General features: G+C 52.4%; 1 protein-coding gene and 1 long non-coding RNA gene across 2 annotated transcripts; one reads left to right on the forward strand and one right to left on the reverse strand.

Moving 5' to 3' along the window:
• Positions 1-2,625: 2,625 nt before the first annotated feature.
• On the reverse strand, positions 2,626-9,382 carry LOC130705558 (uncharacterized). The gene is made up of 4 exons (XR_009005836.1): positions 9,244-9,382; positions 4,428-5,894; positions 2,946-3,034; positions 2,626-2,796 (listed from the first exon to the last, which is right to left on the reverse strand). It is a non-coding gene; the product is annotated as an uncharacterized LOC130705558 (long non-coding RNA).
• On the forward strand, positions 9,178-104,198 carry KCNK9 (potassium two pore domain channel subfamily K member 9). Its single transcript, XM_007166910.2, has 2 exons — positions 9,178-9,472; positions 101,346-104,198. The coding sequence occupies exons 1-2, from the start codon at positions 9,190-9,192 to the stop codon at positions 102,185-102,187; spliced, it is 1,125 nt and encodes a 374-aa protein (XP_007166972.2). The 5' UTR covers positions 9,178-9,189; the 3' UTR covers positions 102,188-104,198.
• Positions 104,199-141,988: the final 37,790 nt, after the last annotated feature.

Raw genomic sequence — 141,988 nt, forward strand, 5'->3', positions numbered from 1 at the left:
ATCCATCTTCCTCCCATGGGCTGCGAGAACCTCCGTGATCTGGCCCTGCCTCCCGTCCTCCTGGGGTGGGGGGGCTCGGAGCCCTGACCTCTGACCTCATCTTGTGCCAACTTCCTCTGGGCCAGCATCCCAGCCACATTTGCCTTCTGGCTCTTCCCTGAATAAGCCAGTGTCCCTCCCCTGGCCCCAGGGCCCTTGCACAGGCTGTTCCCTCTGCTTAGACACCCTTTCCTGGGTCCAAACATGTCGTCATTCAAGTCTCAGTTCCAGTGTCATCTCCACGGGGTGGCCATCCCTGACCACTGCACCTCAAATCTCTCTCTGCCCAGTACACTTTTCACCATCCCGTGTTTCTCATCTTCCTGCAATCACCTGTCTCTGGCTTTTCCCTGATGGTTAACTGGTTTGCTGTTCACTTTCCCAGCAGGACGATTGCTCCGTGACAGCAGAGACCTTGCTGCTGGCTCCCCAATACTCCTCGAGGCAAGGGCTGGATTGCCAAGCTATGTGGACTCCCTGGAGACCCTCTGGGAGGCCCTGGACCTGGGCTTAGGGGCCTGGGAGGTGGATGGTGTCCCAGCTCTGCAGACAATGGTGACTCTGTGACCTCGCATAAGTCCCTGGACTTCTCCGGGCTGCGGTCTCCTTATTCATCAAACGAGGAAGGAGACCTAATTGCCAGTGTACCTTCTGGCCCTGTGGGAAGAGACTTAAACCCTGGATGGGGCCCCACGATGTGTGCATCCTCAGAGTGTAGTTGTGCCTGCTTCACGTCCATAGCAACCAGAGAGCTGGGATCAGCCCATCCCACGGCCTGGGGACTGGCCAGGAGGAAGCCCTTTGGGGTCCCGCAGTCTAGGCTGGTCTGGGCTCCCACAGCCCCCGTGACTCACGGGTCTCCAGCTCCAGACCTGCCATGGCCATCTCCCATCTATCTTGTGTCACAAACTCCCAGCCCCTGCCTGGCACGGTGGCCCCGAGCCCGGCAGGTGATGTTGGGGCAGAGAGCAGCTCAGGGGCAGAGAAAGCCTCTCTCAAGCCCCAGACCCTTGCAGAGCTCCCATCAACTCAGTGGATGTTTCCTGATCCCTACTCTGTGCTGGGGACACAGACAGATCGGACAGGCCCTGTCCTAGGAATCTCGAGGCCTGGACCGGAGCCGGGGATGGAGCAACAGAGCAGAGGACGGGCTGTTCGCACCGGGGCACGTGGGCCACGCCCAGACCCCACCTGGGCCAGGAGGGCTTCCAGGGGAAGGCTCCCGTGGAAGAGGAGCCTCTGGAAGCACCGCACCCTCTCTTCCCTCCCCCTGGGAGGTGACAGGCCCGTGATGATACAAACGATACACCTGCGGGCCCCCAAAATAGCAGCAGTGTGTACAGGGATGCCGTGTCTCGCTGCGAAATCGCTGCCACCTCGGGTGCGTTTGCAAAAATACCTTCTGCCACACAACGGTGAAAATGGCAGAGGCGAGAACCAGGCTTCTGAAAAGGAAAAATATTTAAACACCTTCCGCGGGGATCTGTAAACTCTCGGCACAGGGACAACGATGGCGCCACGTGACCGGACTAAAGTTAGCTCCCAACCGGACGAAGCTGGCTCCCGGCCGGGGAGGTGGGGGGAGGAGGGCAGCGTGTCCTCCGCGGGGCGGGCGGGACGAGCTCCCGCACCGCGTGCGGGCCAGGCCTCCGCCCGGGAGCCGCAGACGCCTCCCCGCGCTTCATCCGGATGGACGGAGAGCCCTCTTCTGCCCTTGCCAGCCAACCGGTGGGGTGGGGGGCAGGGGCACGGAGCGGGTCGCCCACTCGCCCACGGTCACGCCGGGTGGAAACGACAAGCTTGGGATTTGGATCCCGGCCGCCTGACTCAGAAGCCGGTACTTATCCCACAGCCCGAGTGCCAGTCGGGGTCCGTCTGGGAGAACTGATCTGCTGGTGATGGAGAGCCTGCTCACAGCCCGTGTGCGCTTTAGGGACACGCTGCTTCGGGCGGGGGGGTGGGGGGGGGGGGTCCGCAGAGCAGCCCCCGCGCCCCGGCTCTGCCCCGCGCCCGTGCTGGACAACTTCCAGGCGTTTCTGTCCACAGCCGCATCAACAACCGCGGGTCAGCCCGTCTCACTCCCGAGTGCAAGCTTCCCCACGTCCCGCGTTTAGAGCGTTTTCCATAAGCTATTGTTTGTTTTCAAGAGCGGAAGATTTTTTATTTTTAATTATTCTTATTTACATCAGCATTAGTATTACAAAGGAGAAGAGCTGGGTTCAACAAATGTCCCCTCTCTATGGGCGCCTAATTATTTTACGTACTGGGTGGTGATGAGGAGGTGACTGAGAGAAAGGTCACCAATGCCATTTCCTGGCCACCGGTATGTCGTTCTTGAATCCATTTCATTAATCTAGTCAGCAACTGCCCAGGAGCCTCTGCTCTGCCAAGCCCCGCGTACCCAGAAGCGGAGGCTGGGGACAGGGTGCCCTCCCCACGGCCCAGGAGTCCCGCTGGGGGTGTAGACGTGCTGCCCTCCCATCTCCTGGGCCTGGCTTTCGAACAGCCTCCCTCAGGGGTTGGCCCTGCCGCTCTGGCCTCGGTTAATGAGACCCTCCTGGTGGGCACAGGGTTCGTGCCCCTCCAGCAGCCCCCCTCAGGAGCTGTCAGCTGGTGAAGCCTCTGCCGATGGCCTGATTGATCCTGGCCGCACTGGGGCTCCGTGGGGAACACGATGGAGCTATTTATGGACCAGGTGTGGAGCTGGGCAGGGGTTCAGGCTGCCTCAAGAAGCCTGAAATCCACTAATCATATTTCCTGCAGTAAATCAAGGGCTTGTGTGTGTGTGTGTCGGGGGTGGGGGGGGTTGGGGGCCGCCCTTGGCTCGAAGGCGGGGCCCCTGGCCTTGCCTCTGCCCTCGTTCGCATGTCACCCTGAGTCCCAGAGAGGGCTGGCTGGCTCCTCACATGCTAGATGAACTTCCCACTCTTGAGTCCTCTAACTCCGGGGGCAGATCGGATCCTCCCTGAGCCTCGAATCTGCACACCGATCGTTCCTGCAACAGTTTAGAGTGTGAATCTCCCAGGCGTCTTTGCCCACGTGGTCACAATTGGAGACATCACCGCACAAGGAGAACTCTGGGGCTCAGAAATTCCAAGTAAGACCCCCCTTGGGCTTCACATCTCAGGGAGGAGGCCCACCCATCTGGGGCTTTGTGTCCTCACATCACCTGTTGATGGACTTTGGGGGCAGCTGGAGGTCCAGCAGCCCCAGGTCACAGGCTCTGACTGTCCACCCTATGAACTACTTCCCCTGCCCCTGACATGACATTCTGGAACCCTCTGGGCAGACTAAGCCTGGCCGGCCTCAGTTTCCCTTTTCTGGCATTGGCTCTGCCTCTTGTGTCTTGGAAGCCCTGGGCCATTTTCCTGCTTCCCTCCCCCGACTCTCACCACATCAGCCCTGGGACCAGCCTTAGCATATTTGGGATTCAATCACGGAGGCAATGAAACAACTTTTAGCACCTCCTGTGTACCAGGGGCTGGGCTGACTCTCCCTTTCCTTCTCAGCCTTTTCGCCATCACACTGGCCTAGCCTGGTTGCCTGTGCCTGGAGAGAAGGATGCAGCCCCCCAGCTCCCACCCCACCCCACGAAGGATCTGCAGTCATGGTCACTGTCCTAAGCTTAGAGCCTTGGCTTCATCTCCGGCCAAGGGGATGACGATGGCCTCACAGAGTCATCATGAGTGCTCAATGCCCAGCTCAGGCTGAACACCCAGCAGGTGCTCAAGAAAGGCTCACTCAGGACCGGCCCACCAGGGCACCATACACCACCATCACGGTGCCACTTGCTCACGGCTCCCTACGTCCTCTCACGATGGGTGTAAACACTTCTTTGCCATCTCAGCTGGGGCCAGATTGGTGATGGCCTTGAAAGGAAACAGGTGAGCATTGAGCCCAGGATGAGCCCTGTGTGGACCCCTGTGTTCAAGATTCTCAGGCTGTAACAGATCTCGACCAAAGACAGGGCTGGGGTTGATTAGCAATGTCTGCCGTGGGCCCAGGCCAAGGGAAGGCAGCCTGTGTGTCAATATTGGTGAGCTCACCCTTGGACCCACTCCCTCTCCAGGCTCACTCCTCACTCCTTCCACTGTCTGAGCTCTTGTTGCTTTCTGCCCTCTCTTCCACCTCTGCGTTTCATGTTCTTTCTCCTCCTTCTTCATTGTGTTGGACCCCCAGGGACATCAGAGTCAAGGCCTAAACCTCAGAGACTCTCGGGGTCCTGGCAGGCAACCACCTTTGCCATCTGCACAGCTAATTTTTTTTTTCTCTCACTCTTCTGCATCTACCTCTTGAGAGATCTCACTTGGGGTGATGACTTCAGACACACTGGCACGTGAACTCAACTCTGCTCTTTAGTTTTTAACAAACATTTATTGTGCACCTACTGTGTGGCAGGTCCTGCATGACCAAGTTGAGGCCGGCATGGCCCCTGCCCTCAAGTAGCTCACAGTCTGGCAGGGGAGGTGTGACTGGCACCAAAGGGGTCACAGGATAGAAGTATGTGCAGGGACACAGGCGCCTCATCCAGGCTGGGGACAGGGGAAGCTTCTGGAGGAGATGCTGCCAGAGCTGAATCTTGAAAGATGAGGAGACGGAAGCCTGAAGAGGACAGGGAAAGGTATATAGGCAGAGGGAACAGCATGAGCAAAGGCACGGAGGTGTGATGTGCTGCACTGGGTAGCTGGCCTGGAGCACGGTACCTCCCTGCTTCCCGCCCGCAGCTGAGTCTTTCACAGACACATAGCGCTGATGTAGAAGCAGCACTAGACTGGGAGTGAGGTCCACTCTGACTCACTGAGGGGCCCGAATAAGCTGGTCGGCCTCTCTGGGTAACACAGGGTAGTGATTCTTAGCCCCAGGGGCTACGGACACGCCCACTGTGTGTAAAGAAACTAGCAAACAACTAGGTGGTAGATAGCGTTATAAAACCATGATGTTCTCTATTATCAGATACATCTGTTTTTGCTAAAGAAGACACTGAGGTCCAGGTAGGCCCAGGGACAGATCACTGGAGGAGCACAGACAGGCTGCCAGCTCACAGGCACCAGCAGCACCGGTCTGCTTGGAACCAACTCACAGCGGCCTAAACCAAAAAGTGAATGTATTTGCTCCCTGTAGGGGAGTGGCCTGCAGCCTCAGTACCTGCCTCCCTCCCACGCCTCCTCAAAGAAATGCTTTCCCAGGGTTCTCATTGGTTGAGAGGTGAGCCACGCCCAGCCAATCACCGTGGCTGGGGGAACCTGGCTCTGATTGGCCACACCTGAGCTCTGAATCCACCTCTAGCCTGAGCTGGAGTTGGTGCTCCCAGACCACAGGGGCAGAGAGGGAGGTGGTCTCCCCAGACACACTGCCACCAGCCTAACCGCTTTCTGGACTGTCATGCGGCAGCAACCCACAGTGCTAGCTGAGCACCTGCCTTGGGGATGAGTGCTGGGGACACAGGGAAGATGTCAAGACCCAGGCTCTGCTTCAAGGAGTTCACTTCCAGCTGCAGGTCAAGACCATGGAAGGAGAGTGTAGGGTGAGGAGAGGAGTGTGGGTGCTGGATGGACAGACCAGGAAACCCTCCTTTTACCCCCCTCCCCGACCAAGAACCCTCCAGAGGCCCGGCTCCCAGGCTTGTTTCTCTTGAGTCCAAAGGCCATACTGGGGGGGGGGGGGGAAGTAAAGGAAGAACCGGCGTTTGGGAGTGGTCTGTGGCTATTCGTGGCACTGTGAACTTGGGGTCAGAAGGCAGCTGGGTCCTTGAAGGAACGCAGGACAGAAGCCAGGAGGAGGTTCAGTGCTGGTTCTGGATCCAAATTGCCTGTGTCCCTGGGCACGTGATCCTCTCCGGTTGGAAGTGTTCCCATCTGTAAAACAAGCGGTTTGGACTAGTTTATCTCTGAGGTCCCTTCCAATACTCACACAAAGCGGCTCCGTTTTCCTGAAAGGTTGTATGTAAACTGAATAAAAGTGGCTCCCTACAAAGCTTGGAATCTGTGGGTGGAGCGCACCCCATCCCCCGCTCCCGCACCTGCCAGCGGGGACAGCTTGGACTTCCCTACGAGGGGTTGACTCAAAGCGGGGCGACCTGTGGGTCGGAGTCCAGTGCCCCCTGGTGGCGTCCAGGCGGGCAGGCTGCTTCCGGACGGCGTAGGCCCGACGGCTGTGACTCAGGGGTGGCGCCGCTGCAGGGCGGCGGGAGGCCCGACTGGGGTTCCGTCGTGGGCCGAGCCACGGCGCAATTAATTACCAGCTGCTGGGAATCCTTGTCGCCCGCTCGCGGTGACTCACCGGGCGGCCAGGCTCATTCGCCGAGCGCGGGGGCCTCGGTTTCCAAAATGAATTCTGAGGAGAGCGCCTGCTAGGGGTGGGGCTCCCCGCCCCCGCGGGCGAGCTCAGACCCAGTGGAGACCGGGCGGCCCAGACGTCGCCCACAGCGGGCGCCCCCTTCCCTGGTGCGCCCGGGGCGCAAGCACCCGCGAGTCCCCAAAATGTGATGGAGAGCATCCCCGCCGGGGAGCCTCCGTGGGTCCCTAGACTCGCTCGACCCAGACAGAGTCCCGTGGGCGGGGAGCCCAAGCACGGCCCGAGGGGGCGACGCAGAGGGGTCAGGGCTCCCGGAGCGAGCTGCGCGAGGGTTGAGTGTAATTCCCTGGCCTACCCCTCATAGCCCATGGCTAGCCTCTGCCCCGTTTTTCAGCCCGCCGCCGGGGTGGGGCGCCCCTTTCCCCAAGTCTCCATCTCTTTCTTGGCTGGGGTCCAAGGGAGATCGCCTGACCCAGGGAAGTGGAGCTCGGGGGTCTCCGCCACTTGCGCTTGCCGCTTTCGGGCTCCATTGCTCAAGAGGCAATTAAAGGGGCCGGTGGTTGAGGGAAACCCCCTCGACGACCTGAAGGGAGATGGGGGGAAGAGGGCAAAGGAGGCTGAAATAGAAAGGGGGTAAAGCCGAGCGAGGACCCCTCTCTGGACTCAGGGAGTAGCTACGCCCAGGCCGAGCCTCGGGTTTCCTCCCCAGGCTGGTCCCGAGAGGCGCCGTCGCGCGGTGCGGGGAGCAGGGGGGAGGGTCAGGGTTGAGTTCTGGGTGCACCCCGCGCCCAACCTCGGGGGACCAAGGAGTGTTTCTCGGAAAAGCAACAGGAAGCAGACAGGGAAAGGGGAATGCGGCGTCCTCCCCAGCGGCCCCGATCCCAAGAGTGGCGGCTCCTGCCATCCTCAGCGCTCTCCCTGGGAATGGCTCAGGTCGGCCGGTGCTGGGCCAACCGGCCGGCGATGCTCTCCGGGTCTGACGCGGCCCTTGGGACCCCAGCACGCGACGAGGAGGTGCCCCAGGCCAATGACACGCACCCGCGCCCGGGCCAGGTGGCTGACCCCGGGGGAGCCGCGTGAGCCGCCGCGCTCCCGGGAGCCCACCGACCCTCCCCTCGTGCTCCCACCCTCCGCCGGATTTCCCCTCTCCCCTTAAGCTGCCTGTCTGCCTTCTCCGGCTGGGCTGCATCCCGTTTCTTCTCCCAACCCCGGGTCCCTCAAACTCTCCGCCTCTCGTGGTTGCATGTGCTCTCGGGGAGCTGGCCTAGAACGGCCCAAGCAGCCTCATTTATCCTCCCATCCCCCGCCAAAACCTGCTGGTGGCTCCGCCCCCCACCCCCTCTCGGGCGACACCCAGTCCTCGGCCCGCCTCCGCCCCCTCCCCGGCTGCACCGGCCGCCCCTCCCGAGCTCTCTTCGCGTGCGCCCTGCGCCGCGTTCGGTCTGCAGCGGGAGCCGCCGCGGCAGCCTCTCCAGCTGGCTGGTGACCAGGCGGGAGGTGGCGCGTCCGGGAGGCTGCGGGAGGGAGGGAAGGAGGGAGGGAAGGAGGGAGGCCGGGCCTCGGCTTAGCCCGGCCCCCGCCCCCCGTGGCCCTCCCGCTGGAGCAGGGCTGCCGCGCGCGCGCGCGCGCACACACACACACACGCACGCCCGCGCGCACAGGCGCGCGTCCGCGCGCGCATACACACATACACACACACACACACATATACACACACACAGGCACACATACGCACAGACACACGCACACACACTCGGGCTCCCTCCGGCGCGCACGCACGCAGCGCTCCAGGCAGAGCGGCGCTGCGGCCGCCTCCCCGGACGCCCGGACGCCGGAGGGCCCCGACCCCCGCGCGGCTCATGCGCCCGCGCCCACCCCGCATCTCCGCGAGGCCCGCGGGACCCCTCCCGCCACCGCCTCCGCCGCGCCCGCCGCCCCCGGAGGAGCGGGCTGGGCGACCGCCGCCGCGCCGTTCCCCGGCCGCCCCCGAGGCCGCTCCGCCGCGGGCCCTGCCACCCGGGGGCCGCGCCCCGCTCCCGCGCCTCGGGGGCTGAGCCGAGCAAACTTCGTGGACCGGCCGACGCCTGGCTGGGACCCCGCCGCGTCCCGGCTCGCCCGGGTGGACGCAGCGCGCTCGGACCTTCGGGCACCCGGCCGCCCCAACCGCTGCACCTGCTCGGCCCCCTCCCCGCTCGCTGGGGACTCCGGAGACGCCGCCACTTCGCAAACTTTTTCACCCCCCCTCGAAGGGGAACGCGGAGGGGTAAAAGGGGCAGGAGGTCCCGCGGGGCGCGGGCGGACCTGTGGTCTCCTAGCTGGGCGCCGCCTCCCCGGAGCCGGACCCGGAGGGGCGCGGGCCCCGGCGGCCGCGCTCCGGCTCCCGCTCCCGCCCCTGCTTTTCCGGCGGGAGCTGGGGGCGGGGTGCGGAGGGCAGCGAGGCCCGCGCGGTGCCCGGCGGGGCCGCCGTGCATGGCCCTGCGCAGTGGGGCGGGCTGTTTCGGCCGGGTCTGGCGCAGGGTGTCGGGGCTCCCGGACGCCTGGCCCCGGCGCTCGAGCAGCCTCCTGTGCCTGTCCGCCTTCTCGCCGGAGCCCGGGCCCGCGCCGCCCCTGCCCCGCCAGCCGCCTCGCGGTGGCGGCGGCTGTGGCGGCCCCGGCGGAGGGGGGCCCCCCCAGCCTCCCCGCCCCCCGCCTCCCCGCTGCTGCTGCTGCTGCTGCTGCTGCCGCCGCCGCTTACAACTTGGAGGCGGCGGCGGCGGCGGCGGAGGAGGCGGCGGCGGCCGCCGGGCGCTGCAGTGGGACGCGCGCGGCTGCGAGCCTGCGGGACATGCCCCCCGCGCCGGCTCCTTGCTGGCGGCCATGAAGAGGCAGAACGTGCGGACTCTGTCCCTCATCGTCTGCACCTTCACCTACCTGCTGGTGGGCGCCGCCGTCTTCGACGCCCTCGAGTCGGACCACGAGATGCGCGAGGAGGAAAAACTCAAAGCCGAGGAGATCCGGATCAAGGGCAAGTACAACATCAGCAGCGAGGACTACCGGCAGCTGGAGCTGGTGATCCTGCAGTCGGAGCCACACCGCGCTGGCGTCCAGTGGAAATTCGCCGGCTCCTTCTACTTTGCCATCACGGTCATCACCACCATAGGTAAGGGCTGGGCGCGCCGCCGCCCGGCTCCCCGCGTCCCGGGAGGAGTCCGGGGAGGCGGCTGAGCGCGCGGCGCAGGGCTGGGTGCGGGGCGCCGAGGGTTAAACGCAGCCTGTCGCCGGGGCCCCTCCCGCAGCGCCCCCTCCTCTCCGGGAGCCCCCGCCTCTCCTGCGCCTCCGCGCCGTCTCACCCCTCGCGGACCCCACCCGGTGCTCTCCTCCGCGCCGGTGTCTGGGCCGGGCGTGCGAGCCCGGAGCGAGCGTGCCGGAGCCTGGAGGGCGGAGGCGCCACTTTTGCGAAGAGAGTGGAGCGCTAAGAATAATCCCACAGCAGACACCCACCCACCCACCGCCCCGGCGCGGGCTGGGCTGCGCGGGCCTCCAAGCCTTACACTTACTACCTCTCCGGGAGTTGGAGAGGGCTGGCCTGGCACCTGCGGCGCGGAGACCGACTCAGGTGGCCGCGGACGGCTCTCGGAGCGAGGCAGGCGCTGACCCTCGCCAGCCTCCAGCCTTCTCCGAGCCCAGGTTTCAGTTTTCCTGCCTCCTGGCTCCTCTTCTTCCATGCTGGAACCTGGTCGTGCCAGGCCCCTGGGAGGAGAGGGTTTGCTCTTTGGTGATGGGGGGGCGGGGCGGTGGCAGCCTGGTGAGAGGCTCTAGGAGCGCGGCGGAGGGCCCGTGGGGGGGGCAGGACCAGCCCACCCCCAGGCTGTGCCGGTGGGTAAGGCACGTGTGCGTATTGCCCAGAAGCCGGGGAAGTTCAGCTCCGGTCCGGGGAGAGAGTCCAGTTGGTACACCCTGGGGATTTCTGGGGGTCTGAGCCCAAAGGTGCTGCCCGTGAAGCAGCCTCTGGTGGGCACCTAGGGCAGGACCCCCACTGAGGCCAAGGGGTTCGGGCAACTTGAGTCCATCATACTTGGAGACCTGTGGGGAATAGAGCAGGTCACTTCATCCCAGTGGGTTTGGGGCTGCCCTCCCCACGGCTGCAGGAGGCAGGGTGGTGTCCCTGTGGTGTGCACCTTGTCCCAGCGTGGCACCCGGCCTCTCATGGCCACCTCCTTGGACCTGTCAGGGCCACTGTATTGGCTCGGGGCCACCTCTAGTTTGCTCCCCTCCAGTTCTTTGTGCCCCTGTGCCCTGAGAAGAGGCCTCTTCTTCCCCATCCTTCTCTCCGTCCCTCCTGCCTGACTTCTCTGGACCTCCTTCTCTGATTTTCCCCTTGATATTTTTCCTTCTCTGGAAAGCTCTGCGTGCTGAAAAAACAGGATTTCTCAGTGCCATATGCAACAGGAAGCGCCAGCACAGGACGGCTTGTCTTTCCTTCTTGGTTGAAAAGAGTTTTTAGAGAGTCATCTTGTTTGAAATGTTTAATTCATTGGTGTAGGTTTTTATGTTTTCAGGAGGAAATTGTCCTTCTGTTGTCTGTGGAAGCAGCTTTGCTCCTCTTGCCACACGCCCTTGGCCCAGGGGCCAAAACACAGTAAAGTCCTTCCTTTCCCACCCTGTGCTTCCAGCTCCTGAAAGGGCCAGCCAGTCATAACCATCGTTTCTGTTCTTTACACTTCCAGTGTGAGCTGTGGCCATGACACACATGCACGGGGCGTCCATCCTGCGGGGCAGGGGCCTGCTTGCGGGAGAGCCAGAGAGCCGGGGATATGCCTCCAAAACTGACCACCCCTGGGGAGGGGAAGAACTCATCACTTCCTAAAGTGCCTTGAGTGATGTAGACCCAAATCAGATGAAATCTGCGAGCAGGCTGGCCACCAGTAGTGAAATGAGCACAGGAAACCTTGGGCTGGTCCCAAGAGTTGAACTGCAGCATTGAAGAGACGGTTGGAGTTAAAATCAAACCCAGAGATGTTCCATTTACCTGATAAGGTTCTTATTGATTGCGTTTATTGATCCTGATTGGCAGTTCTGGGCATGTGCCTCTGACGGTTAGGGCTCCAAAGAGAAAGGGTCAAGGCAGGGTGGCCAGGTGAAGCATGTGGAGGGGCAGTTGGTGACTGTGCCGACTTATTCCTCACTTTTGTTGAGTTTCCAGCTGATTTTCGAGAAAGAAAGGGTGGAATATATGTGTAAGGCTAGGAAGAAAAGACTGTCCTAACTCAGCTGCCCTGCGGTGGAAAGATGCAAACCTGGAGCCCGCTGACCAGGCTTGGAACCTGAGTCCTGTCAAATGGGAAGACCACGAAGGGGAGGGTGGTGTGCTGACTCCCAGCCTGTTTCCCCACCTGTAGAAGGGGCGTGACACGGTAACCTCCCGCCAGGGTGACTCTGAAGGGCCAGTGGGATCCCTCGTGCCTGCAGCCGCCTGGTACAGCGCTGTGTGCACTTCGTAGGTGAGAATCCATGAATTTTCACATCGGCTGAGCCTCGGACTCTGCCCTAGGAAGCTGTTGAGCTCTGAAGAGCTCAGATTTACGGGAAACCAAGCACCTTTCTAGTTAATTCTGTTTGTTTTCTTCTTTTTTAATATAAATGCAAATTAAGGTGCTCCTAGGCCTAGACCAAAACCCAGCCCCAAGCCAGGCCCTCCAAGGAACCTCCTCCTATCGGGCAGTGATATTAATGAGTCAGGTGCATCTTCACGGGCGTTCTTCTTTTTAATCTAACCTTGAGCGGTTTCTTGAGCATGCGTGCTTCAACTTTGAGCTCGAGTCTCCAAGGTGGGGCAGGAACCACCCTCACGCCCTCTGCTAGTGGACGCTGCTTCCCGGATGCAGTTAGTAGCGCACTCGGTGAACGGGATCTTAAGAACATATATAATTGCCACTTTGCCTTGGATCTGTGGCCGCCGTTTCCGTCAGAGGCTTTGTCGGGCTCTCACGCTGACCGCCGCCCAGCTCTCCCGGGAGCCCAGGCACAGACAGCTTTGTCCTAAGGCGGGATGAGCACAGGTCCCACTGGCTCCAAGAAGGCAGATTCACTCCCATCGCTGCTCCAGTTCTGGGGGCCATCCGTCCCCGCTCGCTGCTTCTGATGTCTGTGCCACTTGTAGCTGCTGCCCAGGAGATGGTATTGTTGCGTTCTAAATTTGGCGAGCCCGAGGCCTTCGGAACTCTCCATCATGTTCAAGATGAAAACTCCTTCTGCATCCCCTGCCGTGCCCATCTGATTAGCAGGCGGGTTGGAAACCCTCCCACCTGCCTCCCTGAGCTGTTGGTAGGAGTGGTGGCAGTCAGGAGTCCCGGCGGCCAGGGGCTGTAGAGCGCCTGCTCTGAATTGCTCTGCTCAGGGCTAAGGCCTGGGTGGGAAGGAACCCCCAGCACACTGGGGCTCTTCCTACAGGAGGCGCTTGAGGCCAAAATTGTGTCCCGCCATCAGCGACTACTTCTGACAACAGCGGGAATCTCCAGACACTTCTCTTTCGACTCTAACATCTGTGTTGCAAGTAGTTACCACCTTCAGGATCATTAAAGAGGAAGCTGTGCTTAGAATTCAGATCTCATTTGGAGGATCTAAGAGGACGATTTAAAAACTGGGCCTCACAGGGAAAGGAGGGAAAGAAGGGCCCTGGGTTTTGTTTGTGCTGCTGTTTGGAGGAGGAGCAGGCTGACGTCAGGCCCTTTGGGCCCGGCTGATGAGGGCCCCGGCTCAGGAGGTGGGTCCCTGGCAGGGGGTGGGGCACAGTCCGAGAAGGTTCTGCGCTCCTGCGGGCTCCCTGCTCAAGGTCCCCCGCCCCAGCATGCGGTGGGGCACCCCCTTTTCTCGCTCATCCGCAGGACCTTGAAGAGACTTCTCACCAAGTGGAAAGCGTCTCCCATGTCCTCTTCTCGCGCGCTGGGGTGCAGGTTTCGATCCACGGTTTACACTCTCGCTGCGTGCCAGCCCCTGCCTGGCCTGTGCTGCCTCTGAGGCTCTGGGGACCGTCTAGATGACAAGATAAGGCCTGGCCTTGAGGCAGGAGGGGAGCTGGAAACCCAAACAGTTGGGTGCAGTCCAGCGTGAAGCGTGGGGACAGCTAAACTCAGTTAACCCTTCCCGAGCCGCCGGCAGACAGCCCAGGGGCTGGGCTGGGGGATCCCGGTGGGCCCTCGCCCTCCAGGACGGCGCGGCTTGCCCTCTGCCCCTCACTGCCCCCGAGCTGTGCCCCCTGCCCTCCGCACCTCCCAGCTCCAGCATTGTTGGTGCCATTTATTCTGCCCCTGGAGGAACCGTGTCTCCTCCGGGCACCGGCGGGGCCCGCACAGAGCCCCACACAGAGTGGTCACCTCCAGAAGGACCGAGGATGGAAGCACCACTTCTACGCACATGCGCTCACGTCACCCCCGAGGCGGGAGGAGGTGTTGCCCCACTTTACAGATGGGGAAACTGAGGCCCAGAGAAGGCAGTGCCCACTGAGGCCGAGGGCCTGGAACTCTGCAGTCGGGATCTCCTTACCGCAGGCTCCAAGGATGGATTCCACCCAGGAGCCAGGGATGGGCCTGTGGAATGTTCCATCTGTGTCTTTCTGCTTCTCCTTTTACCTTCACGGTTCAGGAAACCTGCTCAGCCAGGCCCGAGTGAAGGACCCGGCCACCCAGCACACGGTGGGCTGGACGGGAAGGCTGGGGTCTCCTTGTGACTTTCAGTATGGCAGCTGGTCGGGTGCAGGAGCATGAGGTGCCGTGTTCAGCTCCTCCTCCCAGGCCTGCCCGGACCTGGCCTTGCTCGACGTGGCCCTGGCCCTCCAGCAAGCACGGACTATTTATAGATGTCCTGGGGGAGGCAAAGGGGTGGGTTCCTTGACTCGGGGTGACCTGAGAGAGACGGCTCTCCCGAGGCATATGAGACACCACGCTGAGGGCTCTGAGACGGCAGGGATCACTTGAGACCCCGTGTGCAGACACCTATTGCCTTCACCTGCTCTTTCCGGACGGCCTGGACTTTCATCTGCTAAGTCCAGGGAGGTCAGAGCGGGAGGTGAGCCAGGCTTCCGTGTACATCTCTTCCCCTGTGGACCTGCGTTCGCACCTGCACCCATCCATCCCCCACTCTGCCCCTCAGCCAGCCCTCCCCGCACCTGTGTGTCAGGCTCCACACATCCGCGCATCCGTCCGTTCTTCCCTCCGCGCTGTCGTTCACTTACTCGTTCACTCACTCCTCATTGCTCGGAGCACTCACTCAGCTCCATGCGTCGTTCGTCTTTCCGTCTTTCCTCGTCAGTGGGATGTTACCCGGTTCCTCCCATGGACGGGTCAGGGTGGGTGCACGGTGGTGAGGAGGAGGCGCACGGCACCCCGGCAGGGCTCAGTGAGTGTTAATGCCTCGATGGCGGGGGATCTTCAAGTTGTTCCAGCCTCATCTCCTTCCTGCCAAATGGTCAGCCGATCCCAGTCACTTTTAATTTTTAATTTTTAAGAGAGTAGAATGTTCGTATGGAGAAGCGCACATGTCACAAGTGTATTGCTCAGTGATTCCGATAAACAAACTCTGCCATGCAACCAGCACTCAGATCAAGAAACAGAACATTACCAGCACCTGCGATCCTACCTCATCAGCCAGCCTTTTCTTGAACGCCTCTAGTGACAGGGAGCTCATCACTTCACATGTGATGAAGTGTGTGTGCTTAGATGAATGTTGAGGTTATTGTGTGAAGTTCTGATCTGTGGGCTTCCATGTGGAAGGGGGTGTGTGTACTGGGGGGGGGTCTTCTCTTAAAGGGCTGGCCAGCCTCTATGGTGGTCACCTGAGGAGGGGCCAGAAGGTTTCCATTTAGAAAGTGGAACTCGGGGGCCCAGGCCCAGGAAAGGAGAGGGAACTCAGCACCCAGAGTGCAGGTGAGTCTGGAGTGGGATGTGTGTGGAGTGGTCCAGCCCTGGGCACCTGCCCCTGTGAGTCAGAACACAGAGCAGCCCCGCACTGCCTTCACACCAGCCGCGCCAGAGGACCAGGGAAAATGCCGGAGGAGATGAATGTAACGCTGGTCCTGGCAGTGCTCTGGGAGGGAGTTAGGAGGCAAGGACCCTGGAATTCCCTGGTGGCGCAGTGGTTAAGAATCCGCCTGCCAATGCAGGGGATCCAGGTTTGATCCCTGGTCCCGGAAGATCCCACATGCCGCGGAGCAGCTAAGCCTGTACGCCACAACTACTGAGCCTGAGCTCTAGAGCCCACGAGCCACAAGTACTGAAACCCGTGTGCCTAGAGCCCGTGCTCCGCAACAAGAGAAGCCACTGCAATGAGAAGCCCGCGCACCGCAACGAAGAGTAGCCCCCGCTCGCCGCAACTAGAGAAAGCCCGCGCGCAGCAATGAAGACCCAGTGCAGCCAAATAAAAAAAAAAGAGTCCATGGGCAGTGGAATCTGGGACGTGAGAGTCTGGTTGAGGGTCTTCCCCTCCACCTCGGGGATATCCTCCTCCAGGCCACCCATGTGCGGCGGGCGATGTCGAGGTCCGGTGTTCATTTTCTTAAGGGATTTTGTTCAAAGTTCCCTTCTTTTGCCTGTCCCAACTCTGGGATCTCCATCTGTAGAAGGTTCTCCCTTTTAAGCTGAAGGCACCCACCCTGTGGCTTACAGTTCTCCAGCAGAAGGGCTGAGTCGAGCTTGGTTCACTTCCTGTCCTGTAACAGTCTAGGGAATTTGGAGATGGCCCCAGGACCCCTGAGTTTCTTTTGATAACGCCTTTGTACGCCAGCCGCTCTCCTCTGAGCAGCTCTGGTGCACACGTGCGCCCTCCCGGTCGGGTCTGATCACGCAGGGAGAGCACATGTGTGGGAGAGCAGAGAGTCGCCTGCGCTGGTCTGCACTGGACTTCTGTTCACGCTCCCAGTCAGTACCCCAGCGTTTCTGGGCAGCCCCCTCCCTGCATTGACATGTTTCCAGCTTCTGGCTCACGTGAACTTCTGTTATTCTCTGTCTTGGACTGGGGTGAATCCAGGCCCTGACGTTGATCTCGGAGCGCAAAACAACTATGTGCTGTGGACCCAGAGAAGAAGGGATGGTTGATGGAAAAATTTGCAGCAGGGGAAGATGAGAACATTTAGGAGCGTCTGTGAGTGCATTGGCCCGGCTTGCCAGGACTCTGTGAGATGTCTGCCCCGGGGCCTGGGAGAAACAGGGAGTCCCCAGCTGAGGACCATCTGCTGCCCTCAGCCACCTCCGCAACCGTGCTCCTTCCTGGGGTCCTGAGCGATGACGGGCCTGGCCGGGAAACAGCTGCTCAAAGGCGGGGCTGCCCCGTGCGTTGGGCTTGCCCTGAACTGCCCTCACCCTCGTCGTGTCCCCAGCCCTGGGAGGAGCCCTGGGTGGCAATGAGGTGAAGGATGGGGCCAGACCAGAGGTGGATGAGCTGTGGCTGGCGTGAGGGTGCAGGTGCCCTTGGGTGGCAAGGGGCGTGCCGGGCTGGGCGTATGGAGAGCGGAGGGGGCCGGGGCCAGGCCCTACCGCTGGCCTTGGTCTTCCATCCGCAGGAGCGGGTCATGGTGCCGCTTGCCTCCAGAGCCTGAGTCCAAGGGACTCGGGGCCGGGGGCGGCAGGCAGATCACGGGGGGTCCCGTAGCCGTGGGCAGGACTGCTCACGTCTGCCTGTCCTGGAGGCCTGATCCTAGGCACGCCCCTTTAGCCTGGGGCTTTCTCATCTGTGAAATGGGGACGTAGAGCTTGGTGGCTCTCGAGCATCAGAGAACGTGCCAGAACAACCGTGGAAGGCCTCCTGTCACAGCCCCGGGGCTTTGCTGTGCTGACCGTGGTTGCCAGGTGCCTCGCACCTCCTTGCACTCCGCCGGCTCTTGGCAAATTGGAGCGTCGTCATTTGCAGCTTCCCAGCCCTGCTCTCCTGCCCCCCCTGGGGGACATCCCATCCCCTGCCTGTCTCCAGCCCCCACCCCTGCTGGGTCCCGTGGCCCTGACCCTCGTTGGGGGGCTGCCCCATGCCCACTCTGTACTGAGAGAGCAACCCCGGAGATGGAAAAGCTTCTGGCATCCAGCGGAAGGAGGCTCCCGTGGTGGGATGCCAGGCTGGGGGCCTCGGGGGCTTCTGGGGCTGTGAGGTCCAACCCCGGGCAGTAGGTTTTCTCAGCCCAGGCCTGTTGGGAAAATGTGGCTTTCCGGGAGGCCGCCTTCCACCCTGCAGCCACGGTGACCTTTCTGAAGCCCACGCCACCATCTTCCTCTGCCACCGACACCCCTGCACCCCCAACTTCTCGGGTCAGAGCCAGGCCCACCATGCCTCCTGCAGGGCGCCCCGGGTGTGTGTGTGCCACAGCCTCCACAGGGGGCACCTGAGTCCCCAGGGCCGCTCAGGGCACCTGCCGGAGGCCGAGGTGCGCGCCCGGCCCTGAGAGCTGGGGGGACTTTGAGTGGTTTGGGGCCATGTACCCGCTCGGATGAGCCTCGGGGCCACTGGGCATGTGCAGGGCAGAGGCCTGGCCGTTTGAACTTCAGCTGTTGGTTGTAAGGGAGGACAGCAGGTTAGGGACCCGTCTTGCCAAATGAGGAGCTTCTCACTCCCACGCCTTAGATGTGTGATCTTGGTCCCCAAGGCCACCGCTAGTGACAGGCTCGTGTGAGTCTGTCAGGCGCCTGGCAGGAAGAGACACTCACCTGTGAAACAGCCTTGGGCTGTCACCAGCCCTGCCAGACGTGAGGTACGGGGAAGGCGAGAGGTTCCCAGCGGGCAGCCTCACCAGGCCTTTGCCCGGGGCTGAGGCGTTCAGTGTGTTGTCAAGGCACCCAGCCCTCCGCCCTGCTGCGCCCTGCCTGCCCCTCCTGCCCTGTGGGCCCCCGAACCTCCCTCCCCCTCTCCCCACGCCCCCTGGGACACCGCTGCCGGGCAGTTCCCGCCTGGGACCTTGCCCGTGCTGTCCCCTCCACCCAGCCTGGCCCCGTGCACGCACAAGATCCTGAGACTGTACTCGTGTGTGTCCTCTGGGCGCTGGTCAGTAGGTGACAGCAGGGGCCTGCACTGTGCTAGGTCTGCTCGCATGAAAGGCGCTTGAGGGCTGGGCTCAGGCTTTTTATCCCAGTGTCCCGAGCACCGGGCACATACCGGGCCCCAGAAGGTGTTTGATGATTGACTGCCCGATGGCCCGTCAGGAACAAGATGTTGTACACAGGGACCAAAATGCCAGTAACTGTGAAGCACGCGGCAGTGGTGTCTTTGGTCCCTGTTGGCCATTTGTTGGAGGCGTGCAGGGTGGCACACATCTGGGGTGCTGTGGGTTTCAGGGGCGGGTGAGGCCTGCTGGGAGTGAGGGGCAGAGCCTGGCGCCGGCAGCCACTTTGGGAGCTGCAGCCCTGAGGTGTCCAGGCTGGGCACAGCTGCTCCCTGGACCCTCCCCGTGTGCACGCCTGCCCCCCTTGCTGTCCCTCTCCCACACCTTCGAGCCGTGGTCTTCGTGCACACGGGAGCTTGGTGAGGATCTCCCTGCTGACTCTTGGGGATTCCATTAGGTACTTCCGTGGTGCCCACTGGCAGTGTCCTCACTTCCGTGGGCAGGAGACCGTGATTGCTCATGAACCACAGTGAGGATGCCGGCATGAGGGCGGGAAAGAGCGCGGGCTGTACGCGGGGCCCCGGCTCTGGTCACCGGGGGACCTCGGGCTGGGGCAGGGTTCTCCCCGTGCACCGTTGACATTCGGGGCTGATCACTCTTTGCAGTGGGGACCGTCCTGTGCGTCGTAGGACACGGAGCAGCATCCCTGGTCTCCATCCTCTAGTTGCCAGTGGCAACCCCCCTCCCCCACCCAGTAGTGACAAATAAAAATGTCTCTAGACGTTGCCAGATATCCCCCGAAGTGCAAAATGTCCCCTGGCCTGGTGACTTCCCTTCCCTGAGCCTCTTCTGCAGACTGGGAGCAAAAGCCACCTTCCAAATCATGGCCAGAGGGGGCCGAGCGGTGTGGCGTGTGCGTGTGCGCAGTCGGGGCCTGGGAGGTGGGTTCCTTCCCTCTACCTGCCCCCTCCTCCTGCCCAGAGGAGGCCTCACAGCCACATGTCGGGAAGAAGGTGACTCTGGCGTTGATCTTTCAGGCACAGTCCCATGTGGATGGGGGGCGGGAGCCCAGGTGGGATTGGGATAAGTCGCTCAGGTGGGGCTGAGGCGAGCTCGCTCACTCCGGGCGGGTGGGGTGAGCTTGGAGGTGTTGGGGGGAACCGTAGGAGGGCGCTTGGCTTCCCCACCTCAAGCAGAAGCTCTAGGCAGCGTTGTTGTGTTGCAGGGAGCACGGAGGGTGTGGTTTCTGCTCCAGCCCAGCTGCGAGGCCCCAGGTACGTCTGGAGGCAGCTCGGTGTCCCACGGGCTGCACTTGCAGTGTCGGGGCCTTTTCTCTCTTGGACTCTGGTTGGAAATGACTGCTCGTGATGCAGAGCTGGCCTGGCTGGGCTCTAACCACGAGGCTCGTCTGGGCCCCAGGAAAGGGCCTCGCCCAGGGCTGCCGCAGGCTGTCGGGGAACGTTCCCTTTGAGTTTGGTTGTAATGAAGGGTTTCCCAGTGTGAGCGCCATTTCCAGGGAGATAATGACCTCTTTGACTGCGCCCCGAGTGCTGAGGGGCCCTGGCAGTTGGCACAATTGGTCTAGCATCTATGTGGGACAAGTGTTTAGGCCAGAGGGATTCGAACGCCGACGGAGTGGATGCCCAGTGTGTGTTGGTTCACAAAGTAGCTCCTACATCACGGAAAAGGGGAAGTAGTGAGCCGTGGCAGAGATCGTTTCATAAAGAGGGGAGGAAAGTCCCCACCACTCCCCTGTGGTCTCGTGGTCACATGCAGGAATGGCTTTAGCTTTTCATGTTCCCAGTCTCCTCGTTGCCCAACTGCGCTCACTGTTTTTATCCTTTCATCAGGATGAATCTGTAAGCGACTATGTTCCGCTGCCTGTAGCAGAGAACCCAGGTAACCGTGACCGGACCAAACAGCAACGAAGGAGTCTGGGGCAGGTAGATGGGCTGACAGGCGGCTCCACGATGCCTGCAGAGACTCAGGCTCCTTCTCTCTTTCTGCTCAGCCGTCTTAGCTTGGCTTCAGTTCTCAGGCTGGTGCCTCTTGGTTCCAAGATGGCTACCCTAACTCCAGCATCACCTCCAGCATCCTTTCCTGGCAGGAAAAAAGAACAAAAGACAAAGGCGTGTATCAGCTGAGCCTGCTCCTTTCTAAACAGCTTGCCTACACGGTCCACCTAAGGACTTCTACTTACACGTCATTGGCCAGGACTTTGTCTTATGGCCAACCCTATCTGCAAGGAAGTCTGGGAAAATGTAGCATGTTGCTTTTCAAGCCAAATGGGTTCTGAAGGTGAGGAAGGAGTGGAGATAGGTATTGGTAGGCCCCCATGGTGTCTAGGCATTTCAGAGTCTTTTTCTCTTTAAGTTTATATCAAACATACCTTGTGTTTCTGCAGTCTTAAGGGAAATATATTTTCACAGCTCCATATCCACTAAATGAATGTATGGTCATCTATTTAACCACTTCTCTATTTATAGTGTTTTAATGTGTCTTTCCTTTTTTTTTTGCCAGTTATAGATAGTGCTTTATTGAATGTGTGTGTGTGTGTGTGTGTGTGTGTGTGTGTGTGTGTGCTGGGTTATTACTTAAGGGTTTGCTGTGGTGGTGGGATTCCCAGGTCAGAGGGCACGAGCACTTGGGAGTGATGTGTGTTGTCTTGTAAACAACAGCATATGGTGCAGGGCTTCTAGTCTCACTGCAATTTCAGCAGCCCTCAGCAATGTTGAAGACGTGTTTTGGATGTTCTTACTATTTTAGGACATTCTCTTAGCAATCTTTATGTGGCCTGGACCAGGTCATGTGGGGCTAGAGGGCTGGTGTCCACAGCTGTGAGAACCCATCGTCATCCCAGACTCAGCTAGTCCAAGGGAGTCTTGCGGGGGCAGTTGACACCTGGAACCCACAACCTCCTGGAAACCCCGGAGCCAGGTGGAGGCAGGGGAGCCAGTGGGCCCTGGTCTGGCTCCCAGGGTCGGAGCTTTTGCCTGATCAGTCTGGTCCAGCCCGTTGGCTTGGTCACTGGAACTCTGAGCTGAGAAGCAGCTCCAGTGGGGAGGAGTGCTGTGATTGATTAGTCATGTGTGCCACGGGTATAGAATGGGCAATGGCAGTATGCCTGCCATGTGCTTGCCCACCCCAAGCTAGCGAAAGACATAACTTCAGAGGTGGAGGGCTTTTCCCTCAATACGCCTGGAATGACATCTCTGTGGAGGACTCTATGGATATGGATGTGGTTTGTCCCCGCTATTATCTCATTCACAAAGCAGGGTCCCATCCACTACCATCTCTCATCCACATAACAACCCTGTGAAATAGGCATGGTTAGGATTAACTCTGTTATGCCAGCGAGGCCAGACACGTCCAGTGGCTTCCCAAGGTCACACAGTGGAGTTTGGGACTTGAACCCAGGTCTCCTGCCCTCAAGCCCAACATTCTCTTCTTTATACCACTGTTCACCTTCCTGGGATCATGGGTTGGATACAGGGCAGAAGACCTGCCTCGGTGATTACTGTCTGACAGTCAAGAGGATTCAAAGGTCATCTGGTCCTACCCTTTCAGGATGGCATCGTTGCTTGACCTTCCAGTGACAGGGAGCTCACTGCCTCACTAAATTAGTAGGGAAAGGCAGATGTGGGACTGATGTTAAAACAAAAGAAGACAAAAGGTTCTCATCTGCTTGTCTTGGTCATGCTGACCAGAGCACCCCAGGGCAAGCTTAATCTCTAGTCCCTGTCACAACAATAGAGCTATCACTCATGGGGTTTTGTTTTTCTACAGATACCATCTCAATTAACTTTATCCTCTCAACAACCCTATCAGATAGATATTTTCATGTAGTCCCATTTTACAGATGTGGCTATGGAAGATCAGAGAGGTCAAGCAATTTTTCCAAGGTTACACAGCAAAATAATGTCAGAGTCAGGAGTTACACCCAGGCAGTCTGACTTCAGAGTCTGTGCTTGTTACTCTTTCATTAAATACTGCTTCTTTTGACCTTCTATATCAGTTAGCTAGTGACGTGTAACAAATCACCCACAAATACAGAGGCTTAAAACAATGACCGCTTATTATTGCTCACAGACTGTGGCTCAGATGGGCTTGACCGCTCCAGAGCACTCAGCTGGGCAGCTTTTTTCTCATTGCTGGTCTGAAGCTGACGGGGCAGCTCTGTTCCAAGCCACTGTGTGTTTTCCTCTTGGTGATGGCAGAGGTGCAAGAGGGCAGTGAAAGCAAGTGAGGTGTCTTATGCCATGACCCTGCTACCGTGCTGTCATTTCTTCCACATACCGTTGTCTGAAGCAAGTCACTGACAAAGTCCAGAGCGTAAGGGCAGGAGATACACCTGCCCACGATGAGGCCAAGGCAGGGGTGAAGTCTACTCATCCTCCTGGCTGACCAACAGTTTGTCCACGCCCCTTGCTGAGCCTTTCCTGCTCTCCATGCTTAGCTGCCTGGTGCAGTGGAGAGAGCATAGCTTTGGACTTTCATCTGGGTTCAAATGCTGCCCACTTCATAGCTCTAAGATGTGCTGTTCTCTTATCTGTGAAATAGACAGTGTATCATCTACCTCTGTATCAAGCTCAGGCTGCCATAACAAAGCACCATGGACTGGGTAGCTTAAACAACAGAACTTTATTTTTTTTGCAATTCTGGAGACCAGTAGTCTGAGATCAAGGTGTTGGCAGGTTTGGTTCCTCCTGAGGCCTCAATCCTTGGCTTAGAGATGGCCACCTTCTCTCTGTGTCTTCGCATGGTTGTCCCTCTATGGGTGTCTGTGTCCTAGTCTCTTCTTATAAGGACATCAGTCACACTGGATTAGGGCTACCCTACTGACCTCATGTTAACTTAATCACCACTTTAAATACCCCCATCTCCAAATTTGGTCCCATTCTGAGGTGGGGGGGGGTTGGGACTTCAACATATGAATTTGGGGGACACAATTCAGCCCATAGTATCTTCCTAGGACTGCTATGAGCAGAAAAATGGAAATGAAAGTACCTATCCAGGCCTGTCGTGCAGAATTGCCTCCATAAATGTTGGTCTCTGCCCTATCACATGTAAGAGTGTGAGCATATATCCCTACGGCCAAGGAGCTTTTGTTGCCCCGATGTATTAATTATCCTATCATTATTTTCAAAATCTCGTTATATGTTCGGTCAAAAGGCTGCCACGGTAGAGCGGACCCAGCCTGGGATGTGTCATCAAGAGGCCCGAGCTCAAATCCCTGCTCCACCTCTTACTGGCTGGGAGACGGTGGGCAAACCCCTTCCCTGGTCTCAGCCTCAGTGTCCCCATTTGTTCACTCCGGGTGATCCTTCAGCATGTTTTGGGGTATATGAGGTCTACTGTGCTTCTTTTAAACTTCTTTCTTAATTGGATTTTCTAACAGGTAGCGTGTAGTACTTCCGTAATTAAACACACGTACATACTAATGTTAAGTTTTTGGTGTGATTATTTTATTATGGTTATATATAATAAGTGAGTCCTTATCTTTTAGAGATATATACTGAAACGTTTAGAGATGAGATGAAATGTCTGGGATTTGCTTCAAAGTTATCTGAATTGCAGGGGAAGTGGGTGGAGGTTTAGATGAAATGCAATTGGCCATAGGTTGTTAATTATTGAAGTTTGATTATTTGTGTTTGGGGGTTTATTATACTTCTAACCTCTACCTTAGTATATATTTGAACAAAACGTAAAGTAAAAGTGGAAGTCTCCCATCACAGTCTAGCCCCTTAGCCCCACTTCCAGGTAACAGCTGCCAGCAGGTTGCTGTGTAGAAGAGGATGAAACAGTTGGCTCCTATGCAGGCTCTGGCCTGCTCACAAGTTTTCTTTGGCCCTTGCAATTGCTTGAAAATATTTTGAATTAGTTGCCAACATATATTGATCTTTCAAAAGAACCAGCTCTTGGTTTTATTATAGTATAGTAAGGTTATCTATCTTATTGATTTTTGCTTTTGTATTTGTTAAATACTTATTTTACATTCTTTAGTTTTATTTTTCTTTTCCACCCTTCACACACTGACAGTTTCTGTTCCTTAAATAAATGTATCAAAGGCTATACATGTTCCTCTGCATGCCACTTTGGCTATATCCCATAGGTCTCTCATTATCACTTATTTGTAAATAACTTGCAAATTAGTGTTTTATTTAATCCAAGAATTATTTGAAGTGTGTGTATGTGTTTTAAAATTATGCACACACACAGACACACACATAAAGTTAGCATAGTTGGTTACAAGCATAAGCTTTGGAGCCAGACTGCCTGGGTATTATTCTTTCTTGGCCATTTACTAACTGTGACCTTGGACTTTTCCCATCTATAAAATTGAGGATAATGATAGTAGTAATAGGAATAATAAATAATAATAATAATAGCCCTCAAGTTGTTGAGAAAATTGTTAGCTATTGCATTCCGGAAGTTTAAGAGAGCTAATGTTTACTGAGTGTTCACTATCTGTAGGCACATTTCTAAAGCATAATTTCTATATTCTAAGATTTACTATAATTTTTCTTTGTAGCTCAATGATTACTTTTTATAGCGTTCCATGTATATTTGAAAAGAACTTATCTCTTTGTTGTGCATGAAGTTCTATATAAATCTAAGTCAAACTTGTTTATTATGTTGTTCAAAGCCTTTTCAAGGGTTGAAACTAGTGATTATTGGCTAAATCAGCCTGCACACCTGTGCTTCTATACTGTTTTAAATGATCATTATTTTGTTAATTCTCATGCCTTTCATGGAGCACGTGCTCTGTCCAGTTTGCCACAGTCCCCACCATCATCACATCAGGTCACCTCACTCATTTACTTCAGCTGCCTAGCTCTACAGACATTTCTGCTTGTGCCCTTGCCTTATAATCATCTGATTGTCATTATTATTAGGTCTACTTTATTTTTGAAGGAGATTGTTAGTGTCTCTTTCAGTGCTTCGTCACTGTGGTTTGTCACTTTCTCCTTGTATTTCTGTCAATTTTAGTTTTATGTATTTTGAAGCTATCTGGTTAGATGCATAAAGGTTCGTGTTTCTCATTCCTTCTTGGTGGGGAGATAAGCTTGCCTTTATAAAACATGCTTTTTTTTTTTAATGTGTTTGATATTTTTTGCCTTGGGTTCTTTTTTTCCTGATATTATTTCTGTGACTGCTTTCTTTTATTAGCATTTGTTATATATGTGTGTGTGTGTGTGTGTATATATATACACACACATGTTTTGAGCTTATTTTTACCCTTTCTCTTCTAGGAAGATTTTGATATGGCTTATAACAAAATGCCTAAAAATAAGGTACAAAGGTCCAGGAATCTGGGCTGTGTGCATGTGTTTCACGTATATTAACCCTCATGATGGCCATGATAGAAGTTCAAATTTACATGGAGTTTCCTAGGATAAAGGACAAAAAGAAAACGTGTCAAATGTTATAACTCCTACTGTAGAGTGTTTGACACTAAATTGCACAAGAAGGGCTCGCGGAGTAATGTGTTGGTGTCACGAACATCGATGGGGCTGTGCTGAGATGTGGCTGACCTGGAGACAACCGGAGGACCTGGAGTTCCCGGGGGACGTCTGGGTGGAACATCCGGGGAGTGACGGTGCTAGTCTGTGCGGTACTCTGTCCAGGGCCATCTGGGCTCCCAGTTCCTTTGATTTTCCTGCTTTGCTTTCTTTACTTGTTGCCATCTATACCCGTGTTGATCATATCTATGTCCCAGGCAGGAAGAAGAAGGGTGGGCCAAAGGTCAGAAGGGGTATGCCAGCTGAGATTGCCCTTTGAACAAACTTTCCTGGAAGCCCCACCCAGCAACTTTCGCTTCTCCCTCATTGGCCAGGGGTGGATCCTGTGGCCACACTTAGACCAGTCATTGGAAGATGATGGAGAAGGGGGTGTGGCTGCGTGCCCGATTTCGCACATGCCTGAAGGCCTAGGGAACACGAAGCCCGGACTTCTGGGGTGGAAGGCACCTCCTGGCAGCCTGTTCAGAGGCCTTGCAGATTCCGCCTGTACACCCCTTGTACCAGGGACAGCTCTCTGAGCCCTGGGCCATGGTCAGCTACCACGTGTCCTGGTATGTGATCTGGTACCACGTGGTCAGCTCCGACCCCTCGGGCAGGTTTCCCTTCCCTGTCTGGGCTTTATCTCCTGAGTGCGAAGTGAGCCCGCAGACGAGGTTGGCTCTGAGGTCTCTGGTGGCTGGCGATGGAAACCCTTGGACCTGCTGCTGAAGACACAGGCCACTGGCTGCGTTGTTTGGCGTCTCAGGGTGTCCCGAGAGTCCCGTCGTAAAGGGGTCAGAAGAGAAGATGCAGCTGAGATGGGGAATGCTGTCGGCAGGGGATCACTTCGTGGGAGGAGCAGGGGTGGGAGAGGTGAGCAGAGGAAGCTGCTGGCCGGTGATGCTTTCCCTGGCTGCCTTCTTCTCACGCCTGGTGTCCAGACACCTGCTCTCCACCCCTCTGGCAGGGGAGATGCTGGCAGGCCAGTGCCCTCCTCTTACGTCTTGCTGGGCCCATCAGTGACCTTTACAAGGTGGGGTTTTAGGTGCTGTTGGTACCTTTTACTCGCTTCTTCCTATCCAGTGGGCATTGGCAATCAGCCAGGACCTTGTCCTGTCACTGTCGCCTCCCCCAGCCCCTGATGCCCCTGGCTGAAGTCCTGCCTCCCACCAGACCCAGGAGACCCAGCCATCGGAAATGTTCTGGGTTTTTTCCTTTGGGTTTTGTTTTCCAGCTCAGCCTCAGTCTTTTCTGGGCACACAGAGGAGCCCTCTCTAATTTTTGGCTTGCTCTGGGGATGACCTAAGCATTTGTTTTTAAAGGGCTGGCGGGGGGCCACGGGGCATCATGCAACACTGCACTGAGACCACGTTACCCACTCGGCCTTGTCCCAATGCATGCATTTCTGAGATGGCTCAAGGCCTGTGCTGATATGCATCAAGCTGGCCACAGGCCATCAAATCAGATCGAGTCACTCCCCTGCTCCAAAGCTGTCGATGGCTCCCAGCTGCCTGCAGCGCACAGGCATTGCCCACCACGGCCCTTGGAGTCTGAGCTGTTGCCTACCACTCAGCGCCATTCAGCACCGCACCCTGTGCCATGTAGACGGAGTCCCTAACCACTAAAGACCGCTCGTCTCTGGCTGGTTAGGTGTCCCTCCTGTTGTCCCTGTAGCTCAGGGCCCCCGCCAGCTCAGCCCCTGTCACCCCGTGTCATACCCAGCTCCTCCCAAGTCTGACTTCCTCCCCTGCCCGCTGCCTTCCCAGCAGGGACTGAGGCATTTGTCCGCCAGTGTCTGGCGCTGAGCAAGCCTTCGGAGAATGTTTGTTGAATGAATATAGGCATGGAAATGGAACAGCTTCCACAGGAGCTATATTTAATTGTTCTAGAATATTCTCCAAGTCTTTCAGAAAAGCAAATCCTTGAAAAACCACAGCCCACGAATCTGAATGGCAGGTGTTTGCACGAAGTGGTGGGTAGTCCCGTTGGGAGGGCAGCCCCGCTTTCCGTGGGAGTGGGGTTCTCCCTGCACCCCTCACCCTCCCGGCTCACTCTCAGGAGCCTGCTGACTTTGCTGTTTTTCCTCCAAATCCCAGGGTACCTGCAGGGCCTGGTCTGGTTCCCTTGGGGTTGCCGGGAGCTTTTGTATGAGCAGGCCATGGGAAGGAAGAGGGCCTTCCTTCGTCCACCTGAGGCTGGGCCACTTTCCCAGGTGGCTTGAGCCCCGAGTGCGGCTCTGACCATGGGCCAGGCAAGCTGCCAGTCAGTTAAATAAATTTCTCCACAGTGTCACTCTGTGCACTGGTCCACGTGCAGACCTCTCTAAGTAGGGTGCTGGGTCCAGGCGTCCACTGCAGGTGGCCAGTGCCCCACCCCCTGACGTAGGATCAACCCACCGCTGGCCTCACCACGGAAGCCTCTGGGACTCTAGTACCTTCCAGCAAAGGGAGCAGTCAGCCTGATATCCCCTGTGGTGTGGGGTGAGCTTCCTAAAGCCTGTGGCCCTTGTCCCGCCCCCAAACCCTCAGGGGCTCTGGGAAGTCTGCAGGGTCAAGTCCAAACCTCGGAGATGTGTGGACCTCCCCCCACGACGACTCTACCCATCTCTGCCAGCATCCTCTGTCCTTCACACTGTGGTCTGTGCCTCCTGCTTCCCACCTTTGCTCAGGCTGGTCCCTCTGGCCCACATCCTTCCAGGCTGCCCTGCTGTCTCTTCATCCAATGCGCACGCGTGAAGCAGCTTGTTAGTGAGAGGAGCCCTGCTCCGTGGTTAGAACCGCTGTGGACTCAGGCTTTGTCGGTGCTTGTCCTGGCCTTTCTCTTGAGCAGCTCAGTGTTTTCGTATGTAAAATGGGTAGACCAGTGGCTGCTTCTGAGAGGTTTTCTGAGAATTAAGAGAAAGTGGGTAAAGTGCTTGGCCTGGTACCTGGCATGTGGTCCGTGATGGACGGACGGTGGATGCTGTGATGTTGATGTGCTGGACTCTGCCAGATGCGGTTGGCTCAGAGGTGAATGAAACAGACACGAAAGCCACATGTCTGCTCCGGGAGATAGTTGTTAAACAAGTGAAGACACAAATCTGAAGCTCCAAGTCGTGGGATGTGCTGAGAAGGGCAAGAAGTGGGTGCTATGAGAGTGAGTGCTGGGGACTCAACTCCGATTAGGTGGTCAGGGGCAGCGTCCCCCGGAAGTGCCATTTAAGCTGAGACTTGACGTCGGGAGAAGTTACTTGCCCAGGTCGAGGGAACAGCGCGGCATGTGCAAAGGCCCTGTGGCAGGAGAGGGACTGAAAGAAGGCTGGCGATGAGGCCAGAGCGAGTGCCCCGGGCTGGGTGGGTGGGGCCTGGAAGAGTTGAGGGAGGTGGCAGAGCTCTGGAATTGGAGAATTGGGCCAGTGGGGCTCAAATCCTGGCTTAGCCATTTACTAGTGTGTGGCTTTCTTGCCCACGTTCCTTAACCTCTCTGCGCCCTCGTTTTCTCGGCTCCAGAGTAGGGGTCGTGAGTGTCAACCTCAAAAGGCTGTGTGTAGATTCAGAGTGAGAGTACAAGTGCCAATCCCGGCACGCAGTGGGAGCTCACCTAACTTCCAGACACTCCCTCGGCTAAATAAACCACTGCATGCCCTTGAGTGCAAGGGGTTGCAAGGTGCACTTGAGAAAGACCTCTGGCTGCAGGGGAAGGGTGGGCTGCAGGGTGTGGAGGGGAGAGGGGGGAGCGGTGGGATGCAGCCTTCATGCCTTCCGGGTGCAGAGGGAGGCTCTGGGTGGGGTGGTAGCCTCAGGGAAGGGGAGAGGCAGACCTGAGACGCTGACGTCGCAGGAGGGCAGCTTCCTCCATGGGAAGGATCCCTCCCTTCTGCCCCTCCCCCAGCCCCAGGACTGTCCCCGAGGTGGCCCTCAGTGCTGTCCAACTCTAGCCCCTTGGAGGTATGCAGGGCCCAGCTGGCCTCAGGAGCTGCCACTGCAGGCCCTGGACGAGGCCCTTGCTCTGATTCCTGAGGCCAGTGAAGCAGGAGGTCAGGGTGGGCAGCTGAAGGGGAAGGCTCCTTCCTGAAGCTGGGACCTGCCCTGTCCCCTGTGACACCCCTGCAGGATTGGGCACTGGAACTTCCGGTCCCTCCACCTCTGCCGCTGCTGACCCAGGCCAGGTCAGGAGCCTGCACTTGGCTGGCCCTGGGCAGAGGCTGTGCCAGCCGGAAGAGTCTCTGCCAGCTCCTGCTGGCCTCGGGCATGACTCCCCAAGTCCCCGCAGGCATGGGTGGGCCCAGGTAGCTCGGAGGACAGGACCCAGGAGCTGCAGGCCCCCAGGCCATGTGCCCCAGGCTCACCCCGCCAGGGTCACTGCATCACTTGGTGAATAATAACAGCTGTGATGTGGTTCGAAGCGAGGCTGAGAAAGAGCCTCCGGCTGCACGCGAAGTGTGGGGTCCAGGGCCAGAGCGGAGGTGGGAAGGTAGTGGGGCTGCGGCCTCTGTCCTTGTTTCATCCTTGTCCCCATGTCCTAACTCAGTACTTGCTTATTAACGAGTGAGTCCTCTTGGAGTCCTGCTCTGCCCCCAGGCGTGGAGCTGCTTCCCGGCTCTGGCTTCAATCTCCCCTTCTGTGAAGGAGGAAACTGAGCGTCTCTGAAAAGACCTGGGTTCAGATCCTGACCTGTGCCCTCACAGGCTGTGTGACCTTGGGTGAGTTCATTAACCTCTCTGAGCAGTTTTCGCATCTGTAAAATGGGACTGCCAGTGTGAGGACTAATGGAGAAAAGGCTGGTGCGTGGTAACCTCTTGGTGACTTTGGCTGGTTCCTGCTAACAATCCCTCAGTCTTACCCAGGCATGTGTGTACCCAGAGATCCTGGACGGAATGATCGCTACCTGTGTCAGTGAGGAATGGGTTGACTTCTTGTGAGTCTTGTAAAAATCTGACCACAGCAGCTTAACCAGTTTGGGATTTTCCCTAGAACAGGAAGTTTGGGTGTCAGCAGGCCAGCTCCTTGGGGAAGTCATCAAGGACCCAGGCCCTTCTGGCCCCCTGTGCCCCCATCTTAGCGAGCAGCTTTTATCCTGCCTCCTCGGTGGGAGGAAGGGGAGGAGTGAAGGTGGGTGTCTGTTGGGGCTGCCCTTGTGTATCGGGGACATGGGGTCCGCCAGAGCCCTGCCTGGCAGGCGCTTCCGCTGTCACTGGGCAGATCAGGGGCCCGTGCCCACCTCTGGTGTTTCTAGCTGGGCCCATGGCTGTGCCAAGTAAAACTGGGGTTCTCTCAGTGAGGAAAAAGGGAGTACGGTATGGAGTGGCCAACCCACGTGCAGGCCCCACATTGAACGCTTACTCCTCTGAAATGGGCTTAAAAAGAAAAAACCTGCAGATGCGTCAGGGGTAGTCTTTCAGGTCAGCGTAGACCCGGGCCCCTGCAGTAGCCGCTGCGTCTCTGCGGCCGTGCGAATGTAACGCGGGGTGTAGCCGTGCCCCGTGAGGGAGGGTGCAGCTTTCTTGCCCACTTAATGCCTGGGGAGAGGCCGTTCATTGCTGCATCTTAGAGCAAGGCCCTGGGTCCAGAACGGGAGCCCATATGTCCCTAAAGGCCCAGTGATGGCCCTCAGCCTGGCCACGACGCCCCCAAGCCAGCAGGCCCCAGACTCCCAAAGGGAATAGTGTCTGTGTGGCATTGGAAGTGGCCGTGCAGCTGAACCAGTGACCTTGCCCACAGCGGGCTCGGACGCCCGTGCGGACGCCAGAGGCCACCCCAGGGGTGTGAGGGCCCTGCTCCCCAGAGCCTCATCCCAGCAGAGCTGGAGGCCCCCGTGGAAGGGCCAAGCTGGCTGCGGACTAAGATCCAGACGCACTTTGAAGTGACGTGGAGAGGGGTGTCCGGAGAGCCCGGGTGAGCACGGGGCAGTGGTTCCAGAGGGACAGAGACCTCGGGGCTCTCAGCCCACAGAGGGGAGGCGGGCTCAAATTCTGAATCCAGGAGGGGAGGCCCGAGGGGCATACCTGCCAGGAGAGGCCTCTCCGCGACCCTGCGGAATCCTTCCACCTGAAAGAGGGGGGCCCACACTTGGGCGGGAATCCCGCTTCCAGAACTTCCCAGGAGTTGTTGCGGCCCTGCAGAGCCTGGGGAGGAAGGTTGGGCTCCCGAGTCCAGGAGGCTCCAGGCCAAGCAGGGGGGCAGCTGGGTGGCCCTGGGCTGGCCAGGGCGCTGGGCCTCCAGGCTGGGGTGCCAGGCCAAGCAGGGGGGGCAGCTGGGTGGCCCTGGGCTGGCCAGGGTGCTGGGCCTCCGGGCTGGGGTGCCAGGTCCTGCGCTGGACTTCGGAGCATCCCGCTTCTTTCTCTTCTTGTCAAGGGTTCCAACTCACTTTTCCCCCTTTGCTGACTGCTCAGTGTTTAGAGGAATTATGTTCTCTCTTGACCCCGAGCTGTCTCTTGGGGTTGGAACAGACCAGCAGGCCAGGCGGGCTGGGTGATGAACGCTTCTTGGCATTTGGGGTCAGACTAGCCTGCAGGACACGTGCTGTGCACAGAGCCACAGGCCCTGGGGTTAGGCAGGCCTGCTCGTGAGCCCAGCGCTGTCCCTCCTCCCCGGCGTGACTCAGTGTCTCGGCCTCGGTTTCCCCATCTGCCACATGGGGTTTGCACACCCAGAGGTGGCAGGCAAAGCATCTGACGCCCGGCACAGCTGCGGCAGGGCCCGCTGCCCAGCATCAGCCTTCAGCTGGTAGGTATGAGGGACAGGGCAGTGGGGTACAGGATGGCATGTGAGGGGGTGTCTGTCTCCCAGCTGGTGGGGAGCATGGGGGTGTTTCAGCGACGTGGGCTCCCTGTGTTGGTGAGAAGTGCTAGTGACATGTGCGCCCACCTCGCAAGGGATCGTGGCGTCTGTGAGGCACCTCGTGTGCAGAGTGCGGTGTCCCTTTTGGTTCCCTTCGGTCTCTGGGCCCCTGGGATAGGTTCCTCCTTCTCAAGCCCAAGTAGGCTCCTGGGCAGGGAGGCCCACTCTCGCGGGCCACTGTCCCTCTCTGACGCCTCACTTCCACTCAGCTGGTGGACAGTGTCTGTCCCTCTTGATTCCTTTGCCCTGAGTGCCCGGAATTTGCACTCAGCTGAGCTGGGGGTGAGCAGCTTATGAGGGCAGCCCTGGGGACGATTGACCCTTGGGCCAGACTGTCACGGCCTGGATGTGTGTCCTCAGCAGGAGGTGGGGCCGGAGGGGGGACAAACGTGATGCTGGCCTGCGTCTGGGGGAAGCATGTACATTCCGGGGCCCCACGGCCTGTCTTTTATCCAGTTCTTGCAACCTGCCTGCCATGGGCCGTGGACAAGTGACTTACCTCGGTTTGGGGAAGGAGAAAGTGAGCATGTACTTGGGAAGAGCTTAGCACGGTGCCTGACGTGGGGCTGATCCCTAGTCATTGCTTACTCTTGGAGAATCAGGCACAAGCTGAGACTGGAAGGCCCTCTGGGAACAAACCTCTCATTTTCCAGGTGATCCTATCCTGAGGAATTCTGGTGTCTTCATCAGGCAAAATTTAGGATTGCCGACTCTGCACCAGCCCCAGCTAGGGAAACGGAAATGAGGAAGTGACAGGTTGTACCTTGGTCATAGACCAGGGTGGGAGACAGACAAGAACCTGGCTAGTGGTGGTGCAGAGGACCAAGGGCCAGGAGGGGGCCTGAGGAGGGAGCCACCACTGGACATCTTTGTTGTTGGAGAGGAGTCGGGGCTGTGTATTCGTCAGCACAGGCTGACTGCTGTAACAGACACTCCCGCGTCCCAGTGACTTAGCACAATACAAGTTTATTTTGCTCAAGTTAATGCAGGTTAGAGACTCTGCTCCACCAGGTCACTCAGGGCCCCAGGCTTCTTCCATCTTGTGGCTGTGCCTTCTTCTAGGTCCTTGGAGTGCTCTCTGTTCGGCTAGCCAATGGGGAAAGACAGCTTGGAGGTGTGTGCAGAGACAGACCTGGAATTGGTGTGTTTTATGCCTGCCTACATCCCATTGGCCAGCACACAGTCATGTGGTCCTGCCTAGCTGCAAAGAAGTCTGGGAGATGTAGTCCAGCTGTGTGCCTGGGAGGAAGCGTGTGAGGTGTGCCAGGTTTGGCGAACACCAGCGGGTCTGTCCCAAGAGGCTTCTGGGAGAAGCTAAGGCTGGCCCGGGCCGTGGAAGATGCCTGGGAGTGGGGAGGGGAGACAGGACCTCCAGGCAGGGGGGCAGCTTGGGTGAGGGCTGAGAGAGCCCAGCACATGTAGGGGAGACAGGAAGCCCAGGGGATGGGGTGCGTGGAAAGGCGTGCAGGGGATCATGGGATGTCTCCCCTCATCCCCCAGTCCTTCAGGGTTTTGGTGTTCGTTTCCGGTTGAGGCACTGCCTGTGCCCCGAGCAGGCCCCGCCGTGAACATTATTACCTCATTCAGTCCTGCCGCCTCTGGTCCCTTTGGGGCTGGTGGACACCCAGGGCTCCGGGACATGAAGTCATTTTCCTGTAGCTCACTCAGACAAGTAGCGTGGAGCCAGGATTCGAATCCCAGTGTGCAGTCAGTGCTGTTTCTGGTGCTCCACACCGCATCTGTGTCACCGGGCCAGGAGTGCATGCGGGCACCCAGCGTGGGGAAGCCTCTGGGCTGACATGCCAGCCCATGGACATGGCCCTTGGGTGTGGCTTTCAGGGAAGCACGTTCCGTGCACAGGGGCCTCTGAAGGCCACACCCTGTGCTGAATCCCCATCTGCTGCTTGGACTCAGGGCCACCGGGTGTCTGAGCTCTTGTGACCCTGACCGCATGGGTCCGTCACAGTGTCGTTATTCCCATGAACATGTCGGCGAAGGAGGAGGGCCTCAAGCAGAGCAGAAGTGGGGGAGGGAGGCCGTCTGGCCGGGTGGGGGTGGCACAGGTTTCTGGGCAGCGCTGGGCGCCGGGGCATGAGGCCCTGGGTTCGAGTCCTGGCTCCCTGCTCCATAGCTGTGTGCTTTGTACGAGAAAGCGCATCAGGCTCCTCATCTGTGAAATGGGAGTGCCGGGTCCCCTGCCTCACAGACACAGTACTGGGGGCACTGCTGTCTGTCCACCTGGCCCTGGCACCCTGTCTTGGTCAGCTCAGTGACCATAACAAAATGCCTCAAGCTGGGTGGCTTAAACAACAGAAATTCATTTCTCTCAGCTCTGGAGGCTGGAAAGTCTGAGATCAAGGTGCCAGCCTGTTGGGTGAGGGCCCCCTTCCTGGTTTGCAGATGGCCGCCTCCTCGCTGTATCCTTCTGTGTTGGAGAGAGAGAGCTCTGGTCCCTTCCTCTTCCTATAAGGACATGAATCCCATCATGGGGCTCCACCCCCATGACCCCATCTATAATGTTACCTCCCAAAGGCCCCACCTCCAAATACCATTGCATTGGGTGTTAGGGTTTCAACATATGGACGTTGGGGAGACACAAGCATTCAGTACATAACACACCCCAAATGGGCTGTGGGAAACAAGCTTGGGGTTTTGTCTCCCTGGTGGGTACAGTGGTCTAGAGCTGGAAGGATCCAAAGACAGGCCAGACAGCCAAGGCGGCAGGGAGGGCAGAGCTGCCTTGGGCTGGAGCAGTGGGGTCCAGCTTTGGGAGGAGGGTGCCCCAAATCCGGCCTTGGAGGCAGCCGGGGCACTGGGTAGGCTGTGCACTCAGTGTAATGCTGGAATGGGTTCTCTTCTCTCTGTGGGATCCTGAGGTCCCACCACCGTGGAAGGAAATGGGAGGCTGGGCCGCCTCCTGGGTGGTATCTTCACCACCTGCAGAGGTGTTTAGCCCACTGTCTCAAACGTGGATGGCTGGCGTTTCGCTTGTCTCCACGAGTTCTCTCTCCAGCCTGTGTTTGCCAGCTCTGTGGCCCTGGTGAGCTCCTGAAGCTCTCGTAACCCGACTGTCCCCACCTGAAAAGTGGGCTACTGGCGTTTAGCAGGTCAGATTATCAGGGCTGTCAAGTGAGATATTGACTGTCGAGGTGATCGGTGGAATGTTTGGCGTCCCCGCTGCTCACCTGGCATCGGCCAGGTCCTGCTAAGGTGCCCCTCCTGATTGTTGGCACAGGTCTGGTGGGGTTTTCTTTCTTCTTTGTAGCAGCTTTATTGAGATATACAGTTCATAGACCGTACAATTTCCTCATTCAAGGTGTACAATTCCATGGTTTTCAGCATATTTACAGATTGTGCAACTGTCCACGGTCACTTTTAGAGCCATTCATCACCTCAAAAAGAAACCCTGCGCCCTTTAACCATCACCCCGTCCCCCTTCCACCAGCTCGAAGCAAGCGCTGATCACCTTGCTGCCTCTTTCAGGCAAGGCTTTGGGGTCGTGTCTGCTGGGTGTTGGTTTGGCCGCTCAGCGGGGATTAGGTCCTGAAGCCGAGGACCCAGGGCTTCCTCGCTGTCACTCTCTGGGCCCACACCCCATTCTGCAGGGGGTGAGGCGGGGGCTCTGTGGCTGGACCCATGGCTGTTTGTTTATTTCTCCCCCTTGTCGTGTCCCCCCGCTGGACTGGCCGCTGCCCACCTCGCCCACCCTGTGGGGCCTGGCACCTTGCCTCGCGGGAGGTGTTGCTGGGGAGCTGGGCTCGGGGGAGCTGTGAAGGCCCTGCAGGCTTGGGCAGCAGCTTCTCTGTGGCCCGTCCCAGTCCACACGTTCTAGGCTGTTTCTGGAGCCCAAGCTCCTGACTCACCATGTCCCTGGAGAAGACACAGGACTGGAAAGGGGGCCGGGCCCTCTGCCCCCGAGGTGCGCCGTGTCCCGGAGCGCCTGAGCCCACCTGCCCCATGGCCATACTCCTCCGGAGGCAGCCCTCAGGCGTGGGGCAGTTGCCATGGGAATTGTGTATTGGGATCTATTTTGAGACCATCTTGTAGCATGATTTTTATTACTGCCTGGTGTTGGCTGTTGGTTTTTCTCTGTTTTTCCCAAGTGAGCGGGTTTTGACTGGCCAGTAGGTTGGGCCGGGTTTGTTTCTGGCTGCGGCATTGCCCAGAGCACGGTCTGAGCAATTAGTAACAGGGGGGCAGCGGCCTTGCGAGGACCCCCTTCAGAGGACGCGACGTGGCGTCCCTCCCCCGGCCTCTGGCCAACCGGGGCATCAGTGGGCGGGGCCCGTGCCGTGTGGGACAGATGAGGAACCCAGGAGGGAGTCACCCCCCGGGCTCTGGGAATTTGATGAGAGGCCGGGGGTGAGGGACTGACTATGGCCGGTACCGTGATGAGCGGCTGACATTCACGGGAGCTCCAGCTGCGGCCTGGCCTGATGCGGGGTCTCGCCCACTGCTGGCTCCCGGGGCCCCCGGCCTCCCCCGCATGGCATTCATCATGCATCGGAGCTTGACCTGTGAGCTGAGAGTGTATTCCCTCAACGTCTGCCTCTCCCACTGGGCTGCAGGCCCCAAGGGGAAAGCCGGGGGCCGTGCTCCTCCCGCCATCCCCGCGGTGCGCCTAGCACAAGGGAACCGTGAATAAATACTTGTGAATAAGAGAATGGATGTAAGCGAGAGGCCTCAGGAAGGGGCTCGATGCTGGCCAAGCCTCTTGCCTGCGGGAGCTCCTGGCGGCATGTCACCTCCCCTGGGCAGGCTTCGGGGTCCTGCCTCTGGGGCTACAGAGCAAAGACGTGAGGACGTCGGCCAGAAGGGGTCCGGGAGGGTGACCCCTAGGAGGGATGAGCCAGGAAAGGGAGGGAGGGAGGTGCTGACCGTGGAGAGCCTGTCTTTGGGGTCAGGCCACCTGGAGCCCAGACGTTCTCTGCACATGGGCTCTCTTTGCTGCCTCTGCTTCCAGGAGGGGCCTGGCAGGTGACCTGCCTGCACGCGTGCAGGCCAGCTGCTGCTCTTATCTGGATATTCTCTTACTGATGTTGTGATTAAAGCAGACATGGATCCGGGAAGGAAGCCCATGGGATGAGCAGGGGACACTCCCACTCCTGCTCCACGTGGCTGGGTGGGGGCCGGGGTCAGGGTGATACGGCCACAGAGCCCCTGCTCGGTGATGGGGGCGTCCCCGGGGCCATCATCCAGCCCCGGAGCCGGGAAGACTCTCAGTGGGAGGTCAGGCCGCCCAAACGTGTCCTGTTGCGGTGTTTCTAACTTTAAAAAGCAAAACATTATAATCAGGTCAGCAATACATGATCATTGTAAGCAACGTTAGAAAGTACAGGTGAGGAAAAAGATCTGATTTCCTACCCGCTGAATCTACGGTTTCTAGTGTATTGGTCCACACTTTTCAAATACATATACAGCCGGCATCTGTTAACTGTTCTTATTCTTATTTTTATTTATTTTGCAAGAAAACAGGATTGTACTATACTTACTTTCCTGGACCTTTGGTGTTTGCCATTTAGCGTATCCAGAACCTACTCTCATGGATCTAAGTATAATAGTGGACATCTCTAGCCCTGCTTTAATGGTCCATCTTTGCGGTGGAATCCTTTTTTTTTTTTTTTAACATCTTTATTGGAGTATAATTGCTTTACAATGGTGTGTTAGTTTCTGCTTTATAACAAAGTGAATCAGTTATACATATACATATGTTCCCATATCTCTTCCCTCTTGCATCTCCCTCCCTCCCACCCTCCCTATCCCACCCCTCTAGGTGGTCACAAAGCACCGAGCTGATCTCCCTGTGCTATGCGGCTGCTTCCCACTAGCTATCTATTTTACGTTTGGTAGTGTATATATGTCCATGCCACTCTCTCGCTTTGTCCCAGCTTACCCTTCCCCCTCCCCATATCCTCAAGTCCATTCTCTAGTAGGTCTGTGTCTTTATTCCCGTCCGGCCACTAGGTTCTTCATGACCTTTTTTTTTTTTTCCCTTAGATTCCATATATATGTGTTAGCATACTGTACTTGTTTTTCTCTTTCTGACTTACTTCACTCTGTATGACAGACTCTAACTCCATCCACCTCACTACAAATAACTCAATTTCATTTCTTTTTTGTGCGGTGGAATCGTAACAAGCCATAATGAACTGCTCTCCGGTGTTGGAGATTCAGATCCTTTCAAGTTTTGCTGCTATAAGGAACGCTGTGATGACTGTCTTGTTCACAGCCCTTTGTACACGTGTCCAATTGTCCCCTTAGGATGCAGTCCTGTGAGTACAATTGCAGTGTCGTCATCTACAACCCACTCTGCTCCATCCTCACAAAAGCTGCCTGGGTTGTGAAGGTGGAGCCCGTGCTGGGGGGTCCTTGCTGGAGGGCGTGGACGGCGGCTGACGTCCTCCCCCGGAGCTGCTAAGCCCTCTTCGCTTACACGGCAGTTATGCACGTGACCAAGAGCCTCGGGCTTCTCACCTTTGCAACGGCGATAACGCAGTTCACCTCTCTGCATCTTCCTGTAGGTGAAATCTCATGGTACCGGGTCCCTCGTGGTGTTGGGCGCTGGCCGTTCTAAGGAAATGCGTGGATGGTGCCTGTGGCCGGGTGGCATCTGGGTCTTCATTCTCTCCATCCCCGGGCAGGGCGAGGTCACAGGAGAGCCGCACACGTCAGCAGGACCTACCCAGGAGTGAATCACTTCACCCTCTGGGTCCCGTGGTGTTTGGGATCGATTTTACAAAGGGACAAGTTTTTGTAGGGATGACAGAGCGGGGGTGGGCATGAACGGGGGAGAGCCAGCGTCCTCCTCTGCCACTTTCAGGGCCCCTTGAGTCTCCTGCAGGTCGTTTAGGGAGGAGAGGAAATGGGGTCCAGGTGAGTGATTGGCATAATTGCTAAAAAACAGTTCCGGCGTGGTGGGTCAGAGGTGTCAGACTGAGGGATGTGGTGTGTCTGGGGTCTCTGAGCAGCCCCGCTTCGGGAGGGGTTGGTGGGCTGGGGGTTGTCCTGACAAAGGCTTCGTCCGTTAGCCTAGCGATTCCCGAAGCGGGGAAGGGCGTCAAGGCAGGTGGGATGTGTCCTGCAGGCGGCAGGGCTCTGTGGTTCCCACGCTCCCTCGGCCTCCGCAGCCCGTGGCTGGCGGCCCTTCACGTGATCCCGCCCGCCTCGTGAGCCTGTCTTTGGGTCCTACCTTGCCCAGAACCCAGGAAGGGGGCTCTGGGCACCAGGGGACGTTCTTGTGCCTGAGAAGGCAGTTCAGCTGTGATTTGGGGGCCAGAACTGTTTTCAGTGGATGCCAGTTGCAGCCCTGCCTTGGGGAAGGGGTATAAGGCAGCTTCGAGGCGAGGCTGGGAGGAGGCCAGGGACCCGGGCCCGCGTCGCCTGCCTCGGTCGGTCTGCGTGCCGCTGCTCCTTGGCCCCTGACTGAATCCTTGTCCCGCTCAGGTCACGGTGCCAGGGAGGCCATCAGGAGGGCTGCAGTCAGAGACGCAGAGGGACGTTGAGGGCGATGGCGGAGGCGCTTGCGTTGGCTCCGGGCAGGGGGATGAGTGGGGAGGGGCCGTGAAGGGTCCCCAAGGGAGTGGTTTCCCTGAGCAGCTGCTCACAGGTCGCCTGGGCCTTGGTGAAAAATCCTTTTAACGGAGGTTCCGGAATGGAGCCAGTGTCTCAGGATCCAAGCAGGTGGGGCGCAGGCTGACTTTGGTCGCCTTGTCTCCCTGGGGGACACCTCCAGAGCTGTCTGGGCCTCCTGGCTCCCTTCGGGGCTGTGGAGCGGAGAGGTGACGTTAGGATCGTGCTAAGGGCCCCATGGCCATAGACTCCCGCCCGGCGCCACCTGCCACCCCGCGTGATCCAGAGGTGGTGCTGTCCCCACGCCCCCTACCCCAGCCCAGGCTCCTGAGGGGGAACCGATGGCCCAGGCGGCTGCCGCGGGTTTGCATCGGGACCGCCTCGGCTGGTGCATTGTCCAGCGGGTGTGTGTGGCCCATCAGCCTGGCGCAGGCATGGGTGGTGGGACGTGATGGGCAGGAGGGCTGCTGGCCCCGCGGGCCCTCTTTGTTTTATCCACAGGTCCGGGCTGGCGTGGTGAGAGCCAGGGTCTGCGGGCTGGCTGGTCTCGGCCCCCCCTGGCTGGGTGGCCTTGTGGGCAGGACTCTCTGTGGGTCCTCGATGTTGTCTGCAGAGAATGGACGGGCCAGCCAGTGGCTCGTGAGACTGCAGGCTGAGAGGGGTGAGGGACACGTTTACCCTGTGGCCCAGCGCCTGCCCGCTCGCCCGCCCCCCTCTTTCCTGGAAAACTGACAGTTCCGTGAAGCAGGGAGGGCAGTGCCACCCAAGCTGCGCTGGGCGCTCCTGGTCCTGCCTCTCTCTCCCTTCCTCCCCGTCTCCCCCCTCCTCTCCCTGCCCCTCTCATCTCCTCTCTCTCTTCATTTCTTTTCCATGATCAGAAAAAGATGAGGATCACAGCCGCGAAATCGGTTCTCCGTCCACTGCCGTCGTCTGTGGGTCTCTGGTACAGGCTCTGCTGGGCCAGGCCTCTCCCCGCCCTGCCCCTCTCCCCTTCTGGATGCCCACGGAGACCCCAGCAGAACTGGGAAGACATCCTAAAGATGGGACCTTTATTAGTTTATTTTTTTAAGTCAGTGGACACTCCCTAGGGGCAGCGTCCGAAGGGAGCAAGCTCTCTCCAGGGTCCTGGCCTTGACTTTGGAGTCAGGCTGCTCTGAACGCTTAGCACAGAACCTTGGACGAGCCCCTTGGCCTTGGAGGCCTCGGCTTTTCCCAGTTGTGGGGTGTGTACGGGGGCCCCGGCCTCTGGGGTCCTGGCCAGGATTCAGAGAGAGAACACATGTCCCACACGGGGTACAGTGTGGCCCTCGTTCTGGGAGCTTCCATCACCCTTGGCTGGGCTCCTCCCCCACCTCTGGCCTCTGACTCCGCCCCCGTAGGACGGAGTGCCGAGTCCTAGTGAGAGGCTGCACAGCCGGACCCCAGCCGTGTCTCCTCTCCTGTCGCCTCTGGAGCAGAGGTATTAAATGCCTGACCCGTTGGAGACCTTCCAGAAGCTGCGGCGTGTTGCTGGTGTGGACCCGTTGCGTAGAGGTGTTTTAAGGTTTGGCGGTTGGTGTTCCGTCGGTGGACGCTCCCCCCTCTGCTGTAGATTCATCGTGTCGAAAGGTCCTCCGTCTCCGCGTCAGCAGTGCGGGAACCATTGTGTGCCGGGTGTGTGCTGTGTTCTCTCTCGTGTCGCACGGCTGCTTGTGGAACGTAGGCCTGGGGCCTGACTCCCACCTCACTCAGGCGCCTCTGTGGCTGTGGGCCTTGGCCCGAGCCAGGCCACGCGTCCCCACTGGGCCCTCGACCACCGAGCCGTCGGGTGCCGGGCGGGTGGGTGTTGCGCCAGCCTCACATGCAGCCCCAGTGATGCTGCCGTGGGCGGAGGTGGGGGGCCTTTGCTCAAGGGCGAGACCCAGCCCTCCAGGCCAGGTCAAGGCCACGGGCATCAGTGCCCAAGGAGGCACGTGGCTGAAGGTCGAAAAACAGGTGGGGGAAACCTAAGTGGGAAGAAATAAAAACCACAGTGCATGTTGGTGAAGAGGTGGTGGGCTTTCAGGTATCAGATACGGTTTGATGTGGATCTGGACTTTTCTGTGGAGCCTTTTCAGACAGCAGGCATTTGATCACCTGCTGTATGCAACGCTGTGGCTCAGAGCACACACTCGGGCCGGCTGCCAGGTTCAAGGGCTGGCTGTGCCGCTCATCAGCCTCCAGAGCTGGCTGATGAATGGGGCCTCCCTCACATCAGTTTCCTCATCTGTAAAATGGGATGATCCAGCTTGTAGAGATTGCCAGCGAGGAGCTGACCCATTCAAACCTGCCAACACCCAAGAGGTAGGTACTCATGTGTCTATATTTATTTTGCACTTCATAGAAAGGGCATATAGCAGGGCTTAAGATACTATTGCATATTGTTTTAACCACCCTGCACAACAGGCTTTATTCCCATTTTACAGGTAGGGAAACCAAGACTCAGGAATATTAGGAACTTGCCTCTGGTCACCCGGGCAGTACTTGGTAAAAGCAGGATTTGCACCTCTCTTCCTATTAGTCACTGTTATTGGCCCCCAGTTTTCTCTGCTCTAGACGCGAGATGCCTAACTGCCACACGATGCATGGCTGGTAGCCGGGTAGCTGGGATCAGATCCCAGATGTGTCCCCAGTTCTTCCCTTGCAAGATTCAGCTTTGGGTTACGACCCCTTAGTGCATCCCAGGTGTGGTGGTGATGGAGTAGAACGTGGGCATTGATGAGCTTAGCTCCGGTGAGATGGGGTAGAGCCGAGATCCTCCCACTTGGCCACGCTCAGTGTTGTCTGGGGCCAGCAGCGCTGGCCTCACTGGCAGCTGGGCGGACAGGTGAGTCTCAGCCAGACCTTCGTCATTCAAGGCTGCCTTCTGATGCGACCCCCGCCCCCCCCCACCCCCAGCCAGGGGACTGTGCATGTTCAAGTTCGAGAAGCCTGGTCTGGATGGCGGGCTGGGGGTCATCCTGCCTCAGCTGTTCTGGAGTGCATCTTGGGGTAGTGCCCCTCACCCCCCTTTGCGCCTCCTCGTCCCATTTTACAAAAGGGGATGTTGTTAGGGGAGGGGTGGGGGGAAGGAGCCAAGCTCCGGGGGACCACCTGTGAAATGTTCCAGGCAGGGTGGGCACCTGGCAGTTGCAGAATAAATGTGCCCCTCACCCAGAAACGTCCACACACCTGTGAACATGTTACCTTGCACAGCAGGGAGAATTAAGGCAGCAGGTGGAGCCGAGGTTGCTAGCCAGCTGACCCTGAGATGGGAGAGTGTCCCGGATTGTCCAGGGCCCAGGGTAATCACAGGGTCCTTGAAAGAGCGAGACAGAGGCCCGGAGTCACAGACGGCACGTCGTGATGCGAGCAGAGGTGAGAGAGGGAGAGATGGGAAGAGGCTTGGAAAGTGGAGGAAGGGGCCATGGCATCCGACAGCCTCCAGAAGGAGTGCAGTCCTGCTGATGCCTTGGCTTTAGTCTAATGAGACACAGTTCAGCATCTGACCTCTCAATCTGCACACAAATAAAGCTGTGCTGTTTTAAGCCACCAAGTTTGTGGCAATCCGTTATAGCCACTGTAAGAAGCCGATACACAGAGCGGATGTCGTCTTGATTACTTTTTTTTTGTTGTTGTTGTTTAAATTTTATTGAAGTGTAGTTGATTTACAGTGTTGTGTTAATTTCTGCTGTTCAGCAAAGTGATTCAGTTATACATATATTTATTCTTTTTCATATTCTTTTCCATTGTGGTTTATCCCAGGATATTGACTATAGTTCCCTGCGCTCTACAGTAGGACCTTGTGGTTTATCCATTCTCTATATAATAGTTTGCGTCGGCCTGAGTACTTTGTGTAGAACTGTGCTGGTACTGGGGTCTGCCCATCCTTGTTTTGGGAAGGAAACATCCTCCAAATCCCTCAGGTAGAACTGCCGAAGACCCCTGGGTGTGGGGAGGTGGGGGCCAGCCTGGTGAGAAGCTGGGGGCAGGGGAGCTTCCTTTTAAACTCCTCACACTGAGGGGTCACCCCAGCCACGCTGGCTCCCAGCCTATTGCCATGGTGACCCATCCCTGTGGTCCACTCCCGGCCTGAGGTTGGTCCCCTGGCCCCCTCTCCTACCAGTGCACCAGCAAGGCCGTGCCCAGCCGTGTCCGGCTCAGCGTAGGCCCTCGTGAGATATTGAGTTGCTGGAACAATGGTGCCCAGTTACGGCCCCCCGGGCTTGACCCTTCCTCAAGGCCAGGAGCAGCTGGGTGAGCAGGGGTTGGGGGGAGGGGGGCACTGGTCGAGGCCTTAAGCCAGATGTGTGCACACAGCCCCCTGGGCCTGCCTTGGTTGGAGACTCAGGGTAAGGCCATCCCTGACCGAGTGCCTGTCTCACTCGGCCACGCCTGTGCCTTTGGCCCCTCTGAGTCCTCCTCCTGCCTTCACTTGCTGAGCCCTGGGCAGGGAGGGGGAACCACCGGCCTCCCCACTCGCCCCTTCCTGCCCGCAGTGGAAACTCAGGAGCCAAGGGACTGGGGGAGACCCCAGGCCGGCCCGAAGAGGGGAGGACACCAGACAGGCCACAGGGCATGGGACAGCTCTGTGGTCCGGACCCCCAGCAGCGGGGAGAGAGGGGGCTCAGAGCACGGCAGGCCCTGGGCCGGTGCTGGAGGAGGGCAAAGCTGCCCGCCCAGGCCAGCACTGTCCAGTCCTGAGCCCCTGGTAGCCTCAGCTGGGATACTCCAGACGCTGTGTCCACCCTGCCACTTGGGCGGTGAGGAATTATAAGGCGATTGTCATGGCAACGGGGAAGCAGGGTGGGGCAGGCTCCCAGAGGGCTGGAGTCTGCGGGCTCAGCCTGCCTGGGCGGTGGGGCCCAGGCCTCAGTCCCAAGGAAGACCTGGGGAGCTCTGAGCCTCAGTTTCCCCATGAAGGAAAGCGGCTGTGCCTACGTCCGGCGGCGCCTGGCAGGCCTGGGTGCTGAGGCAGCAGCCTGGTGGGAGGACTTCTGCTGAGCCCTGGTTCTGCAAAGGGCAAGTCTAACCTCTGTGTGCCTCAGTTTCCTCATCTGCAAAATGTGAGTGCTGTTAGCAGTCATCCTCATAGTTGCCCCACCCGGTGCCTCCAGCAGCGCCCGCCTTGCCGGGTGTTGGCTCCTCCGTCCTTCCAGTGGTTCAGGCTAGAAACCTCGGCTCCGTTCAACCCAACACCCAGGCTTGTGGCCCACCTGCAGAAGCGACCCAGCATCCAGCCCTCCTCCTGTCACCTTGGCCACACCCTGGACAGGCCACTGACGCTAGCCTGGCCTCCCCTCACCCTGCAGCTGCCCCGCTGGCCCTTCATCCCCCACGACACAGCTAGACTGAGGGCGATCCGCTAAAGACGGGGTCTGATTGCATGGTTCCGGCTTTCATTTGGAAGGAGATGGAAACTTCTGGAAGGTTTGAGTCAAGTCCTCACAGTAGACCACAAAGCCTTAGGTCCCCTGTCCCGCCTTGTACTAACCCCAGGAAGCAGGAGGAGAGCAGGAATTCGGTCACCCTGCTCCCTGACACTTCATCTTCCTCCAGCAGAGATGCTGTCCCCTTGGACACCTCTACGTCCTCCGAGATCTGCTCAAAGCCCAGCTGGCTGCCTGGCCGTGCTCTCTCCTAGCCCTGACACCCCTCCTGCGTTATCACCTGTGCCCTGGCCCCGCCTCACTCCGTCTCACAAACTAAATGGTCACCTCCCCTCCTCAGGGAGCTTACATTCCAGTGGGAGAGAGGCTGTCCCCAGCTCACTGTCCTCAGTGGCTAGAACAGGGCTGGCGCATAGTAGGAGCTCAGGGCATGTTTGTGGCACGCGTGGTCCCCGCTGTGTGGCTGGAGGCCCGGGCATGGCTGGTGCTCTGTCGTCCACCGCCCTCGGCCCTGGCTCTGCCACGTTCTAAGTGGGGCCCCAGGAAAGTTATTTGGATCTGAGCATTGTCATTGCATTTCTACCAAAGATGCATGGAAGGTGCCGGTGCTTGTTGGGAGCTGGGGGTTGAGGATGCCCCCCCCCAGCAGTGGGGCAGCAATGGGGGTTTTGAAGCTGAGGGAACTGGGCTCCTTTTACTGACTGGCTCTGAGACCTCCTTAGGCAGATGGCTTGACCTCTCTAAGCCTTAGTTTTTCCATCTGGAATATGGGGATGGTCATAGACACAGAAAGTCTCAAAACAGCCTGGGTGCGAGCGACTGTCTAGCGCACTAAGCCCCTTAATGGCCAGCAGCATGTATCATTGATAATCAATAAATGTCTGTTAACTGAATGAAAAATATATCCAATATGTAGGTTTCACCCAGTCATTTTTGTGCTTTATATGAAGGAGTTGGGTCATAATAGCCCCATTCTTCCTTGTCAGCTGTTATTACCGAGTGATTGCTACCTGCGATTTGGCGGTCTAAGTGCTTTTTAGCGATTCTCACATTTCATCAATATAATAATATTACAGAGAGGCTAAGGCTCAGTTTTATTGCTAACACTAGCACCTTCGGAAATGTGTTACTCGCCCAGGGTCACATAAAAATAAATAAAACCGCTCTGACCAGCTATTTGATCCAGTAGGTAATATTGATACATTTCCATAGTTCAGATATTAAGCCAAGATACGAAGGTGTTCATTGAAATAACTCACTCCCATCCTGTTTTTTCCATCCCATCTGCATCTGTTTTTCCTTGTTCTTACTAATAAAGTAGGAATCATTTTTATTAATATCTTGTGTTTCTGATGGAGACACAAACATCTATTATTATCTCCCCTTTCTTAACACAGAAGGCAGCATCTCTATCACTGTTCTCTCTCTTGCTTTCTCATAACAATAAATCCCAGAGATCTTTGCATACCAGTACGTAACTTCCCCCCCCCCCTTTTTTTTTGTTTGACATAGGCATAGTATTCCATTGTGCGAATGTACCAGAATTCAGTGAGGTCTCTACTAATTGATGTTCTATTCCTGATAGAAAAGGACTGGAAACAACTCGTGAATGAATAACTTTGTACCAACGTCATTTCATACGTGTGCAGGTGTACCTTGAGGATAAATGTGCAGAAGTGGAATTGCAAATGCATTTGTAAACTTGGTAGATGTAGAAATTCCCCTCCATGGGGTTGTACTATTGTGCCTGCCCACCAGCAACCTATTAGTGGGAAATGGTAGTTTGGTGTAGCTTGAGCGTGAGGTTGAGTATCTTTTCCTATGTTGAGTGGTTATTTGTGGGTTTTTTTTTTCCTCAGGAAATTGTCTGTTCAGGTCATTTGCCCAGGCTCTCAGTTTTGACCCCCCAGGTTCAAATTCCAGCTCTCCAGAACTTGAGAAGAAATAGGGGAATAATAATAAAAAGAGGAGGGGGAACCTTTAAGAAACAGGCCCCCAGGGAAGGAGCCCACCCTCTCCCCTTGCTGATCACTTGGCCACTGCTGTTGGATAGGCAGCAGGCGGGTGCCTTGAACCTGGCACCGGGGCCAGGTCTGTGCTTCCAGGGGCTTGGGGCCCAGTGCCAGAGGGCAGGACAGGGCAGCATTCTCCATTTTTTTTTTTTTTTTTTTTTTTTTTTTTTTTTATGGCTGTGTTGGGTCTTCGTTTCTGTGCGAGGGCTTTCTCTAGTTGCGGCAAGTGGGGGCCACTCTTCATTGCGGTGCGCGGGCCTCTCATTATTGCGGGCTCCCTTGTTGCGGAGCACAGGCTCCAGACGCGCAGGCTCAGTAATTGTGGCTCACGGGCCCAGCTGCTCCGCGGCATGTGGGATCTTCCCAGACCAGGGCTCGAACCCGTGTCCCCTGCATTGGCAGGCAGATTCTCAACCACTGCGCCACCAGGGAAGCCCGCATTCTCCATTTTTAATCAATGTGCCTGAGGCAGAGAGCAAAGAGGAGAGAAACCCAGCCTGTGCCCTCAATCCTAGGCATGAGCTTTGCTTCAGAAATTTGAAGGGGACCCCTGGGACCAGTAAGGAAAACCTAGCCTGTAGCTATGTCCCTAGGAGGCGGGGGGCCTTGGGCCAGTCCCCTATGACAGTCAGGGCCCCCATCCACATGGGGTGCCTTGGGGCACAAGCACTTTCTGGCCTATGAACTCATTTGGTACCCACAGGGCCCCCAGTGGCTTTGCATGTGCTGTTCCTCCCCCCCGGGAATGCCTCCCTTGGTAACTTGCCCTGACTCAGTATTTTAATTTTTACTTTCAGATCACTTCTGATCTTGTCCCCTCAAGGAGCTTCCCAGGGCCGCCCCCTCCACAACCCCCCAGAGAACATTAGTTCTCTCCACGCTGTGTTACCCTCTGAACTTGGGGGTCTCAGCACCTCGGACAGCGCCCGAGCCAGCGGGAACCTAGAGAGCTGGTCCAGGCCCCTGACAAGCCTGGGACTCTGCGGGGAGACGGAAGCTAAGTCACGCAGAGCTCCTGGAACACGGCCTTGCTAGCCGTGACCATGCCATCAGCTCCGCTTGGCAGGTGGGAGAAGGGCTGTGCTCGCAGACGCACTTGCCCCCTTCTCCTGCGGTGGACGGCAGGGAACTCATTCCCAGGCTCCCTTGCGCTCTGGTCTGGGGGATTTTAGCCCAGGGCAGGCAGCGGCAGAAATTCAAACGGCAGGGTGCTGAGAGGGTGCACACTGCACCCTCCCTTCCCCCGCATCCCTGGCAGCGGCCCCAGCTCCTGGTGGAGAGTGCCATGGCTCCTGCTCTGGCCAGTGACCTGACCCTGGCCTGCCTGCTCTCACTGCCCAAGCCTGGTGGCAGCTTCTGGTCCCCACTCTGGGCTGCTTCAGCTTTCTTGTCACCCCCATGACTGGGTGGAATTCCCTCTGTTCTAAATTTTTCAAGTGGGTCCTCGTTTCCTGGTTAGACTCCTAAGAGGATTACACTCAGAGAGGCTCAGCGACCTGCCTAAGGTCACACAGCAGGTTAGGCACACCAGGATGCCTGAGTTCAGTCCTAGCTCAAACCAGCACCTGCCTTTCCGCTGCTCAGTGCAGCCTGGCTTCCCTGGGTACACAAGGGCAGGCTTCCTGGAGGTGGTGACGTTAGAGCTGAGCCTTGGGGAGGAGCAGGACTTAGTCGGGAGGACCTAGCAGGATGGAGATGGCTGTTCCTTGGAGGACACAGCACGTGCAGTGGAGTGGAGGGGCAAGGTGGTGGGTTTAGAATGGATCCCGAGGCCAGGAAGGCTGCAGGAAGATGGGGCTGGAAGGGGGAAGCACAGGCTGTGCAGAGGTGGGTCGGGGTGGGGTAGAGCCCTGGCGCTGGGGGGTCGAGCAGGGCTAGGGCATGATCTGATTTGTGTTGGAGAGGACCGTTCTGGCCACTGGATGGTCCGTCCCTTGTGCCAGGGATGGGGAGGCCATGAGGAGGTTGTGGCCTGTGTCCAGGTGAGAGATGATGGTGGCCTGTACCTGGCCAGTGCGTGGAGCCCGAGAGAAGCGACGGGTCTGGGAGAGGCTCATGATCGTTCGGGAAGTCTCTGCGGCAGTAGATGGAGCATTGTGTGAGTTTGAGCCCCTCCAAAGTTTGGCTTAAAGGAGGAAGTAATCAACTGTTTCCGGGAAGGTGAGGGCAAGGAGGCTGGAGGCTTCCTGGAGGAGAGGCCATCTGACAAGGCTCTGTGCACCCAGCCGCTTGTTTGTCTCTGTGCTCCTCGGGGCTGGGAGCCCCTTGGGGAGAACCGGCCTGAGATGGTGAGGGAGAAGTCAGTGTGGTCCCACCTGAGATGACGGTGGGGGGGAAGCATACCAAGGAGAATGGGGAAGGGCGCTTTGGGCAGGAGGAACAGCGTGGGCGGAGGCCCAGAGGTGAGAACGTGCTTGTTGCCTCTGGACAGCAGGCGTGGCAGGGAGGTGTGCACTGGAGGAGGCTGGAAGGTCAGGGTCTGGGGCCGAGCCACTTCCAGCTCCCCTCTCAGGCTGCTCCCATTTTGCTTCCTGCGCTCTTGAGGGCCAGGCTGGCAGCGGGGAGAGCTGACAGCTGCCTCTCAGCTCAGATCAGAGCCCCAGTGGGGTTCATTCACCTGCATCTGGGGGCATCAGCAGCCCCTGACCTTGGCTCCTCTGAACCTCCCTCGCTGGGCCTGTGAGAAGAGTGGAGCAGAGGGCCCCTGAGTCACCTGAGTGTCCACCGAGCCATGTGGCTCAGTGCCCATCAGAAGGCGACCCTAGCTCTTTATCTGATTTGAACTTCACTCCACCTCCCTCCCAGGGTTCTTGTTCCCATTACACAGATGAGGAAGCTGAGGCTAACAGGGCTCCAGGAACTTTCCCAAGGTCCCCCCAACATTGCTCTGCCTTTCATTTGCTGTAGGTTGAAATCCTCTTTTGAATCCTGTCTTCTCCTCCAGGAAGCCCTCCCTGACTACCCTGCGTTGGCCTGCCACATCTGCTTTCTCCCCTCCGACTCTTTGGCAGAGCCCCAGGATGAGGAGGCTCAGGGTGTGGGGGAAGCAGGCTGGTGGAGTTAGCCACACCTGCTTGTGCGAGTTTAAGCAGTTACTTCCCTCCTCTCGGCCTCAGTTTACTTGTATGAGAAATGGGGGCCACAGTGCCTTCCTGGAAGGGTGGACTGGGGATTCTCCACGTCGTGACACTACAGCACAGGGCCTGACGCCAGTCAGCTCCCTGCTTCCCTTCTGGACCTGGTGGGAGTCCAGCCTCTCCTGCCCCTTCCCTCCCCCATCCCCAGCTCAGGGCTCTAGAAAATCTGCCTAGTCAGGTTTGAATGAGGGAGAGCCAGCCAGCCAGCGTGTCTGGGTGGCGAGAGAGGCTATTTTGGGAACGAGCGGGGAAGGAGTGTTTTGTTTTGTTTGCTCCTTGTGATTACAAGAGGTGGCAGAGTTCTGCCTCTCCTCCCCTGGACACCAAGTGAGGGCTGAGCAAGGGATGGGGAAGGGAAGGAGGGCATGGCTCTCAGCGAGATGGACTGTCAGACTTCCTGACAACTGGAGGCCACATGGGTCTGCAGCCTAACCTCCGTCACTTGTCACTGTCGTCTTGTCCCCAAGCAGTGTCTGAGAGAAGAGGAGTGGAGGAGGGGAGGGTTGAGAAAGCAGGGAACTCAGATCCTGCCACACCAGAGTTTTGTTTCCAGCTCTGCCATCTGCTCGTGCGTCCACCCATCCACCCACTGACCTGTCCATTTGCAACAAACCGTCCTCTTACCCATTCACCCATCCACCCATTTATCTACCCCCCATTCATCCCCAACCATGCACCCACCCATCCATCCATTTGTCCATATGAACCATCTATTCATTGAAACAGTTATCCATCCATCCATCCATCCATCCATCCATCCATCCATCCATCCATCTATCCAATCACCCACCCATCCATCCATCCATCCATCCATCCATCCATCCATCCATCTATCCAATCACCCACCCATCCATCCATCCATCCATCCATCCATCCATCCATCCATCCAATCACCCACCCATCCATCCATCCATCCATCCATCCATCCATTTGTCCATATGAACCATCTATTCATTGAAACAGTTATCCATCCATCCATCCATCCATCTATCCAATCACCCACCCATCTATCCATCCATCCATCCACCTATCCAATCGTCCATCCATCCATCTACCTATCCAATCATCCATCCATCCATCCATCCACCCATCCATCCACTCACGCACCCATCCATCCATCCATCCATCCATCCATCCATCCATCCATCCATACATCCATCCATCCATCTGTCCAATCACCCACCCATCTATCCATCCATCCATCCATCCACCTATCCAATCATCCGTCCATATGAACCATCTATTCATTGAAACAGTTATCCATCCATCCATCCATCCATCTATCCAATCACCCACCCATCTATCCATCCATCCATCCACCTATCCAATCGTCCATCCATCCATCTACCTATCCAATCATCCATCCATCCATCCATCCACCCATCCATCCACTCACGCACCCATCCATCCATCCATCCATCCATCCATCCATCCATCCATACATCCATCCATCCATCTGTCCAATCACCCACCCATCTATCCATCCATCCATCCATCCACCTATCCAATCATCCATCCATCCATCCACCTATCCAATCATCCATCCATCCATCCATCCATCCACCTATCCAGTCGTCCATCCATCCATCCACCCACCCACCCATCCATCCTTTTTCAGCAGATACTACAGGTGCTCCATAAATCTGTGCTTTGTCTTGTACAAGGCTCCAGGATAGAATGGTAAACAAGACACACTATTGCCACCCGCCTTCCCCACTAGAGGCCATGATTAAACAACTAACCTGGCATTTAGTGCTTATCTTTCTGGACCTTACAGTATCCCGAGGGGTCTGGAAGATTTGAACCAGGTACTGTGTGAGGGAACCACTGGGGGCCAAACTGAAAGGCTCCTGGAGGGGTGGTGTCCCAGCTTCGACCCAGGCAGAGTCCAGGTGTCTGCCCAGCACACTCAGCTGAGCGGGGAGCCAGCGAGGCCCCGAGGTGGGAGGGGCTTGTTGTCAGGGAGCCTCCCCGAGGTGGGAGGGGCTTGTTGTCAGGGAGCCTCCCCGAGGTGGGAGGGTCTGCAGCTCAGCGAGGGAGAGGGGGAGGGGCCCTGAGGGCTGGAGAGTGTCTGTCTGTCTGGCCATCTGATATAGTCCGGGGCACACCTGGACGGGCCTGGGCACATGGGCACACGCTCTGAGGCCAGCTTCCTGTTGAGAAACTGTCTTCTTTGATCAGGCAGAGCTGTCCCCAGATGAAGGGGGCTGGGGCAGCTGGACACTGGGGCACCCAAGCGATTTGGTGCCTTATGTTTTACAAGTAAGTGTTAAAAACCCTCCCCGAGCTTTCCCTGGCTATATAAGCTGAAAATTCAGATAAACCTCAGCTATTCCTAGGTTATGCTTGGACTTAGAGTTTTCTCTTTCTTAAATGAAAGCATCTTCCTTTTTCTCATCAGGTGTGTTAACCTGGAAAGCTCTGTTCCTGAGAAAATTGAGTGGACAAGGCCTTGGGCATGAGGCTCAGCGTCCTGGCACTGGATTGCTGTGTGGGCACTGACTTGCTGTGTGGCCTTCGAGCACTCGCTTGCCCACTCTGGGCCTCCACTTCCTCCTGGCTAAAAGGAACGTGGGGATCAGAGCCTGCCACTTCTGCTCTGAGGCTCTGGGGTTGGGGGACTTGGGGGCCGTGAGGCCTTGGGCAGCATGGAGCAGACATTCTCGGGAGGGTGCTGCCGAGAGCTGAGCCGGGCTGGCGTGGGGAGGAGTGAGCTTGTGGGCCTCTGGACAGCGTGGAAGACGGATTCTTTCTGAGCCAATAATACCGCCTTGTGTTTGTAGAGCGATTTATGGATTTTGAAAGCACTTTCCCTTGTGTCATCTGAGTTGAGTTTTGAGTGTCTGTCGAACAAGTGTTTGCATATAGTGGACAAGGGGAAGCCGGGCCCTGTGGGGCCCTGGGGATGGCTCTGCCCCCGGGGGCTCACATTCCCACGGGGGCCCCAGGCCCACCCCAGAAATCTCTGGAGAGAGCAGGAAGAAGGGTAGGTCTCTGGTGGGGGGTTCTGAGTGTGGACCACCAGAACGATGGACCCTGAGATTGGAAGGAGGCTCATCTGTGGGGGGGCGGGGGGACTAGATCAGGCAGGGTCTCGGGGTGGGAGACCTCAATTTGATTCAAAGCAAATATGACACCAAGAAAGCAGACATTTCAGGTACTCTTCTAATTATGCTAAGGTAAAGCCAATGTGTATAAAGTACGTCCAAACATTTATTCCTGGCCAGGCATTTGTGATCTCTCATAATACAATACTTTTTAGAAGAGTGGTCTCAGCTGCTTGGAAACGGGTCTGGGATCAGAGGCCGATAGGGCCGGTGGCTTGTGTGATGGTTCTGCACCGCTTCCTGCAGTGAACACTGGGCGGCAGGGCACAGGCAGGCCAGCGCTTCTGCACCCCCATCGGCCACACGTGGAAGGAGGGCCCCTGCGTAGCCCCCAGGGAGCAGCCGCAAACTGCCATCACGGCACACAGCGCACCATCCCCGGCCCCCAAGATGCCAAGTTCTGACTCCAGGAGGGAGGGTGAGGCTGCAGCCGGGGTTGGGAGCCCCTGCCTGGTCTTGGCGGCTTTGAACTCAGAGGGACCCTGGGCCGCTGCCAGCCGGGAACCGGGTGTCAGGGGCGCCCAGAGCATGCCACCTGCTGACGGGTGCTCCCGGCAGCCAGCGGCTGACAGCGCTTGGCTGCACAGCGCTTGGTGTATTTATGGACCCATAAAATATTAAATAATCATCACGCAGCACTTTTTCTCCTGAAAGCTCTTTAGGGTGCATATTTCCCCTATCTGGAAGGCAGAACAAATAACCATTTAATTAACCCCCAGCTCTCGGCACGAGAATCGTGCCTTTGGAGGACTCCAGGGCCGGCAGCCTCCACCTCTTCCCGCCCCTCACCTGATGAATATCAGGGGAAGCCTCCCCCCAGCTTTTTACAGGGAGGGGTGCTGATGCAGGCAGCAGGCCAGTGGCAGGACAGGGGCTTGAACCCTGAGCCCCTGGGACAGCCAAGGTAGGGTAGGGAGGGCGGTTCTCCCAAATCGGCCGCCCCACCTGCATGTGATCAGCTCGCCACGCCCAGGTTGCTCAGGTGTTGGTCCTTAAATGCATTTAAGTGGAGAAGCGTTTTTCTCGCAAACGAGGACACAGAGCTCTGGAGCCGTCGTGGGCTGAGAAGTGCGTGTCGGGCTTGAAGCCAGGCGAGCTGTGGATGACTCCAGCGTGGTGGTGCTTTCGGAAAATCAGGTCTGAAGCTTCCTGTGTGTCTGATCCTGGGTGGTTTTGTTGCCGGTCTACTGGGAGGGCTCGGCGCCGTGTGGAACCTCTGCTGTGGGTGTTTTTCATCTGCTGGCCACTAGCCTGTGCCCGCCTATCCTACCATTTCATTTAATTTTGCAAAAAGCTGGGATCATGTTACCCAGGTCACAGGGGGTTGAGAGTGAGGACATTGGAGACTCAAACTGGTGACATGGGGGGTTCACAAGATGGGGAAGTTCAGGCACAGAACGGATTTTAGGTGCTTTGGTTGGGGATCTGAGGGCTCAGGTGATGCTGTCAGAGCTAAGAGAGGAGCCCAGGTGTTTCTCTCTGAGGGGGGAGGACGCCGAGGGTGAGTGGGGCTCAAACCGCAGCCTTAGCCGGAGCGGAGACCGCATCCTTATATGCGACGCCAGGGAAAGACTCGGGCCGAGGGTGGGATGGGGCTGTGCTTGGAAGCCCCCCCGCCCCAGGACCACAGACTGGGTGTGTGTGTATGGTGGGGTGTTGATCCTGGAGGTGGACCAGATGCCTGTGTCTCTGACTGTGTGGTCGTTGGTGCCCGTTGATAGGGGCTGAGTTGCGATTGCAGATTGTCCCGCATTCACACCCCCTCCAGGCCTCCCTCTGGCTCCAGCCCCTCCTCGAACGTTTGGTGAACTGCTCACGGGTCATCCAGCCTTGGCCTGGCAGCCAGGAAGAAGTGGAATGGAATTTAAAACGCATTCTCTTGACCCGCAGCCTAATCCAGAGATTCTGGAACTCTCGATATTAGTAGGAGCAGAGGTTCTTGCGGTTGGCTGGGGCTCCAAGGCCCCCACCCAGCATCACTTGCGAGGGGACGAGGGGCTGGGGGAGTCTCGGAGAGTCTCCGGGCCCAGCCCGTTGAGGGCTGATGGGAGGCCGCTTCCTTCCTCCGCTGCGACGGCACCAGCTGTGGCAGGGCTGCACCCCTCACTGGGCGCAGGCCACCTCACCCACATCTGGGGCAGAGTGTTGCCTTTCCCAGGGACTTCTGGTTGTTGAAATTCACTCTGGGCCAGTTGCAAACTTTCAGTCTGTATCCAGTCCAAAGCCAGTCCCTTCCTGCTATGGTCAGATGGCAAGGACCTGAGGTGGGGAGGGGACGTGGGTCCTCTGTTCACCCTCCTTCCCCTCCCTCCTGGGGGTCGCCTCTCAGTGGGGAGGACAGGGAGGAGGTGGGGGGGGGGGGAGAGCAGCCACAAGCACCAGGGTGGGCACAGGGGCACCTCGGCTCAGCCCCTTCCCCTGTCCTAAGGCAGCATCTGCCTCCACTGCCCACCCTCGGGCTCTTCGGTGCCCTGTTAACAGTCATAATAAGCACTGAATTAACCAGTGGTGTGTGTGCCAGGCTGCTTCAGGGTTCACGGTGAGACTTGAGGCTGGGCTGGCGGGGGCGGGGGGAGTTACTGGTACTCATAGAGCTGCCACGGGGGTGACATGATTAACCAAAGGTGCCCCACCTTTGCCCTCAACAGTCTACGCTTCACACAGTAGCCAGAATGATCCACTGAAAACTGAACTCAGATTCAGGACGCTGGAGCTTATTCTGGGTGAAATGAGAAGCCATGGGGAGTTTTGCGCCAAGCTCCTCCCATGGCCTCGGGACCTTAATTTGCCTGGGTTGGCTGCTTCTGCCCCAGGGCCTTTGTACATGCCGTTCTCTCCACCCCTCAGGTATCTGCCTGGCTTGCTCGCTCACTGCCTTTCGTAAGATGAAATAGAGGGGCCCTCCCCACATTGTCTCTTCCCCCAGTGAACGGAGAGTTTCCTCTCAGTTTCTTTGGATCCTCCGTTCTGGTGGGGAGACTTTGTTTACTGCCTCTCTGTCAGCGCTGCTTTGTTCTCTGCTGTATCCCCAGACCTTAGAACATGCTAGGTGCTCAGTGAATATTCTCTTAATGAGTGATTGAGGCAGAGAGGTTAAGTAATTTGTCCAGGGTCACACAGCTGAGAAGTGGAAGGGCTGGGATTGGAAGCCAGGCAGCGCAGCCCTGGAACCAGACCCCGGTTGCCTTGCAGGTGCTGGGGAGCCATCAAAGGTACTTGAGCAGGGGGTGCCCCCTTGGGCACAGTGCAGGAGGAGGATGGGGAGTGGGAGTTCGACCAGGGTGGGATGCAGAGTCCACGGCAGGAACCCAGGGAGCGTGGCATGTGCGTGGGACATGTTGGGGAGTGGATTTGGCCTACCCTGTGACTCTGTTTTTGCTCAGCCCACCCTCTTTCTACACCCACGATGTCCATTTGCCGCCAACCCCCAAATCCAACAGCGAGTTCATCACAGGCCTCCTGCGCCCCCAGCGCCAGCGTTTGCATAATTAAACACGCGCTTCTGACACGCCACTCTGGCCAATTTTCCAGATCGTGTCTACTTGAAAATCCTGTCATTTTCCACCAGCTGAGTTACAGTGAAAAAGGAGAATTTAACCGGAGTGCATCCATCTTCAATGCAAGTGAGCAATTGGACCCCGTCTGCAGGTGAAGGGCCTGAAATCTGGGGTGTGGAAGGAAAGAGAACACTTCCTGGAGGGCAAACAGCAGCTCAGCCATCTTTGATTATTTGGGGGGGACATTTCACAGAAGTGAATTATGAAAACCCATGGAAAGAATTCTTTAGGCTTCGGGAGGCTCCTTCCCTCTTATAGGCAGATGACTTCCTGCCACGGGGGAGACGTGAGGTGGAGATTGAAACTGGGAAAGATGGGCGGGGCAGCAGCAGCCCCCCGCCCAGTCCCCAGGACGGAGTTCCCGGCAGTGGGGCAGCCCGTGGGACGTCTGTCTCTCCCATCCACATAGCCCGGGGGGGTGGCTCCCTGGGGGCAGGCGCCCTGTCCTTACCTGTCTGCAGGCCAGCATGTGCTTTTCACTGGTTAACCCTGTTTGCACCAGGCTCTGGGTTGAAACACGGCTGCTCTGGATGGGCTGATGCCAGCAGGTGTTTATGGTCACTAGCTGGTGACGGCGAGTTCCTGAATTTGTGTGCTGAGCTAGTGGCCGCCCCCTTGGTGGGGGGAGGGTGTAGGAGGCAGGAGCCCCAAGTCGGGGTCGATACTGCAGCCGCTACCATCTTGAGTTGGGCTTGTGTGGCCCCCATCTCCAATTAAGGTAAAATACATCCCATAAAATCAGTAATTGTAAAGTGTACAATTCAGTGGCATTTGGTACATTCAGTGTTGTGTAATGTAACCATCACCTCTATCTGGTTCCAAAACATTTTCATCCTCCCAAAAGGACACCCCGTACCCGTTAAACACTAACTCTCCATCCCCACTCCTCCCAGCTCTCAAAACCATCAGATGGACATAACTTGTTTTACTGTGCTTCGCAGATACTGGTTGTTGCATATTGAAGGTTTGTGACAACCCTGCATCAGGCAAGTCTATTGGTGCTATTTTTTCCAACAGCATTGGCTCACTTCGTGTATCTGTCACATTTCGGTAATTCTCATAATATTTCAATCGTCTTCATTATTGTTATATTTGTTACAGTGATCTGTGATCAGCGATCTTTGGCGTTTCTATGATAACTGAGCATTTTTTTTTTTGCAACAAAGTTTTTATTTTTATTTTTTAAAAATACCTTTGGATTTTTTTTTTTTAGTAATTTAATTAAATTAATTAATTTATTTTTTGGCTGAATTGGGTCTTCACTGCTGCACGCGGGCTTTCTCTGGTTGTGGCGAGCGGCAGCTACTCTTCGTTGCAGTGCACGGGCTCTAGGGGCGCAGGCTTCAGTCACTGTGGCCCGTGGGCTCAGTAGTTGTGACTCGCAGGCTCTAGAGTGCAGGCTCAGTAGTTGTGGCGCACAGGCTTAGTTGCTCTGCGGCATGTGGGATCTTCCCGGACCAGGGCTCGAACCCGTGTCCCCTGCATTGGCAGGCGGATTCTTAACCACTGTGCCACCGGGGAAGTCCAACAAAGTATTTTAAAATTAAGGTACGTCCATTTTGTTAGACATAATGCGATTGCACACTTAATAGGAGACAGTATAATATAAACATAACTTTTACATGCACTGGGAAACCAAAAAGTTCATGTGACTGGCTTTATTGCCATATTTGCTTTGTTATGGTGGTCTGGAACCCAACCCACGGTCTCTCTGAGGTGTGCCTGTCATCTGCTTTCTGTTCCTATGGCTTTGCCTATTCTGGATATTTCGCGGAATCATCTAGTGTGAAGTCTTTTGTGTCTGGCCCCTTTCCCTCAGCAGAATGTTTTCGAGGTTCGTCCACGTTGCAGCCTGTGTCAGACCTTCATTCTCTGTAGCGTGTGTCCACGGCTGGGCAATGTGCCATTGTGAGGACACACACGTTCGTGTGTTGATGGACACTTGGGTTGTCTCTGCCTTTTGGCTGTTGTGAATAGCATCGCTTATGAACATGTGTTTGTCTGAGTTCTGTTGTCAGTTCTTTGGCGTACATACTTAGGAGGGGAATTGCTGGCTCATGTTGTCATTCTAGGTTTAACTTTTGGAGGAACCGCCAAACTGTTTGTACGTGGCCGCCCCGTTTTATATTCTGCAGTAGCCTCTGGAGAGGGGGCAAAGGATTTGGAGACCTACCTTTTAGAGTGGAAGCCAGGGCAGAACACTGTGGGTTCAGAACCTTCTAGACCTTCCTGTGTCTGTTGGAGGAAAAACCAAAGCCCTTAAAATGGTCCACAGCCCTGCCCGTCGGGTCCCTGCGACTGTCCCTGTCATTCCCTCTTCCCCCTCACCAGCCACCCCGGCCCCTCTGCTGTCCTCCAATGGCCAGCATGCCTGTGTCTCAGGGCCTTTGCACGGCTGTCCTGTAGCCATGGGGGTTGCTGCAGAAGACAGTGACATGTGCCCTTACCACCCTCTCTCCTGTTGTATAATTTACTTATTTATTGTGTTTGGTAATCATTGTCTGTCTCCCTTCCTTCCTCTCCCCACAAAAGAATCCAAATGTCTACAACTGTGCCTACCGGTTAAGTGCTCAGTAAATATTTGCTGAGTGAATGAATGAAGGTGAGGACACAGATGAGCTTTTTCCTTAGACCTCCCACCAGCTTCTCGGGGCTATGGGTTTGGGGAGACCAGGACCCCTTCTTCAGACTTCTGTCCCTGGGCCCATCCCACTGTGTTAGTGCCCCCTCAAAAACCCACGCTCACCGGGACACAGCCCTAGCACCCCTTCTTGTGCCTTTGAACCTCAGACTTGCAGAGAATCCTGCTGCCAACAGAGGGTGGGAGGGGATGCTTGGTTAGGGACCTGTGTGCCCAGTGCACAGAGGGACCGATTCGCCTTTACATGCATAGCACACCTACTATGTGGATGTGTTAGGGCTGGTGACCAGTTTCAGGGCAGTGAGTCAGGGTCCCCCTGTTAGAGATGTCAGAGACCTCTTTTGGGGCGGTCACGGCAGTTTACTGTATTCAACTAAGAGTTACCCGTTAACGTCAAGTCTATGTTTGCGCCATAAACTTAGAGCCCATTTCTGGGAATTCTTGTTTATCACGATTTATTTTATCTTGTTAGGGTCAAGATTTTAAAATGCTGGAAAGATGGCCAGAACTACCATCCAAAATACCATTCATTCATTCATTCATTCAGTTAGCAAGTGTCCCTGGAATACCTATTATTCCCATGTCTCAGATACTGCTTGACACAAAGACATGGTACCGTCCTTGAGGGCACCCATCCATTTACAGTGGGCTGTCCCTCATTGTTCTGTCTGAGAGGCTGCTTCTGGGTCATTATCTGAGTCATTAATGAAAAATATTGCTCAGGTCAAGTCCGAGATAGAGCCCTGTGGCCAGCCACTAGAGACCTCGTTCCATGTTGACCTGGTCACTAGAATCCCTGTTGTGCTATTATTAACAGAAGTTCAGATGCCACTGCCTCATCTGCACATGTTCACCCGTCTTCTCCACGGGTTACTGGAAGAGATGCAGAAACTGATGAATTTGGCAAAATGTCTATCGTTATTGGTCTTGGTCTTTGCAAACGGAACCAGCACTGTACCTCTGCAGGAGCCAGCACAGGGCCGGCAGGGGACATGCCACAAGGCGTGTGTACCATAGGGCTGCATCTCAGCGGGGCTGCCAATGTGCCGTGCTCACAGCCTTTCCCGATAGGCGCTGGCCCCAGGGGTCCTCCTGCTCGCTGGACCCAGGCAGGGCGTCCCAGGGGAGGTGACATCCACCTGGGCCTTGAACACTGGGTACAGTTCCGACCTGAGAAGGGGGCGGGAGGGATCCTTTTGGTGAGCGGCAGGGCCACGGGGTGGAGGTGTCAGAGGATGGGCAGTGCGGAAGCAGCAGGCTTTTCCTGGGAGCTCTCAGCATGCCAGGAGGGGCAGGTGGGTAAGAACTGGGAGAAGTTGGGGCGCCAGGCTAAGGTGGTGGGGTGCTGAGCAGTGTTGGGGGAGTCTTTGGGGTCCCCTGCAGGGGCAGGGCAGCATCTGGTCTGAGGTTCAGGAGGCCCCTCTTGCTGCCGCCGGGGTGGAGGCTGGGGCGTAGGTGGAGGAGTGGGAGGCCCCAGGCAGTGACAACAAATTCCCCCATATACCTCTCGGGGCTTCAAAAGCAGGTGCTCAAAATGGATGGCTAATTGGCTCCAGGTGATGTGAGAGAGTGTCTGGCTGAAGCTGTCCCCAAGACAAACGTGGACCAGGCTGGCGGTGGCGGGTCCCAGGTGCCAGGAGGCTGGGGGATGGGCAGGAGGGCAGAGGACTGGCTTCCCTGGAGCACCTGCTCTGGGCATCAAACAAGTTCAGTGTTTTCTGAGATACCTTCTCTTGTAACGTTTTACATACCCTGTGCGGGGGGGCAGTTCAGGCCTTGATTTACAGACAGGGAAGCCCAGAACTGGGGAGGCTCCCAGCTCTTCCACTGCCTGGCTTTGCCAACCTCCTGACCGCCCAGCCTGGACTCTGTTGGCCCCTGCCCTTTCCAGTGCTGAGGGCAGGTAGGCCTGGGCAGGGAGGGGCAGGGGCTTTTGCCCTCTGCAGCCAAATCCTTGAGTGGGATGGGCCTTGGGCTTACAGGGCAGCCCCAGCCTTTGGAAGGTGAAAGAATCCTGACCTCTTCATGTAGGTGGTTCCACAAGAGCCCAGAGAGGGTGAGTGAGACACCTAAAGTCACACAGCATCAATCTTCCGCTCAACCTTGATGCTCAGGGCCCCATGAGCACCTGTGGAATGCTTCCCTGGGACCCTCTGGAGCCCTGAGGGGTAGCCCCTGCTTGGGGGGCCACGGCCCATGGTTCCCACTCCACATTCTTAATTCTGAGATGACAAAACGGCCCGCGGCGTGGGGAGGGAAGCAGCCTCGTGTTTCAGTCTGGTGCCAGCCTTCTGTTTCTGCAGCCTCCTCCCGCCTGGTGTGGACCCAGGTAGGCACCCTGTGCCCGCTGGGGCCGCGGAGCAGGCCTCCCGAGCCTGTTGCCGCAGCTCCGAATCAGGGGCAATGATGCCCACGGACGAATGGGAGTCTGAGCCTCTGGACCCACCTGAGTGTTCCAGCCGCTCGCTCCCAAGCCCATCCCGCCCGCCTCAGGCTGCAAAGCCCTGCCCAGGAATATCGTCTAAACCGTGGGCTGTGATCCATTAGTGGATCATGAAATCAAGTTAGTGGGTCACAGCCAGCATATTAAAACACAAACTAGAATAGAAGGGAATCAAATAGTAGGATAGGGAGGGAGCCGTGCCGTCAGGAGAGCCTGCTCTGAGACTCAGCTTCACACGCTGGCTGCTGCCACACTGCGTGAAATACATTTCTGGCCACGTCGGTTTCAGCCTGGCTGGGTCTGTTGGCCCTGCCACCTGCCAGCAGGAGATGCTGGTTAGCTCCTCCCCCTCTGCCCCTCGTCGGTCAGACAGGATAATAAGGATAATGATAGTACCCGCACCCCACAGTCCCCAGAATCCCTTTATTTGCAGAACGCTTTGCACGGCCCTGGCCCTTCCTAATGGCAAGAGTATTAAAGCTGGGATTACTGTTACTTCAGCAGCAGCTACTAGCTCCCGAGCGAAGATGCCATGGGAGGGTGGGGACCACAGCCACCACCCTGCCGGGGCCCGTGTTGATGCCGAGAAGACCCCAGGCCCGGAGAGCTGGGGTCCAGGCTCACCTTTCTGCCTGCTGCATGATGCGCGGTGCCAGGTGGAGGTGTCGTCGGAATTCTTAGGGCCCCTGTGTCCCTCCTCCCTGCTAGGCCCTCTCAGTCCCTGGAGCCCCGGCTCCCCACGCGAGCCCTCCCCTCCAGTGATCTCCCTCCCTAAGCTCCCAGCTCAGGGGGCACAGGGTGTGGTCCCTGGCCCCCGCTCCCTGGCCCGGCTCTCTAGGGCCTTTCTTAGAAGCACCCGCTTGGTCTCACCCAGGTTTTGGCTCAGGCAGTCCTTCTGTCTGGGACCCAGTTCCCCCCCTCTTTTCCGCCCCTCCATGTGCAGGGTTTTGTCCAGCTGCAGCTGAGTCCTGCAGGGGGACGGGTTTGAAGTCCTCTCCTCCAGGGAGCCTCTCTGGACCCCGGTCCGGGTGAGGGACACCTCCTGCCGGCTCCCAGGGTCTCCTCCTCATCTCCTCCCACAGCCCAGGGACTGACCAGGGTGGACCTTGAACCTGGCTTCCAGAGTTGGGGGCCCTGGCTTTTCCCTGATCAGCCCGAATTGTCCACCGCGAGCTCTCTGGGCTCCCATGAAACCCGCACACAGTGGGTGTTCAGCCGTGAGATGAATGAGTCAGGGAAGGGATGCTTCTCCCCCAGCTTCTCCAAAGTGCTTCCTGTTGGAATATCAGGAGGACTTCCTGTAAGGGGGGGCTTTGTGGAACGGGAGCAGCTTGGAGACACAGAGGTGGAGGGGATCCGGCTTGGCTGGTTCCATGGAGTCTGAACTGTTTGCTGAGCGTGGTGCCGGCAGCAAGTCCCTGCTTTGCGGGACAGTGACAGGGTGGGATGAGGGGGCGTTAGGATCTCCACTTGCCAGATGAGAACACCTGTGACCTCGGCAAGCTGGCTCACCCGCTGCAAGGATGAGAGGTAGAGGGATGAGGCCGAGGGCGTAGGGGGGCTCTTGGAGGCCTAGCCGAGTTTGGGGCGGGTTGGGAGAGGTCTCGACTATTAGGGGTCTGGGCTTTGTTGGAGTGTCTGGGGCGTCCCTGGGGTATTTGAGCAGGAGGTGGATGGTCCCCTTTCTGACCACAGTACACAGCTCATGTTCATCAGCCATCGACCCCCAAACCTGCTCTCCTACCGGACAGAGAGGATCCTGGTGTCCCGGCGTGGATTACATACTCACCCAGGGCCCGGAGCCGGCTGGCTGGCGTCCTCTGCCCACATGGGGGTGCCACTCCAGGGGCTTAGTGTTTCTCTTTGGGGAGTGGGTATGGCAAGGAAGGAGGCTGGAGGAGGCGTCCTGCTTGGTGATCTCACGGTGGGGGGAGCAGCTGGAGCTCAGGGGTTGGCATCACCATCACACAACAGATTCAGAAACCACCCCTTGGCCTCCGGGGTCTGGGTTCTGGAATGTTCTTTGCTCCCACCCCCAGCCCCCCGTCCTGTGTCCCTCAGGTGTGGGATCCAGCTTGGGGCTGCCGACCTCACCCTCGCTCCTCAAAGTCCTGTGAGGGGGGGGGGTTCTACCCAGAGAAAGGAGCTTCTCCCAGGGTGCCTTCTGGGGGGCGACCTGTCGAGAATTGTCTGTGCTCCGGGCCTTTTGGCCACCAGGCTAAGCCAGGTGGGGAGAGATCCCAGTGGATCCCAGGGAGGGCATGTTGACTTGCAAAGTCACTTGTCACTTCACAAGGCTGGGGGCTAGTTCACACCCATGGCGTTCTACAAGAGCCTCACTTTAAAAAAAAAAAAACTCAGACTTTTAAAAAAAACATGCTTTTAAGCTCACTAAAATTGTTTATTGGTTTTGATTACAGCAAACGAGTGAATTAGAGTTCTTCTTTTTCAATCAATTTAATTGTTTTGGTGCTGTTCCCAATTTTTTCAGCAGGGGTTGAATCGCCTTTGTTCAAAGACCTCTGGTTCCAGCCCCGTACTTAGCGTCTCCTGAGCCTGGGCGGCTGTCTCTGAAGGAGCCGCTAGATTTGCACTAAAACCTGCTCTCGGTGGGGGATGGAATTTAGTTGATTTCAGTTTTAGGTGGGGAAAGGGCTGTCCCCGAGCCATAGATGCCACTTGGGGTTATAGGAGCACCTGAGCTGGAGTAAGGACACTTCAGCGTTCCTCCTCTGATGCAGGGGTCTGTTCCGGACCACCTTGGGTGAGTGGCTGTCCAGCCCTAGCTTCATACGCTCAGCCATGGGCACTTCACTGGCTCACCGGGCTATGGCTGGTCCCTGATGCAGCGCGGCAATGGACATCTGTCTGGCAGAGTCTGGGAGGAGACCTGTTCATTGCACAGGGTGAGCCCTGCCAGCGGGACAGGTCCTCCAGTGGGCCCTTCCAGAGTTCTCGTCTTTTATCTCCTGCAGCACAGGCCTTGCCCTCAGGGAGCTCCTGGTCAGGTGTGGGCTGGCTGGGGGATGGGCGAGGAGGGGAGAGAAGCATATCACCAGGGGATCATGGCCCTGACCGGGCACAGAGGCTGGGCACTGGGCAGAAGTGGCATCAGGAAAGTTGTGATGGATGGGTGGCCAAGGTCAGCTCGTCCTACGATCGGGGGTCAGACCAGACAGAGGGCGTGGCAGGGGCAAGGCTGCTGGTGAGAAGGGGCTCTGCCTGCTCACGGACGAGGGGGTAACGTGGTGTATTAGAATTGGGTGTGCCGCCGGGGGCAGGCTGGAGAGGTAGGTGTGGGTCAGAGTGGGTGAGGACACTGTTATTTGGGGTGACCCTCACGTGCCACTCCACCTCCAGGAGAAGAGAGGTCACGATGCCCATTTCCTGGGGGCTGAGGCGGTCTGAGGAGGCCAGGGCCCAGTGTCCCTCGGGTAATCTGCAGCAGGCTGTGTGGTCCGTGCCGAGCTCGGCATGCTGACGGGTGGCCTTTCTGCCACAGGCTGGGGAAAGCCGGGTAGTTTTAGGAGACAGAAGATGGAGAGGGACGTGTCCTGTGCCCCGAGGGCACCCTGGGGTGGGGCTGGGGTGCAGCTGCAGGGAGTGGGTGAACTCTCCCTGCAGGGGGGCCCAGGCATCCGCTGCCACCCCCAGAAGTACAGGTCACAGGGTGCCCCAAACCACCAGGAGAGACAGCCCCTACCTGGTGTCAGGCCCCGGGCAGGGCGATTCCCCGGTCGCCTCCCTTAATCCTCTCTAGAAGCCAGTAAAACTGAAACACAGGTATGAAACTAATTTTTTTTTTTTTTTTTAATTTTTGGCTGTGTTGGGTCTTCGTTTCTGTGCGAGGGCTTTCTCTAGTTGCGGCAAGCGGGGGCCACTCTTCATCGCGGTGCGCAGGCCTGTCACTATCGTGGCCTCTCTTGTTGCGGGGCACAGGCTGCAGACACGCAGGCTCAGTAGTTGTGGCACACGGGCCTAGTTGCTCCACAGCATGTGGGATCCTCCCAGACCAGGGCTCGAACCCGTGTCCCCTGCATTGGCAGGCAGAATCTCAACCACTGCGCCACCAGGGAAGCCCTGAAACTAATTTTTAAAAGTGGGTGACCCACTGATAAGTGTGCTTTCTGACCGACGCGTTCAATAACAGGGACCATGGTGGGCCCAGCGACTACCATGAGCCCCCAGCGATGATGCATGTCTGCGATGTTTCAAAATGTCCCCAGCTGCACACATGGGAGGGAAACACGTCTCATTTCTGTTGACGTCACAGCAATAGCCACTACTGACCCCTCTTTGTGGTTTGTTGTTCATAAGTGTAACAGAAGGAATCGCTAAATTTCAGCCAGAGGGTGGTGAAATTGAAGATGGTGTATTTTTCCACATCCAAGTTTTGGACACCCCTGAATTCTATCCACAGACCCACCCCTGCAGGGTTCAGGGTCCCTGTCCAAGGTTGTCCTTGGCAGACCCGAGGGCAGATGGGCTCATGGTTCGAGGAGGCCCTAGTGAGCCCCAAGTGGTTCTGGGTGCAGGTCTGTGACCAGGATGAACAGCATTGAAGAAATACATCCCTCTGACTGAGGGTTCTGACCATGGCCAGCACGGGGCTGCAGGAGCACGGGGAGGACCCCAAACCAGTTTATAAGGGCCCCGCAGATGAGCCCTGACTGCCGTCTTGGAGAAAAAGAGGTGTGAGGTGTCACAGGCTGGGGTACTAGCCCATCCATCATCCCAGTGGCATCAACAACTTGTTCTGGGAGTGGGAAGTGTACAGCATAGCAGGAGCTTGGCAGGTATTCTGGGGTAGAGCAAAGGAGAAAGACATTTAAGGAGGTGGGTTAGGTGACAGACTAGGGTTCAAGTCCCCAGCTCGACTGCTGACATGCTCAAGCAGGGATGCTTTGCAGATGCGAAGGCCGTGGGCGTTATTTCATTTAGGTTGCACACCACCTCTCTGTGCTGCGTGGAGCTGAGCACAGTGCCTGGGGCCCGCTCCTAAGCGTTAGCTGAGCTTGGCTGGTTTTACGGCTCTTCTGGGGCTGGGGGGGCGTGCCGAGCACAGGAGGCCCCACGCTCTGCGCCTTGCCCAGAAGAGCAGGAAGAGGCGGGGCTCGGGATGGATGGAGGTGTGATTAGCAGGCTCAGAGGCTTCGTGACCCGCTGGAGGCTCGTGCAGGGACCAGGTGAGGCATGAGGCTGCCACTCAGCCCCAGCACAGGCAAGCTGTCCCCTGATGCAATCTCTGGGTTGGATGGGGCAGAGCTGGGGTCCTTACCTCTTCTTGCAGATGTGGACGCTGACCTCAGAGAGGTTATGTCTGAGGCCCAGCCGGGTGGCCCTGTGGTCTGGCCACAGCTTGCTTGTGCAGTGCCGGCGAGCCGGGGGCTGGTTGGTTTGGGGGACCCGGCTGGGCTGGCTTCTCCACGTGGTCTCTCTCCCGTAGGGAAGCTGGGGTCTTGTCACACACACGGAGGCTGGGCTTCAAAAGCAGTCAGAGAGGCCAGCCCTGAAGCAGAAGCACTTTCCTAGCCTTTCTTAAAATAGTCCCACCTCTATGCTGTCTATAGGAGACTCTTTTTTTTTAAAGATTGATTGATTGATTGATTGATTGATTCCTATGTTGGGTCTTCGTTTCTGTGCGAGGGCTTTCTCTAGTTGCGGCGAGCAGGGGCCACTCTTCATCGCGGTGCGCGGGCCTCTCACTGTCGCGGCCTCTCTTGTTGCGGAGCACAGGCTCAAGACGCGCAGGCTCAGTAGCTGTGGCTCACGGGCTTAGTTGCTCCGCGGCATGTGGGATCTTCCCAGACCAGGGCTCGAACCCGTGTCCCCTGCATTGGCAGGCAGATTCCCAACCACTGCGCCACCAGGGAAGCCCCCTTCCTAGCCTTTCTTGCATCGCATTTTCTACTGTCCCTTTGGCTAAAACGAGCCTCGTGGCCAGGCCCAGACTCCACGTACTCAGAGCTGTGGGGATGCAGCCACAGGCCAACGCAGGGCAAACTGCTCTGTAACTGGGTTCTCATCCTTCCCCAGTTGCTTGGCACAGGGCGTTTATTCACCCCGTGGCCTCGGGGCTCGTTGGCACTTTCGGACAGAGAAGGGAGAGTAGCTGGCATTTGTTGGTCAACTACTATATGCCAGGCATGGTGCCAGACACACCTGCAAAATGAACAAACGCGCGTAGTCGCACCGCCTGGGGTCAAACCCCAGCGTTGCTGCTTGCTAGTGGCCTGGCCTCTGGTGAGGTCCTTCACCTTCCCTGTGCCTCCGTTTCTGCTTCTGCAGAGTGGGGATAACACTAGGACCTGCTGGGGGACTATGATGGGGGTTAGTGGGCTTATCCATTTAGCATCACTTGGCATGGAGATAGTGTTCAGTGCATATCAGCAGCCAATATTTTATGAGAAAAGTGGAGCTCGGAGGGATGAAGTAACGTGCCCAAGGTGGCACGGCTGGCTACTAGCTTCAAAGCTCAGGTTTCATCCTCTCCATGCCCCTCTCACTTACATTAATTAGCAGCACATATGGGATGCGTCTATCAACCGTAGAGCTCCACGTGAATACTGGGCTTTGATATTTGGGTGCAGTTAGCTTTGGAGCAAGTGCCCAGAATACGTCGTGGGAGACAGCTGAGGCCACGGGAGGGAGCTGAGTCCCCTCCCCCTGCTCTGCCACTCACGCAAGACTGAGTCTACGAGGGGATGGTAGCAGGTGTCATCGCCAGGCTGCGGGTCCCCTTCCATTTCTTCCTGTTCCCAGTCAGGATGCCAGCTCCATTCTGCACTGGAAGTAGAGGAGGAGACAAGATTTAAATTGAATTTGAGATGGCACTGTAGACTTTCTTGAGATTTGAATAACTGAAAGGGACTGGACAGTTTTGGAATCTTCCCCAGGTATCCTGAAGGGTTGATGGGACAGGGTGTGGTTGATGGCAGTTGACTGGGAAAAAAATTGAACCAGTCCTTACATCAGTGAAGTTCTGTTTCATGCATTTTGGGCCTCTGTTATTAGGTAAATGTATGTTTATAATTATGATGCCTTCCTGATAGATTGAACCTCTTATGCTTCTAAAATGTCCCTCTTTGTCTCTATTAAAAATCTTTGCCTTAAAGTTTATTTGGTCTGATAGTATAGCCACACTCCAGCTCTTTTGGCAAGTTTGCATGATCTATATTTTCCATCCTTTTGCTTTAAACCTGTTTGTGTCCTTGAATCTAAAGTGTCTTTCATAGACAGCCTATAGTTGGATCATGTTTTTGTTCTTTGTCCAATCTGCCAATTTCTGCCTGTTAATTGTAGTATGTAGTAAATTTATATTTAATGTAGTTATTGATAATGTAGGGCTTAAGTCTATCATTTTGCTATTTGTTTTCTGTATGTATTCTTTTTTGTGCCTTGATTCCTCCATTACTGTGTTTAAATAGATATTTTCTAGTATATAATTTTGATTTCTTTGTTGTTTGTTTTACTATATATATTTTTTGAATTATTTTCTTAAGTTTCCCTGGAGATTATAATTAACATCTTAACTTTAAAAAGTCTAGTTTTGATGGATACTCACTTAATTTCAATGGTATGTAAAAACTGCTTCACTATAACTCCATTCCCTCTCTCTTCCTTTGCACTATTATTGTAAAAAAAAATTACATCTTTGGGAATTTCCTGGAGGTCCAGTGTTTAGGACTTAGCGCTTTCACTGCCAAGGGCCTGGGTTCAATCTCTGGTCGAGGAACTAAGATCCCGCAAGCTGTGCAGCCTGGCCAAAAAAAAAAAAAAAAATTACATCTTTACACATTATAAGCCCTTCAACACTGTTTTATTATTATTGCTTTATTCAATTGTCTTAAATCAGATAGAAGAAAAGGGTTACAAATAAAATACATATGTATTCATACATTTACCTATGTAAAGTTGTTAACTTTACTGGCATTCTTTATTTCTTTCTGTGGATTTGAGTTACTGTCGAATGTCCTTTCATTTAATCCTGAAGGACTTCTTTTAATATTTTTTGTAGGGTAGGTCTGCTAGCAATGACTTCTTTGAGTTTTTTTTTTTTTTATGTCTGAAACATTTATATTAACATATTTCCATACATATTTCCATAGAAATACAAATATAAGATTTTTAGAAATTTCATGTAATGTCTGAAACATTTATATTAACATATTTCCATACAAATAACCCAATGAAAGTTTAGTATTAGTTGTTTTGTTTGTTTTTTTATACTGCAGGTTCTTATTAGGCATCAGTTTTATACACATCAGTGTATACATGTCAATCCCAATCGCCCAATTCAGCACACCACCATCCCCACCTCACCGCAGTTTTCCTCCCTTGGTGTCCATATGTCCATTCTCTACATCTGTGTCTCAACTTCTGCCCTGCAAACTGGCTCATCTGTACCATTTTTCTAGGTTCCACATACATGCATTAATATATGATATTTGTTTTTCTCTTTCTGACTTACTTCACTCTGTATGACAGTCTCTAGATCCATCCACGTCTCAACAAATGACTCAATTTCGTTCCTTTTTAGGGCTGAGTAATATTCCATTGTATATATGTACCACAACTTCTTTATCCATTCGTCTGTTGATGGGCATTTAGGTTGCTTCCATGACCTGGCTATTGTAAATAGTGCTGCAATGAACATTCGGGTGCATGTGTCTTTTTGAATTACGGTTTTCTCTGGGTATATGCCCAGTAGTGGGATTGCTGGGTCATATGGTAATTCTATTTTTAGTTTTTTAAGGCACCTCCATATTGTTCTCCATAGTGGCTGTATCAATTTACATTCCCACCAACAGTGCAAGAGGGTTCCCTTTTCTCCACACCCTCTCCAGCATTTGTTGTTTGTAGATTTTCTGATGATGCCCATTCTAACAGGAGTGAGGTGATACCTCATTGTAGTTTCGATTTGCATTTCTCTAATAATTAGTGATGTTGAGCATCTTTTCATGTGCTTCGTGGCCGTCTGTATGTCTTCTTTGGAGAAATGTCTATTTAGGTCTTCTGCCCATTTTTGGATTGGGGTGTTTGTTTCTTTGATATTGAGCTGAATGAGCTGTTTATATATTTTGGAGATTAATCCTTTGTCCGTTGATTCATTTGCAAATATTTTCTCCCATTCTGAGGGTTGTCTTTTCGTCTTGTTTATGGTTTCCTTTGCTGTGCAAAAGCTTTGAAGTTTCATTAGGTCCCACTTGTTTATTTTTGCTTTTATTTCCATTACTCTAGGAGGTGGATCAAAAAAGATCTTGCTGTGATTTATGTCAAAGAGTGTTCTTCCTATGTTTTCCTCTAAGAGTTTTATAGTGTCCAGTCTTATATTTAGGTCTCTAATCCATTTTGAGTTTATTTTTGTGTATGGTGTTAGGGAGTATTCTAATTTCATTCTTTTACATGTAGCTGTCCAGTTTTCCCAGCACCACTTATTGAAGAGACTGTCTTTTCTCCATTGTATATCTTTGCCTCCTTTGTCATAGATTAGTTGACCATAGGTGCGTGGGTTAATCTCTGGGCTTTCTGTCTTGTTCCATTGATCTATGTTTCTGTTTTTGTGCCAGTACCATATTGTCTTGATTACTGTAGCTTTGTAGTATAGTCTGAAGTCAGGGAGTCTGATTCCTCCAGCTCCATTTTTTTGCCTCAAGACTGCTTTGGCTATTCGGGGTCTTTTGTGTCTCCATACAAATTTTAAGATGATTTGTTCTAGCTCCGTAAAAAATGCCCTTGGTAATTTGATAGGGATTGCATTGAATCTGTAGATTGCTTTGGGTAGTATACTCATTTTCACAATGTTGATTCTTCCAATCCAAGAACATGGTATATCTCTCCATCTGTTGGTATCATCTTTAATTTCTTTCATCAGTGTCTTATAGTTTTCTGCATACAGGTCTTTTGTCTCCCTAGGTAGGTTTATTCCTAGGTATTTTATTCTTTTTGTTGCAATGGTAAATGGGAGTGTTTCCATAATTTCTCTTTCAGATTTTTCATCATTAGTGTATAGGAATGCAAGAGATTTCTGTGCATTAATTTTGTAGCCTGCAACTTTACCATATTCATTAATTAGCTCTAGCAGTTTTCTGGTGGCAGTTTTAGGATTCTCTATGTATAGTATCATGTCATCCGCAAACAGTGACAGTTTTACTTCTTCTTTTCCAATTTGTATTCCTTTTATTTCTTTTTCTTCTCTGATTGCCGTGGCTAGGACTTCCAGAACTATGTTGAATAATAGTGGTGAGAGTGGACATCCTTGTCTCGTTCCTGATCTTAGAGGAAATGCTTTCAGTTTTTCACCATTGAGAATGATGTTTGCTGTGGGTTTGTCATATATGGCCTTTATTATGTTGAGGTAGGTTCCCTCTATGCCCACTTTCTGGAGAGTTTTTATCATAAATGGGTGTTGAATTTTGTCAAAAGCTTTTTCTGCATCTATTGAGATGATCATATGGTTTTTATACTTCAGTTTGTTAATATGGTGTATCACATTGATTGATTTGCGTATATTGAAGAATCCTTGCATCCCTGGGATAAATCCCACTTGATCATGGTGTATGATCCTTTTAATGTGTTGTTGGATTCTGTTTGCTAGTATTTTGTTGAGGATTTTTGCATCTATATTCATCAGTGATATTGGTCTGTAATTTTCTTTTTTTGTAGTGTCTTTGTCTGGTTTTGGTATCAGGGTGATGGTGGCCTCATAGAATGAGTTTGGGAGTGTTCCTTCCTCTGCAATTTTTTGGAAGAGTTTGAGAAGGATAGGTGTTAGCTCTTCTCTAAATGTTTGATAGAATTCACCTGTGAAGCCATCTGGTCCTGGACTTTCGTTTGTTGGAAGATTTTTAATCACAGTTTCAATTTCATTACTTGTGATTGGTCTGTTGATATTTTCTGTTTCTTCCTGATTCAGTCTTGGAAGGTTATACCTTTCTAAGAATTTGTCCATTTCTTCCAGGTTGTCCATTTTATTGGCATAAAGTTGCTTGTAGTAGTCTCTTAGGATGTTTTGTATTTCTGCGGTGTCTGTTGTAACTTCTCCTTTTTCATTTCTGATTTTATTGATTTGAGTCCTCTCCCTCTTTTTCTTGATGAGTCTGGCTAATGGCTTATCAATTTTGTTTATGTTCTCAAAGAACCAACTTTTAGTTTTATTGATCTTTGCTATTGTTTTCTTTGTTTCTATTTCATTTATTTCTGCTCTGATCTTTATGATTTCTTTCCTTCTGCTAACTTTGGGTTTTGTTTGTTCTTCTTTCTCTAGTTTCTTTAGGTGTAAGGTTAGATTGTTTACTTGAGATTTTTCTTGTTTCTTTAGGTAGGCTTGTATAGCTATAAACTTCCCTCTTAGAACCGCTTTTGCTGCATCCCATAGGTTTTGGGTCGTCGTGTTTTCATTGTCATTTGTCTCTAGGTATTTTTTTATTTCCTGTTTGATTTCTTCAGTGATCTCTTGGTTATTTAATAACGTATTGTTTAGCCTCCATGTGTTTGTCTTTTTTACGTTTTTTTCCCTGTAATTCATTTCTAATCTCATAGCGTTGTGGTCAGAAAAGATGCTTGATATGATTTCAATTTTCTTAAATTTACTGAGGCTTGATTTGTGACCCAAGATGTGATCTATCCTGGAGAATGTTCCGTGCGCACTTGAGAAGAACGTGTAATCTGCCGTTTTTGGATGGAATGTCCTATATATATCAATTAAATCTATCTGGTCTATTGTGTCATTTAAAGCTTCTGTTTCCTTATTTATTTTCATTTTGGATGATCTGTCCATTGGTGTAAGTGAGGTGTTAAAGTCCCCCACTATTATTGTGTTACTGTCGATTTCCTCTTTTATAGCTGTTAGCAGTTGCCTTATGTATTGAGGTGCTCCTATGTTGGGTGCATATATATTTATAATTGTTATATCTTCTTCTTGGATTGATCCCTGGATCATTATGTAGTGTCCTTCCTTGTCTCTTGTAACATTCTTTATTTTAAAGTCTATTTTATCTGATATGAGTATAGCTACTCCAGCTTTCTTTTGATTTCCATTTGCATGGAATATCTTTTTCCATCCCCTCACTTTCAGTCTGTATGTGTCCCTAGGTCTGAAGTGGGTCTCTTGTAGACAGCATATATATGGGTCTTGTTTTTGTATCCATTCAGCCAGTCTATGTCTTTTGGTTGGGGCATTTAATCCATTCACGTTTAAGGTAATTATCGATATGTATGTTCCTATGACCATTTTCTTAATTGTTTTGGGTTTGTTTTTGTAGGTCCTTTTCTTCTCTTGTGTTTCCCACTTAGAGAAGTTCCTTTAGCATTTGTTGTAGAGCTGGTTTGGTGGTGCTGAATTCTCTTAGCTTTTGCTTGTCTGTAAAGCTTTTGATTTCTCCATCAAATCTAAATGAGATCCTTGCTGGGTAGAGTAATCTTGGTTGTAGGTTCTTCCCTTTCATCACTTTAAGTATATCATGCCACTCCCTTCTGGCTTGCAGAGTTTCTGCTGAGAAATCAGCTGTTAACCTTATGGGAGTTCCCTTGTATGTTATTTGTCGTTTTTCCCTTGCTGCTTTCAGTAATTTTTCTTTGTCTTTAATTTTTGCCACTTTGATTACTATGTGTCTCGGCGTGTTTCTCCTTGGGTTTATTCTGTATGGGACTCTCTGCGCTTCCTGGACTTGGGTGGCTATTTCCTTTCCCATGTTAGGGAAGTTTTCGACTATAATCTCTTCAAATATTTTCTCTGGTCCTTTCTCTCTCTCTTCTCCTTCTGGGACCCTTATAATGCGAATGTTGTTGCGTTTAATGTTGTCCCAGAGGTCTCTTAGGCTGTCTTCATTTCTTTTCATTCTTTTTTCTTTAGTCTGTTCCGCAGCAGTGAATTCCACCATTCTGTCTTCCAGGTCACTTATCCGTTCTTCTGCCTCAGTTATTCTGCTATTGATTCCTTCTAGTGTAGTTTTCATTTCCGTTATTGTATTGGTCATCTCTGTTTGTTTGTTCTTTAATTCTTCTAGGTCTTTGTTAATCATTTCTTGCATCTTCTCAATCTTTGCCTCCATTCTTATTCCGAGGTCCTGGATCATCTTCACTATCATTATTCTGAATTCTTTTTCTGGAAGGTTGCCTATCTCCACTTCATTTAGTTGTTTTTCTGGGGTTTTTTCTTGTTCCTTCATCTGGTACATAGCCCTCTGCCTTTTCATCTTCTCTGTCTTTCTGTAACTGTGGTTTTTGGTCCACAGGCTGCAGGATTGTAGTTTTTCTTGCTTCTGTTGTCTGCCCTCTGGTGGTTGAGGCTATCTAAGAGGCTTGATGTGAGGCTCTGGTGGTGGGTAGAGCTGACTGTTGCTGTGGCGGTCAGAGCTCAGTCTTGAGTTTTTGTTTATCTGGGAATGTCTAAATTTCTCCTTTGTTTTTGAAGGGTAGTTTTGCTGGGTATAGAATTTTTGGTTAACAGTCTTTGTCTTTCAACACTTTGAACATGTCACCAGAGCCTTCTGGCCTCCGTGGTGTCAGATGAGAAGTCAGTTGTGATCTTATTGAAGATTCCCTGTGCATTTTGGGTTATTCTTCTCTTGCTTCTTTCAAGAGTTTATCCTTGTTTATGACTCAATAGCTTAACTATTATGTGTCTAGGTGTGGATCTCTTTGACTTTGTCCTATTTGGGATTTGTTAGTCTTCTTTGATGTGCAGATTAATGTTTTCATCAAATTTTGGTAGATTTGGGTCATTATTTCTTTGTATATTCTTTCTGCCCCTTTTTTCTCTTTTCCTTCCAGGACCATAATGAAATAAATGGTAGATCTTTTATTACAGTCTCATGGGTCTCTGAGGGCTCTGTTTATCTTTTTTCCATTTTTTTTTTTTCTGTTCCTCAGACTTGGTAATCTCAATTAACCTGTCTTCAGGTTCACTGTTTTTTTCTTCTGTCAGTTCATATTTGATGTTGGACCCTCTGGAGGATTTTCCCTTTCACTTATTGTACTTTTCAATCCCAGAATTTTTATTAAGGAATAATTTCTATCTCTTTACTATTTAGTGAGACATCATTCTCATGCTTTCCTTTATTTCTTTAGACATGGTTTCTTTTAGTCTTTGAACATATTTATAAAACCCGATTTAGCATCACTACTAATCTCTGGCTTCCTCAGAGACAGTGTCTATTGACTGTCCCCCCCCCTTTTTTTCCCTGTGTATGGGCCATACTGTCCTGTGTCTTTGTGTGCCTTGGAATTTTCTGTTGAAAACTAGACGTTTACAATGATATAATATGGAAACTCTGGAAATCAAATTGCTCCTTAACCTCCAGGATTTAATGTTGTTATTTTTTGTTGTTGTTGATGCTGCTGTTTGCTGGCTTAGCAACTTTCCTGGATGAATTCTGTAAAGTCTATATTCTTTGTCACATGTGGCCATGAAGTCTCTGCCTGGTTAGCTTAGTGGTCATCTAATTGTTGGACGGAGATTTCCTTAGATGCCTTGAGCAGATAAGTCTCCCCGTCTTTGCTGAGGGAATCTATGTGTGGGTTGGGGTACACAGTGCTCTGGCAGGCAGTTTACCACTTCATCTTAGCCTTCACTTCCTGCTTGGGTAGAGTCTCATGGTCATCCGAAAGTGGGGGATTAGGGCCATCTAAAGTGTTCCCTGGTAATGTGCACCTTCTAGATTCCCAGGAACATGTCAGAGCTTTTCAAAGTCTTCCATTCCCCAGTTTTTAAATTTTTTGGTCAGCCTCTTGTTAGCCCCAACTGGTAACTCCAATTCAGGCAGCTGCACTGTTAAAGAATTTTCCTCTGACTGTTTTCAGCAAATGCCCTGGGTATATGGTTTCTCACAGAGAAGGCTCTGAGTCAGATCAAATAAAGACTAGCCATGGGAATGGAACTTTTCAAGAAGCTGCCAGACAGGTCAAATAGTGGCAGTTCTCTGGGTATAGGTTTTTTTCGGAGCTCCAACCCTCCTCTGCCCCCTCCCATGGCTGCTGGGATGCTGTTTTCACAGCTGTCACGATTGCTGGGCTGTTGGCTTTCAAGGCTACCATGGAGCTGGGGACAGGGAGATGAGACTAGGAAAAGTTAAAATACCATAAAGCTTTCCTTTCTTACTGTAATTTAGTCATTTTTCTTGAATAAACATCTTGAATTATTGAACGCCTTTTGTTAATTTCCAGAATTTGAAAAAGTTGATGTTGACACTTTTCCCAGTGCTCTGTTTATCTGGCAGAGCAGATTTTTGGAGGTCCTTACTCTGCCATTCTGGAAGCTGGCTGTCCAGCAGTGAAGTTCTGTGACCTCAGAAAGCACATTACGGTTTGGGTTCATCAGCAGTAGGTGAGACCCACCTCTGCTGAAAGAAAAGGGCCACAGTGAGGGGAAAAGAGAGACTCTGGATCTGGCCGGGTGAGAGGCTCAGGAATTGACCCTACCCTGGGGCACAGGGCCGGCCCTGTTCATCCCAGCCTGGATGTCTCCAGCCCTGGCTGTGACCATCAGCATGGGAATAGCTGGAACTTTGGGGTCATACTAGCCGTATGACCTGGGGCAAATCACTTGACCTCTCTAAGCATGTGTCTTCATCCAGGAAAATGGGGGTGATTGTTCCTAGAAGATGGGCATGCCGTGGGAAGAAGGTTCTCATTAGATGCGGCCCTCAGGAAAGGGGACAACGAGGGATCCTTTTCAGCTTTGAATCTCTTGCTGTGCTCAGCCCAGGTTCAGGCATTTCTTTGGTTTCTGGTCTTTTTAATGTGGTATGAATAAAATACCAAGGGCCAGAAACAGTGTGGTTTTGGCTAAAACACAAATGGTCATTAGCAACAGAGACAAACTGGAGATCAATGGATTCCCTATTTAGCCTATTTAGGTGAAGAAATTATGGCATGTCTACTTGAAGTGTATGAAGAATTAAAAATGTTTATGAAAATTTTTATTGGCAATATAGTGGCATAAGCATTTTCTTATAAGTAGAAGAAAGAAGGCTACATAATTGCTTAGATACAGTTTGCTCTCAGCCATGGAAGATGTATTTAGGAAAAGGCTGGAGGAAATATAACAAAATGTTCACAGGGCTGCCTCTTGAGTGGTGGGATTGTGGGTAATTCTTTCCTGCTTCTGTAGACTTTTTTTTTTTTTAACTTTGCGATGCTCTTCAGTAAGCAAGTATTATTCCTACAATTAGCAATTTACAAAATGGAAAAATCTCAAAAGTAGAAAACAGAGAGAAGTGGCTGGAAGTCCAGGAGATAAATTAAGAAGGATTAGGTCGGTGGGGATTTTTCCATCTCTTGTTTTGCATCTCAGTGTTTGACTTCTGCAAGGTTAGGTGACTTGTCCAAGGTTACACGGCTGAGACACGGAGGAGGTGGCGCCGGGACCCGGGTCTTCTCTCATAGTTATGACAGAGTGATTACGAATATAGTGCACCCCGCTCAGAGATGCCAGCCTGCTCGCCTTGCTGGTGGTGTCTGATGCTCCAGCATCACATGGTGATGGGAATTGATGGTGACAGATTCAGGAGAGAGTCCACCCCAGTGACTGTCGCCCTTGGCTTTTTCGGGAAGGGTATTAAGGGCAGTCCTCTGGGTGGGCAGGATTTTCTCCCTGTGGGGCTGGTACAGAGAAGCCTAAAACAGTGGGTATCTGCCTTTGGGGGCCCTGCGAGCATCCATCCAAGCTGCATCCAAACCCTCGGAGATCCATCCAACTTTCCACCTCACACCAGGCTCAGAAATGGGCACCCAACCCAGAGCCCAGCTCAGGTTAGGGCTCTGGCTCTCAGAACCCGGTTTGGGTAGTTTTATAAGGTAGATTCCAGGGCCTGCTCCCAGGGTCCTGGTTCCATGGGTCAGGGGCAGGGCCCAGAATCTGCATTTTGACCGTTGCACTAGGGAGTCCCATGAATGGTCTGTGGCCATGCTTTGCAAAACACTGGGCTGGGGAGCACCTGAATGGTTGGTGCCTCAAAAGGACGGGATGTGGGATTTTGCGGAAAGACACATGGGGGTGGCCCAGGGCTGGCTGGGGGAGAAGATGACCACCGTTGGGACTTGTGAGTACCTACCTGCCCCTGGGCAGGAATCACACACAATGTCCACCCCCCATTTGGGGGGTTCCTTTCCCTTTGACAGATGAGGAAATGGAGGCTCAGAGAGGCTAAGTGACTTGCTCAGTCACGTGACCCATGTGAGCACGTGCAAGTCCAACTTTAGACCAGCCAGTACAGGGCTCCCTGAATGTCACCTCCATCTTGTAGGCAAAAGGTTGGACAGCTTTCCTGCTGCAATACCCACCTGGCTCTTCCAGCAGACTGTCCCGGGGGAATAGTGTTCTGGGGCGGGTTTTGATTGGGGGAACGATGGGGATGGGAAGGGGGCTAGGTTTCCACTCACATTTGTTGAGGGCCTACTGTGTGTCTGCAATGTCATTTCACGTCAACTGCGGTGTTCTCAGGAAGGTCAGTAACAGATGGCGACGTTGTGTTGTTTTTAGTGGTAATGCAGCAGTTTCTAAATACCTGGCCCTGTCCGATCAGAGTTCAAGTTACCCCACTGAGCCCTCCCAGCCACCCCAGGCAGCAGGACCAATCTTGTTCCGTGTGGCAGAGGGGAAACTGGGTCCCAGAGAGGCCAGCACTCTTCCTGTAACCGGTGTCCAGTGCTTCTCCCTGTGGCCAGCATCTGGGGATCTCCAGAGGAGCGCGGTGCAGTCAGAAGGGGACCTCACCCAGGGCAGCCTCAGAAGCGGAGCCCGTCCTCATTTTCCCTGGGGGCTGAGTGGGGTGGAGCCCATCCTGGCAGACAGCACGGCCGTGTGGGCAGGAGGATATGGGGCGGTCCTCTCTGGCCTGGCTCCCTTGGCTGAGGCTGAGTCTCCAGGCCTGCACAAGCAGCTCCAGGACACCAAGCCACTAACAAGACTGATACAGGGCCGCTCTCACGGTCCAAGGGCCATCCCTCATCCACAGACAGCTGGGCAGGCTCTTTAATTAAAAGGGCTCTGTGGCTCTGGAGAGATGAATTGAGGCCAGCTTCTGTTTGTAAACGCTTCCTGCAGCAGGGCTGGAGGTTCTGGGCAGGCTCTTCTCCATGGGGATGGGTGGGTGGGTAAGCAGGTACCCTGCCCTTCTCAGATGCTGAGCCCAGGGCTGGCTTCCTCATTTACAGCCAGGGGCCGGGTGGGTGGCTTAGCATGTGAGGTCCTGGGGAAGTGACAGCGTGAACTGAGGATACAGTAGGCTTATCTGAGAGCCCTTCTGTCTCACATCCTTCACAACACCCTAGTGGCTGCTGTGCCTTCTGTGACAATGCCACTGACTTACAGCCTTTAGAACAGTGCCCGACACAGAGCATCTCCCCCTCATCATCCTCGTGGTGTTGCCCTCATCATCCTCACCACTCTCATCATCGTCATCACTAGCTTGACCTTCCCAGTGCCTAGCACAGTGCCCGACACATAGTGTCACCGTCATCATCGTCATCATTGTATCCTTGTCATCATTATCATCATATTGCTGCTGTCATTATAATCCTCATCGGCCTCGTCTCCATCCTCCTCCTCCTCCTCTTCTTCCTTCCCATCATCACCATCATCACCATCATCACCATCGTCACCGTCACCATCGTCACCGTCACCATCACCACCATCACCATCACCATCACCACCACCACCATCACCATCACCACCATCACCATCACCACCATCACCATCATCACCATCACCATCATCATCACCATCACCATCACCATCATCACCATCACCATCATCACCATCACCATCATCATCATCATCACCATCACCATCATCACCATCACCACCATCACCATCACCATCACCATCACCATCACCACCGTCACCACTGTCACCATCATCACCATCACCATCATCACCGTCACCATCACCATCACCACCATCATCACCATCACCATCACCATCATCACCATCATCACCATCACCATCATCACCATCACCACCATCATCACCATCATCATCACCATCACCATCACCATCATCACCGTCACCACCATCACCATCATCACCGTCACCACCATCACCATCACCATTGTCACCGTCACCATCACCACCATCACCATCATCACCATCACCATCACCATCATCATCACCATCACCATCACCATCACCATCATCACCACCATCATCACCACCATCACCATCATCATCACCATCATCACCATCATCATCATCATCATCACCATCATCACCACCACCATCACCATCATCACCACCACCATCATCATCACCATCATCACCATCATCACCATCACCATCATCACCATCATCACCATCACCACCATCACCATCATCACCATCACCATCATCACCATCATCACCATCACCATCATCACCACCATCACCATCATCATCGCTGTTGTCCTTGTCATCATCGTCATCCTCCTCCTCATTATCATCATCTTCATTGTCATGATCATTATTATCACCATTGTGTGATCATCACTCAAGTCATCCTCACCACCATCCTCCTCCCCCTCCCCATCATCATCCCCATCACTGCTGTCATCACTCTCTTGGCCTTCCCCATGTCCAGCACATGGTGGGTGGGTGCTCAATAGTTACCTGTTGGATGAATGAAGGGATGAAATAAGTGCCTGCATGTCCCAGGTACTGGGAGTGCAGAGAGGAAAGACACAGGCATTTCACCCGCTGAGGCAGGAAAGAAGGAGATGCTCCCACCCTGCCCTGTGGCAGTCTGTTCACATAAAGGCAGGTGTCACCCTTGGAGACTTTTGAGCCATTTGGCCCTGATGTCAGAGCCCTCAACCTTCCTCTCGTCCACTTCGACACTCCCCACCTGCCTCTTTGCTGCCTTCCCTCCTCCTGCCCTGGCCTCCTTCCCAAGGCCCTGCCCTGTACCTCCCCATGGGACAGGGGGCACTGCTTTGTCGTATGTGACAATCTGACCCCACCCTGGCAGCAAGGTGGCCTCGGGGACAGGGGTTTGAGGGAGCAGGGTTCTGGGTTTGAATTCCCTCTTGGCCGTGTTGACAGCTGGGTGATGGCTGTGCTAGTTACTGGCCCCTAAGCCTCAGTTTTCTTGTTTAAAATATGGGTGTAGTAACTGTACCTCCTGTGGGTGTTTAGAACAGTGGCTGGCACGTGGCTGATATGTTATATACTTGATGGTTTGTATTTGTTCACTTATTCATTCATTTCACAAATGTTTTATTGAGGTTCTGTGTACCAGGCACTGGGGATACTTATGGCCGTGAATAAGATGGACTTTAGAGAGCTGTGTGAGGGACACTGCCTGCCCCCAACTCTGCCCACAGCCTGGCCGCCCAGCCCCCTCTTCCAGGGCTCTGCAGGCCGCAGGGGAATGATCGGATGGTGACCTGAGGCAGGGAGCAGCGCGAGGCTGCCCTGCCTCCCTGGCCAGTGTTACAGGTGATTCCTCCTCACCCACCGACCACCCCTGTACCCCAGGCAGCGCCCCTCCTACAGAGTCCTTGGTGAAACACAATTCCCGTGCACACCACGAGAGGCCTGGCATGCCTCGGCCAATTTCTATCTGTATCCTCTGCCTTCACCCAAGGATCCCGCTGACACCCAGTGTCAGTCCTGAGTGGAATCATACCTGGAAGCGACGCACCAGAGGAGACCTCCCTTGTCTGGCCGTTCGTCATGCCAGGCTTGGTCCTGGGGCTCCAGAAAAAAGTCAGAGGCTGCCCTTGAGGTGTTCCTGCTGGTCTGGGGAGGACAGATGGTCCAGCACGGGTGAGCTGGCCCCTCCAGGAGATGGGAGGGAGTGGGAAACCTCGAGATACGGGGGAGATGGTGCCGTCCTGCAGGGCTAGTGACGGTGGACGTGCCGCCCCTGCAACCCTCGGGCCGAGGGGAGTGAGGGCTCCGGGGAGGGCACCTGGCAGACCCCTGGCACCCAGACACCAACGCCTCCTTGCCGAGAGGGTAGGGAAGACATCGATGAGGCAGAGGCTTTGCAAACGTTCGGTCTGTGCATCTGGACGCCTCCCTTTCTGAGAAGGAGGTCGGGCCCCCTGGGCTGTGACCCTGCAGAGCAGTAACTGGCTGGGACTGCCCACGTGCTGTCCCCTTCCTCAGGGTCTCCTCCCACTGACCTCTGGGACAAGTCCTGCTCCCTCGGGACTGGCACTTACCCGGTCCCGTGAGGCCACCAGCCTAAGGGAGCCACGAGGCAGGGGCACCTTGGCTCTGCACCGGGTCCCTCCGCTGAGCCATCCCAGCCTGAGGCTGAGGGCCCAGGGGTGAACCTGTAGGCAAGGTGGAGCCGAGGAGGATGCCGGCGCCCATGGCTGGCAGCACAGCACGTGCAAAGTCCCTGGGCATAAAGTAGAAGAAAGGAGACTCATGTGCGCCTGGGACAAGCTCATTTACAACGTTTGCAGGGTGTCTGCCTTGGTTAAAAGGCAAAAATCACAGGCCAGAAGGGTCCAGGGAGAGGCCCCTGCCCTTAGGGAGGCCAGTGCCGGTGTTTCGTGTCTGTCACCTTCTTCAATGCTCACAGCAAGCCTTGGGGGAGGCGCGGGTTGACATGGCCTCCAGGACAGACCCGGGCGCGAGGTGCTGGAGCACGTTCCCAGAGTCCCACAGACGAGCAAGCAGGCCGAGCTGGTGTGGCTCACGCCGGGCTGTTTCCACTCGACCTGGAGACACCTCGGGCTGCCGTTGTGCGAGCGAGGGTCTGGGAGAGCCGAGGTCCGGGCCGTGCGCGCGCGCGCGTCTTCCCGCAGGGGCTGCAGCCGCGGGAAGGAGGTGAACACAGGGCGGTCGTATGCGGCCGCGGTGGCCCGCGTATTAGCTGTGCGCACTTGGGCACGTGGCTTGGCTGGAATCCTTGAGGCCTCCCCGCTCCGCGAGGCTGGTGCTCTTGTTACTCTCCATTTTCCAGCAAGGGGACCGAGCACAGAGGCTGTGTGCCGAGCGCAGCCCCTCGGCTTTTGTGAGTGCTCACGTGTAGCACACGCTCACGCTTAATAACTGGAGAGGGGGTGAGGGGCTTGCTGTGCTCCTCAGCTTTATCTCGCTGCTTTTCTGTTGCTCTCCAGAGTGTCTTGGGCCCCAGAGGTGCATATGTGTGTGTGTGCGTGTGTGGGCATGTGTGTGTGCACATATATCTGTGTACGTCTCTGCGTGTGTGGGCATACGTGTGTGCATATATATCTGTACGTCTCTGCGTGTGTGCGTGTGTGGGCATACGTGTGTGCATATATATCTGTGTACGTCTCTGCGTGTGTGCGTGTGTGGGCATACGTGTGTGCATATATATCTGTGTACGTCTCTGTGTATGTGTGTGTATCTGTGTGTGCACACGTATGTGTGCGTGTATGTGGTGTGTGTCTACAGGTGCATCTCTGTGTTCCTATGTATATGTGCATGTGTATCTGTGTATGCCTGTGTCTGCCTGTGAGTGTACACATACATGTGTGTGTGTGTGTGTATGTGGTGTCTGCGTGTGTGTGTATCTCTGTGTGCATGTGTATGTGCCCAGGTCTCTGTGTATGTCTGTGTGTGCATGCGTGTGTGTGTATCTCTGTGTGCATGTGTATGTGCCCAGGTCTCTGTGTATGTCTGTGTGTGCATGCGTGTGTGTGTATCTCTGTGTGCATGTGTATGTGCCCAGGTCTCTGTGTATGTCTGTGTGTGCATGCGTGTGTGTGTATCTCTGTGTGCATGTGTATGTGCCCAGGTCTCTGTGTATGTCTGTGTGTGCATGCGTGTGTGTGTATCTCTGTGTGCATGTGTATGTGCCCAGGTCTCTGTGTATGTCTGTGTGTGCATGCGTGTGTGTGTATCTCTGTGTGCATGTGTATGTGCCCAGGTCTCTGTGTATGTCTGTGTGTGCATGCGTGTGTGTGTATCTCTGCATGTGTATGTGCCCAGGTCTCTGTGTATGTCTGTGTGTGCATGCGTGTGTGTGTATCTCTGTGTGCATGTGTATGTGCCCAGGTCTCTGTGTATGTGTGTGCATGCGTGTGTGTGTATTCACATACACATGCACGGGGGCTGTCAGCATCGTACAGCAGGCTGCGCTGTGTAGTCACGGCCATGTCCCACGCCTCGCCCCACTACATATGGGATGTCCCTGAGGTCGCACAGCTAATCATGTCCTGGAGACCAAGTTTTCTCACCTGTGAAATGGACATGGCCATCCCTGCCTGGCCGCCCCTGGCAGATGTGGAAACAGGTACAGAAGGGCTCATCCGTGTCTGCACCCAAGTCAGGGGGATCCTGTTGGACAGCAGGGTCGGCGATGACGGCCTGTGCGTACCTGCCCCTTGAGTGTGGCCCCTGTGCTGGTAAACCCTGATCTCCACTAAGCGCTTGTTGTGAGCCGGGGGCGCAGCAAGCACCTCCCCTCATCCCTGGCTTCATGCGACCCCAGCTCCTTTACCCCTTGTGTCCCAGTCACCGGGGATCGTCAGGGCCTCTGTTGCGCACGGTCATTCAGGAACCCGGGCTCCAAACAGCTGCTGTTCAGGCAGAGCGGGGAAGAGGAAGGAGGGAGGGGACACAGGAGAGAGAACGGGAGTCCCGAGGCCGGGTTTACGGGCCAGGCCTGGAGCCCTGCAGGAGGCCCGAGGGCCGTGTGGCCCGCCGTGCGCGGAGCAGGAGAGGGCCCACATCTGGGTGGGCACCAGCGCTCTCGGCTAGAGCCCCCCAGCTTCCGCTGCTGCTTGAGGAAGTGAGCCTCTCTCACCACGGGGAGCAAGTCTGCTGCTGTCAGACCCTCGGCGGGTGCTGAGTCGTGCACGCGACATGAGCTCAGTTCTAACCATCACCACACACTTGGGACCAGGCCGGGTGACATCCCCTGAGGCCGGGCGCTGACCCCCTCAGCTCCGACAGGCCCCTGCTTCCCTTCAGATCCCTCCCTAGTGGTGGAGCTGGAGGGAAATGCAGAGTCCCAGGCCCGGACCCCCTGCCTCAGGACCTGCCCTGGAACAAGACCCCAGGGCGGCCGATCCCCGTGAGCACGGGCGGTTTGGGAAGCCGAGCTGTCTACCTTTTACCTTCACTTCAGCTCATCGGGTGTCCCAGAGGCAGAGGCATTTGCATTTTAGCATTTTCAGCTGTGAAAGCAGCGTGTCTTTGCCCTCAGCGGCGGGAATCACGCTCCTTTCACCGAGAGGGGAGCCAGGCTTGAAGACAGGCCACCTAACGCCGTGTCCCTTAGGTCCCTGTGTGCCCAGAGCGCCTTTGGGGTTTGGGGGTGAGGAGAAGAGGGCCTCCCTGGAGGAGGTGGCCTTTGAGCCGGGCCCTGAGATGGGGCAGAAGCTTCCGGGGGGGAAGGGCAGGCCGCACCTGGGGGGTTGGGGGCTTTGGGGAGCTGGCACTCAGAGGCTGAGTACCTTGGCATCCAGGGCTCTCTCTGTTCGGCCCCCACGGATCTTTCCTCCATAAATTCGCCTGCTCCCTCCTTCTCCTGCCCTCCAGGCCCTGAAGGAGCGTCTCCACCTCAAACAGAAACAAAGCACGAGTTTGAATAGTTGTGACTTGGTTTTACTTCTTTAAAAACACAAGTATCAATGATTACCGAATGAGTGGGTATTCTTGGGTATTAAGCCTGTCTTAAAATTGTCTTAGTCTACCCTAGACTTTTCAAAAGTCAGCCTGATTTTATATAATTTTTATGAACTTAATTTTTAAATTTAGGTTTGTTTCCCCAGATTTCCTTGCAGTTTTTTTTGTTTTGGGATGGGGGGGCGTTATGGACCGTGGGCAGCGAGGGAAGGAGAGTAGAATGGGAGAGGGAGGAGGATTTTCTTGCAGAGGGCTGGAGGAGACAGAAGGAAAACACCTCTTCTTCAGTATGTGGCTGGCTGAGAGCGGGGAGTTAGGATGGGCACCAGCTCCGTCTGACTCTGGGGCTTCCCATCCATGCCCCCCGAGAGAACACCACCCACTACGCAGAGGGCGTTCCCTCTCCCCGCAGAGCGAATGAGTTAAGGAACGTGAAACATGCTAGCTCGGTCCCTGGTGCAGTGCATGCCCTCTGTAGACAGTGGTGTGACCACCATCATCTATTATTATGTTTCGTCAGTGATGCCGTTGGTTGGTGGTAACTTATGAGAAGTTCACCACACGGCACACGTCCTCTGTGAAAAAGATGAATGGCTTTTCCCTGACTCCCTGGTTCTGGATGCTGTCCCAGGGGAACCCAGGGCTGGTGGCCCATGCGGCCGAGTTCCGGCTCTGCAGTTGTCCGTGTGCCCGCCAGAGGGCGCCCTTGCATTTTGGTCGCTGACTGGCGGTCCGAGGCTCTTCAGCAAGTGGGCCTGAAAATACTGAGAGTTGTAGGCTTTAACCATCACTTCAGCCCCTTGAACTCTTTACTGGCCACATTTTATATGATCCTCTTCAAGAGCAAACTTAATTGGCGGATGGAGGGCCTTGAACCTCTTCCAGCAGTGAGGTTCCGTGCCTCTGAGGGTCCAAGCTTGAGATATTTGAGGGGCTGGGGTCTGGGAGGGGGTATGCCTTGACCCAGTCCTGCTCCCGATGTCTCTCCTGTTCGGGTCAGAGCCGGGACCCCCGGAAAATGGGAAGCGTTTGGCTTTAAAAATAATGTTTTTTTCCCCCCACTGCTTGAGGTACAATAGGCATAATATAAAATTAACCATTTTCAAGTGTATAGTTCAATGGCATTTAGTGCATAAATAATTTTTGCAAACCACCACTTTATCAATCTAGTTCCAGGACATTTCCATGACCCCAAAAGGAAACCCCCGTCTCATCAAGCAGTCGCTGTGTTGTCCCCTCCCCCAGCCCCGGGAACCCCTAATCTGCTTTCTGCTTCTGTAGGCTTGCCCATTCTGGATATTTCATACAAATGGAATCATACAGTGTTACCTGTTGTGTCCGGCTTCTTTCTCTTTGAATAATGTTTTCGAGGCTCAGCCACATTGTAATGTGTGTCGGAGATTCCTTCCTTTTAAAAACATTTTTTATTGAGATATAATTGAACCATAACATAGTAGTTTCAGGTGTATGACATAACGATTTTATATTTGTTTACATTGTGAAATGATCACCACAATACATCCATCACCACACACAGTTACCGTTTTTTTTCTTGTGGTGAGAACTTTTAAGATCTGTTCTCTTAGCAACTTTCAAATATGCAATAGAGTGTTATGAACTACGGTCGCTGTGCTGTACATTACGTCCCCAGGACTTATTTATTTTACACCTGGAAGTTTGCTCCTTTGACCCCCTGCACCCATTTTGCCCACCGTCCCCGAGTCCCACCTCCAGCAGCTGTCAATCTTTTCTCTATGAGCTTGATTTTTTTTTTTATGATTCTATATATAAGTGAGATAATACAGTATTTGTCTTTCCCAGACTCATTTTACTTAGCGTGATGTCTATTTGTGTTGTCACAAATGGCAAGATTTCCTTCTCTTTTATGGCTGAGTAATGTTCCATTGTATACATGCACCAGCTTTTCTTTTTTTTTAATTAGTTTTTTAAATTGGTTTGTAGCATTATATGTTTCATGTGTACAGTGTTATATTTCTACTTCTGGACACAGCACCGCACGCTTACCCCTGAAAGTTTAGTTTCCATCTGTCCCCACACTGTGGACCCCCTTTACCCATTTCGCCCTCCCCCGACCTCCGTCACCCTGGTAACCACTACCCTGGTTCTCAGTATCTGTGTGCTTGTTTTCGTTTGGTTCATTCATTTATTTTTTTTCTTTTTAAAATTTTTATTGAAGTATAGTTGATTTACAATGTTGTGTTAGTTTCAGGTGTACAGCAAAGTGATTCAGATTTTATATATATATGCATATATATATATTTTTAGATTCTTTTCCATTATAGGTTATTACAAGATACTGAGTATAGTTCCCTGTGCTATACAGTAGGTCCTTGTTGGTAATCTATTTTATATATAGTAGTGTGTATATTTTAATCCCAAATTCTTAATTTATCCCTCCCCTGACACCCCTTCCCCCTTTGGTAACCATAAATTTGTTTTCGGTGTCTGTGAGTCTATTTCTGTTTTGTAAACAGGTTCATTTGTATCATTGTTTTAGATTCCACGTATAAGTGATATCATGATACTTGTCTTTGTCTAACTTACTTCACTTAGTATGATCATCTTTAGGTCCATCAGTGTTGCTGCAAATGGTATTATTTCATTCTTTTTTATGGCTGAGTAATATTCCATTGCATCAAAATACCACACCTTCTTTATCCATTCATCCGTCGACGGGCATTTAGGTTGCTTCCATGTCTTGGCTATTGTAAATAGTGCTGCAATGAACATAAGGGTGCATGTATCTTTTTGAATTACAGTTTTCTCCAGATACATGCCCAGGAGTGGGATCACTGGGTCATATGGTAGTTCTACTTTTAGTTTTCTAAGGAACCTCCATACTGTTCTCCATATTGGCTGCACCAGTTTACATTCCCACCAACAGTGCAAGAGGGTTCCCTTTTCTCCACACCCTCTCCAGCATTTATTATTTGTAGACTTTTTGATGATGGCCATTTTGAGCAGCGTGAGGTGATACTTCATTGTAATTTTGATTTGCATTTCTCTGATAATTAGCGATGTTGAGCATCTTTTCATGTGCCTGTTGGCCATCTGTATGTCTTCTTTGGAGAAATGTCTATTTAGGTCTTCTGCCCATTTTTTGATTGGGTTCTTTTTTTGATATTGAGCCGTATGAGCTGCTTGTGTATTTTGGAAATTAATCCCTTGTTGGTTGAATCATGTGCAAATAGTTTCTCCCATTCCGTAGGTTGTCTTTTCATCTTGTTTATGTTTTCCTTTGCTGTGCAAAAGCTTTTGAGTTTAATTAGGTCCCACACCACGTTTTCTTTATCCATTCATCTATCAGTGGACACTTAGGTTGTTTCCATTCCTTTTTTTTTTTTAAGGCTGAATAATATCCCATTGCAGGGATAGACCACATTTTGCTAATCCATTCATCTGCTGATGGACATTTGGGCCATCTCCACCTTTTGGCTGTTGTGAATAGTGCTGCTATGAACATGCGTGTACGAGTATTTGAATACCTATTTTAAATTCTTTTGGCTGTATAACTAGGAGTAGAGTTGCTAAAAAGGGTTTTTATAAATTTATTTATTTTATTTTTGGCTGTGTTGGGTCTTCGTTTCTGTGCGAGGGCTTTCTCTAGTTGGGGCAAGTGGGGGCCACCCTTCATCGCAGTGCGCGGGCCTCTCACTGTTGCGGCCCCTCCCGTTGCGGAGCACAGGCTCCAGACGCGCAGGCTCAGCAGTTGTGGCTCACGGGCCCAGCTGCTCCGCGGCATGTGGGATCCTCCCGGATCAGGGATTGAACCCGTGTCCCCTGCATTGGCAGGCGGATTCCCAACCACTGCGCCACCAGGGAAGCCCAAAAGGGTTTTTAAAGGAAGTATTTTTTGTTACTTTGGTCTGCGCTAAGAGTAGAGAACAGTCTTGAGCAAACTGTAAAGTCTTGCCTTTTACTTCCCTGCTGACTTCTGGGTGGTCACCACCATCAGCTGTGGGCGTCATTCTCAGCACCCTCAGGGACCCCTGGGATGCATCTCTGCCCCCATCTGTGGGGTCTCCTGATGCCAGCCTCCCGAGGTCTTTGTGGGACTAAAGGAGAAGCACACGGGGCTGCCCAGGCTCAGTTTCCTCCTCCGTAAGATAGGGATAACGACACGTGACTGGATCCCACTGGATCCTCATAACACAAAGGAAACAGGACCCAGGGAGGTGCAGCCCAGAGCTGGGAAGAGGCCCAGCTGGAGTCTGGACCAGGGTTTCTAGGAGCCCACCGTCTCATCTGCCAGGCGCTCCTCAGTGATAGCACAGGCCGAGCGAGAGACGCAGTGTCCATTTAGCACAGGCGGGGGAGTGGGTGCCAGGTGGATATGCATGGGAAGGTCCCTGAGGCCGAGCGGGCTCTGGCCTCACCTGACACCCCTCACCCCGGCCTTCCCAGCCCTCCCAGGAAGGGGCTCACCGGTCTCTCCCCAGGGCATCCTCACATGAGGCCTCCCTCCAGACAGAAGAGAAAGACCTATCATGAGCTGTTGTTAGAAATCTGTGCCTTGTGAGCTTGCATATTTTTAAAAATATATTTTTAGGTCTTCTTTCCCTCTTAAGACATATCAAAACAATGAAGCGAAACCAAAAGAGAACATTTCGGGAAATTAATGAGGGAATTGCTCTGTCATTAAATAAAACACCAAATCTGCCAGGTTTTCTTCCAGGGATCACAGTGCCAAACTGGTGACTGAGCAAGTCACCAGGCCTCCAGGCGCCGCTGACAGGGGCCAGGGCTCAGGCCTTGGAATCCCCGGCCCTGGACAGAAAGCCTCAGGGTTCTCGTCTGTGAGATGGGGTCGTGGTCCTGTGGGCTGAGTCCCCTTGGGAATGGTGCCCAGGATGGTCACACTCACCTGGCCGTGGCTCTGCTTGCTGCTCTGAGCGGGGCAGGCGCGTCTATGGCCTTTATTTGTGCATCTGTGAAATGGAACCAGCAGATGACTCTTGCAGCAGGGACCTCACTGTGATGGGGGAAGGTGAATGGGGGGTGTGAGATGGGGCTCAGGGGTGGGGAGCCACGGGCCTGGCTGGCCTCTCACTGCCCCCTCCTGCTCCCTCTGCTGCCCCTGCCCTCCCTTTCCTCAAGTCCCTTCTGTCCTCTCCTCCTTCTCCTCCAGTTCTTGAGCATCGTGACTTATCCGTTGGACAAACAGATGGTCAGTTTTCTCTTACTGTGCTTGGCCTGTGCCACGTTTTAAAATGTTTCATTAGATACCAGTTAGAGCCCACATTTTCAATATCCAGTGTTTCCAGCTTCTCTTTAAAAATCAGGACATTGGGTCACCCTGGCCTGCAGCCCCGGTTGCTGGGCTCGGGGAGCAGCTGCTCTTTCCGGGGACGTGGGTCTCCAGCTGGCCGCCGGCTGCCCACAGGCCTGGTTGGCCTCACCTGCCCACTTCCCCTCAGACAGACCTAGTGGCTGTAAGAGAAACTGTGTGGGGTGCAGGGGTGTGTGAATTGCAAAGTGCTTTGTTATCCATCCCAAACTGCTCTTCGTTATTTGTAGTCATGCTGAGGTGTAGGACATGTTGAGTGTTAATCCACTGCAGTCAAAACACTGGCTGAAGCCAGATTACTGGGACACAGACAGGAGTGCCTGAGAAGGGCTGACTGGAGACTGGGCTCAGACCTGGGGGTGGAGCAATAGCCCCCGTTTCTCAGGATAGTCTCCTGCATGGTTGGGCTCATCCTCATGGTGGTGAAATGACTTCAGAGGCTCCGGACATCACACTCTGGCCCCTTCAAGTCTGGCAGGAAAGAACAAAAGGCTCATTGGTTCAGGGCTTGGCCGGAGACCCAATCGGAGCCCACAGGAAGCATCCTCCCCTCTCGGGGGCTGAACGGCAGTCCTGCACATTAGCCCAAGCCCCCGTGGTGGGACCCGGGAGAAATTCAGGTTCGGTTATAATGTGAGAAGGGTGGCTTGACCTGGGGCTGCCACAAGGGATGGCCCTTTCAGATGAAAGAATGAATGCAGAAAAGCTTTGCAGACTGTAGAGTGCTGTGGAACTGACTGGAAGGGACGCCTCGTTCCTCACTCCCCTCTACAGAAGAGAGTAAAGGCTTAGAGTCTAGGTGGCTTTCCCAAGGTCATGGTTGGTAAAGTAGGAGATGGAGCCAGATGTAGTCCTTGGGACTTACTGATTTCCATCCAGGAACCTCTGGAGGACCCTTCCTGCCCACCCTCACCCCCACTCCCCAAGCCCCACGGGGCCCGTGAATCATTTTCCTTTTTGGTGTCTGCAGACACCTGGGTCTTAATAATCACGCAGAGCCCATGCGGGGGCTGGAGCCGGGCCAGCACAGTTGGAGGACGGATGAGTGGGATGCTTGTTGCAGGCTGAAGTGGGGAGCCAGCCAGAAAGCACGGGGGGCTGAGGGCAGCCCCCTTCTCCGGCACCTCTCTCCACAAAGCCACGTTGAGTCATTCTTTAATGGAATTTGTGCCTATTTTAAGTCGTACAGGCACAAAATCCTTGCGTGTCCTTTATAAATATTTCATTCTCTTCCAGCAGCAAATTTCCTGATGCCCAAATGCCTGGGTGGCCATCTCCTTCCCTGGGCCGGGCAGCCTCTGGGCTGGAAGAGATGCCCGTGACCGCTCTCACCTGGCACCTGGCCTTGATGGCCACTTCTGCTCAGTGAGCAGCAGAGTATCCCTGGGAGGTTGGGATCGCAGTGAACTTGACTGAAGAGAATGAGGAGGCCTGGGCACCCATGGTCCCTAAGGGGCGGAGTCAGTCAGGGCTTCTGATGCCAGGTTGTCCTGATGCCAGGGGCCAGCCTTGTCCCGCCCGCTGAAGTGTCCTGGAGGGGAATTCAAAGCTGGATTGGTCGTTTCTGGCAGAGGGATCAGGGCATGCTTCATGGAGGGGCACTCCACGGCGGGGGAGGCTTTGCAAACTGTGAAGTGCTGTGAGAGTCTGGAAAGGGCTTTCACGGCCAACTGTTTATAGGCCTAGATTCCCAGGGAAAAGGAGGGAGCCATGGACAGTCCCGGAGTGTCAGGAGTGAGGCTGGTCTACGACCCACACTGCCCAGTTGCCTTACTTACTTCTCACAGTGAGGACAGCCCGCTGGACACTCATGACATCTTAATGAAATGCTGCCCAGGGCAGGAGCTGGGCCTGGGAACGTCTCGGACCCGGCGGTTGTCAGCTTCTGGGAAATCTAGTAGGAGCCGGGGGAGCACAGGGTGTCTTGCAAGGGAGCGCTGCCTTCTAGCTGCAGCTGGCTCTTTGGGGAGCCCCCAACCCAATAGAAATGATTAGTTTTATTACCCTCCTTCCCTGCCTCATTCCCCTCCGGGAAGACAGAGCCTATTCATTTGTTTTATTTGTTAGCCAGCTGCAGTCCAGAGATGCAGGCCTCTTCTCTGCAAAGCCTCTCCCAGGACAGATCAAAGAGACCCACTAAGTATATTAAAGGGGCCATGAAAATCGGGCTGGATGATGCAGTGTCTTGGGCAAAGCTGCCCTCAGCCGTGCTGGGCTTGGGGATGGGCCAGGACTTCAAGGCAGGCCTGGAAGACGGAGGTCATATGCATGGTGATGCCACCCTCTAAATTCTGAGTGCCTGTTCCGTGCTGGGCTCTGGGGTCCACAGGGGTGAGCCAGGGGTGGGCTCTGCCCTCCTGGGAGCTCAGAGTCTGGCAAGAAGGCAGTGGAAGGGAGGAAAGGAGGGAGGGATGACCTCCAAATGTCATATCACTGGTGAGGTAGGGCTTCAACGTATGAATTTGTGGGGGACAAACATTTAGTCCGTAGCAGGGACCTGATAAGAGGTCAATTCCCATTGCATCTCTGTCAGTTTCTGCTCCCTGTCCTTGGCCCCATTTCACAGATTAGGAAACCGAGGTGTCTTTCTGGGATGCTCAGGAGTCCAGATCAGCTTTTCAAGGTGGGGCTTGTTATTTGAACAGTTCTGTCCCCTTTTGGGATTTGTAGGTTAGGAAGCCCATGCTGGCCTGTGGTGTGGCGCTGGGATCTGCAGCCCTTTCTGGGTGGGGAGGTCGGCCGGGCAAAGTGGAGGTTCTTTGCAAGGCTGACTTTGTGTATTCCTCTTAACAAATAGCCTTGCAGCTCTTCGAATGCTCCATCCCTACCCCTGGGCTTAGCGCGTGGGTGCACGTGCACGGGCTGGGATGTGGGGCTGGGCTTGCGGTCTTCCTTTCTGTTCTGCTAAACCTCCTTCACCGCATATGTCCACCTGCCCTGCTCTTAGCACTCCTGGTGGGGAGGCCAGGGTCCTGGGCTCAGGTGCTAAGCAGAAGCCCATATGTCCACCTGCCTCTGCCCTTAGCCTGGTCCTGGGCCCTGCCACCTGCTGACAAAGAGAACCCTGGCCCAGGGTGCACAGTGTTGGAGACGCAGCTGCCATGTGTGCACACTGGGGGTGGCTTTTCAGGCTGTCACCGCCATCGCCATCCATGTCAGTGGTCCCCACGGCTGGCCTCACACCCAGGGGCCTGGCCCCTTGTGGCCACCTGAGCAGCCCATCGGGGCCACGAGCAAGTCTGAGTCTCTGGCTCTGCACACGTGGAAAAGTCAGCAGAAAGGGGGCGGCAGGGCTGGGTGCAGAGGGACAGTGTGAGTCACTGTGTCCCCTCTGTGTAGGGAGCTTCGCATCTGGTGGCTGGTGGTCTTCATGTTCCCCCGTTTGTGGCGGTCTGGGTGACGGTCATGTTGGTCGCTGCTGGGCTCCTGCAGGGCTGGGGAAGGATGACCCTGTCTCTTGCAGAGTGGCCGTGAACTGGTCTGATCTCCCCTTTCCAGCCTCATTTCTCACATCTGTCCAGGGAACTGAATAACTCTGCTGAGGTCACAGAGCAGCAGCCCAGAGGTTTCAGCATATCTTCTGCACCCCAAGCACACCTCCTGAGCCCCGTATAAATCAATTTTAGATGTCTCTTTGCCAAAAGGATGAATTGTTTATGATGATGGAAGGATGAGCAGTATGGTCCTAGGTGGGATTCCTGAGGTTTTGTCGGTGGAGGAGAAACTGGCTCCCAGTGCCTGGGAAGATGGGGGGCAGGGGGAGCCCAGGATCTCAAAGGGAAAACCTGGACAGGGATGTGGCTCTGAGCTCAAGGGACTGGTCCTCACAGGTGGGGTGGGAGGCAACCCAGGAGAACAGGCACCAGCCTGGGAGTCCTCAGTGGCATTGCGACACCCATGCCCTCCACCTAAGGTCCCCTTGTCCAGGCACTGGGTGGGGCTCTGAGCACGGGCTGGCTGGTGCCCCTCTGGAGATCTCGGGGGAATATGAAAAGCCCCCGTGGATCCCCTGTGCCAGGCACAGGTCATGGTGCATAGTCAAGGCTCTGGATGAGTCTCAATGGGTAACATATGAGTAGATGCATAAATCCGGCTCCCAGCCCAGGAAGGCCAGGCTGCCTTCATTCACTCACAGATTAAAAAAAAAAAAAAAAAAAAAACCACCCACAGTCTTCTAGGATCTGAGTTGTCACACAGGTTCTCTGAGAGCATTGAAGATTTGTAGCTTGTTCTCCTCTTGGGCTCTCCACCCTGTTCCACTGATCTATATTTCTGTTTTTGTGTCAGTACCATACTGTTTTGATTACTGTAGCTTTGTAGTATAGTCTGAAGTCAGGAAGCCTGATTCCTCCGGCTCCATTTTTCTTTCTCAATATTGCTTTGGCTCTTCGGGGTCTTTTGTGTTTCTATACAAATTAAAATTTTTTTGTGTGCTAGTTCTCTAAAAAATACCATTGGTAATTTGACAGAGCTTGCACTGAATCTGTAGATTGCCTTGGATAGTATAGTCATTTTAACAATATTGATTCTTCCATTCCAAGAACATGGTATATCTTTCCATCTGTTTGTGTCATCTTCAGTTTCTTTCATCAGCATCTTATAGTTTTCAGAGTGTAGTAGGTCTTTTGCCTCCTTAGGTAGCTTTATTCCTAGGTATTTTATTCTCTTTGATGTGCTGGTCAATGGGGCTGTTTCCTTAATTTCTCTTTCTGATCTTTCGTTGTTATAGAAACATAACAGATTTCTGTATATTAATTCCATTCTCCTCTTGGGAAGGAGAAGCTGTCTTCTCTCGTGTGTCTGGCATATGTGTATTTTGTATGTTCTCCACTGCATATACCTGTTATCTGTAGATATCATGGATGCTATTGAGATATGGGTACGTACAATCCCTGCAGCCTATGCATACATGTGGTGCACACATCCTGTGTCTTGAGTGCACTTTCCGTGCACACGCACATCCTACACAAAGTGTGTGACTCTAGGTGTGCGGTGGGTATACTGTAGATGCTTTGTGTGTTGGTCTAATACATATATGGTATGTGGCTTTTGCCCACATGTTTCACATCCACGTGCAGTTACTCTACCCAACACATCCATCTTTCACAAAGTTCCAAGTGTATACCATGTGTATTTGTATAAAGCATCCCTGCTATGTCTGTGTGTTCCATTGATACTTTATGAATATTCTATATGTAGACTTGATATGTGTTGACCCGTTTGCATGCAGTGCCACCGTGTTGCATCATAAGGAGACCTGGGAAGCAGATCCAGTGGAGAATACGTGTGGTATATCAGCCAGAGTCTTTGCAGGAGGTGGCACTCTCAACTTGAACAGTTAATTAATGGCTATTTATAGTGTGGGAGGGTGGGTAGGTTGGAGGGAAAGCAACGAGGGAAGGTGTGGTAGCCTGGGATGAGCAACTGTGGAGAGCTGTCAGTCAACATGCCTGGGATGTAGCTGCTAGCGCTTGTAGAGCTGCTCAATGGCGTGAACCTGCTGGCAGATTCATTACCAAGGTCCTCATCTTCCTCCCGTCCTCTGACCTCCTGCTGGGGCTGTGCCTTGGATGAACTCAGCTGGACACCAGAGGGCCAAGAACCCCTTGAGGTGGCTTATGCAGACTTAGCCTCCCCAGTGGAGAGCAGGGTGGAGATGGGTGCGTCTAGATGGGGAAATTTGAAGATATCCGGCCAGGCCTCTGTCTTCCTGAAAGGCTCTGCAAGTTGGGCAGCTTCTTTCTCGCTGCAGTGGGAATGGTCCTGTGTCCTGGACCACTGGGGCCCCAGGAGATTTATTCTAGGGCCTGAACTTTGGAAGGCCCTGAACTTTGGGGGTGTTCCCGGCCCACACTCGCTTGTGCACGTGTCTTGCTAAGGGATGTCATTGCTGTAACGGATCAGTGAGATATACTGTGGGATGTCAAAACGATGGAGTTCTTTCTGTAGTATGACGGGCCGCGGGAAAATTGACACCACCCCGGGACAGGATACACGGGCATACTGCCGTCCAGGCCCTGTGAAGGGACACCGCTTCTGATCATTTTTACTTACAGGAGGCGGGGGCCTGAGCACCTGGGTTTGAGCCAGCAAATGCTGTGCTGGTTTCCTCCAGTAAATATATCCCATCCGGAACCGTTAGCTAATTTACCGCCTTATTAAGTTGCCAGCAATCTACTGTCTTCCAGCATCCATCTGGGTTTTATACCAGCCACACGGGTGAGCTATATGGCGATGTCGCGGGATTCCCACCCCTGAACTTTGTATAAATATGAACCCACTTGTTTACCAAGATGCACTTCATTCTTTCCTGAAGACCTAAGTCTCCATCTGGTGCCATTTCCCTCCAGGCAGAAGAACTTCCTTAGTAATCACGCTATGCAGAGCAGCAGGAAACAAGTCTGAAAGTGGATTTTACCTTCATTCTTAAAGAATACTTTCCCTGGGTAGACAGTTCTGGGTTACCGTCTTTTTTAAAAAGCTCTTTAAAGATGTTATTCCACTGTTTCCTGGCCCCTGTTGTTTACGATTGGAAGTAAGTGCTGTTCAAATAGTTGTTTTCCTGTATGTGATACATGGTTTCTCTCTGGTGCTTTCAAGATCTTCCCTCTCTGGTTTTCAGCAGCTTGATTCCGATGTGGAATGTGTGTGGTTTTCGTTGTATTTATCTTGCTTGAGGCTTACCGAGTTTCTTGAATCTGTAAATTTGTCTTCCACCAAATTTGGTTAATTTTGGCTATTATTTCTTCAATTTTTTGGTCTCGTTCTCTTTCTTCTAGGACACCTGGTGACACTGTCCTACATGTCTCTGAGGCTTTTAAAATTTATTAATTTTTGACCTTTATTCCTCTCTTCAGATTGGATGATTTCTATTGATATGCCTGTTGTCCTCTCCTTCTTGCTGTTTCCCTGTTCTGTCCTTTCTGGCCCAACTCCAGTGTTGACCTGCCATTTCTGCTCTTTCGTAAGAGCTATGGGGTTGCTGAGGGGTCAGAGCTCTGCACTGGCTCAGTGGGCTGAGGGCCAGAGAGGATACAAACGTGTGATGTCATCTCTGCCGTGAAAGTGTGGCCCCCGGGGCAGGCAGGACGTGGCACAAGTTCATGCCAGGGGAGAGGCAGGCAGCCTGAACGGAAGTGATGAGTCTCTGGGAGAGAGACCTGGGCTAGGGCAGTCAGGGTGGTCTTCCTGGGGGACGCAGTGGCCGGGGTGCAGGTCCCTCCTGAGTCCTAGGCCCTGGGCTAGCTGCTCTCTGACCTCAGCAGATCTGCACAACATCCCCACCTCAAAATTATCATCGTCCCACGTAACAGATGAGGAAACCCAGCCTGGGAGAGGTAGTCAGGGGCCCAAGGTAGCGCAGCTGGTTAAATGACCATGCGCGTGTGGCTCAGGGGAGCGCCAGGGAAGCCTTTTTTGATGGGGCAAGAGTTGAGTTGTTGGATAGGCCATGTTCATCCTCCAAGTTCTCAGTCCAAATACTGCCCATGATCCTGGTATTTTTCTGGGCAGTATCAGTCCCGGAACTTGAACTAGTCTTAGGTTTCTTCTGCCATGTTGTGCAGACCCTATCCTGGCTCTGATATGATCACTGACCAGCTGGGTGACGCCGGCAGGTAACTTCACCTTTCCAGCACCACTGTCCTCATGTGAATGTGAGGATATACAGGCTCGGCTTTGCACAGTTGATGCAGGGGATCAACGAAGTGATGGTCTGTGCAGCTGCGTGAAGAGTTTCAAAAGCACTTACACACATGAGGTCTCTAAGGATTATTCGTTCCCTTGATTCTGACAAGGCCGCATTCACACAGTGGCATAAATTTATTCTGTCCTTTGTTAAAGCGGTATTTTATGTGCTCGGTGTTTCTCTAGGTGTGAGGATACAGCAGGGAACAGAACAGGTAACAATCTTTGCCCTCGTGGTGTTCATGCGCCACCCTGCAATGACCTCTCTCAAGTCAAGACGTCTGCTTTTAAAAAAGCCTCATTCTTGGGATTTGAACCCAGACTTTTCAGCCACCAACTCTGAAGAAACCAAGCTACCCTGCTACTAAGTAACTAACTCGGTTTCCTAGCCAGTGGTGTCAGATGCATCGTGCCTGTTTTATAGGGTCGTCACGAGGGTAGAAGGAGGTGACGTATGACAAGGAGTCCACACAGACTAGCTGTGGGCTGGCGGATCCCCGATGCCTGAGCTGGGGGCACGGGCAGCCTGGGGCAGAAGGCAAGTCGTCTTTGCTCCATGCTGAGCTTTCTGGCACCACTGCTGAGAACGTGGAAACCGGGGTTCTTTCTCCCCTTACCCAGCACACGCAGAAAGGACTCCAGGGGATCCATCATCCCCTCCCACCCCGTGCACCCCTCTTACCTTCCGTGGTGTCCCCACCTCCCTGGGCAGCCCCACAGCTCCCGGCGGGGGAGGTGCCGGGAGCCACACCTCCTTGGCTGTCCGTCCGTCCGCCCACCTGTCCGCCCTACCTGGCCTTGGACGGAGCATTTATCTAAGAATAAAATCATGGCGGTCAAAAACAAGAACAGCAACAACAAAACCCAGTTAGTTAGCATTCTTTGACTCTTCACTCTTAATGTTGATCCATGTTGGGATATTTAATTTTCTCCCTTGGGCTGGCTACTTCTGGAGTTTTCTGCAAAATATTATGAGTGAATATGCTGCTTTTCTTTGCAAAAACTTTGTGTTACTGGAAGAACAGTGAAATGACCCCCAAGCTCCTCTTGTGACCAAATGCCCCAGACCACCTCCCCCGTCCCCAAACTTCAAAGGCTATTTCTTCATTGATTCCTCCCTGTTCTTCGCCCCACCCCCTCAGGCGCTGGCCCTGCCCCCAGCTCCATCGCAACGGCCGCGCCCACCTCCCCGCCCACCCCAAACCTCAGGAGACCCCAGCTGACTGACTCCCTTTCCCTGTCCTCTCACCTCCCCCCGCAGGTTACGGGCACGCCGCTCCCGGCACGGACGCGGGCAAGGCCTTCTGCATGTTCTACGCGGTGCTGGGCATCCCGCTGACCCTGGTCATGTTCCAGAGCCTGGGCGAGCGGATGAACACGTTCGTGCGCTACCTGCTGAAGCGCATCAAGAGGTGCTGCGGCATGCGCAACACGGAGGTGTCCATGGAGAACATGGTGACCGTGGGCTTCTTCTCCTGCATGGGGACGCTGTGCATCGGGGCGGCCGCCTTCTCCCAGTGCGAGGAGTGGAGCTTCTTCCACGCCTACTACTACTGCTTCATCACGTTGACTACCATTGGGTTTGGGGATTACGTGGCCCTGCAGACCAAGGGCGCCCTGCAAAAGAAGCCGCTCTACGTGGCCTTTAGCTTCATGTATATCCTGGTGGGGCTGACGGTCATCGGGGCCTTCCTCAACCTGGTGGTCCTCAGGTTCCTGACCATGAACAGCGAGGACGAGCGGCGGGACGCCGAGGAGCGGGCGTCCCTCGCCGGCAACCGCAACAGCATGGCCATCCACATCCCCGAGGAGGCACGGCAGGGCCGGCCCCGGTACAAGGCGGACGTGGCGGACCTGCAGTCCGTGTGCTCCTGCACCTGCTACCGCCCGCAGGAATACGGTGGCCGCTCGGCGGCACAGCAGAACTCCTTCAGCGCCAAGCTCGCCCCCCAGTACTTCCACCCCATCTCTTACAAGATCGAGGAGATCTCACCAAGCACATTAAAAAACAGCCTCTTCCCGTCCCCTATTAGCTCCATTTCTCCCGGGTTACACAGCTTTACCGACAACCACAGGCTGATGAGACGGCGGAAGTCCATCTAGGGTCTGGGGAGGGAAATGCAAACAAACAGAAGTCATTTGTCATATCGGACGTTCAGTCTCATTGGCCCACCTTGTCTTATTTATTTATTATGGTTATCCTTTATTGTTACGATTATTGTCATCATTTTTTTCTTTCTCTCCTTCCTTTTCTTTCTCAGTTTCATTTCTTCCCCACCTTTCCAGCGAGACAGAGCAGGCCAAAGGGAAAAAAGAAAGGCCCGTCTTCCTGTGAAACTCGCATCTGAGCATGAAGCATGGATTTCTTCCTTCTTCCCAGCAAAGTATGCCTTACATTTCTCCCCAGCCCGCCCCATCTCTGGGGTGGCTTTCCCAGGACAGGTGTGAGACCCAGACAAGGAGACAGAGCCCGGAGGATACCCGACCCAAAGTTGCACACGCGGCTGAGAGCCTCGAGTGCCCACCCACGGTGGTGTCTCTGACCCAACTCCTTTCTCTTTTCCTCCTCAAGCAGTGGGTGGCCGAATGTGTGTGGTCTGAGTGTGTGTGAATGCGTGCACACACCAGTGTGCTTCTGTGTGCTTGATGTGACAAAATGGAAAGTATCAGGTATTCATCTTTCTTTTCCGTCACACAATTTTGTTAATAGCCTGCTTTCGGCTGCTTCCAAACAAAACGGGAAAACAAAACCCACAAGGTTTTTGATTTATCATCTTGCCAAATCAAGCATGTTCCACAAGCAGTCTTTATCCCAGATGATATGTCATGACCACATTTTTAAAGTGCTAGGTTCTAAATTATATTAAAACTTCTTTTTAGGGGGTGGGTGGGCAAGCCGACACGGATCATTTTTAGCTTGCCAGTTCAAAAATTTTTTAAACAAGCATGCACTTTGTTAAACTGGTATGCGTTATCAACACAAGAAAACAAAACTAGCAATGGAATAATCAAAAGCCAATAATATTAATTTATTAGAGACATTTTTAATTTTACCATCTCTAGTTCCAACAATTTTCCATGTAACTGGACGTGTTGGGGGAAACTGGAAAATTGTTGCAACCACAGAGTATTTTATTCTCTCTTATTTGTGTGATGATGATGATTTGTGTAGCATCTACCTACGTGAATAAGAATTACAGTTCAGGATGCTTGGATGAGAATGGGTATTAGTAAGTGGATGTGGTTTCTTTTCCTAATGAAAAATGACAGGGCATTCCTCATTTTAAAGAATATATATAATGTATTTTAAGAAAGATTGTCTCTAACTGCATTTGATTTGTAAATAGGGAATGTTGATGTTGGTCTCAGGAAGAGTTTAGAGGCAAGGAGCTGTGTCTTGGCCTGCTGGGAACTTGTCAATCTCAGGGGGTGATTTTTTTCTGAATAATGGAGAAATTCCTCCCCACTCTCAATAGGGGATGACCCCAAAGGGAAGGCCTGCTAACATCCTGGGGGGCCTATAGAACATGGCATATTGGAGGCCCTTTCCATGACAGGAATAAAGGAAAGTCTCACCTCCAGATTCACGGGGGGACCTTCATTTCCCTCATCACTGTCTCGGCCATTTCTAAAAATCAGCCATCCTCATGGCCCTTTTTCAAAACCTGGAAGTTCTTCCAGTTCTTCCAGCTCTGGCTTTGGCTGGGCTGCTCAGCAGGAGCAGTGGGGGCCCCAGTGGGATCTCCCAGGACGGAGGATCTGCTCCCAAGCAAGAGGAGACCTACAAGATTTCCTAAGAGACGGCCCCAAGTGCACCCCTCCCAAGCATCTGGGCCATTGGAGTGACCACAGCCCTCAAGATTCCTCTGAAAAGGCAAGCACTTTAATGTTACATCCCATGTTGAAATGGCCCCTTCATCTAGGACACAGGGCCTGTGGAATGAGTCTGGGAACCTCAGATTCTCTAGGCCAAAGAGGACAGTTATTGATCTTCAAGGTCATATCGATTAACTCATTTTTAAGACTTAAAAAAATTTTTTTTTAGGGCTCTAAAATCTGTCTAGAGAATAGAAGCAGTTGCTCTTTAATTTTTTTTTCTCTTGGAAGAGATTGTTGGCTTTAGCGGGTCACAGGTGCAAAAGTACTAGTGCATATTTGCAGAGTGCTTCATGCTCTGGAGAAGGCTGCTTGTAGTAAGTGTGGGGTTTCTCAGCAAAACCTTTGTACAGTTAAGACTTGACCTCAAATGGGGGTATGTGTGATAATCTTTGATCTATTAAAGGGAGAGAGGCACTGAGAGGGTGAGAGATTTGCTCAACGTCAGAGAGCTGGTCTTTGCTAGAACTGAGACATTAGTCTCAGTCTGGACCCCAAAAGGGTCCAAGAAGCTGACCCCACCACACTATGACACCCTCATTCAGCCCTCAGATGAGGGAACCTGCATCTCTTTCTCCGCAGGTAAGTGCACCAGGCTCTTAGAGTCAGCTAGAGGAACATGGATTCAACCCTTCACTCAGAACTGGTCCCCTCACCAGTGTACAGTGGTCATAAAGTGACCTACTTCTGCTTGAATGCTTCCAGTGACAGGGAGCTCCTCCCTTCGCAGGGAAGTTTAGAAAACATCCCATAATCTCTCTTTCCACAGAGCTGACTCTTCTTTGTAGGATTAAGGATGGTAAGATGAAGTCTTTTCTGTTTGTGGGATGACCACCAACTTTTAAGTGTCTGAAGCAACTTGGAATTTCTCTTGGTTCCATATCCTCCCCCACCCACCCCCTGCCCTCTGCTACCAGCTCAGCCCCTGAAGGACATGTACCGAGTCTTCTGTTCCGAAGGTAAACATCCTTGTTTATGCTCAGAGTGGTCGGGGGTGGAGGGGAACCTTGGTTTGCTTCCCTTGTGATGTCCTTCTTTTTCTCAGATGGTCCAGCTCTTCCCTACTGCGCTCTCTGGCCAAGGAGTCCTCAGGTGCATCCAGTGAGGTGCTCTGATGGGGGCGCTGAGTCAGGAGTTCTCCAGGGTTCTCCTTTCTTGATAAAGCAGGCCTGGGGCATCTCCACCTAGAGCTTGGCCCACCCCATCAGCATTGGAATCCTCAAAAGCCAGGGGGAAACTTAGTCTGAGTCACCTCGCTGAGGTCCCTCATCTTCAGGAAAGGAAATCGAGGTCCAGAAAGGCTGGACACGAATCTGAGGCCCCACAGCCAGAACCTAGGTCTTCCCACTTGTTTATCCTGCTGCTGCTTTCTTGGCTGCTCTGTCACTTACACCCTCCAAACAGTCCTTGTTGCTGGACTTTTTAGCATCTCGGACCCAGGTCTCTCTTCCCCACTCACAGCGGATTTCTTTCTTTCAGCCCAGGTTTCCCACACCGTTCTTCCAGTTGACCACACCCACTCAGGGATGGGGAAGAAATCTCACCAGGTTGTTTGAATTTGGGCCCCAACTTCTGTTAGAATGAGCTGAAGAAGAGCCACATTCCACCAGCATCACAGGAGGTTGGCCTGCCACGTGGTCCCTGGTGGGGGTCTAGAAATCAACATGCCACATAGATACTCAAAGAGATTTTGGACTCTCACTTGAATGCTTTCCAACTAGGAGATCTCAATCCATCCCCTCCATCAAAGACAAAAGGAAGGTAGGCAGTGGTACCGATTATCCCAGCAGCTCTGAGTGCCGTGCTTTCTAGAGACCATCCCATTTTGATCTTTATGACATCCATCCTGGGTGGAAGGTGCTGTCATGCCATTGGTCTACTAGATTCTTTACATAGGAGTGAACCAACCTGTTTGGCTTTTGAGGTACCCAGTTAGCCCCAGAGCTGGGATCGGAGCGCTTCTTTCCATCCACACCACTCTGTCCTGAAACTCAGGCAGCAGCCTCTTAAACACAGCAGGCTGCCTGGTGCTCTAAATTTAAATACTCTCTCTGAAGCATCTGTTGTGCTCCACTGTGCATCACCAGTTGGGAGGAGGGTACCTGCGCTTTGGAATGATCGCAGCAGATCACTTGCAGCCCAGGAATCCCCACTGGGTCCCTAATCCTTCCAGCAGAGGAAGCAGATGGATGCAGACTGCTGCCCAGGAGGCCTGGCTTTGCAGGTGCTCGTTAAAACCCATCTGTAGAAAAGGGTGAGTTGACTGCTTAATCTCGGTGCACCGTTTGGTCTCTGCACACGGGGCCTCGCTTGGGAGAATATCTGGATGGTGACTTGGAAACCTGCAGATAAGCCCAGGCAGGTCATTTTTCTCTGCCTCCAGATCTGAAAGCCTTGATTCCTAGTGATTCTTAGTGATTCCTGGTCACTAGCGGTTTGAAGCTGGAGGGAAGAATGCTTTAGAGGCATTCGTTGTGCACACTGAGTTTGGAGGGGAAGGTGAGAGAGGTAAAAATGATTAAAGAAGGGAAACCACCCATCACTGAGGTTTTCGGCCCTATTTCTTTATGTAAACTTCTTCTTAAATAATAGGCCCTAATTAGGGTACCTGTTAAGGGCATCCACAGAGGCGTGGGGTCTGAGGCCTGTGCCGGACTATGTCCGTTCTCTTGGTGGGATGGGCGGTATCATCTGTCCAACACTCCAATGAACTGTATCTTCGCCCTGAAAGGGGTGGGATGTGGGGTCTGTCACCTGCAGGCCTGCTGCCTGGGAGTGGCTACCGTGTGTTTCTTACAGAGTCATGGTTTGTGTGGGACCCCGGAGGCATCCCAGGCAAGGAAGGTTTGGCAGGACAGGGACCCGGCTCTCACCTCCAGCTTCACTGGGCTCCTGGAAATCCGTTCCCCTCCCTGGGCCTCTGTAGCTTCCTCATCCTCACAGTGGGCCAATTTGGGCTGAATTTGTGAGCGTTTAGCACAAAATCAGTTTGACCGATGAAGACATCTGGCCTGATGTCCTGGTCACTGGGCACATGTGAGGCTTGAGCCACAAAAAGGAAAACCCAAAATCGTTTTATTTGCCAGCATCCTGGGAGCTGGGAAGATGGCGAGTAAGTAGGCAGAGGCATCAGGAAGGGTGGTCGTCGTGCAAACCAAGGCCCCGTGCGTGCTGGGTTCCCCAAGGCCCTGGGCATACATCCATTTTATGTGGTTATTTCTTGAGCACACCTCAGTAGAGATTGCTGTTTTGAGGGGGGGAGGGAAACCTATTACCATGATTCCTCCCTATTGCCCCAACTTTCTGTTGTGAAAATTCCAGATTTACAGAAAACTTCCATATCCCTTTCACCCAGACTCACCAGCCTTCAGAACTTTGCCACATTTGCTTAAACCCCTCCACACCCCCGACATTCATACCCAGGGACATTTGGAGGATGAAGTGACGTCTGCAACTTTTAGGTGGTTCGGCCAAAGGGAAAAATTGTTTCTCTCCCAGGAACAAAAGCATTCTCTTTGGTAGCGGTGCTGTTATCACCCTTAAGTTTGGCAGTCATACAATAATATTGTCTAAGACGCAACCCATATTCACATTTCTCACGTCGTCCCAAAAATGTCCTCCAGGGCGTTTTTGTGAATCTGAGAGACAATCCAAGATCGCATCCCACATTGCTTGTCTGCTCACCCCAGACTCCCCCAGTCTAGGACATTTTCTCCGTTTTTGTTTGTCATGACGTTGCCACTTTGGAGGCTGGGCCAGTTCTCTTGTGGGCGGGCCCACAATCTGCCTCTGTTTCCTCAGGTTAAGGAATTAAAGGTGATGTTGTTACGATGAATGCATTTGAGAAATTTGACTCTCTGGAGACCTCTGTGATCATCTCTTTCATCGTAGATAAATAAGGCATATTAAATGCTGTTCTCTTTTGCCGGAGACACGAACTGAAGCTGTAGGAAAGGTGTCCAGGAGCCCCTGGATGCTGGGTCTCGTCACCAAAGCCGAGCAAGGCTCTGCTATTTCTAACTTCTCACATGGATCTCTCTTCTCTGCTGAGAGTCAGCAGTCTTTCCCCTAAACACCTGTGGGGATGATCCAGCTGTAAATAGACACAAAGCACCAAGACATTCGTTCATGGATTGTAAAGGGCTAGCAAGTGTAGCCCAGTAGGGTGGTTGGAAGGATGCCCGTGTAAGCCAGTGGGGTACTCGGCACCCAGTTGCTTCTCATCTCTGTTTGAGATTTGTGTTTGCACTGGCAAGTTCTACAGCATGGCCTTCTCAGTTCTGGTAACATAGAGCAACCCACTGGCTGAGGCTCGGTCCCTTTAATTTTGATCAAGAAAATATGTCCATACAGATTCCCGCCTCTGAGCCTTTGCCCATTCTGTTCCCACTACTTGGAAGGTATCCCTGCTGCTCTCCAGCATGGCGGTGGAGATGGGAGCATCTCATGCATACTTTAAAAGCTCCTTCTATTTGTTCCATGAGGGACTCAATGATGCCTTCCTCTGGGGTTCCCAGTCCTTCTTTCTATCATGGACAAATACACTGGGAAGCAAACCTCCAGTGACCCGGCCATAGGAGCTATACGTTCTGGGCAGCGCCCACAGCAGGGCGTAAAGACAATCAGACTTCCAGCATCTTGCCTAAATGGCCACTCGCCCCTGTCATCAAGGCACGTCTTAACTTCACTGCAGGCCTTTGTTCCATCCCTGGAAACTGATGCACATCCACGGGACGAAAACCATCACCCCACCGTTGGCGATTCAGAGGCATTTGCGCGGCAGAGTCGGGTGGGCCGTGTGCAATAGGGCCACAAGCTGTCCACAGCTGGGCATTTCCCATAAAGCAGGTGATCGGTACATCTTCAGATGTACCAGGGGCACGCTAGTGACATTCTGCCCTGGAGTGAGTGAGCCCTGAGATGCGCATGTCACCAGGAGCCAGGGCAGCACCGTTTTCTCACGGGAGTACTTCTGGTAGAGGCTGAGCAGTGTGGGGCGCACACAGCGAGTGACGGGATCCCCGGCCTCAGCTCTGCGCCTGCCCAGTGCCTGCTCTGGGGCCCTGAGACAGGACAGGGCGGGCTTCTCTTTCTCCGCAGAGCAGCGTGAGGGAATAAAGCTGCACGCGCACTTGGGACCGGCTTCTGCCGTTCCCAGGCAGGTGGTGGTTTTGCCTCTCTGAGCCTCAGTGCTCCAGCCTTTAAAGTTGGAGATTTCAGATAAACCCCATTGCATAGGGAGGCTGCAAGAACAGCATGTGACAATGTCGGGCGCCTATTCTGAGCAGAGTGCCAAGCTAGAGTTCTTAACGCCGTTTGCATTTCTCGTAAAGGCCAGTCAGTCCAAGGCTCCTGCAAGATTACTCCTGGGCACTTGAAGTCCAGCTATGGAAAGAGGTGATCAGTCTGGTGGAGGAACGCAGGCAGGGCTTCAGGGAGGAATTGGCTTTTGGTAATCTTTGAGGAGAGCCTTGAAGGAGCAAGTGGGCACTGCCGCATGAGCAGAGGCCCAGGCGTGTGAAAGGGCAGGGAGCAGCGATTTCATCCAGTGCTCAGTGACTCCCTCCCACAGAGCCACACCTGAAAGATGAGTCAGTGAGCTGTCAAGGCCCTTCACAAGCTGGTCACGGCTTAAGTCATCCAGGCTATTCTCCTGCTCAAGAACCTTCCATGGCTCCCCAGTGCCCACACATTTTATTTCAAGGTCCTTCGCGCTAACACCCACAGCCTGAGTCTTGGGCTCTGACGGAGGAGTTATCCATCCTGATATCCCTACTGGGTTCTCCTCTGATTACAAAAGTCTGAAACTAGATCCTGGAGTCTCACCCAGTTTGAATTCTATGGCGTCCTATTCTTCAAGTGGAGGTTTTCTTCCTTCTTCTGGACATTAGCTCTAATTTGCATATGGGAATATTTCTGGATAAGATCTACTTGGTCTTTCATTTAAGCATCCTGGGGGCTTGTTCTGGTGAAGGCTTCCAACAGCTTGACCAAAGATTAGCATGAAACCACTAAAAGGAAAATGTATAATTCTTGGGCTTTCTTGGCGTGAAGAATTCGCTGTTTCCTGAGACTCTGGGAGCAACAGATTTTGTGACTGCCTGTGACCAGGAATCAGGGATGGAGAGAGGAGAAGAGGACGCATTTGAGGGCAAGGTAACTTTTTACTTGGGGAGTTTTTATCCTTCACATCATCCCATTCACTCTTGGATCCTAACTCCAGCCTCTTGGAGGCTCCAGTCGAGTTGCCTGGGGACTCCTACCATCCAGAGAGCAGCTCTTGATCTTGAAGAGGGAGGTCTTGTGAAGTTTAACTATAAGCCTCGACCACTAAAAACATAAAACCTCAGCTTTGCCCCTTCCAGCTCCTGAGCATTGGGAGGTGGAGACCTCAGGGCCTTCGTAAGCACCCGCCCCAGCTTTCTTTCCTTCCTCTTTGTAATCAGGCCAAGTGGCCTTGGGCAAGTCACTTCCTCTCAGACAAAGAATGGAATGGCCAGGGGAGAGGCAGATGCTGGTGAAGATGACAGGAGATAAGTGTCATTATGTTCCACACTCTTGGTTGACATTTCCTTGGGGGGGTGGGTGGGAGGGGGGCTTTGGAGGCGGGATGGCCAAGTCCTCCCAAGCATAGGGTTCCTGAGCAGGGCCAGCTCCTTTCCCCTGGGGAACGTCACATTTTCCAGGTAGAGCTGTTCTATAACCCTCCTCGCACCAAAGAATCATGTCTTTACCCAGCTCCTCTGACCCTTCTGTTGACGGGTTCTCCTTTGTGGCCCTGCTCAGTCCCCAGTGGACCAAATGCTTGGCAATGGGGGGGGGGACATTGCCCAGTGAACCAAAGCCCCCCTTTCCCTGACAAACCTTGGGGAAAGTCCTACCTTTCCTTAACCTGAGAGATCAAAGCAGCTACTGACATGAGCTGCAGCAGTGGCTCTGCAGGGCCCCCTCGGAGCAGTATTCCCTGCTGATTGATTCACTTACCCAGCGATTATTTATAGAGCTTTTGGGCATCTGCCATCAACCTCAGTGAGAGGCCATTGTGGTGAACTGGACGGTCGAATTCCGTGGCCTCATAAGGCTAAAATTCCACTGGATCACATGCTCCCAAGATGCACACGTTCTAGAAAGAGAGTCAGATGAGCACTTCTTGGAATCAGAACATGGCTCAGCTATTGCTGCATTTTCTTGAGCTGAATTTTAGAAGCTGGGTAGAAAAGTAAAAATTGAATGAGAGGCAAAACACGATTAGTGGGAATCCAACGAAGCAGAACCCACAATTAACCAGATTTCTCTATAATTTGATGGCTCCTCAGAGAAGAACATGGTCCTGAAAAAGGCTAATTACATATTTGTTTATTCAGCCCACAAATAGCATTTTGACGGCCGTTGGGGGCTGGAAGGGACCTCCAGAGGCCATCTCAGCCCACACTGTGCTTTATCAGAAATCTCCAGGGAACAGAAAATGCATTGGATTAGGTGACGCTGTTGGCCTTATTGAGTGAAATTTAAATAGGAAAACAGACTAACCCCACCTGGAAGGTCTGAGGCTCTCTCGTTTGTCTGTAATGTTAATCAGAAGGCTTGTAATTGAACAAACAGAGGAGACACAGGAAAGATGTCAAAGAGGATGAGGAGATTTTAAAAGTCACTGAACCGCTTAACAAGAAGGAAGAATTTCTAGTCTATTCCCAGCAGGCCAAGAAATTGCTGATACTCCCTCTACCATGTACCCTTTTTAACTTCAGCCAACTGTGTATCCTTGTACCTCAAACATTAAACATTTAAAAAAGTGTCATTTGTGACCCTAGGCATAGAAGAGGTTAAGCTTGAATTAGGTTCAAACTCACACCCATTAAAATGATTGGCCTCTATGCACAGGGAGTTCATTCTGGGAGTTGGGGGCAAAGAGGTGTGATCCTCACTTATTCATCTGGGGCGCGCGCGTGTATGCACTGACCGGGTATCTTTGGGTCTCTGGATTTTTTTCTTTCTTCTTGGCACGGCTGGACATTTTCATGACTGCATGCTAAAAGGACCTGGGTTTGTTCTGATGGCGATGCTGCTGCTGGAAGGCTTCCAGAACACTCCCGAGGAGTGATGGAGATCAGGAAGTTTCTAGCAGAAGCTGGGTCAGCCTGGCCACATGCCAGGAGGATGGAACGGTTTGTCCCGAACCCCTAGCAGGGCCCTCCCTTCCCACGTTGGTGGGCGTTTGGGATTTGGATGACAGGCCCAACTGTGGTCAAGGCATCAGACCTTGGGTGGGAAGCCGCACCAGATTTGGCAGATTCAGTGATCCCAACTGGACCACAGTGAACCCGTTTCAAAGAAGCCTACTGTTCCTGTTCGTTTTCCTTTCGTTTATCTTCTCTGGCCTTCTCCACCTGTGGAGAGGGCGCCTTCACAAATGGCCTTAGAATGCCGTTCTGAAGTTTAACAGAATGAGACAACCATCAAATGAATATCAGAGGTATTTACTATCGCAGCTTATCTGAAGAATGAAAAACAAAAACAAAACAAAACTGTATCACCAATGTTTACAAGTCCAAGTAGACATCCAGCCCATGTAAAATATGTAATTTATGCAAGGGATTGCATCTTTCTTTTGTAACGAATGCACTAAGCAGCCCTGTATATATTTTACAATGTCTTTACAGAAAAAAGAAAATCATTTACTGTAGTGTTGTAAAATAATGCACTTTTCTAATTTTTTCATTAAAATCTCTATGGCACGTTTGCAAATGTGTCTTGGTCTTCCTTCACTGAGAAAGGGGAATTAAGAGCTGTCTTTGTCCAGGCTCTCCTGCCTTAAGCCACGTTCGGAAAACTTTCTCAAGCAAGGTGGACAGAGTCAAAATTGGGCACCGGTTGTCACCGGTCTTCCTCACTGCAGGCAGGCCCGCGAAGAAGCCTTGCCTCTAAAAACCTTGGCAAGGACTTCAAATCAACCGAGAGCCCCCGATTTGCCAATTTTTGTTTTTCTGGCTGAGGAATTTGAGTTCAAAACATGAGACAACCCCTTTTGCCCTCTTCTACCTGTCTCTGCGTGTGTGTGGAAAAAAGGAGAAACAGGCAGACAAAGAGGCTCTGTGATCTCTGCGTCAAAGGTCAACTCTGCTCCCGGCAACCCACAGTAGCTGCTGAAAGGTTAGGGGCTTCTGACTTCATTCATGTTCCAGGGGCCTGGGCATCACGGAGCTCTGGGGGTGCCAGTGTCAGAGCTTCCTGAAGGGGTGGTATGCTCCGATCTTGCCCGCATCCAGAAGGCTCCTGAAAACACAGGTTGCCAGGCCCCATCCTCACTGTGGGTCCAGGGTGGGGCCACAACTGTGCGTTTCTAGCAAGGCCTCAGGGGTCCTGAGGCTGCTAGGGTGGGGACCACACCTTGAGGACCGTGGTCTTCTCCGTGCTGTCCCAGCTCTGAGATTAAGGGGAGATTCTGGACCAAAGCGCATCATGGCCACAGGTGGAGCCCCACGGAAGCCAGGCTCCTTTCTGCCGGTCCTGTCGGAAGTGTACTCATTCATGGGGTACCTGCTGCCTGCTCTGCTCTGCTCCCCCAGAACAGAGGCTCATACAGGGAACGGGCCTGACCCTGGTAAGAACCTTGACTCTCAATGATCAACGTCACATCACCACAGTTTGTTCCTCGATAGAACACCTTGTTTCGGGAGCCGGGTCTTCTAAGCCAGGGGTTAGACAACTTTGACAATAAAGAGCCAGACGGTACCTATCTTAGACTTAATGCCAGACCCCAACTCTGCCGCTGTAGCAGGAGAGCAGCCAGAGATAATACGTAAATGAACGGGCACAGCTGTGTCCGATACACCTGTATTTATGGAGACTGAAATTTGAATGTCACAGCATTTTCATGGGTCACAAAATATCTTCGTCTTTGGTATCCACCCCCCGCACCATTTAATAATGTAAAACTCACTCTTAGCTGGTGGGCCACGCAGAGACCAGGGGCCGGGTGTGGCCTGGAGGCCACAGTGTGCAGACCCCTGTCCTAAGCTCTTCTCCAGATATGGACTCGTTTCATCTTCCCACAACCTCCGAGCCTGGTACTGTTTTCACCACTAAGTGTTCTCATCTGAGCCAGGGTTTCTCACAATAGCAGCAAGGGCTAAAAATCAGTTCACAGGTCAGAGGAGGCTTTATTTTGTCCATCCTTCATGGACGTCCACCTTTGGGAGGGTTCAGAGAGATCATCAGCCCGGCCAGCCCAGGCCAGCCTCCCCTGACCGTGGTTCCTCTCCTCGCTCCGTACCACCCCAGCCCCGCCTGAACATCAAGCATCAGCGAAGACACTGCTGGAACCCAGCAAGTACAGTTAAGGGCCAGATGCCACGTCCCTCCCCCAGGTGAGGTCAGGGAGCCCAGGCCATTGTCCCTGGCACTGTCGCCCCACAGAGAACCTCTTCAGGCTGGGTCTCCTCGTCCTGCCTCTGGGAGGTTCCCAAGGAGATCACAGGCAGCATCTGGAAGAGGATTTACAATCTGTGTTGACATTTTAGAGACGAAGGCCTCACTCTGATCCATGAGTCTCAGTGTGCGGTGACAGACCTCCATCTAGTGTCAGCCGGCCAGGCTGCTGAGAGCACGGCAGGTCTCGGACGGGACAACAGTCGGGTGTGGATTCCTCCTGCTCTCCCCCCTCCCTCCTTCTCTCCTTCCCTCTCTCCCACTTCCTGCCCCCTCTCCCCTTCCTCCCTCTTCCTCCCCCTCTTCCCCACCTCCCTCCCTTCCATCCAGCAACCATTCATTAAAAATCTCCGGTCTGTACATCCACCTGCCCGTTACACGTGTTCACTTGGGTTTCCAACGGGCATCTCCAACTTCACGGGTCCAACGTGAACTCCTGATCACCTCCCTCCCCCCACCTCCCCAGACCCCTGCTTCTCTTGAAGGGCTTCTCATCTCAGTTAAGTCAGTGCCATCCTTCTAGCTGTTCAGGCCAAAGAACTCTGGAATTATCCTCAACTTCTGTTTTCTACCTACCCCAAATTCAAGCCCTCAGAAAGTCCCGTTGGGTCTACCTTCAACATTTATCCAGAATCTGACCCCTTCTCCTCACCTCCACCAACCCGCCCTGGGTCCACAGTACCAGGTCTCGCCTGGATTATTGCGTCAGCCCTCCCCCCGCACCTCTCCTCCCCCTTTCCTCCCGTCCGCTTTCAATACAGAAGCCAATGCATGCTTTTGCATTTTAAACTCAGGGTTAGTGAGGCATAACTCACATACAGAACAAGTCACCCTTTCTGGGTGTAGAGTTCTCTGAATCCTGACAACACACAGGGACTTAAAACAATCCTTCTAGAGTGTAAATAAGGTCGGGTCACTTTCCCTGCTCCACCCTCCCGGTGGTTCCCATCCACCCCAGCTGACAAGGCCCTCCCAGACCTGCTCCCCTGACCCCCTTGCAGCCCTGCTGGCCTCCGAGGCTGTACCTGGGCACCACTGCCCAGCGTGCTCTTCATGCTGTGGCCTGTCGCCCCCAATCAGGAGTCACAGGCCTCTTTGTCACTTTGGTTTCAGCTGCACTGGAGTATAACTGCACTTCCCCCTGGGGTCCTCTTAAGGGACCCCCAAAGCGAATGTTGTGTATACCTGTATTCAGTGCCAGGCCTTCACAAACATACCTAACAAACTTGGTGAAAATCTAACCACACGATACAGTAACGGAGCCCACAGTTTACATTAGGGTTCACTGTTGCTGTTGTACATTCTGTGGGTTCAGGCAAATGTGTAATGACATGTGTCCACCATGTCATACAGAGCAGTTTCACTGCCCTAAAAAATCCTCTGTGCTCTGCCTATTCATCTGCTGAGTCCTTCTCACGTAATAACTCATAGCCTTTCCCAAAATACGTTCCGTGGAATGCTTGTCCCCAGCCCCACCCGCCAACACAGGTTATGTGCGTTGCCGTATCCTGTGTCCCCTTCCTGGAGATTGACAAGCCACCACACCACAGCACCTCATAGCCTTTGCTATATGAAGAAACCCAGAGCTCTGATAGCCCAGCGACGCCTGAGCATAATGGGTAAAGGGGTCCTTGCTCCCCAGCGCACCTGTTTACAACCGTCAGAACCCTACCCCACGTGCGCTGGGGCACCCGTTCTTCCCGCTCCCCGTGCACCAGGCACAGGCAGGTGGCACTTCCTGGTCCCCTGGGTGGGTGGAATCATGGGGCTAGGTCTGGCCAATGAATCCTGAGTGAAGTGACATTGGTCCCTTCTTGGCTGGAGCATCAATTGTCGACGTGAGACCCTCCAGAACATCATGCTGACAGTCAGGTTTCAAGATAGAGGCTGCTGAGTCCAGGTCCTGAAGTGAAGAGGTGGGGCATAGAGTCCCCAGCTGGCCCACAGCGGACACAGAAAGTGAGGGGGAAAAATACCTTTACACCACTAAGATGCTGGGGTTCGGACTATCCGCAGCCTATATCCTGACGGAACCGCACCCCTTGGGACACTGGTTTCTCAGGCCTGTGGTGCCTGGCACATGTTTGGTTCATAACGAAACCAAGTCTCCCAAAACCAAGTTCCTCTGCCGAGTTTGTGGTTCACCGTTGAAACCTTATACAAGCCTCCATGTCCCTGTCCTTGGAAATAAAAGGCTTTTGCTTTAGTCTCTCAGGCCTCCCCTGAGTCTCAAAGGCTGGCTCAAGAGTTAATGATTAGAAATGTGAAGATGTAGAAACCAAGAATAGCTGTTGGGCCAGGAAACTGGTAACAATTTAGACTATAAATACGTCACGTGGCAGAGTGGCCGAACTCCCAGTTCTCTGAAAGATATAGATAAAGGCCTGACACACGGTCCTAAGTTGTTTTTCATAGGAACCAGACCCCCACCAGATGACAACTGCTGACCACAAGCACATAGACCATAGACCATTGAAACCAGAGATCTGATGATACTTGAAACTTCACCTTGATGCCAACCAATCTGAGAACTGTGCATGAGCTGATCACGTACCCTGCAGCCCCTCCCTCGCATTGCCTTAAGACCCCCTTCCCTGAAAGCCGTCAGGGAGTTGAGCATGAGCTGCGCATTCTCCTTGCTTGGCAGTTGAGCATGAGCTGCGCATTCTCCTTGCTTGGCACCCTGCGATAAATGCTGCACTTTCCTTCACCACAACCCAGTGTCAGTAGATTGACTTTACTGCCTGCAGGCAAGTGGACCCGAGTTTGGTTCGGTAACAGTAAAGAATATCTATGAGTTAACGATCAGCCCAAAGCATCTTCCTGGAGACAGTTGCATGCACTGAAATCAATTCCACGTCAGGGTCTTACTCATCTGGGTTAAGCATAAGCCACTCCAGTCCCATTCCCATTTTTGGGACTTCAAAAGAATCTTTGTCATGTCCAGCATTTCCCTCATGTGCAGAAGAGCCCATGTCAGGGGGTAGTGACACCCTCTACAAATGAGGACACTGAGAAAGCCACTTCCTTTCCTGGACCCTCAGCATCCTTCAATCAGCAGTGGAAGACGTTGGATCAAGAAGCACTGGCTGTGGATAAAAATCCAGATCTTGGTTTTCATGATGTGTCCAGAGCTGATGGCAGCAGGGCATAAACCTCAGCCTAGCTGTGATTCCAGCCCTGCCAAGCCCTCCCGAGAGCCCAAATCAGTCATCCAAAGAGAGAACACAGATGGGTGGAGGGAGCTCCAGGCACAGGGTCAGTGACACAGCCTGGGCGGCCTTTCCAAGTCCCTGCCGAGGAGTTAGTAAGTCCGTGGATTCAGCTATTAAATTGCCTGAGAAGCTCAAGTCCGCTGTCTTAGCAGCTCCGATCAACTCAGCCTCAGCCAGACCAAGAATTGCATTGAAAACCAAAACCCAAACAGCCTGAGGATGCAGGGCTCTGTCCCCTGGCCCACCTGCAGGGCTGGGCACAGTGGCAGGGAGGGTGGGAGCTCTGGGGTCAGCCTCCCAGCTCAGCGCTCACAGTCTTAGGTAGCAATGCTTAGGTAGCTTACTACACCACAGGTTTCCTGTGTGTAAAACAGGGCTCTTTTGAGGAATTATGATTATTAACATCACCCCCTGAGTCAAGGTACCTACTGAGATAATATATTCAATGCTCATAGTAAAAGCTAGCTGTGTGCCAGCACTGTTCTGAGACCCTGATTTCGTGGTTATTGTTTTCGGTTCCGCTGTGTGCATTCCACACACATTCCCTTTGACTATTTGTCTACCGTGGGCTGTGTGTCTACTAGGAAAAGCGGCTTCCAGGGTGTCTATGCGTCTGGTGCCTGCCCCCTGTTGCTCTTTCTTCTGGTAATTGTTCAGACTTGAGCCAGATGACTGACTCAGAACCCTTTGAATGAAGGGGAGGCCGGGTGCCCTTGAGGAAGGACCCGGGCACAGCGCCTAAAGTGTATATTATTAACCTTTCTCCCAGCCTTCTCTGAAGGCTGTTTACCAGGGTGACTGTGCCGTGGGGAAAGGGAAATAATCAGACTTTTGGGGGGATTCCTGGACACTGGCTCTGAGCTGACACTAATTCCAGGAGACCCAAGACGTCACCGTGGTCCGCCCGTCAGAGTAGGAGCTTATAGAGGTCAGGTGATCAACGATATCAAGTCTGTCTCACAGTGGGTCCCCCAAGTCATCCTGTGTTTCTTGTTTCAAGTTCTGGGCTGCACCACTGGGCAGTCACACTCAGCAATGGCAGGGCCCCTGCGCTGGCAACAGACCTTGCTCCCAGCCACAGGTGTGGTCTGTCAGCCAGGCTGGGCTAATTACAGCACCATGTCCCCTGGGCCACCACGGTGATTGCTCCAGGGATGACCACGTGACCCAAATCAGCCAGTGGGAGCCCTCCCTTTTTTTCCCCGGCAGGACTTGGTAGGGAAGAGCTGTGTCTGGGGCCCCTTGAAGCAGGTGGGCTGACACATCTCACAGAGCCCAAGAGCATTTAAGTCTTGAATCAAGTTGTATCTGAGACGAGATCCACCCTTGCACTTTCTACTGGCTGATGGTACAAGCTAATCACTTTCAGTGAGCCAGTGAGAGCTTGGAGTTGACTCTAGTGCCCCAAGACAAATGCTGTGCTGGGAATCTTCTATTTTCCCCTCCAAATCTCTCTCCACCTTTATCCACTCTGCTCTGTGTCCATGGAAACAAACCTGTGTGGCTTCCACTTAGATTCGGCCAATGGGGAGCTCTGGCACAAAGTCAGGAGGTTTGAGGAAAGGGAGGGGGAGCATTTCTTCCCTCCGTTTGAGTCGTGGAGACCCTGGGGTCTGCGTGTTTCCTAAGCAAGGGTCCCAGCCTCTCCCAGCTAGCCTTCTCCGCACAGCCTCTGCTTCCAGGCTCGGAAGTGCCCCTCTTACCCTGGCGCAGGGGGTAATGGTGCCCTGACATTATTAGCTTCCGGTACTGCACTACCCTTTACGGTTTCTTTATACCCTAAGTTTTTGAAAATAGTCCCTTCATTAAACGGTTCTCAAATCACCCAATGTGAGTATGCTATCTGTCTCCCGGCAGACTCTGCCAGCTACGTACACTACATGATTGCTACACCCAGACGACTCAGCCTAAGTGGACAAAATATCATCATGGGGATCATTGCATCCTGAGAGCTGGGTGCGTATCTCTGCCCAGGCAAAGATCTCAGGGAAGTTAACTTCTGTTGTCCAGGAAAGGAAAGCAATTGCTTAGTATATGAGCAATTAGGACATGAGGATCGTGATCGATCATCTGTCCAGGATTATGTGGCCATGCCTCCTTCAAAACCAGAACCTATTATCTGCTAAGAGAAAGGCGAATAGGCTGAGATTGGCAGTGGGGGAATGGATGGGGGAGCGGGTGGGGGAGGACGGTGGAGAGGACCAGGGGTTTCCCAGCAGTCACATCAATGCTCACCTGCAAATGGGAATAATGCTTCCCCAGCCCATGTGACATGTCTGTTAAACTGAGATGCAGTGGGCACAGGAAGACATGGAAGACATAGTCTCTCCTTCCTTTGCTTGGACACAGAAGCACTACTCGGTGAGCCTCAGCCTTACTTCTACCCCCAGTGGTCCAGCTGCCCCCTCACTTGCCAGGGTTCAGGATGGCCATCTCCAACCCAGCTCTGGGCTAAAGGGACAGGACACTGCTTACGTGGGATCTTTCCTCTACTGTCCTCCTAGGGAGCGCCGCCCACCCAGTGTTCCCCTTCACGGGGTAACAGGGTTGATTTTTCCCTGGAGGAACACACCTCCCACGCGCTTGGCCCATACAGCCCGCCCCGCTCCTAGCTTCAGCACTAGAACAGGACCCTGGTTTTCTGCATTTCTCAGCCAACCCTTCTATGGCCCCTCTGCCAGGGTGTTTGGCCCCTGGGCCCGATGTGAGGCAAGCTCATTGAAGGGGCGTAGGAAGGGAGGGTGTGTGTGCACCGCTGAGAGCAGGTGGTGCTGGCTTGTACAGCTGCTCTGCGAACCGTGAGGTCCCCACAGAACCATCAGAGAAGCACGCCGGCTTACTGAGCCTCCCGCGTTGCCCTGTTGCCATGGCAATGCCCCAGTGCCGCACCAGGAATAGATGGTTTTTTAAAGGGGGGTGGGTGGGTGGCATCTTGAAAGAAGTGTGAGCAGTTGAGGGGGAGGGACTTCTTTGAGTGGGCGCAGGGGCCTTGGCTGCCCCCCCAGTTCAGGGCTGCCCACTTCCACCCTGTCCTGCCAGCAAGCAGCTCCTCCTTTCATTTTTGAGACAAACGCCAGCTGCTGGCATGGAGTGCTGGTGGCGGTGCTGGGCACGAGGGGGAGTGAGGTACGAGGCACAGGGGCTGACGGGGGTATAACCAAGACCCACTCATCCCTGAGTCCTGGAGGCCAGGGCCCACCGTGGGCCACATGGCCTTCCACAGTTAAAGGCAAAGCTCAGAGCTTGGGGTCAGAGGGGCCTGGGTCCTCAGCCTGGGTCTCCACTTCGTGCTGAGCAAGCCCCAGGCAAGTCCCTTAACCTCTCAAAGGCTCAGTGCTGCAGTCGGGCAGGGATCCACCAGAGAAGCAGAACCAGGAGGAGATGTGCATTAGGAGGTTTATTGCAAGGAGCTGGTTTACGTGATTGTGGGGTCTGGCTCAGTAAGTCTGGAGTCCACAGGGCAGAGCATCAGGAAGGGCAGACCGCACATCTCCAGCAGGGGCTGAAGCTGCTCTCCACAGGTGGAATTCTTTTCTTTATCAGGGAGCCCTCAGCTCTGCTTTAAAGGCCTTTCAACGGACTGAATGAGGCCCACCCAGATTATCTAGGATGACCGTTCTTGCTTGGAAGTCAACTGATTACGGCCTTATTCACATCTACAAAAATACCTTCCCCGCAGCACCTAGATTAATGTTTGGTTGAGAAACTGGGGACTGTTTGACACACAAGAAGACCATGACAAGTGGCTCCTCTGTAAAGTGGGGCCAGTGGGCTTTTGGGGGAACTTACTACGTGATTTATAAGTGCTTATCTTATTTAAGCCTAATACTAGCAATAATTACAAAAGCATTAACCGTAGCCAACCGGAATCTCACTGCGTGCCAGGCATATCCTAAGTACCTATTTAATCCTCTCAATGAGCATATCTGGCAGGTGCCTTTTGATCCCCATGGACCAAAGAGGTTACTTTACCCGAGTCTAAGATCTGCAGGATCCAGAAGCCAAAGAAAGGCATATTTTAAACCAGGTGCTATGCTGGACACTTTACATTGGAGAGTGCTGTGAGGGGATTCAACTCAATCTGATAAGAGCGAAGAAATACCCTTTGTGTTCACTCATTCTCCCCTCGTTCTTCAAACAGGCGGCAGGCCCCCACTGCATGCTTTACCTGTCTTCTCACCTAGCCCTTGGTGCCTCCCTGTATAGTGACGTTATTATCCTCGTGTGGTCATTGAAGACGCAGAGACCGTAGGTAAGGTGAGGAGTTGAATTGAGGTCTGTGTGACTTTGAGGCTGTGCCTCTTGGATACTTGGCATTGTTGGAAGAAGTGCCTGGTTTGGCCCCCGGGGCTCTTGAACTCAAGCTTCAAGCCTCGGATCTGGGATAACTTCCTTACGGATGATGTGCTGGCCATTCTCCAGATCTGTTCTCTGCCCACCCCTTCCCTGCTCTATGCCCTGGGAGGCTGACCCTCTGAGCTGCATCATCCAGGTTCCCTCTGGCTTCTCGGGGGACTTGGTCAATGGGAGACACTGGTAGGAGGTGGGAGGGTGGGAAGAGAGAGATTAGGACATACACTGACCTTGACTCCTCCCTGCCTTGCCGTGGCACCCGTAGTGGCCCATCCCTCTCTGCACCTGGCAACACACCCGCCTCCTTTCCCCTAGACCCTTCAGGCCGCAGAGTGGCAAAGGTTTCCCACAGTTCTCAGACCACTGGTACCTCACCATCCCTTCCTGGTTCCCCTGGCCCTGCCCTCATCTCTACTGATAGTACCTTCATTACACTCCCTCCAAGGAAACCTCTGGGCACTCCATCTGCCTCCTGCTGGAGCCCCGACAAACTGGCAGATCTGGGAACTGCTAGCTGGCAGCCCACCTTGGGTGATGGAAGGTGTCTGCAGGAATTGAGGCAGGGGGAGGGCAGGGCCACTCCAACCTCTGCAAAAGGACAACATGCTTTATGAGCCTTTGGTAGGATCAGCTGAGTCTGGCCCCCTGGATGTGTGAGGGAGAAGCAGGGTGCCAAAGTCATTCCGATTTGCCGGGGACATTCCTGGCTTTAACGTTAAATGTCCCCTCCTTCTCGGACACCCCCAGTCCCAGGCAGATGGGGACAGGCGGTCACCCCAGAGTGAAGTTACCCCTCTTTTGCCGTGCACGACTCTCACTGGCCTCACCGCTCAGGGAGGTGCCCAGACTCATCCCCAGGAGCCCTAGCCTGGGCTCCACGGAGGAGGAGAGAAGCTCAACGTGCGGAGACCGAGGCCCAGAGGGAGCGGGGCAGCTCGGCAGGCCCTCTGTCCATCCTGCCTCACCGGGGAGCTTGCAGCCCGGAAGTGTCACTTCCTTCAGCGGTTCTCCCTGAGGCCTGGCTGGGTCTAATTGCTTGGCAGCTGGAACCCCAGGGTCCAGCACAATCACTGAGTATTTAATAATAATTAAAAGACAGTGGGATAAGCTTCTCCTCTGTACCTCTCACTGTGGGGTCTATATTCCCCTAGGCACGCTTAATTGCTGTAATGACAATGTCAACGTACAAGCCACAGCCTCTTAAAGTCCTGACAGGGAAGGATGAGCAGAAGTTTGTGCTGGATCAGTGATGCCAGGCAGGGGATGGGGTTACATCGCCTTCGTTTACACATGTTGTTCCCTTTGCCTGGGCAGCCCTCCCCTCACCGATAAGCCTGGTGCCTACCTTCCCTGGCTCAGCAAACACCCCATACAGTGCTCACTCCTTGCCGGGCATCCTTAGGCGCCGAGCAGACAGCACTGAACCAGACCAGTGGAGCAGAGTAGTAGTTCCAGGGCTCGCCCTGTGCCTGTCACCCTCCCATTGTCTCCAGCTGGACCAGAGCAATTAGAACAGTGTCACGTGGAGACACCCCTCTTCGGGGGTCCAGGCCCTGAGGCCTGCGGGTGACTTTGAGGCATTTGTCAAGCTCTGATCCCACCCATCATGGATGTGTCAAATCTCAGAAGGGAGCCACTGATCTCTGTCTGTTCTGAATCAAATCGGAGCCTCTCAACACTCGTGTCCACCTTCCCTGGTTGATGACAACAGCCCACCAGTAGGCTACTGTTGTCCTCAGCCGATGAGAAGCCATGAATAGGTTCTGGGCAGAGGAAGGCCGTTGTCTGAATTACTTGCCCTGGACTACAAGACCCCAGAAGTCCTGCCCAGCCTCCTCCCTGCCCCCTGCCCTCCAGTAACAGTTGCCTTCTCCTGGCATGCTCAGGGCACCTTGTGTTCTCCTGGCTCACGGCCTGGGCCTCACTCTTTGGTCTGCATGGAAGGCCCCCCTCCTGGGGCTTGGTCAATTCCTACTCATCCTTCAGGCCTCAGAGATGGCTTCCTTGGCCATACCTCCTCTGCCCCCTCAACATAAACTCCAGGTTTCTCTTGTACTCTCATAATGCCCTGGACTTTCCTTTCATAGCACTTGTGAAAACTTGCAAGAAGACAGTAACCGAATAACTGGACAACTAAATATGCCTCCCCCAGCTCTGAGAGCAGAATCTACAACATTGTCATTGCTGTGTCCTCAGGGCCAAGCATCAGGGTACCTATCACACAGCAGGCTCTCAATAAGTGTTTGCTGATTTAAATGAATAAAGTACGACTTCCTCTTGGAAAAGAAATGTAGACATTTGGGGAATCATCCTCTACAGAGAGTGGGTTTTCCTCTCTTGCTTCATCCACTCCAGAACCTCTTGCAGAGCAAACACTTCTATAGCACTTACTGTGTGCCAAGCAGTCTTCTAAGTGCCTTACATACGTCATCTCATTTAATGGTCACCACTCTATGAGGTGGATACTATTATTATCCACAATTGACGTAGGAGGAAACTGGGGCACAGAAAGCTTAAATAATCTTAAGCAGCTAAGAAGGCTGCAGAGATAATCCCAGTGGGATAAGACTGTAATTTCTTTAGGTCTTCAATTCAGTGATCATAAATATGGAGAGAAGGGGTAGGCTCATCTTGTCTGAAGACAGAGTCAAAAATCCAAACTTTTTTTTGGGTATCTGACTTCTTTAGGAGTTCAGGTGTCTTCTTAGACACGAATCTCTTCTTTTTTTTTCCTTTTGGGCAATTGTTGGATTGCAAATCTCATGTGCTTGCTTTTGGTAGAAATGTATCATCATAAGCCCCAAGTTTCTTTGATTTTATCTTAGTTAAAATTTGGTTAAAGCCGTAGACCACAAAATTCACGTATCGGTTAATGAGAATACCTTTTAAAAATAACTTTTATAATGAAGCTGATTGCACAAGTGTTTTGAGAACACAAAGCACTGGGTTAGCCAGTCATCAGCTTTTGTTTGGAAAGAAAGAAAAGATTTGGCAAGTTTTTACACAGTAGTGTCTATAACATTTAGATTTAAGCTACACTTGCTCTGTATATGTCATCATAAAGTTCTGAAGGAAAATGACTACAACTTAGAATTCTATACCAAGCAAAACTATCATATGTGACGATACAGTATAAAAACTCAGACAAAGTGTGTCCTGGATCTTACTAAAGTTGGCAGTAGGTCTCTTGGTAATGGCAGTTACCAAAACTTTGTCCCTGATTTACTCTTTTCCAGTCCAGACTAACTGCCTGGTACACAGCAGTCATCCTGGATCTTTCATCATTTTATGTTTTTCATCTCTTGCTTCCTCTATCCCACTTCCCCATGTACTCCATTGTTTTGTTGGAGCATATCTTCCAGGAGCTTTCTGCAAAAAGTTTGCTTGGGGGGTAAATTCTTGGAAGAACTTTTCTGTAAAAAACTGTCTTTATTTTACCATTATATTTGATTAATAGTTTGAAAAGGAATAGAATTTTGGTTTGGAAATGATTTTCCTTCAAATTCTTAAAGGTATTGCTTTAGAATTCTGTCTCCTAGTGTTGATGTTGGAAAGTCTAAAGACATTCTAATATCTGATCCTTTGATACCAAGTTTTTTTTTTCTGGAAGTAAAGTATACAATCTTTTTCATCTCTGTTGTTCTTTAATTTCATGATAATGTGTAAGGATTGATATGCAGGGAACTTGGTAATCCCTTTTTGTCTTTAAAGTCAGGGGAAACCCTGAAGAGGGGTGGGGTGAGAGGGGTTTCTAAGGCTGCTTCTAAATTGCCATATCTGGGAAAACAATTTTAAAAACTTATTTCATTAATGATTTCCTCTTCTCTGGTTTCCCTTTCTGGAACTCCTATTATTTACATCTTGTATCCCCTAGGATGGTCTTTTAATATTCTCATGTTTTGCCTTCTTTTATTCATCCCTTTGTTCTTTGCTTACTTCCTAGAGATTTCTTCAAAAATTGTTCTACAGCCCTCCCACTGAGTTTTTCATGTCTGCCTTTATTTTCAAACTCCAAAAGTTCTTTTTTTTTTTTCCCTAAAAAAAATTGCATCCTGTTTTATGTCATGGATGCAGCGTCTCTGAGGATATTAATAAGTTTTTTCCCCCACCTTTTTTCCTGCTTTGTCTCCATTATTTCAACTTTGTTTTTCCTGCTTTTTTTGGTTTCTGCTTTTTATGTTAGACTTTCCCCTCATATTTCTGGTAATCTTTGGTTGTCTGCTTATGTTTAAGAGTGGGGAACAAAGGAGCTGATGGGGTCTCTGAGCACAGGGTTGAACTTGCTGACTGTGAACTTCAGTGTAGGGTGATCGTCAGTGTAGGGTGATCTAGTAGGGCCTTTTTTTGGGAGGAGTCCTTGAGGTTGGTCAGAGGTTCACAAAGAGTACTCTTTCCAACTTGTGTCTGAAGGATTGAGGTTGGGCTGCCAGTAGTTAGGAGCTAAGAAAGGAAAAGAACTGGAACATCTCACTGTTCATTGTGCATGTGACAATTTAATGCCCTGCTTTTCTAACAGTACTTCTGCCCCTAAGTGTCCAGGGATCCTCTAGATTAGAGATTCTCTGTTTTACTCACTCCAGTGAATAAATTTCCAGGCTTCTGCCAGGGTGAGGGAGGGGAAACCCTGAAGGGGGGGGTGGGATGAGAGGGCTTTCTAAGGCTGCTTCTAAATTGCTATCGTTGAATGCTCCTTATTTTAGCCTCCCGTTTCACCCTCCACCTCTGCAAGTACCTGGTACCATCAGTTCCTGAGTCTTCTGAGGACTCTGTACCGCCAGTTGGCTCTTGGCTTTCCCCACTGCCTGACTAGCACTTGAATTTCTCAGGGCGGCTGAGATAATAAGTATGACTATCCTGTCTGCTTTCCTGTTACTGAAATCTGTTGCTGTCCACTACTCTTTTCTTCCTGTTCTTCTGCATATGAGATTAAAAATTCCCTTTTCTGCAGTTTTAGTGGAGATTTAGAGAAAATGAAATCAGATATGCTTGCACAATGTGTCATCTTTAGGACAGACAATGTTTCAGGTAAAAGATCCTCAGAACACACTTTTCTTGCCCATATCTGACCACAGCCAGCTGTGTGACTTGTCTCTCTAGGCCAATCTCTGGCCTCTTTGTCCAGATGAAGAGATTAACACTGGGGAACTCTGTGCGTTTCTCACAAATCCATGGTGATATAGGTTTTGCCCCCTGGATGGGAACCAAGACCGTGGAGGCTTGTGGGGAAGAGTAGGGTCAACCGAGGGGCTTTAAAAGTGTGTCCAAAAGAGAAAACAGCAGGAGCGGTTTGTGCCTGAGGGCTGAAGTCGTCCTGGAGTGCTAAAGCCAATGATATGATGTCAGCACATGATGAGTAAAGCTTTCTAAATATGGCCTCCTAATGAGGCTAAGTTCAGCGATGGCCAAGCTAAGAGACCCGGAGCTCTGCAAGGCCAACTCCTCCACTTCCACATGGGGAGACGGAGGCCTGCAGGGGGCAGCCTCTTCCTCAGACATACCCGAGACAGCATTGGCTAAGGGGCTGTGTGGATGGAGACTTCCGGAAGCTGACCACAAGACAAAGAGAGGACTGCAAGAGGTTACTGGGGGATGATGTGTGTGACAGATAAAGCAGCGAGGAAGCAGCACTGGGTAGAGGACACCATCAGATCACTAGTAGATCTGACAAAGTCTCGGTCAGCTCGACCCGGAGCTCCAGAGCAAAGACGGCTCCTTAGAGGAATCTGTGTTGGACAGAAATGGCCAGGCCCTGGTACCCGCCCCCTCACACCCCTCATGTTGTTCAGTCCCAGTGGCTGCCTGGGAAGAGTGTAGACACAGGTCAAAAGCTGAGATGGGCTCTAAAAACACGAACAGCTGGAAGCTGCCAGGGTACAGCACTATTTACAGCTGAAGGGCAAGTCCTTTCTTGAAGGGAGAGCCGGGGCTACGTCTCCGCGGCTCATGGGGATGGAGGAGACAGGAGGCAACAGGAGCTAGCCTCACCGTCCTCTCTCCCCTGCTTGCCCACCTGAGGGGGAGGGCAAGGCTCTCCGAAGCCCTGCATGTCCCATTTTCAGGACGGGGACAGCCCTGTGCAAAGGCTGAAGGACCTTCCATTGAGAGCAAGGGGGTTACTTCCTGCTCACCTGATGATCCCACCTCACAGGGCTAGTCTTTCCCCTCAGGCTGACCAACACCCACACTCAAGACAGCTTGCATGGAGGCCCTGGAAATACTAGCCAGGAAGAGATTTTCTTGGAGTCTCTTGCCTCTCAGATCCATCTCACTGGCCCTTTGCAGTTTTCAGGAAGGCCTCCTGATCTTACAGGCGAACTGCGGCCCCAATTCCTGGATGCCCAGCTGCTCCTCAGGCCTGAGGATGGTGAAAATGGCAGAGGCAGCCAGTGGGCATGGGAAGCCCCTGTGACCGTGAGAAGGTCAGGCGGCCTCCAGCTGGAACATCCAAAGCCCATCTGTCCAGGGACATTCACTCATTCCTCAGTTGCCCAAGGAAGTCAGGGTGTGTGTAATCCTGGATGCTGTCTGGCCACTAGTTTTCCAGTGAAAACACAGGATTATTATTATCATCAATATCATTATTATTATTTTAAGCTCTAACTGTAAGCAGAGAAGCAACGGGAGCCTTGATTTTTATTACTTTGCTCTTTCTCTCCATATGTCCCTAGAAGCCCTGGAAAGCAGAGGCAGGTAACGTGCTGATCAGGCAACGTGAGAGTGCAGAACCTTCATCCTGGTTCTGGGGCCTGGCCCAGTCACAGGAAAACGGGAGAAATACTCTCATGAGGCAGGTGTAGAGGAGGTCCCAGCCTGGCCCATGTGAACAGTCATCCTTGTCTCTAGATGGAGGCATTTGTCCACCCACCCCGGAATGCAAGGCTGGGCTGCCCGAAGCTGAGAATGGACCAGCCTGTGTATGAATGCTTAGTACCTGTCCGCTTAATTGAGGACTTTACTGGGCTGTCTAGATCAGTGGTTCTCACTTGGGGCTGATTAGCCTGCAAGGGATATTTGGCCAAGTCTGGAGACAGTTTTGGTTGCCGCAGCTCCTGGGTGATGGGGGTGTGGGTGCTACTGGCATCTAGTGAGCGGAGGCCAGGGATGCTGGTAAGAATCCTATAATGTGCAGGGCAGAGCCCCTACCCCGCCCCCCAAAAACGAACTACCTTACCTGAAACATCAACAACGCCTGCTCTGAAACCCTGCTCTAGAAGATGTCTGATCGGAAATCAATCCTAGCCGCCATTTATTGAGTATCTACTACAATGAGGCACGTTACGTTCAGTATCTCAACTCCAGACTCGGAGGCTTGCTGAGGTTAATACCTTCACTCTGGAGATGAGGAACGACCAGAGAGGGAAAATCAAATTCCCCCTGGTGTCCTGTCCCTAAGGGCCTGGGGCATGGATTCAAACTGAGGTTGGTTTGACTCCAAAGCCCAGGCCTTTGATGCCCAGACCTGGCTGCAAATCGACAGGGTGGGCTGTGCTTACGATCTGGTGGGAAGATGCCACTGCTGGGAGGATACGATCGCGGGCAACTTGGTGCCTGAGACAGTGCGTGGGCTACGGTGTTTCCCTTGGCGCTGGAGGAATCACAGTTTTAATTTTTTGAATAGACTATTTATTCACATGGTTCAGAATTCAAAAGGTACAAAAGAGGACTCAGTGAAAGTTTCTCTCCCACTCCTGTCCCCCATCTACCCAGTCCCCAGCCACACGGACAGCCAATGTAGACAGTTTTTTTTTTTTTAAACATCCTTCTAGAGATAAGGCACTTAAGTTTTCTTAGAAAATTAAGCTGCTTTTGTTTTTTTGTTTTTGTTTTTACAGTGAATATGTATTGCTTGTTTAATGAGGATAAGCAAACAGAAACCAAGAGAATAAAATTATCCATAATCCTACTCCACAAAAAAGTCACCATAGGGCTTCCCTGGTGGCGCAGTGGTTGAGAATCTGCCTCCTAATTCAGGGGACACGGGTTCGAGCCCTGGTCTGGGAAGATCCCACATGCCGCGGAGCAACTAGGCCCGTGAGCCACAACTACTGAGCCTGCGCGTCTGGAGCCTGTGCTCCGCAACAAGAGAGGCCGCGATAGTGAGAGGCCCGCGCACTGCGATGAAGAGTGGCCCCCGCTTGCTACAACTAGAGAAGGCCCTTGCACAGAAACAAAGACCCAACACAGCCAAAAATAAATAAATAAATACATTAAAAAAAAAAGATCACCATGCATGCTTTGGTGTATAAATGTCCAGATGTGTTTTCTATTCAAAAACCTATGGAGATGTACCACAATGTTCATTGCAGCTCTATTTACAATAGCCAGGACATGGAAGCAACCTAAGTGTCCATCAACAGATGAATGGATAAAGAAGATGTGGCACATATATACAATGGAATATTACTTAGCCATAAAAAGGAACGAAATTGAGTTATTTGTAGTGGGTTGGACGGACCTAGAGACTGTCATACAGAGTGAAGTCAGAAAGAGAAAAACAAATACCGTATGCTAACACATATATACGGAATCTAAAAAAAAAAAAAGGTTCTGAAGAACCTAGGGGCAGGATAGGAATAAAGACACAGACATAGAGAATGGATTTGAGGACACGGGGAGGGGGAAGGGTAAGCTGGGACGAAGTGAGAGAGTGGCATTGACATATACACACTACCAAATGTAAAATAGATAGCTAGTGGGAAGCAGCCGCATAGCACAGGGAGATCAGCTCGGTGCTTTGTGACCAGCTAGAGGGGTGGGATAGGGAGGGTGGGAGGAAGATGCAAGAGGGAGGGGATATGAGGATGTATGTATACGTATAGCTGATTCACTTTGTTATACAGCAGAAACTAACACACCATTGTAAAGCAATTATACTCCAATAAAGATGTTAAAAAAAAATCTATGGAGAACTCTCTCTACATATAGCTAGGAAAATAACTTTGGTATAACAATAATATAAAACTTCATAAAAAATAATAATATAAAATAGTAATATAAAAACAACTTTCCAAAAGCAAGACAAGAAACCCAGAAGCTGGACAGCAAGAGAAATTTGACTAAGAAGATTAAAATTTTGAATAAAAATAAGCACTATACAGTCAAAAGACATAACAGCCTGAGGAAATGTTTATCCTTATAACACCAACTTAATAGGTAGGAGTCTGATGTAACCCATACGAAAGATAAAAATTAGCATTTTTAATATTCAAGCAGCACACTTTTCTGTCCTGCTCAGGAAGGCCTCCAGCGCACCAAGCTTATTACATTTTTTCCTAAATGTTCTTTTAGGAGTTTTATTATGCACATTTGTTATTACTTAAATCTTTACACTTTTACATGTATTTTTCACATATGTACACTTCAATTTTTAATCCCCCTGGTGCTCATTTTTGTATATGGTATGATGTGGGGGTCTGGCTTTGCTCTGTTCCAAATGGAGAGCCAATTATTCCAGCAACATTTACAAACTAGACAGTTATTTTCTCATTGAATTGAAATGCAGCCTTTGTCGTAGAGTGAGCTCTCCAAGGTACGCAAGTCAGTAGATCAGAATTTTCCAAAAAAAGGTAAGATCATGATTCTCACACAGATATAAAGATAAAACATTAAATATTTTGTTTAACTAAATAATGAGAAAACTGGTGAGGTGGTACAACCAGTTCAAAGGAGAATCCAAAGAACACATATTTATAGATGAGAAATATTGATAGAGACGTGCCAATGGAGCCGAAATGGATTTTTTTGGTGGGTTGGGGGCAGTGGAGGGTTCATTTGCATTTCACAACAAGAATGATTTTGCATTGCTATCAGTTATCTACAACTTCCAGAGGTGTCAAATAGCTTCTATAAACTCAGAATCACACACGGGAGGGAGCGCTATAGATACACCATCATTTTCCATTGAAGCATACATTTTTCTCCCTTGTATCTCCACTTCTACTCAAAGTTAAAAAAAAATTATTCCTGGGCTTCCCTGGTAGCACAGTGGTTGAGAGTCTGCCTGCCAATGCAGGGGACATGGGTTCGAGCCCTGGTCTGGGAAGATCCCACATGCTGTGGAGCAACTAGGCCCGTGAGCCACAACTACTGAGCCTGCGCGTCCGGAGCCCGTGCTCCGCAACAAGAGAGGCCGCGATAGTGACAGGCCTGTGCACCGCGATGAAGAGTGGCCCCCGCTCGCCGCAACTAGAGAAAGACCTCGCACAGAAATGAAGACCCAACACAGCCAAAAATTAAAAAAAAAAAAAAAAAAAAAAAAATTATTCTTGATCACAGAGTAAGGCTGGTCTCATTAGTTTGGCCCTGATTATGTACATAGGTACACCAAGAGTGTTAATTTACCATAAAGGCCCTAAGCTTGCTTTGCTAGAAGTTTTCATAAGGAATCTCAGGTTGGATTTTTAACTAACGAGTCCACAAGAACTTTGAAGAATGCAAAAGGGGTTTGGATAACAAAAATACCCTCAACACTGCTGCTTTAGGACAAAACTACTCTTCCTTGTGCAACAGAAGCACGTGCATTGTTATATTTCTCTGAAACCACTGCTCCCAAGTATAGTCTCAACCACGTATAATAATTAGTATATTCACTATATTAGTTATTTAAAATCAAAGTAGTTAGTAATATTTTACAGAGAAAACTCGGGGGTAATTGAGAACCGCATGTCACACACCAGCATTTGAGCTATCAGAGCTCATGGAAACGCACAACACAGCTCCCTACAGCCACACACCTTCCTTACACAAATTCTCAGTGGCAAAATGAAACTGTTCTTAACAGACCCAAAGATATAGCCTCTCTGTAGTGTATAAAAATAAGAAGCAAAATCACATAACCTTAAAGTCATTCTTTGTGATCTGGGTTTCACAATTCTATTTCACTTAAAATTTATCCAGGCATCCAATGAGTATCACTAATTAACTCAATTTAACATTAGTCCAAGGTTTTAAGTTATCTAAAGATCTTGGAAATTATCTTCAAGCTGACAAATTACAAAACAATGTTGACATACAAGTTCATCACAAGAATAAATTAATTTAGGTAAATGCAAATTTACATTTTTCATAATATTAAACATGTAGGAGTAGTGTTAGCTCCTTTGATCAGTAAACCTGAATCCATTTAGGAAGAACATCCCCAAGTAGAATAAAAACATATGCTTGTATTATACTTAACATTGACAGATGAGAGAAGATTTAACACTGACAAATCAGAGAAGATACAGCTCTGTTTTCACTGAGCTAAAAATATTAAGCTTATTTGCCAAAGATTTATGCTCAATTCTGTGTGCTTGAACTCTTAAAATATGAGTTGACTTTTAAAAATAGCCATATTGAGATATAATATGCACAACATAAAATTCAGCTTTAAGTGTAAAATTCAATTTGGGGGGTTATTTTTATAAGTTGTCAAAAAAAAAAAATCACTGCAATCTAATTTTAGAATGTTTCCATCACCCCTAAAAGGAGACACTTCCATCAGCCCTAGACAGCCATTAATCCACTTTGTCTCCACTGATTTGTCCATTATGGACAGTTCATATTACTGGAAACATACAACATGCTGTCTTTTGTGTCTGGCTTCCCTTATTTAGCACAGTGTTTTTTAGGTTTATCAGTGTTCTAGCATGGATCAGTACTTCATTCTTTCTTATTGCTTAGTGGAATTCCAGTGTATGGATAGACCACACTTTGTATTATATATTCATCAGGTGATGGACCTCTGGGTTGTTTCAGCTTTGGACCTATTCAGATTTATTGTTATTGTGAATGGAGTTTTATTCCAATTTCATTTCTAGCTTTTTATTGCTAGAGAAAAGATTTTTAAATACATATCTGCTATTCCTCACCTTAAGAAATCAAAAGTTACGTCTAAATTTTTTATTTGTATTTTTTTTTAACCTATGTCTCTAAGGTTTCCTGGATTTATAGTTATGCAATTATAGCATCTGTAAATAAAGATGTCTCCTTTTCAAACATTTGTTTTGCGCATTTACTTTGTATACCTTATTATGCTTGTTAATAGCTCTGAAAATATTAAGTAATAGTTTTTGGTGAATAGTCTTAATAATGTCTAATCAAGACATAACATGGAAAAATGTTCTAGATTTTAATGAAAATTCCCTTAATAAGTAGTAGTTTCTATTTAATCCTATTTCACACATAATTTTTATTAGGAATTACTGCTGAATTGTATGAAATGTCAATTTGGTAGCCATTGATGCAATTTTTAAACCTCCTTTATCATGTAATTCATTACTTTCACAGGTTAGAACTCCTGAGGTTGAATTCTCTCTGTATTCTCAGACTAAAACTGACTTGGTCACTGTCTATTGATGCTGCAGGTTGGGTTCCATGGAAACAGGTTCTTAGACGGAGAGTTATGTGCAGCAACAACGGAGGGAGAGAAGGAACCAGGATTGGACAGAAGGGGATGTTGAACAGCTAACCCCACAGGGAATGCTGGGACCGACTGATGGATCATGAGTTGTCTTGGATTGAGGCGAGGTGGTTGGGCCTTTGTACCCCCTGCATCCACCAGGAAGGGAGTATAGCCTTGGACCTTGGGGAGACACTCTGTCCAGTCAAGGTCAATGCCCAGGGAGGGTCTCAGCTGAGAGCTATCAGCCACTAACACTCCCGTCCACTGGTAGTAATTCCATCAACAAAAGGGGTGGGGCGAGATCTGTGTGATGTGCTGTATCATCTACTACAATTGATACATTGATATGCCCGCAGGTTGCATGATTTGCATTTATATTCAGAAGACAATCAATATTTTTGGTTTTATTTTGATTAGATTCTGATATTAAGGTTACATTAGTTCTAGAAAATTAAGTGGTGAGCTTTCCATCTGTTTCTGGTATTTAAAGTCCTAAATGAGCTCACCTAGGAGGCTGGGTATGAGGAGAGGAGAGGAGCAAGGAGCAGACCCTGGGACTCTGACACTCAAAGGCGGGGTCAAGGAAGAGGACACAGTGAAGGAGACTGAGAAGAGGCGGAGGAGGTAGGAGGAAACCACCACTGTGGTGCCGGGTTCCCGAGGCTCCGCAGTGCCTGTCACTTGACTTTCCTCCATAAGATGAATAGTACGGGGGTAACTTTCTTCTTTACGCCAGATGCTTCCTTCTAGGTGGGAAGAGTTCAATTAATGTTAACTCCTGGCTCTGTGCCACCTCTTCATTCATTTTGCATCAGGGAAAGAGAGTAACTTGACCAGCTGGCAAGCTCAGGAAGAATAAACTGGGCATGCCCAGCTCAGCCCTTTCCTCTCCTCCTCTGGGTACCAGCCGGCCAGAGAGAACACCATCCTCCTAGTTCCCTCGGGCCAGGCCTGGGCCCTGCATGGCTCTCACAAGAAGTTACAACCCCCAGCTCCACCTTTATCAATAATAAAGCTAATATGTTGGCGTTTCATCTGCCGCTCCTTCATAGGTTCTCTAAGTGTGTTCTGAAACCAGTGGAGAATGGGAGGGTCGGGGGCATTTATCAGGTATGCCCTCTAAAAATTTAGTTTGCTTTTTCTACTCTTACAATGAAACTCAAAGCTCAAGCCTTTGTGATAATAGGATCCAGATCACTTTTTAGATTCCAAATGACTGTTACTAAAACAAGTCCATCTAACAGTATATTCTCTGAACAGTGGATAGAGTTAAACTCATTCAAGCATCAAGACTATCTAGATTTAGCCCGTATATAAGTGGAGTTAAAGTTCGTATACATACCTGATCACATTTAATCTTTGCAACAGTACTATAGTTCAGATGCTGTGATTAATCACACTACAGCAACACTTAACTGGCATAAATACTTTCAGTTCTTTTGCACCACTACTTCCCTTCTTTGGAGCAAGCTCTCTGGGAAGTAAACCTCTAAGGCCAGACATCATTGAACTTGACTTGCCTTCATATATGAACAGCCAGAATTGAAAGCACCATATGATATTGCAAAAGAGCCCCATATAAGGAAAGATGAATTTAAGCTCATTTATTAAAAACAAAAGTGCCCAACTCTCCAATTGGGCTACAAAAAAATTTACCTACATTTTGCTTAACAAGAAGCTCACATAAACTTGTTTATCCTTCTATCTTTAACCTTCTGTTTTTGTTTCAGGGCGATGCAAACAAACAGAAAAGTGGCATGGAGATATTGATCTCAGACACAGTATGAAATGGAACGGTCTATTTTATATTGATAAATGATCCAATTCACAATGGAGAGAAAATAGTTTGCTTATAGGTTCAGTACATAGGTCCACAATAATTATTCAAAGTTCTAAGAATACCTAATTATGCTCACATACATGACTCCTTTTCCCCAAATCCTGCTGAAACGACCAGTCTAATAAAACAGTGAAAATTATGCAGTGTTAGCGCATTCTTGGGACGAGTCCAATGAAAACAGCAGGAATCACTGCAGAACCAGTGTTGAGAAGGACTTGCTTTTTGTCTGTCTTCTCTTCCACATGGACTGAGATTCTTTACAGAAATTTGAAAGGCTTAAAGTCAAAATAGATAATTAGTCTGAACAAAAAGCAAATACTCTCCGATGAAGTAGTCACTAGGGGAAATTGGAGAGAAGAAACAAGCCTCAAATGTCAAGACCTCACAGGAAAAACTGTAAAAGAAAGGATAGACAATGTGTTTGTGAAGATTCTTTTGGTTGTGAGTGAAAAATGCTTAGTGGTCCAGCTACCTATTGCTGTGTAACAAACCATCCAAATTCTTAGTGGCTCAAAACAACAGTTCATTATCTCTCTCATGGTTCTGTGGGTTGACTGGACTCAGCTGGGTGGTTCTTGCTCAGGAGTGTTAATGTGATTGTACCTGTGTTTGTGTATTTGTAGCTGTACTGGATGTATGTGTTAGGGCTCTCCAGAGAAAGAGAACCAGTAGGAGATACATATATATATATGAGAGACAGAGAGATTTTTTTTTTTAACATGTGTTTTTTTACTTTTTTGGGGGGGGGGTTATTTATTTATTTATTTTTGGCTGTGTTGGGTCTTCGTTTCTGTGCAGGGCTTTCTCTAGTTGTGGCGAGCGGGCGCCACTCTTTATCGCGGTGCGCGGGCCTCTCACTATCGCGGCCTCTCTTGTTGCGGAGCACAGGCTCCAGACACGCAGGCTCAGCAATTGCGACTCACGGGCCTAGCCGCTCCGCGGCATGTGGGATCTTCCCAGACCAGGGCTCGAACCCGCGTCCCCTGCATTGGCAGGCAGATTCTCAACCACTGCGCCACCAGGGAAGCCCGAGAGAGATTTATTTCAAGGAATTGGCTTATGTAATTACGGAGGCTGGGAAGTCCAAAATCTTCAGGGTGGACCTGCAGACTGAAGATACAGGGGAGAACTGATATTGCAGTTCAAGTCCAAAGCCTGTCTTCTGGCTGAATTCCCTCTTCTTCGGGGGAGGTCAGTCTTTTGTTCCATTCGGGCCTTCAGCTGCTTACATGAAGCCCACCCACAGGACTGAAGGCAATCTGATTTACTTCAATTCCACTGAGTTAAATGTTAATCTCATCCCAAGACACTCTTACAGAGACATCCAAACATATGGAATAACGTTCGGCCAAATGTCTGGGCACCGTGGCTCAGCCAAGTTGACATGTAAAACATCAATTCTCAGGGCAGGCCAGCATCCTGGAAATTCAGGCAAGAGTTGCAGTTGCAGTCTTGAGTCCAAAGGCTGGAAACTCAGGCAGAACTTCTATACTGCAGCCTGGAAGCAGAATTTCTTCCTTTTTGGGAGACCTCAACTTTGCTCTTAAGACCTTCCACTGATTGGATGATGCCCACCCCCTGTTATGAAGGGTAATCTTCTTTATTCAAAGTCTCCTGATTTAAATGGTAAATCCCATCTAAAAAAAATGCCTTTATGGCAACATCTAGGCTGGTGTTTGGCCAAACAACTAACTGGGCACCACAGCTTAGCCAAGGTGAAACATGAGATTTACCACCACATGGAGTCTGGAGTCATTGGAAGGCTCCACTAAGTTAGATGTTAAGGTGGTTCACACACATGGTTGGCAGTGGTTGCTGGCTTAGTGAGTGCTCAGCAATCCCCTGGGACAGGCACATGGCCTCTTCATGGAGCTTGAACTTCTCACAGCTTGGTGGCTGGGTTCCCGAAAGGAGTGTCCCAAGGGTGAGCAATCCAAGACACATTTCTTTCATCAAAGGATGATTTCTCTAGATAAGCCCTCTTCTTTTCTGTATTTGGTTTGTCTTGAGCTTATGTTGATGGAGTTCTTGCTCTGCTCTCTAGGTCCCAATGCTGGAAACACCAGAGGACACTAATTTCTGAACAGAACAGTTCTGTTTTGACGTATTCTTCAGAACTGGAGGTAGGCAAAGGAGATCTTAAAAGCAGAAGAGCAGCCTCTTTCTTCTTGCAATCTCTAAATGCCCCAGCTGTGGTTTTCTTGTCTCTCACAACTCATTCATGAGTTTGTCTACTAGCTGGACCAGGATGGGCTCTTGTAAATGGTTGGAGCTGACCGCAGGCTAAAACCCAAGGAGTCTGTTTAGTTTTTCTTCTCACAGGAGCCTTTGTCTAACAGAGGTAACAGTGCCCTTTTCTTAGCTAGGTTTAGGCTTGTTATTCAGTTTCTAAAACAGCTATCCAATTTATTGTTTTGGTACTTTTTAAAAAAATTTATTTATTTTTTATACAGCAGGTTCTTCTTAGTTATCTACTTTATACATATTAGTGTATATATGTTTTGGTATTATTATAACATTTACATTTATTAAAAATAAGGAAATTGTGATCATATTTCTAACTTTTGTGTTAATCTTTGGGTGCTGGGAGGAAAAGGGGGTGATATGAAGGAGGCATGCAGAGGGCTTCTAAGGTATTGGAAATGTTTTATTAATCTGGTTAGTAAATGTATGTTCAAAGAAAAATAAGGCAAGTACCCTTAAATGTTGTAAACACCCTTCTACACGTATAATACATTCTTAAACTGGTTTATAAAACAAAATCTACCTGCATAATATTTCAAGAGAAACTTGTAAACTTAATGACGGAAAGGTTTTCTATGGTTACGGGGTTGGTCAAATTTTCTACCTCTTGGTGAGTCATTCTTTTTTAAACCTTTTGCGAGAAGAGCGTCTGCTTCCACTAGGTTTTCAAATTCTTCACAAAGTTGCAAGTATCATTTCCGTTAGATTTTCAAACTAGCTGTCTTGGAGTTGCAAAGTAATTTAATAAGCTCCCATAGAGCTGCAAATATAACCATAGATACAGAAATACAAGAATATCTTCCTTTTTAAATCCGGTTCCTCTATGCATATATTCACATGTGCTTTTACATAAATGCCTAAATCGGATGATATACAGCATATAGAGTGTTCTGGGCAGAGCAACAGTGCGAAGGGGGACCTCGGAAGGGAAAGCAGCACCGGAAGGTAGCCACATGGCGGAGGCTTAGCTGGTGTGGGGAGAGGTAGCAGGAGATGCAGTTAGGGAAGCAAGTAGGGGCCACGGTACCCAGAGCTCTGTAGGATAAAATGCAAAATCCTTACCTAAGGACTATGGAGGTCACACAAAAATAACATATCAATAAATACAAATGTGCCTCATTATGTTTAATGGCTGTGATACTCGTAAGATGTAGAAGCATTTGATCAAAATCCTATTAATGGATATTTTACTGGTCAGTTTTTGCTACCTTAAACATAGCGTGTTGAGTATCTGCATATCTACGTTTTTGTAAATTTGTGTGATTACCACCCTTGAATTGGGTTGGTGGGTCAGTTAATATGCGTATTTTATGTGGTCACATTGTATCAAACTGGAAACCGTGCTGGTAGAAGTGTAAATTCGTACCGTCTTTCTGGAGGTAACCAACCTCATGGACCTGAGTGGCATTGGTATTTCATCATCTGTCCATTTTTGTTGTCTGTTGCATTCAGCAGCATTCTTTTCCTCCGACGCTTTTTTCTCCCTCCTTATTTTACAGGGCTGGTGCCTGGAACCCACATTTTCCAGAACCCTTTTTCAGTAGTATACTGGTTTAGCCTCTGTCATGATGAGGTCCTCAGGCAAGAGCTGGAAAGTGCCCCAAAGCAAAAGCCATTATTCTTCTCCTGGAAGTCGGAGGCAAAGGCATGGCCTTGGCTGACCTTGAGCTTTGCAGTGGCCTCTGTGGGAGGGGGGAGGGGGAAGGTGGGCCTCTTTGTTGCCGGCAGCTCTGACCCTCAGTGCTTTCCTGCTGGTCCAGGCCTGGGGGCAGGAACAACTTCCAGATTCCTTGGTGGAAAACCAGAGAGCTAGCAGAGGCCCTTCGTCAATTTCCTCCTTCCAAACTTTTCCAGCTGTTTTGTCAACGCCTAACTTCCTGTTTTAAATCCCTACCTACTTGAAATGCCAAGAGTGGTTTCTGTTTTCCTAATTGAATCCAGACTGATCCCTTTGCATTTTTTTTTGTTACTGATGAGGTTATTCTTTCACAGATTTGTTGGCGTTTGTGTTGTTTTTATTAAGAAAGAGCAAATGACACATGCAAGGCTTATTTGGGGATTTTAAAGTGTTCATCTTTTCTTACTGATTTGTAAGTGTTCCCTAAAATTAGGCATTTTTGTTTGACTGGCGCACGGGTTTAAAACATTTTTGTGAGATTAATTTGAGTTTTACTAAAAATTAAATGTTTTAAAGTAAAAAAAAGAATAACCCTCAGAGATTAGTATAATCAAAGACTTGAAAGGTACCTGGGTTTCTAATCCCCAGTAGGTGACAGCGGGCCAGATAATTCTGTATAGTTGGGGCAGATGGGCGGTCCTGTGCATTATGGGTCATTTAGCAGCATCCTGGCCTCTACCCACTAGTTGCCATTAACAATCCACTTGGACTTCCCTGGTGGCGCAGTGGTTAGGAATCCGCCTGCCAACTCAGGGGACACGGGTTTGAGCCCTGGTCCAGGAAGATCCCACGTGCCGCGGAGCAACTAAGCCCGTGCGCCACAACTACTCAGCCTGCACTCCAGAGCCCACCAGCCACAACTCCTGAGCCCACATGCCACAACTACTGAAGCCCGCGCGCCTAGAGCCCGTGCTCCAGAACAAGAGAAGCCACCGCAACGAGAAACCCGCGCATCACAATGAAGAGTAGGTCCTGCTCGACGCAACTAGAGAAAGTCCACGCGCAGCAACGGAGATCCAACACAGCCAAAAATAAATAAATTTATAAAACAAAAACAAAACAAAAACAATCCTCTTCCCCACCCCGTTTGATAACCAAGACTGTCTCTTCAGTAATGGGGTCCTTCTTGCAGTCTGGCCAGTGAGTGACCCAATTCTAGTGTTTAATTAAACTCTATTGCCATGGTGGCTCCCTTAACCAAACCAAAATCTAAGCCTATAAATGCCTCAAGGTTACAAAATTGAAACCTGAGGACAACCAATCACAGACCGACAGTAGGCTTTAAGCTATAGCCAATCAATTTCCTTTCTTTGCCTCTGCACCTTCTCTGTATGTATGTCTTTCCCCAGCTCCTGTTGGCTGAGTGCTCCAACCACTTCCGGTTTGGTGCTGTGTGATTCAAATCGACTTTGGCTTAAATAAACCCTTAACATTTTTTTAATGTGCCTGAGTTTAATGCTAGATTCCCATTCTGAGCATCTGCCTCCTAAGGCCACTTGTAGTAACAACTCTCGTAGTTATGGTGCCCCTAGAGCAGATCCTGGGTCAAGGATTCAAGTGCAAGTTCACTGCCTTTCTCTCACTTCCCCATTCCTTCACCAGCATTTCCTGGGATCATCTTCCCAATCAACGGTACATCCTGAGACAAGTTAACGCTGTGGGAACCAGAGATGGATGCCATAGGAGAACTCTGGGAACCAACCCAGAACATGTGATTTAGGATTAGCCCACCCAAGATGTGAGGGAGGTGAGATATTTACGTACAACTTTCTGTCAGCCCCTGGCTAGGGTGGCTTCCAGGAGGTACAAATTCTCAGGCACCCAGGTCTGCATGTGTGCAAACAGAGTAGGTTCCAGTGGTCAGAAAAAGCTGCGGGATGGAGAGGGG

Source organism: Balaenoptera acutorostrata, chromosome 17 (assembly GCF_949987535.1).
Source record: "Balaenoptera acutorostrata chromosome 17, mBalAcu1.1, whole genome shotgun sequence".
In the NCBI taxonomy this organism is placed as follows: Eukaryota; Metazoa; Chordata; class Mammalia; order Artiodactyla; family Balaenopteridae; genus Balaenoptera; species Balaenoptera acutorostrata.

What these genes read in the sequence shown, in the direction of transcription:
- KCNK9 (XM_007166910.2), top strand. Translation starts at nt 9,190, where the DNA reads ATGAAGAGGCAGAACGTGCGGACTCTGTCCCTCATCGTCTGCACCTTC. An exon ending in CACGGTCATCACCACCATAG is followed by an intron (nt 9,473 to 101,345) that starts GTAAGGGCTGGG and finishes CTCCCCCCGCAG; the next exon opens with GTTACGGGCACGCCGCTCCC.